The following is a 144,179-nucleotide window of genomic DNA, read 5'->3' on the forward strand; positions in this document are numbered from 1 at the left end:
TGAAATGCCTATGTGGATCCGACGTGGCACCTTTTTTTTTTAAAAAAACAGCCATGGTTCCAAACGTCCCCTATATAAAGGGTTTCTATCTCTTCTAACTTTGAATTTGCCCTGTTTGCCTAAAACAATAGGATGTTCCCAAATCAGTCCCCAAATTGGAACCAAGTTTTGTAGATCGAATCTACTGGTAACTATTGGCTAGATAAATTGCTTGATCTCCAATAGAACCATACAGCTGTTTTTTTAAGAATGTAAAAGAGAACCATGTGCAAAATCCAATAATATAAGAATTGCATCCATCAAGGCTATACTTGTTTTGAAGGAAAAGGTAGGAAAACCTATACAAGGCTTGTAAAGGTTTCCTTAACTTTCCCATCCTTGCCATACTTTTTCCATGATGATTGAAATATTCAATGATGGTCTCACCCTGCGGCCCATGACTCACTAGTCACTAGACTCACTAGACTCACTACCACAGTTTTCCATCATTCCATGATAGGCTCACCCGTGTTGCCCATGATTTACCACCAAAGCTATTAATGGTTGAAATAGTCCACGAAGGGGAGGATTTCAACTTGTTGACTGAATCAATAATAAGCTTGGAATCTCCCTCAATGATGGTTCTCATACGATTGGTCCTCAAAGCTACACAAATTGTTTTTCTTGGCTGTCCAGGCTTCAACAATATTGATGGTGCTCTCCCCAATCTTCAAACTCTGTAATCAATCAAAACCCCAGAATGATCCCGAACCACCCAATCAAATCACTGCTTCTCTGTCATCATGTCACAGTTGGCAAATTATAGATTAGCTCCTAAAACTCTTTTATTCCAGAGCTAACAGTTCTAATTCTAGGAACAATGACGATTCAGCCCAGGGTCAGAATTTGTAGGCTCAAAGTACATTTTGAGTAGGTGCCAGCTCGGAATTGATGTCAATTCATGGGCGGGTATGGATGCATAGAATATGAGTTTTCGATCTTTTGAATGTTTATAGTTTTTCAGTGGAAATAAAAAATCTACATTGGGCATGTCCATACTTCTCCGCTAATTCTATACCTAATGAAACATTTTGTTCTTTAGCATTCTTTATTGTATCCTGGGCAACAAAAAACAGCTAGGTTCCATGGCAGAACCTGGAGCCTACCATGTAGGGATCGGTTCTAGGTTTTTGGAGCTGGAACCTACCCTGTGAAAGTCGGTTCTAGTCTTGGTGGTTTCGGGGTTGGCTCCAGGGTCTACCCGTAGAACCTATTCTTTCTTTACTCTCCCCCTTCAAGAAAAAAAAATATGAAACATGTCATTCAAAACCTTAATTTTCAATAATGATAATATATAGTTTAAAACTTTGAGTAATTTAATATGTAGATTATCATAATATATTAATATATGGTTGAAAATTTGTCATTATAATTTAAATTTTGTAAATATTATCTTTTACATTATTTATTATACACATACAAATATTAAAATGAAAACAAATGATCAAATCACTTAAGTAAATCGATGATTAAGTGAGACCATTGCTTTTCTAACCATGAATGTTTGGGCTCAAATCTTCACATCCTTAAAAATATTTTGGGGTTTATTTCAAGACAAGTTCAGTTCCAAAGCCAGTTCTTCAGGTCAGTTCGGATAGAGTAAACCCCTAGACCTTGGAACCGACCTGGGTGGGGGTCGGTTCCATTTGATTCTGGGTAGAACCTACCCATTTGCTCACCCCTAAAAACAACCTTTCTTTAATAGACAAAACTACCAAACCACGAAACTATTTGACCATACTAGAGTTTGCACGTACAAACCTTGCCTCATGAGTCATGATCGGGTCCAAAATTGATACAACTGATGTTCATAAAGGAGGAACCAAAACTAATAGCAATAGTCATCACCTAGAAGAAATAAAACAAGAGATTGGAATACATGAACATAATGGTTGTGTATCTGGTGTGGGGAACAACCACTCAATCTAGAGAATTATGGCTAAAGGAAGGTGACAAAAACACCAAATTATTTCACTAGAGAGCAAAATACAAAAGGAGATGGGGAGCAATAGAAAGCCTGAAAGATAACCAAGACCAATGGATATCTGAACCTGAAGCCATAGCAACCCAATTCACACATCTCCTTCAAATCTCGGGTTGAGAAGAATCCTTTGACCCAAACCTCTTAAGCTCACTCCATTTTAATCAAATACCAACAGAGGAAAGTCAGAAGCTTATATTACCCCCCTAAAAGAAGAAGTCAAGATAACTATGTTCCAAATGAATCCTCATAAAGCTCTTGGGCCTGACAGCTACACTGCTTTCTTCTTCCAACGCTGTTGGGACCTCATGGGTGATGATGTTACAAGAATGATATAAAGATTCTTTCACTCAAAGAGAATACTAAAAAAATTAAATCACACCAATCTGGTCTTTATACCAAAAAAGAGGGGTGCAGAAAAAGCAGGACATTTTAGACCAATAAGCCTAAGCAATATTTTGTACAAAATCCTCACCAAAGTCCTAACTAACAGAATGAAGCCACTCCTCCAAAATCTAATCCAAGAAAACCAGGTTGCCTTCAATTAAGGGAAGAGTATCACAGACAATGTCATTCTAGCCAAGGAAATCATACACAAGCTTAAAACCCAGAAAGGAAAGAAGAAATGGGTAGCCATGAAAATTGATATGGCAAAAGCTTTTGATAGGATGGGTTGGAAATTCATAGTAGAGTCAATGAAAAAAATGAGCTTTCCTTCAGATTGGTGTGATCTGATCTGGTAGTGTATATCCACAACATCCTTCTCAGTCAAACTCAATGGGACAACAATGGGTATTTTTTAAACCAAAAGAGGTTTAAGACAAAGAGACCCCCTTTCACCTTACCTCTTCATCATAGGAATGTAAACTCTCTCAACACTCGTAAAAAGGGAAAAAAATCTCTCAAAGCTCCAAGGAATAAAACTTTCAAGAAATTCACAACCCATCACCCATCTACTGTTTGCAGATGACTGCTTTTTATTTTGTAAAGCAGATCCGGACTCATTCCATCATATAAAAACCATCATCTAGCTCTTTGAGCAAATCTCAGGGCAGCATGTTAACACTACTAAATTAGGTGTGATGTTTAGAAAAAGCATGCATAGAACTCACCAAAAACTGCTAAGTTGTATAGTCAAAATGAAAATCATAAACTATAGCTCAAAGTACTTGGGAACCTGGCTTACAGATGGGGAAAATGGTGTAAACCATAACAATCATCAGTTGTTAGACAACTTCACCCAAAGGATAGAGCACTGGCAAGCAAAAACCTTGTCCCAAGCAGGTCGTACAACACTCGTCAAGGCAATTACCTAGAGCATACTAGTGTACATCATGCAAACAAATCTCCTCTCCCCAAGCTTATGTAGAACTTTGGATATAATGCAAAAAAACTTCTAGTGGGCTGGTAGTGCAATCACATCAAGAAACTGTAACCTCAAATGGATAACAATTTGCCCTACGAAATCCCTGGGAGGCTTGGGAATAAGAAAACTCTCCTTGATAAACAAAGCCTTAATGCTAAAGTCAACTTGGAGAATCCTAAACTCTACGAACAGTTTTTGGTCCCAACAACTGGAAGAAAAATACTTCAAGGATAAATGTTTCTTTGAGTTAAAGGAAAAAACCTCAAACTCCCCTTGGTGGAAATGTATTATCAGATTAAAAAATGAACTAAACTCCCCTTGGACCCATGGGTGCCTCAACTCAAGAACAACATTCCAACCAAAAGAACTAAGAGCCTTGAACTCCTCCACATGAAAGTTAATGAGTTAATCACAAATCAACAGACCTGGAATGCTGACCTCCTCAACAGTTTGTTTGAAGAAAGAAGTACTGAAGCCATTCTAAGTAATCCACTGATGAACATGCAACAGCTTGATAGAATTCTTTGGAAGAATACGAGCAATGAAGAATTTACAGTAAATTCAGCTTATCACTCACTCTTAGAAACTCCACTCCAATCATAAATAAGCCCTCTAAGTTGGCCTAGAATCTGGAAAAGTCCATGCTCCCACAAATGCCAAATCTTCATGTGAAAGGTTCTCCATAGAGCTGTTCGAACTAAGACAAAAATATGGAGCTACAAGAGAAGAGAAGAAACTGGGTGCACTTTCTGTAAAGTTTTTCCAGAAACCCAAGAACACCTTTTTCCTACAATGCCCTCTCTCTAAGGCAATTTGGATGCAAGCTCAGGTTGGTTTGGTGCCAAAAATCCTTTTGAATTCTAGCCAAGTTAACCTAATTCAGTAGTGGTGGCAACACAATTCCCATTTGGAAAATAAAGTGATAAAGTATAACTATATTGCGAAGATATGTGCTATCTTCAGAAGCATATGGGATGCAAGAAATGATCAACTATTTAACAAAGTGAACCCAGATCCCATCCAAATATTGAGAAAGGCTAAAAGTTAATGTAGTTACAAAGAATCGAGACTCAAACTCCTCAATCCACCAAATCATCAATCAGAAAATGATTTACAACAAGTTTTATCCTTAGAATTTCCGATCATTCTTGTTGATGGCTCATGGAACCCATTCACACAAACTACACCTATTGGTTTGTATATGTTCACTCACAGGTCTAATCCTATCCTTGCATAAGGAGAACCATGTTTGGCAAGATCCCCAGCAACAGTTGAGCTTTGGGCTGTGATTAGATGATTAAGAAAGTTTTTTTGTATGGGTGTAAAGACAAGTTTTTTGTTTTCAGATGCCCAAGCAGTGTTAGCAAAGTTCAAAGGGACAAGCAACCAGATACAGTGGGACTAGTAAGCTCTCTACAACTATTTTTTGGAACTTTTATCTCTTTTTGATAATATAAAAATCATGTATGTAAGCAGGGATGTTATTTTGCCAGCCCATGAAATGGCAAGGAGAGCTAGGCATATGAACTTTTTTGTAAATAGCTATGCTAGCTCAGTAAACCTCACCAACCTTTTTGAGAAATCATGTAAAGGGATCCAAATGTTCCCTTAACTTTCTGCTAATGAATTTCCAGTTTTTCCTTGCAAAAAAAAAAAAAAAAAAAAAAAATCTCTCACTTAGAATTAATAACTAATGTGGGGCATTATAATTGGTTCCACAACCCCCAATGCATTCCCATTGCATTCAATTAATCTGAATTCAAATTGTAAAAGATGAAAGAAAAAAAGAAGGAAAGAAAAACTACCCATTTGAACAAGGTATCAACTGGCTGGTTGGTAAGATCTCTTGCTGATTGTCGCAGAGACTCGGGACCGAATGCTGCCTATATAGCACCAGTGCTATATATATACCTATATAGCACCACGCTAATTAAAGAAAAAAGAAAATGGAGGCGGAGCAGGAAAGTTTTAGACACACCGTTGGTTCTGGGCATTGTAATGCGCAAAAAATAGTTAAACCCAATTAATTACATTAAAACAGAAATAGGAGAAAAAGAAAAGGAAAAGCATGCACAGATGGAAATGAAAACAAAATTTGCACATTTTGACTCAATTCAATTTGCAAGCTTCTGTCTCCTGTTTTCTCCTCTCTTCCTTTCTCTCTCCTCTCCCCCTCTTTCTTGAGTCTGGATTTTCTGCCCACGTTTATCACAGCCACACATGGAGAATATCTCATTCTCTGCATAGTATTATATAGAAGGAGATGTTCCCAATTCACGAGGGATAATGTGTTGTGGGTAGACGTGGGTAGGATTCTCGTGGGCAGAAGATCTGGACCGCTTTTTCCTTCTCTCCTTCGGAACCTCCCCCACTTTTCACTCCTCTCTTCTCGCTCCCCCACTCCCTTTTTCCCCGTTTTTTTCTCCTCCTTCCCAATCTCCATGCTTTTTCTTCATGCAAAAATTTAGGAAAAAAATATCTACCCAAAATCCAAAGTTCCAAACTCAACGGCTCCCACCTACCTCCTCTATAATCCCCCTCCCCCCTTCAACATTTAGGCTCTTTCCGTTCACCAAATCTCCTCATTTTCAACAGATTTTCTCTATTCAACAGAACATGCAATCGTCTCAAGAAAAAAAAAAAATAATCTTTGTTCCCTCTATATTCTACTTCAATCCTAATAGGAAGTGCTTATGGATTATTCCACATAAGTACTTAAAAAATCTGTATCTCTCAGACTTTCTCTTCATATTGTAATCGTTCACCATGGTAACCTCCTAATACATTGGCAACTTTAACTCCTGTAGTCCACCAACCACCATCAACCCTCTACATGGACGGACATCAGACCGCAAGGCAACCACAGGATTCCAACATTTTTCAACCAAGGGAAGTTCGAATCTGAAACTCGATTATGGTGTCATGCTTATAACCAGCTTTTTACTTGACCTATACTAATCGATGATTAAGTAGAAATTGAATTCTTTTTTCTATTTTCTTTTTCACAATTGTCATTTACTTTGTGTATATGAATACCAATTCTGCGATTGTTTTCTCTACTTATTATTATGCCTAGAATTTTAGCTAGTATTGGAATTCGCAAAACTTTGATGACATATATCTTCCTAAATAGAATTTCCATTCTTAGATGTTACGTGAAATTGAATATATAATCTCTATTGGATTCCCCTTATTTGCTATTGCAAACCTTGAAAATGACACGTTACAGCTTCTTAAATTGAATTTCATGACCATTATTTCTCTATCTAATTAATTATTTGTTGGATTATATTAGTCATCAACTTGTTTCCTCAAAACAAAATCATACATCACCTGTACAGAATTAATTTTTTCTTCAAATTAAGTTGACATATATTTTGGTAGAATCTGACATTTAATATATATTGGATACAATCTATTGCAGATACTTGAATTATAGGGCCTTAATCCATGTTTGGGAATGCTTGTTTGATAAATATGTACTTGTTGGATAAGGGATTATCCCAATAAGCACTAATGAATGTTTGGTGTAAAAGCACTTATTTCAAATAAGGGTAATAGGTATCTCCAAAAAATAAGAATAAACGCTTGAAATTAAGTTCAAAACTTGGGCTTCTTGAATAAGTGCTTATTTTCAAGAATATGCACATATTCGGGCTTATTTCTTAAACACAAATAAGTGTTTATTGGTGTGATCGTCTTAGACCAAAATAAGAACTCATTTGAATAAGCACTCCCAAATTTAGCCTTAGCGACTCATATTTTAGTTACCATGGCCTCATTCCTTTATTTATTTGTTGTATACTGCTGTAACCAACATCTAGCATTTCATTCATCCATTGCTTTGCAAGGGTTTTCCTTTTCTTGGTTCTTATCAGAGATATGGTTTTAATTATTTCTACTGTGGTGTTTAAGATTAGAAGTCTCATTTTGCTCCTCCTCTAGACCATTCCAATAGTTTTAAAACATCTTTTCCTGCAATCTTCAAGCTCCATCTTCTTCAAAATCTCTCTTGCTCTTTCTTCCTTTCAAAGGCGACCTACTATCTCTAGCTGCCTCCGTCTTTGCCACCTCTACCCTGCAATTTGCACTTACACTTTTAATAGAATTACCATATGGGTGTTATATAAACTATTTGAATCTCCTTTAGTTTGGTTTAGGCTTGCCCCACTTTGGATTGCCATATATGAGCTTCTCTTGTGTCTATGGCCTCTGTTGTGTTTGGACTAGGCTTGCCCCGGGTTGTTTCTCATCACTCACCCTATGATTGCTCTTTCCACTCTCTCTTGAGCATCAAAATTTATCTTAAATATATTTTGTTTTGATAGTTTCCATATGACCCATACTTGCTTTTTCATTATACCTTCCTGGTTGACCTATCCTGAAACTGTTTTTTATTCCTCTCCATCCATATTGTCCACATGGTGAGAAAGGCTAGTTTATACTTTCTAGGGTGCATGACTTTAAATTGAACAGATTATAGGGGAAACAGGATTCATGTCCCCATATATTTGGGATAAGGCATGGCTAATGTTAATGATTTCATATCTTTTAGGAAAACCATTTGTTATGGTTGTGCCTTGAATTCTTTGTGGCAATCCACTTTACAAATTCACCTCTGAATTAAGTTGAGAAAAGCCTGAAGGAAATTTTTCATAGTGGTATGTGGTGGAAGCGTAGGGGCCCGTAGCCCATTACTAACCACCATTGGGCGTGTGGGGGCGGAGCCCCTATTGCAGTACAGATCCGATCCATATTCAGTTATGGATCCAAACTAAATACGATGAGTTATGTACTTTGGAGGTTCTTTTGTATTCTTAATTTCATCTTTTGTCTTGTGAGAGAAGTTGAGAGGCTTTGGGTGTATTTGGGGTATAGGGTTTTCTATGAGTGAGGTTGTGAGTGCACAGGTCTGTGTTCTTTTCCATTGCTAATTTTATAATGGATTTTTACTCCTTCACTCATGGACGTAAGTTATAAGTTGAATCACGTAAATCTGTGTGTCTTCTTTGTTTACTTATTTTATCATTATTTTTCTTTCATTTTTGAGTGCCATTTGAATTTACATTTCTGGGTTTTGTGCAACACCATTCTAATTTATTTTGGCAAAAAAATAAAATTTTCACTGTAAAAAAGGGAAAAAGTTTCAAATGTATTGCAATCCACCCATAGTTAAACAAAAAAAAAAAAAAAAAACTTCTTACTGATATGATAATTTCATTCTTCTTCTTTTATTGGAAAACAGAAAACCAATGAAAATCAAGAAGTTGAGTCTCAATTTGTTGTGCCACAACTGCTTATCCCATGCAATGTTACCCAATAAAACATGAACATGTATAATCCCGGTGTGCTTGAGTTGTGACAATTCCCTCGCCCCTATACGAGGTTTAAAATTTCGTCACGTATTAAGGCATATCATATCGCATCATATATAAACTATTTTCTGTTTTTTGATATTTTCAAGGAAAGGCCTTGCTAAGGCCAGCAAGGTTCAACTATCAAGGTGTATACCCCCCCCCCCCCACCCCCACCCACTAAGGTTGTGTATGGTTTCACAGATAATAAGAGAAACGAGAAACTTGAGGAAAAATTGTCAAGGAATTTCAAAAACTTTATTTACTTTCCCTTTCACTCCATGTCAAACAAATAATAGCCAAAAAGGGAATAATTAGATAGCATTGACAGCCATTGATTTGCTCTTAGACATATCACTTGAAAAGCTTCGAAGAGGATGCTCATATCCATAGTATTTGCTTTCTCTTCTCATTTTTATAGTTAAACAACTGAAGAAAAGAAAACATTACAAAAGCTGCCTCCACTGTTTTGTGGGTTTTAATTTCCTTGCTCAAGCTTCCGAAAGGAAGAAGAAGAGAGATTATACAAAAAGAATAAGGCAAGCAAAGTCTTGATCTACCATGATGTACGTGGTAACTCCTATAACTTTGCATGCTTCCCCATGATCGAATAGTTGGTAATAGTGGTTGATCTCTCATGGTAACTCCACCCATGGGAATGTGCTTCCATAGTTAGTCCCCTATGGTCATTAACAAAGGGCCTTTGGTTGGTGAATGTCAAGCTTAGTAATATGATAATGGCTTTTGCACGAGGGGCAATATGAAATACTCAATGTGGAAGAGACTCACTCATGTAAGGGGGACATTGTTGAGATTCACATGTGAGTAATGTATGGAATGAAGAGAGTCCCACATTAGAAATGAATGAGAGGAACAAGGGACTTATATACAAAAGTGACTCATAATTCAATAGCCAAGGCTTTTGATTTGTTAGTGATGTCCATCTCTTGTATGTATATCCCACGTTAGTGTACTTATATGAAAATAACGCTAAGAGGTATAGAATAACAATGAAGTAAACCAATTTTCTTTAGGTTCTCAAGAATTAGAGGGTTTCTCACTAGTCACCATTAGATATCTGCTTAATAAAGTTTGATGACTTGTAAGAAAAAAAGCATATAATTCACAAAAACGGTAAAAACAATAAACGGGACAAAAAATGGTTTTTTTCGAACCTAATTGTCCTTTCTTACATTCTCACACATCATACCAATTTTTTTGAAAGCATCATACCAAATTTGAATAGTGATCATTATCCCCCTCTTTCAAGCAGCACCAACAGCGGTAGCAATTCAGCAAAGCAAGATCTTCCTCAGTTCTCTCTTTTAATCGCTCTCTATTCCATTGTGTCCCTTTTTATCTTTCTATTTGTCAGGACCTATGCGATGCACGACCTTTGTTAAACAAATTTGAAGTTTATGAACACAATGGAATTTCCAATTGAGATGACCCAATCCAATTCCAATTCATACATTATTTTTTAGGTTATGTCTAGCTAGTTTAACTACAATTCAAGTTGCACCTCCATGTAATTAAATTTTATTAACATTTATTAAATTCTATAAATTTTTTATTGAGTTCATGTTAAATTTTATTAACACTTATTAAATTTTTCATAGAGTTTAAATTAAAAAGTAATTGTATAACTAATAATTTTTTAGTGATTGTTAATTTTTTTCATCATCATCATCATCATCATCACCATCCATGCCTTGTCCCAACTATATGGGGTTGTCTACACGAATCCTATTTTGCCAATTTGTTCTATTTAAAGCCATATCTGTTGTTAAATTATTGGTGCTTAAATCATTTCTTACTACTTCTATCCATGACCTTTTTAGTCTACCTCTAACTCTTTTAGTCCCTTCCACTTGTAACAGATCACTTTTTCTAACTAGATGTGTTGGTGGCCTTCTAAGCATGTGTATGAACCATCTTAGTGTACTCTCTCTCTCTCTCTCTCTCTCTCTCTCTCTCTCTCTCTCTCTCTCTCTCTCATTTTATAATCTATTGGATCTACTTCTAATCCTATCATTTCTATTTTTCCACTCATCCATCTTAGAATTTGCAGTTCTGTCATTCTCATTTTTTTGACATGTTGTCTCTTAACCACCCAACACTCTACTCCATGCAACTTAGCTTATCTTACAATTGTCAATAGAATTTTCCTTTTAATCTGAATGATATTCACTTTCACACAAAATGCACCCCTCCCTTCCCAACTTGTTCTAATTCTTTGGGTGACAATCTCCTTAATCTCTCCCTTATTATGAATTATTGAACCAAGGTACCAGAATGATTGTTAATTTTATTAATAAAAACAATTTTGTTTATTTTAATTATTATTAAATAAATTCATATTATTTTTGTTAATTTTGTTGATTTAAATTTATACTTTTTTATTTTTATGAATAATTAAATTTTATTCATGTTTACTATTTTTAATTTTACTTTCAAAGCATTTTAAATTAATATTTTATTAATTTATCTATATAATTGTATTAATTTTATTAATTAAGTTTATTTCATTTAAGATAGGTATGCTAAGTTAATAAAGTTGTTAACTTAATTGGTGTCCATTTGGGAGGGCTTGCATGAAGTAGCTTCTAATATTACATGAGTTGAAAAATATGGAAACCCATAAGCCATGTTTGGCAAAAAAAAATCTGAAAATAGGCTTACATGGATTGAAAAATTGACTTTCCGATGAGGTTGTCTTAGTTCCCGTTTGGTAGGGCTTTCACATGACTTCTGGAGTTGGAAGGTAAGCCCCACACAGAAAGTCGTGAAGCCATGTTTGGTGAAAAAAACCATAAAGTCAAAAATACATTTACATGAGCTACAAAATTGACTTTCTAGTGAAGTTATCTTTAGTAGCCTCCCCAAAGTGTCTCTTTCAATGCAACTCAATCAATGTTGAATCCCTCTCAAATTGGCTCTCAAGCTAATTAAGTTAGCCCCTGCTTGGGTATGTTTATTGGACAAATAAGTGCTTATCCTAATAAACACTTATAGTGTTTGGTGAAAAGTGCTTCTTTCAAATGGGGGCAATATAGATATTTTGAAATTAAGTTGTGAGGCAAGATAGACCAGAAAATGCAATAAGCACTTGAAAAATACCAAAATTTTGAATTTATTCAAAACAGGCTTATTTTCTGAAAAAGTACTTATTCAGACTTATTTCTCGAAGACATGTAAGTGCTTCTTGGTGTAGTCTTGGCCTAAAATAAGTGCTTTCTCCAATGAATGTTTAAAAATAAACACTCCTAAATGGGAGCATAGTAGAGTTAATTGACTTTAACTATCTTAATAAACACTCCTAACGTATCTTGACTACCCCTTTACTAATCTAAAGAAGAACAAATAGACTAAAAACGAAATTTTAAAAATAAGAAAGGAGTTGCATTGTTGATTTGTTGTACAAATTCTACTTCTTTTTCTTTGGTTTGGGCAAAAGACAATGAAAATGGCTTGCCATTTTACTATAGCATAGCTTTGCAAATGCCTAGGCCATGTTTGGTTCAACTCTCATTCTTTTTCATTCTTGTCCAAGATGAAATTCTAAAATGGACAAGAATGGGTAAAAATGGGTAAAATGAGAAAATATTGCTATGGATCAAATACTTTTTTCTTGAAAAATAAATTCTTTTCAAACTAACAAATGCCTTACGTTGCTCCAAAGTACTTTTGTAAAAGTGTTTTCATAAAAGTACTTTATATAATTGCTTTTGTAAAAGTATTTTTCATAAAATTATTTTTATAAAAGTGCTTTTGTAAAAGTATTTTCATATAAAAAGTACTTTTATAAAAGTGCTCTCATAAAAGTTCTTTTGTAAAAATATTTTGCTTTCGTAAAAGTAATTTTCATAAAATTACTTTTGAAAAAGTGCTCTCAAGAAGATGCTTTCATAAAAGTGTATTTATGCTAGTGGTTTCTAACCATTGGCATAAACTTTCATTAAAGAAAGAAAATTGGCAAGATGGGGCATGATTATTTTTCATGTTGCAAGCTACTCCAATTTTTGTGCTATGGGCTGATTTTTCATTCTGACAAGAATGAGATCAATGACAAGAATTTTATAACCAAACGCTCTAATATTATTCATGCTTGCTGTTCTGGATAAGCAATGACCTTTTAGGGTTGCCTGTAATAGTAATAATCGTCAAAGAAACAAAATCAGCACCATCAACATCACCGCTGTAAGAAATAAAGTGCAAAAACAAAGAAGAAACCAACTGCATAGTAGTCATCTTCTTGTAGCCTCAAAACGAGTTATGACCCGATAAACCAGCTGCACCGGTCACACACCCTCATCAAACTTCTTGCATTCATTAATTCGGTGCATCTAGAAAGCCTCTTTTGTTTTGAAAATGAAAAGACATCATACTAATAACAGGAGACTCTTTGGAAAAACAAATTTCTCTCGTGAAGGGCTTTTTAGCTGAGGTAGCAACCTGCTACAATCTTATTATATGTGCTAGTGTTACCTTTGAAATTTTGAGAGAAAGGAAATACAAAAAAAAAAACCAAAAAATAAATAAATGGTAGGGGAGGAAGGAAAACCATGCAGACATGGAATGAAGGGGAGGAAGGAGAACCATCTCTCTCTCTCCTTTTCTTTTTATTCTTTTATTCCACTTACCCCCTCCCCCCCCCCCCCCCCCCCTCTCTCTTTTCTTCTACTCCACTTTCTTCTTTCTCTCGCTTCCCACCTTTCCATTTCTGCAACTAATTAACCCTAGTTTTTATTAATTAAACAAAATTTGTTAATTTTTTAAAAAAGTTCTTTGCTTTTCTTTTATGAAAAGAAATATGTAGATAAAATAGAAATTAGGGAATAGCTGGTTATCAGTTTGGTTGATATATATCAGATCCTGACAACGTGTGACAGAATGAGGGGATTCGAAGGAAAAATCCCTTCAAGTCCACACGCACTCAATCCGGAATGGAACAAATGAGAGTAGGGTTCAGAGGAAAGTCCTCTGCCGAAACAGAAACATTACCCCCACAATGTCCAATTAATTATAGGCTAGATTAGTCCACTCTTTGGTGCTACTGAACATATAATCAGTTTTGTGTTACAAAGAATAAAGATGAAGTTCGTCTGCAGAGTAATTCTGATGGGTGAGAGGTGGTTGCAGAAATTCGGAACGATGCCCGTCATACAGCGCTCCGATATGCAGCAGAACTCCAAAGAACTGTATTTCTATTAAAGATGGAATGTAACCACTAAAATGAAAAAAAACAAAAAGACAAGAGATTAGAGTAAATTCGATTTATTACTCCAAAGCACAAAGATACAAACACCCATTACAGGAATTGTAGTAATTGCTCTCTCAGACTCTCACTCTCCCTAAGGAGTTTTCCCAAACCCAAACCCAGTAACTGCACAGCGAAAGGTTGAACATGTTGATTTTAAAGAGCCTTTATTTGTGAGACAAGGAACAATGGGTTGGATTGGTCCAGTTGCAGTTCCGATTACATTTTTACAATTAGTGGTCACCTTCTGTCCAGAAGTTGCAGACACAAGTTGTACTGAATCCAAGGATATTTCACTGCACGGAACAGCGGAACTACAGTTCATATTGATGGCCACAGGGGTGCTTGAAGTTCCCATCACGTCAGAAAATGTAACGTTGCTTATGTGAGTGCCCGTTGGCTTCATAAACACAACAAGAAGAATTAATGATTCAGTTTGAGATCTAGAGAGAGAGAGAGAGAGTTGAGTTGAGTTGAGTTCTCACCAGGTCTTTGCATCCAGCTACCCAGCAGAAATAGTGTTGATCAATGATGATAGGGTTTTGGACATTGGTGAGCCTGATATGCTCAAAGGTGATTCCTCGACAGTATCCTTGTCCCTCCTATTGAAATAAGTTTAAGAGAAAAAAACGAAAGAGATCGATGATTTAGAAGAATTATATAATCACATTAACAGTATTGAATATTTAGAATTTTATATAAGCCCATGAAACTGATCATTATTAGGCGACTAAATGAACCATCAAATTATAAGAGACATTTCTCCAATTGATAAAGAGTGGAGATTTAATTACTTGTGGATGGGTTACTAATTTCATACCTCCCATGTCTTGATCCTTACACCATTCATGGTATTGGTGAGAGTAACATTGTTGACATTAATATTCTCCACTTTGGATGATGTACCTCCCATCCCCAAGCTTCCAATACTGCTTTCACCGGTAAAAAAAATGGTTAATTTGTAAAAATTAATTGATATTTTTAATCCTATAAATTAATATTTTTTTTATTTATTAGGATGGAAGGAACTAGTAGTCGGCATTCTTTCAAGTTGGAGACTAACCCATTTTGAATATAGGTTTAAGTTTATCGAATTTCAAGCTGGACTTATCAAAAGGGATAAATCAAGGTTTTAAAAATCCGACCGGCTTCCGAGTCAAATGGTCTTATCATCCAATTCAAATGGACGGCCCATTTTGATTTAAACAATAAAAAAATAATTAAATAAAAAAGGCTAAAAAACCTTTGTTTGGATCAACAGGTGGACAGTTAAACCGCCCAGAACAGTGGATTGCTGATCAAATCAATAATTTTTGGCCCAGAAATGATTTTAGGGTGAAACAGAACTGATTCTCGGGTCAACCAGTTTCGGAATAAGCTTACCTTATACCATGGCCAGGACCACATATAATATCTTTGACATTAATATTGGAAGTGAAATCTCCTATGGAGATACAATCATCTCCTATTTGGCATAAAAAAAATCAAAATCAGTTTTTTTATTCTGAAATTGAGGGTGGTAGAACGGAGAATGTAGAACAGTGAGAAGCATAAAGGGGTAAGCTAGGAAAGATGATATAAATATCAAAATGATTACCAGCGCCAATGTCTGCACGTTGGATGAACATATTGTCGACTGCTTGGATGTGGATGCCATCAGTGTTTGGGCTGTTCTCTGGAGACCTAATAACAATTCCATCAATGTAAATCCCATTACACTGGTACACCAGGATGTGAACCTGTGGACTGTTGACGAACCGAAGGTTGCTGAGATGACATTCGTTGCAATTCTGGAATTCCATTGACTGTGTAACATTTTTTAACAAATTGCTCATCATCAGTTTTCTTTTCTTAATTTGAGTACCAAGTAAATAGGTGAATAAATAAATGACAAGCTAGACAAATATTTGGGTGAACCAAATCATGGGCCAAAAAAATAAATTTCATGAAACCAAGAAGGGAAATTCTAGTAAATTAAACAAACTCTGGGATAATGGTGGATGAACTCTATGTCTACAAGCATTCTTCTACCAAGGGATGACCAAGCCAAGGATCAATTTAGGACAGGTAATGGAGGTAACGCAAAGTTGATGCTAACACTAGCCCATCCGAAGAAATTGAACCTAATCCAACACAGCTCAATTAATACCAAAAACCCTGACCACATCGAACCCAAATTATAAGGCTCAAGATGGCCAAGGTTTCTTTACCTCCCTTTCCTTTATATAACCTTTTTTGTACATTGGAATTGGTTTTGGTTGCACAGGGCTTCATCCCCAACTCAATACTTTTCAACTCAGAAACTTCCAACATTTTCTGGGTTGGTAGTTCTGGGTTTGGTCTCATGGCCAAGTAGCACCCTTGAAAGATCTATGATGATCCAAGCATCCCTATGTTTTAGTCGCCTCAGTCAGAGTTTCTCTCCAGGATACAACCAAAGTTTCAAATTTCAATACCATACGTCTTGTGTTGGGCATATTGTATTGTATCTTTCAAATTCTGATACAAGGTATGGTTTAGTAGTATTGTCTTTTTTCCACCATATTGGACTGTATTGGAGGTGTATCAGGCATACTGGTAGTGTATCGACCAATATTCTACAAAAAGGATATGAAAAAAAACAAAAAATAAATAAAAAGAAAAAGAAAGCTTCTTTCCCCTAAAATAAGTCTTCTTTCACCCACAAATACCTCCAGCACTACAAATCTCATTTAAAAAGTGCTAGATATGCAAAAAACATGTGTGAATCATCAATGTTTTTTAAGTTTTTTTTCAAGTTTTAAAACATATTACAAAAATAGGTATTTTTTTTCAATTTTTTATAATATCTTATGATTTTTTCCTTGAATACTTGAAAATATTTAAATTTATGTTGATCTACATTAAATATGTTCAAATCACTTTTTTATGTGTTATGAATACATTTATACAAATTTTATGAAGAGATTTGAGAAAATATAAAATAACAAAAAAATTGAAAATATTTTTTTATCTCCCTTACTGCCTATAAAGACTTAGCATGTTCTAGATCTACGAATTATCTATCATATCCATGGAGCAATTGCAATTTCCTTTTTAATATTTTTTTGTTTTTATATATTTTTAGAATTAAAAATAATTAATAATTAATTATATTTTATGATCTAATCACAATGATTAAATATATTATAGATCTACGGATGATCTATCATGTCCATAGAGCAATTGAAAATTTTCTTCTTCGGTATTTTTTTGAATATATTATATAATGTTTATTTTTATAATTTTTGAAAATAAAAGTAAATAAGAATTACTTAATAAGAAATAATTATTAATTATATTGGCACTTAGAAATTGTGCAAATGCATGTTTTATGGTCGGATAGGATAGTTGGGTTTTCCCATCCCTTAAAACTTAAGAATTATAACTTATAAATAATAGTTAAGCATAGTTTTTTTAATGAAATAATAATTGATTACGATATATGTCTTTGTAAAACCATTAAAATATATTAATTTAATGTATCTACACCTCATTGAGGCCTTATATTTAGTGGTATTGATGTATTTTTATGATTTATTGAAGTATTTATAGTGTTTTCATGTATATCCATGCGTATCCAAAACGTATACATCTCTTAAAATTGCTTTTCCTATACACTTGACATTTCTGGTACTTGACCTAGCACAAATTAACACTATACATTTAGACTAACCCATTAAATTCACTATACGTATATATGTTGATATGCATGCATGCATTACTTACAGTTGGTGCCAAAGTGGTGCATCCCTGAAAGGGGAAAATTCCCAAAAAAGAAAAAGAAAAAAAAAACCGACAGTTGAGTTAGTTAATTAATTTAAGAAAAACAAATTGAAATAGAAACCTAACCGAAAACATAATAAGAAATCTTATCTATTCTCATTATATAGTAAGTGTAATAACACACCCACCTTGCCAGGATGATCTCTGCATGAATTATTCCACCAGTCAGAACCCCGTCCATCAATAGTACCAGATCCACTGACGCTAAGTCCACTCACATTGTTGAACGCCATCCACCTTGCATCGACCCCCTCCCATTCTTTAATCGTGTTTGGTGCTATGATGCTTCCCATTATCTACATACAAATTAAACCATTGCGAAAACAAAGGCTCAACGTTAACAAAGAAGATTAAAGAATCGAATGGGCCAAAAACTCCAAGAACAAAGGCTCAACAAAGCACCTCACCCCACAACAAAACAAAAACCAAACTTAGGCCAACACATACAAGACCCAGTTAGGACCCAAGAACCTAGCCTTCCCAAGACCCAGGCCTGTTCCAAAATCCAAAAGCAGAAAGAAAAAAACCAGCAAACTAAGACTAAAATTGAGCCACAACCCTTTTTCCCCTACCTCGGGTGCTGTGGGCACCTCAACTAAACATTGGTTGTCCATGCCGAATGCATGAATTGATGTAACAGGACTCTCCTTGTGTCATATTATAGCAAAAACCCTATTGACAGCCCAAGCTATAGAACCTGAGCTGCCAAATTTTCTTCTCTCGTGAAGTAATCAATTCACATCTGTAGATTTTGGTTAAGCCACACCATAACTGATAACACCCATGTAGTGCAACCAGCTTATCAACTCAAAAACAATGATGGGTTTAGTATATGCTGGTCAAATTATTATCATATAACGAGAAGTCCAATTTGTGTTAATTTATAGAAAGTATTTTTCATCTACTGTTACTGTTAACGGAAAAAAGTATTTAGCAATTGATTAAAGGCTTCCCTTTGAGACATGAAAGTGTTTGATATAAGTCTACCTGAACATTGACGTTCTTGGCCAAGCAAGGACCATAAAAGTTTACAGGCTTCACCAAGAATGTCTTTCCCTCTGGAACAACCATTATAGGAATATCTGTTGATCTACTAGAACACATTGCATTCCAAGCCTCCAAAAATGCCTGTAATGAAAATTCATATAATTATATGATATTCTGCTTCAGAAGACATTATACGATCATAAGTTATAGGCCCATGCAACCCAAATTAATAAATGAAAATTAAAAAGACTAAGGCTATATATATGTTTGGTGTGAAGGAAAAGGTATTTATAAAGGTTTCCCTACCTTTCTCTTCCTTTCCCTACTTTTTCCTTCAAACCAAACACAGGCTTAAATGGTTTACCTTGGAATCATCCGTTTGGCCATCACCAGCAGCTCCATAATCTAAAACACTAAAGCTTGTTGAATCTCCAGCAGCATCCAAGCAAACCGGCATAGAACAAAGGCCGAGAACAAATAATAATACAGCTAAAAGTCCCTGAAAAATGGAAGGAACATGGAGTATTTATCCCCAATAAGTATCCCCACAACCTTAATAAGGTGACATTGTTGGTTATAGTTGAGATACCATAAGGAATTAGAAGCTTCTCACCATTATAATTAATTGAGAAGGAAAATTAACAGAAGGCAGGCAACCCTCTTCTAACACTCCTTTCCTTCAAATGTAAAATGTAGACAATGTAGTTCGACCTGCATGCAAAACATTACATCTGTTCTATTAGAGTTAAGCTCTATCGCCTCTTATAACAAACCTATCTAATTGGCATTAATTCCTTACTAGTTTTGCTTCAAAGTCGTGATTTTATTTGCCTTGACACCACAATAGACAACTTTTTAACTCTGTTGAGAAGTGTAATCACACAGCCATGCCTTCTGCTGCATGCAGCTCTGAATGCCTCCTTCTGTAGGGGTATCTTGTCTTTGGTTTGAAAGCACTCTATATTTATATATCACGTTAACGGCTTGCTTGGGAAAAAAAATCCAGAATTGGTTCCTTTATCTGTTATTAACCAATGGATGTGGATTCCTAGTCTGGTATTAACCTATGGAATTGGATGGTCTTTGACGGGGTCTAATTACATTCCTCTCTAAATCTATAATATTGACCTGTACCAACATGTTTTGACTAGTGTCTAATTTCATCTCTCTCTCTCTCTCTCTCATTTCCATCTGTATCTGCTGGAAGATTGCCGAAGATCACTGCAGCTCCTGTAACCAGACACCCCACAGAAAACCAGCAACCACTCACCGGACACCTTCCGGCTTTATTCCTACAATGTCAAACAACCTGCTCACTAATCGCCCTAGCTCCCATCTCCCGCGCGTCCAAGCTCTATCGAACATAACCGGATAAACCCACTACTACCTAGTCTTCTATCGTTCTTTGCAAACTCAACTTCCAATAGCAGCACCTCTATCCACCCTTAGTATATAGAGATTCTCCCCTAACAGAACTGTCATTCATCATCTTTGGCGTGTTCTACCATCTCCGTTGAACAGCTTATCCATGGATTCTCCTTCAAACAGGTAGCTTAGCTAGCATCCTATTCGGAGAAAAAAAACAAAGATAATTAAATTTTAACAGAGGCTAAAAAATTAATCCATCAGTAACAAATCAAATCTAATTTAGTTTCTAACTCAAAATGGGCAAGACTTGCTCAATACATGAATATTATTTTTTGTCCCATGTTTCAGATAAAATGGGTTAGTAATTACAAAATAAAACCTAATTTAATCTAGTAAATAAAATATAGAGCTTAATATAAATTTATCACGTAGGCAATGGCCTTATGGCCGGGTCCCAAACAAAATATGTTGGAATAGTTGCTGTGTTTTCAGAATGGGGTGGTCATTAACTAATTTTTTATAAACCATGAACATCCCTATTCCCTAGTAAAAAGACAAAGAAACCATTCTTAATTTTAATGGTAAAGATCAAAAGATAGGGGAAGTTTTGAGTTAATGCCCCTAATCATGATTTGGGGTGTGCCTCTGAAAAAAAAATAATGGATGTACCCACATCACTGCCCTAATAATAATACTAAATAATAATAATTTGTCATACAGATAATAATAATAATAATAAGAAGAAGAATAAGAATAATATATACCAATTAACCAATACTATACCTACCATGATGCTAGAAAGAAAAAGGAAGCATCTTGGGAGTGTAAAATCTATATATGATCCTTTTTCCTCTTCTAAAATAAATGTTGAATGATGTTGGGGTCATGCATGTAAAAACTCTTTTAGATGAATGTATAAGTAAGTTGATCTACATTAATAAAGATTACTTAAAGCACAAATTAAATATTGACTAAGTTTACATTTCACATTTTTATTAACGAAGGGGAAAAGGGGACATCCAAACAAGCTAGGGTGGCACCTTCATTCAATTCATATAAATCATTTACAAAACCTTCACCTTTTATGTATCAACAATAATGGATTACTACCCATTACAGAAATATAGAAATTAAAAATCCTTCAAATTCCATTAAAATTATATTGAAGCCTAACTGTAATATTTACACATTATGGTCCATATTTTAGTAAGCATTGAGAACTGAATCAATGATAAGCAGACTTTAACATACTTGGTTGAGATCTAACTTTAACGTGCAGCTGATATGTGAATGCACTAATTCTTAATTTAAAAATCCTGCTATGCTGCTGTGTATATTTCAATTCCACTGTCCCATGACAATCATAAAGATTTTTTTATAAGAGAATTGTGCTTCTGTAACACTACTCCAATCACTATTGACCTTTATACCATTCCCTTTAGATTATTTCTTTCTTTCCATATCCCCCCAATAGATGGAAAAAATGATCAAATTACACATAATGCCGCAGTTTTTCCTAAAGCCCCTTAACAGCCAAGAGACAAGTATATGAGCACACTAGTTTACCAAGGATGACTCACTTTCAGCCAAATATTTATACTACTAAAGAATTGATTTTGCTTCTCTTTATTATAAGGGCTAAAACCATAATGTAATTAAACTATCACTTATATTAAATTCATTTTTCCCTTTAGCTTATTAAGTCCTATATTTAAGGTATTAACTCTCATCTTCTATTGTTAAATCTAAGATTTATTGAATATTGAATAAAGAGATTTGTGGACGCTTTATTGACCAAAACACCTAATTTAAGCTATTACTTTTCACTTCTTTCAATTCTCACTTATATTAAATTCAGTTTATTCTTCCTCTTATTTGAAGTATTTTTATTTCTTACCAATAAATCTATATATATACACGGTCGATTTATCTCCATTCACTAAATGGAATATTTAGCTTCACAAAAATGGAATCTACACGAGTGTAGACAGAGTGCGGGTGCGAAAATTTTAACGAAAAATGTTTCTTTCCAATCTATTACTTTTATGGGGACCAACACATGTAAAAACTCATCAATTAATCCCATCGATCAATGGTTTTTTTGCTTTAGTTTTAAATTTAATTTTTTAAATGTTTATAAGAGTTCTCATGGTCCTGGGAGTGGCACATATAAAAATCCATCAAATAATCTCACCAACGGTTTTTCTTCCAGTTTTTTAAATGTTTTGCTTTAAAGTTTTAAATTTAATTTTTAAATGTTTATAAAAGTGAGTTCTCTCGGTCCTAGAGCGACACATGTACAAATCAATCAAATAATCCCATCGACCAATGGTGTTTTGCTCCATGTCTCTTTTCTCAAGTTTGCCTATTATTTCCAAACTAGAGAGGGGGAGGAGGAGGGGCGGCGAAAGAGAGAAAGAAGGTAAGAAGGAGAGGAATGAACGAGAGAGAGAGAGAAGGGAATGGGTTGGGCGGTAAACAAATTAAATTAAAATGTATTTTGGAGAGTCCAGTCATCAAGTCTAACTCTGTTAAATTTAAGTTTCAAATGCAGAAGGTGGCATGGCAGTTTTCTATTGGTTGAGACAGAAAATTTTCTGTCCCCTGTGCTTATGTTTTTTATATATAAAATGTTTAATAAATATTTTATATTTGTCATGTTTGTGCATAAAATATATCTTGTATATTATATAATATAAAATATTAGATATACTATATATTACAAGCGTCATAACATAATATTTTTTGGTATTTGTTAATTGGTTTTAAATAATAAAATGTATCTTAAATCCCCTAAAATCTCTCTTCCAAATCTTATAAATTTTCATTCTTTTTTCTATACTTAATTTAACTTTTTCAAAAATTCTATTTCCCATGATAAGTTGGCAACTGTTTCCAAAATGTTGCGAGCAGCATTCATTTTATATTTATTTATTTATATAATTTATCCCATCATTAGTGAGGTGAACAAAATTAATTAAACATTTTTTGGGTACTTTCGTTTAAGCAAGTCCAATGGTATTGTTAGACCATTGTAAGTGATATGATCCAATGGCCAAAACCGTTGCATGAAGGCCATTCAATAATAATAATAATAACAACAACTTGGACCAAGTAAACTATATAAATTGTGATACTAGATCAACCATGATAAATTATTATATTGCATTACATTAAAGCTTAATTAAGTATGTTAATATAATTTAAACCTTACATTAAATTACGTTAAATATATAAATTAATTAATTAATTTCATTTAACTTTAACATAAGTGGTGGTTAAAAAAAAAACCCTTTTAACATAAGTTAGTTCAGAAAATGGGATCTTTTTTGGCTACAAGGCCGACAACCTATTCTTCAACATTATTAATTTAACAACTTTATTATTTTTATTTTAATATTTTTTTCATTATATTCAGTACTTTTAATGTTATACTAACATCATTAACATATTTTTATGATTATTATTGTTTTTCGATGTAAGCAAAAGAACATGATTTTTTATTTTTTTTTATTTTACATTTGTTAAAATATTTTTAATTTATATTTTTTATTATTATTTCTACTATCACTAATCACTTAATTCTTATATTTTTTATTATTTTCTATTACTTTTTCTATTTCTCACCTTTGTTAAGATATCTTTAATTTAATCAAGTGGGCTTATATCAATTAATTAAGTTATATTACACATTGATCAAAATGGAGAGAGAGAGAGAGAGAGGTTATGTGGACCTGGGAGGGGGGAGAGAGGGGGGTTTATGTGGAACACGATGAACCGATAGGGCGTGGTGCCATGAGAGAGAAAGAGAGGAGTTGCGTAGGACTCGTTGTTGTAATTAGGGGGAGAGACCGGGAGAGAGTGGCTTGTGTGGGACTTGGAGTGTGGTGTCGGGGAGGAAGGGGGTTGTGTGGCATGTAAGAAGAAGAAGAAGTGATATGATTTCAATTGTAATATTTACAATGCAAAATCTATATTGCATCAATTTTCATAGAATGTTTATAGATTTTGTCTAATTATAACTTCAAAAATGTTTTTAGATATTCAATTAGGTAAGTTAAGCAAATTAATTTAGTATAATTTAATTAGCTGTCTTAGTCAATTTATTTGATTTAATCATGATAAATTAAATAGATTATTAACTGAATTAATCTAATTACATATCTAAACTACATTAAGTACTCAAAATTTAAAAATTATAGTTACAACTAATAACTTTAAGGTATTTAATAAATTATTTTAAAAATACATTAAGTAAAATTAATTTAACATACATTTTAGAAGTGCATACCCTTGTAGGGGAGGGGTGGGGATGGGAGGGGGAGGGGGAAGTAGGTATTTAATGGGATTTAGTTAATAGCTTTTCAAGGAAAATATTCCCCAGCTCAAAATAGGTTATAATAGATGTATTGGCATTTTTATTATATATATATATGGTTTGGATCATCTATTTTTAGTTTATTTTTTTTGTAGGATATTTCCATCTATATATCCATAAAGTAATTAGGTAATGTGTTTTTTTTAAATGGTGTTATTCTCTCATAATATTAAATCGTATAAATATTATTTTTTGCATCAATTTGATTTATATATTTTCTTTTAAAATTCTTATATGATGTGAGCTTCAAATTTTGCTTTTTTAAATTGCTATTCTGGTAAATTGTCTATTCACTAGCCCCTACTTGGCAGGGGCATGCCACTAGTTATATTATTAAGCCTATACTAAGGTTGTTCACAAATAAATTCAAACCGACCAATCCAGCCCGACCCAACCTGATTTGGTCGGTTTATCTTCACCACCGATCGGTTTTGGGTTAGAAAGATGGGTAAACCGATAGTTCGGTTTGGTTTCGATTTTCAACCGAACTGAACAAAACCGAGTTATCTATAAATATATTCTCATTGAAATATTATATATAATATGTATATTTCAATTTATATATATATAATATTATAATATTATATAGTATAAAATATTATATATTATATAACATTATATATAATATTACATAATATTATATATAATATGTATATTTCCAATATATATATATAAAGCTAAAATATATATTTCGGAAATGTATATATTTAAACCAAAACCAACCCAAACTGACCTAAACCGATCAGGTTGGTTTCAGTTTAATCTTTAGGTGACTCAACCAGGTTGGGTCGGTTGAAAAAAAACTAGTAAACCAACCCAACCCGACCCGTGAACAGCCCTATATACGGCTATACCCAATAATTTTAAGAATACAAAACCTGTATATCAAACCCAACATGAATCATCTATAATAAAAGGAAAAAGAAAACCATAAAAACTAAGCCATCTTCATATCTAGAGGTGTAAAGTGGCCCCCATGGGCAACCTGTGCAAAGTGTGGGCCATTACAAGACATGTCGCCCTCCCTAGTGAAAATTTTGGGGGTCGGCCCAACATGGCCCACGGCCCTAGCCCGTTGATCAAGCCTTGGGCCAGATCGGGCCATGCATCAGGCCAAAACAATTTATTTAAAAAAAATGATAAAAAATTTAAAATTTTAATTTTATATGAATTTTGTGTTTACAATCGCTTATATATACAATAATTAAATAAATTAGTATAATAAAATTAAAAAAATATTTATTTTATTAATATATTATATACTATATATTATTATATAATTATAATTTATATAATATTATATAAATATAATATATATAATATATATGGGTCATGCCGACCCGCTCAATCATGCAATATCATGCTGGCCCATGGACCTAAAACCCCAAGCACAGCCCGCATGATCATGCCAAGCCTAGCATAGCCCACAAACCATCATGCCAAGCTGTGGGCCAATCCAAGTTTGTGCCGGCCATATGAAGTATGACCTGATTTACACCTCTATTCATATCCATACAGCAGATATGTAATTCAAATATTTGGGTCAAATGGGCAACCAATGATCTCATAGTTACATAATAAAAGTTTAAAATAAATAAAATTATAAAAAAAGTAAGCATATCTCTAAAATTATATACTTATCATGGAAAAAACAAGTATGATAAATAAATATTTTTATTAATGAACATGAAATATAAATTGAACACTGAAACCATTTTCCTATTCAAGGAGTATAGGTTAAATCAGTCAGAAGTTCGGACAAAACAAGAATAACACAAGATATAAAAAGTTAAAAACCGCTTCTGATCCAGCAGCTTTAAACCCGGAGACAGAAGTTGGAACTCTGGGATCTCAGGGAGGGCAAAGACGCAACTCGCAAGCGTATATATAAACTTGGAGGACTCGACACCCCTCTAGTCCCCAACTTGGAGAGATACCAAGAATCTGAGTTTATCAGTCTGATTATGATACAACCGTCAATGCGATTCAGCGAACAATAAACGACATCGGTTATCACGTCTTAACGAATTCAAGAAGATTGCTCAAAAATGGGCAACATGTACTGGTGCCAAATTTTAATCTTAAACAATCAATCTGTTTATGAAGATGTGCTTGTAAAATTGTACTCTAGTCGCTTACTTGATGTCACACAGCAATACATAGTCCAGTCGAGTTGGGTGAAAAGATGTGGCAATAATTCAAAGCTAGCAAAGCTGCATCTCTAGTCTAGTTGTACATTAAAGATGAACTGTTCAACTAACTCTTTATGGCATGTCATACAGCCTTCCTCGATCTCAAGTTCTCAACTTCTCAAGTTCTAAGCCACCATATTAATTAGGCAAAACAGATAAATGGCCCTTTCTCCCTGCATCCTTCCAAGTTCTAACAAATGAAGTTAACCTACACCGGAGCACTAAGATCAATAACAACATCCTTAAATATTTGTGCACCAAATACTACTGTACTAAAGCAATGCAATCCTGCTCTCTTCCCTCTGATGAATATACACTGAAGCTTTTATGCTGGTTCAATGAACATCAAGATGGCACTGCAAAAAATACAACAAACGCATCAATATATATCTATACTAGCTAATAAAAGAGCAAATAGCCCCATTTTCTGGATTTTTCATTAAACATTTTTACCCCTTATCTAAGCAACATACAACGGTCATAAAAAAGGGCATATATGTCCTTCCTCTACTCCAAAAACTGTCCACTTGTAACAGTTGAGAAACTGTTCAAAAACTGTCCACTTATATAGTTATGAAACTGCCCACTTATAATTGTTCAAAAACTGCCCATAAATTATAAATAGTTTTACTAGTATATAGAAGTAATCAAAGAAAAAGAATTATTATCAAATTAGTTCCATCACCCACTTTGTATTTTTTTCCTTTTTTCTGTACGAGGGGGCTTTGCCTTCCTCATCCCTTCTAATATTAAATATGATAATCACGGTAATTGCTCTCTTTAGGAGCCAGTAAACCATGGTTTTTAAAAACGAACCGGTCAGGGGTCCAGTTACCGGTTCGAACGGTCCGACCGTTCAACCAGAACGGCTGGCCCATTCTGAAAAAAATAAAAAATAAAAAACTTAAAAAGAATTTAAAAATTTGGAAAACGGTTAACCAGCCGGGTTCAGCGGTTTACTGACCAAAATCAGTGGTTTTGGAGGAAAATGGAACCGGTCAGGTGACCAGTTCCCAGTTTTTCTGGTCCGACCATCCGGTCCAATCCGGCTTTGAAAACAGTGAAGTAAACTGATTAAAGATGAGAGGCATGAAATCCAAGTAACCCATGAGTACTTTATAAACTCATTTTCCATTTTTATAACAATAAGTACTTCGTTAACTAAAAGGAAAAGAAACGTACTGTATGTAGAAGTATCAATCTGTTCAGGGAGCTCTTTAATATCTACCTCAAACCGCTCCTGAACCTGCACTCAAACAAAAAAGCAGCACTAAGATCTATGGAAAATTTTTCACGAGGGCAAGGAAGAGGAATTTGAGCGTGAGCACTGAGCAGTCCAATTAACTAGTAGATTTTCTTACCTGATTGAGAACATCAGAGTCAGAAGCAGATGAAACAAATGTAATTGCAAGACCCTTGGTGCCAAAACGACCAGCTCTACCAACCTTTTACACATTCAAGAAAAATGGAAAACGTTAGTAGAGTAACTACATATTGGGATAACACACTAACCATCAAATTGAAGTTCACAAAAGGAACCAACCCTATGTAAGTAAGTATCAGCAGAATCTGGCATGTCATAATTGATAACAATGTTAACTCGTTCAATGTCTATCCCCCTGCCAACCAGATCCGTTGCAACAAGAATCCTTTTGTGCCCTTCCTTGAATCCTTTGTAGCGTGTCAGTCTACAATTTCATAAATTACCATGAGCTGAAACATTTTAACAGGAATCTAGACAGTCTTCCACAAGAAGTCCGCTTCATATGTCGTTCATATTCAAATATCAAGTATCTATACAAGCCTTGCTAGAAAACATTACAAGTTAAATAATTATAGGGAACAAAACCATATTTTTCACAATCAGGTGCCTTCTTATGCTTTCACATCCTGCATCACAACTAAAACGTCAAAAGTAGTACAAAGTATGTACTTCCACCAATTCATAATTTTGCCTTCCTATAAAAACCCAGAATACCATCGTGCCACTTCTTGAAACCTGATTTATGTTATTTCCCGTGTTTGTTTCTATGTCCCAAATAAAATTGTCCCAAAGCTTAAAGCCCCAAACATGCCTCATTAAGATGAAGTAATTCTTCTAAACTTGCATGAGAATAATAAAAGCATCTATAAAAATCAGAAAAAATAAAGAACCCAACCTTAATTTTAACACCCAACAATCCAACATTGTTTTTCTCCCAAGAAATCTGATCTTAAAGTTTCCACAACTTAGAAGTCCAACATGTTATCATGGTACTGGCAAAAGCCATTTTGAATCTTTTGATCATGGTTTTAAAAGGCTAAAGGCAAAGTTGTGGCTTAATGGCCCAAAAAAGTGAGGCATAAAGCATCGAGGCATTGCTAGGCATAAGCCAAAAAGCTTAAAAAAAAAATTAATTTAAGTTTATAAATTAGTAAAGATAACATATAATATGTCAAGTTAGAATGATAGAAGGTACAAATATCCATAAAATAGAAGTTTATACGCAATAAGTTTCAGCTTTTAAACATTAAATAAAAAAATAACTTATCAACTAACAATTATAAACATTTACATTTCATGTTTCAAAATGCAAATTACTCAAATCATTCAGATGATCAATTTAAAACTTTAGAAGAAAGGAAACAAATGAAGAATCATCCATAAAAATGGTGTTAGATTTATGGTCATCCAATATATAGTTTGAATAAAGGTAACAGCATAGTTAATTTGATCTATGCAAAAAAAACAATAAAAAGAAAATAAATCCATTAGGAAAAGAAATGAGAAAATTTATAAACTTAAGATATTATATTTAGAATAATAGGAAAAAATTCACTTGATTTATCCAAGAGAAACTAAGATTTTGATTGACCCTTTTTACATTGAACTCTGCTAAAGCACTAACAGAAACTAATAGAACTTGATTTGATCTACTGGTTTTTCACTTTTACTCTTTATTTGGTCCATGATTATTGAAGCACTTCTTCCATGTATTTTAAACTATAAAAATACATAAAATATATATTTTTTGCATTAAATTACTAAATAATCATTGACATTTAGCCCTTGTGCCTTTTTACACCTCACACCTTAAGGCTAGAGGCTTACGCCTCATTCTGACAAAGAATTAGATCTCACATCAATGTTGTGAGGCTTAAACCTTGAGCCAACATCTGTGTGTCTCACCTCAAGGTGTACGCCTCACATGGTCACGCCTCAAAGCTTAAGCCTTTTAAAACAATGGTCTCGATGTGACACTATTCTCCAAATCCCTGCAAGTAAATCAAATCAATTTGTAGGTAAAAAAAAAGCATGCAACAGATGGCAGCACCATGTTGGACAAGACTCCAGCCATGCCCGATGTGCCACACTTTGAGACACAAGATTCAGGATGTGATCCTCCAAGGCTGTCTCAAGGTATTTTGTGCAAATCTCACATGGCTTCTAGAATAGTGTTCCCTATTAGAAGCAATTGCACCCATGCATGCATCCTAGTCCACTTGAAATTATACATAAATGAAAAACCATTATACAATCATTTTTTTGATAGAACCACTATACAATCATAACAGTTAACAAAGCAACAAGAAACTAGATAAAAACAGTTCAACCAAATAACACCTATTCATTAAACTATTAATGAGATGGGTTGAGAGTGATCATTTTTGAGCATCAATAGTTTCAACCTCTAAAAAACTATACCTAACCGATCATTTTTTAGCATCAATAGTTTCAACCTCCGAAAAACTATTCCTAACCTTTCTTCCTGTGACATTCCAGAATGGATGCAGATTGATGGAAAATTGCATTCCACAAGTAATTTGTTCAGCTCGGCTGCTCTGCTCACACTTTTAACAAAGATAACAACTTGATTGAAGTCCAACGCATCAAGGAGGTCATTCAACTTCCGGTTTTTCTCCAGATCACTCAATTTGATGTAGTGCTGCATAAAGAACAAAAACAAAGATTGAAGTATCAAAAACAGTAGAAAAGAATAAAATGGGATGCATCTATTGTGTGTGAAAAATACCTGTACAAGACCATGAAGGGTCAACTTGGCCTCATCATCAACATATATTTCCATTGGCTGAAAGGGAACAAATGTCACATTAAAGGAGATTAGGAACCTTCCTCAGGATAATAGAATCCAGTACCAAATGAATGATGAACGAACAACTCTTGACAGTCCTTCTGATTCGAAATGTAAGTAATATGCCTCCGCACTGACACTACGTATGTCGCATCGGCAACTCACTTGCTCAACTTAAATCATAATATTATGCAACTGAAACCGCACCCAAAAGAGCCTCCAAAACCCCAGTAGCCTAAAGTAACAGAAAAAATTGCTACAGCAATAACGCAAAAGCACAACTGACCAAACATTACACACCCAAGGAAATTAAGTGCAGATTAAGAGATGCTACAACCCTAAATCAGTCGCCCCCAAACACCCCCGACCTGATATACCCTACTAAACCATCAGTAAAGCTACCTACAAAAGACAGTGCTCAGGGAAAGAATAGCTGTTCTGGAATTATCGTGGTTGTTATCGATGACATGTCTCTTGCAGAAAGCTGGCAAAATAAAATGGATGGCGTCTAAATTTGAGGAATACGGGCCATAGGACATTACATCTTGCATGAATCTCTTGCAAACAGGTCGGATCTCTTTGCTGAGTGTTGCAGAAAACATCATAACTTGCTTATCATGAGGAGTCATCTTGAAAATCTCCTGTACATCTCTCCGCATGTCTGCAGAATATGTACATCCATTAAATGAGATCAGCAGCATAAATGAGATATAAGATTATCCATAATTACTGAAGTTCAAAACTTGAGAAAGTAAAAAACATACCTAATGACTCAAGCATCTTGTCACACTCATCAAGGATAAAATGCCTCACATTCTTTAATGCAAGGTCCTTATCTCTTGCTAGTGCCAATATCCTCCCCGGTGTTCCAACAACAATGTGAGGACACTCATTTTTAAGTAAATCCTTGTGAGTTTTGATATTTACACCACCATAAAAAACAGCAACCTTAATATCAGGCAAGTAGGTACTGAATCGCTCAAATTCATGACAGATCTGGAGTAAGTAGCCAACAAGTATAAATGCAAAGTATTAACAAACAATATAGTGACTATAAACAGTAATTTAGCTATGAAAAAGCAAACCAATAAATACACATCAAAATGAAGAACCATGTATTACAACCAACCTGGTATGCTAATTCTCTTGTGTGGCATAAAACAAGTGCAGCAACTTGGCCAGCAACAGGCTCGATCTGCTGCAGAGTAGATAGAACAAAAACAGCAGTTTTTCCCATCCCAGACTTGGCCTGGCAGATGACATCCATTCCCAAAATGGCCTGAGGGATGCACTCATGTTGCACTGATGAAGAACCAAATAAAATTGGAGTTGGAACTCTCAGTAAGTAAAAAATGTCCTTCCAGATCCTTTTAATAAAAGGTTTACCAAAGCAGTTTTCTCTTCTGAAATCAAGAGTATGAAAGCAGTGTTACCTGAAAATCGTCAACCATACAAATCAGAGGATCCTACAAGTTGTGCAGAGAAAAAAAATGGGAAAACTGAATCTAAAATGAAGCATCTTAACAAAGAGACATTACACTGAAGTATTTCATTAACAAGACAAAGATGACTCACAAATACAGAAAAATAATTAGACAGGTATCTGAGTTGTTTAACAGCTTCCAATGGGGAATTAGCCCAGACAAGACAATAAAGAATTCCATATTTGTTTTCATCACCTTTTATTGGTAAATGAACCGCAAACAGGTATCATTACCTTGGTCAGAACAGTTAGCAAATGTGCATCAATCAAAAAAAAAAAAAAAACAGTTAATAAATGTGTCACAAAATATGAGGGTGCAACTTAGTGCAACATTAGTCTAATTAAAAGTAGAAATTGTCGGTGCTGTATACATGAAATTCATTGCAGACATGATGCAGTACATGAAGAGAATAGTCTTATAGTCCCATTATTGAAGCTTAAGGAACAAAGCCAGATGAATCAAACAAATTAAATTTTGTATGTAATCAGGAAGCAAAAATAAAAAGAATATTTTTCAAATCTAACAATTAGAGGAATGACTTGTAACATGTAATGCAGAAAATATTTTCCATATCTGGTATGGTTGATGCACATTAAGAAAGATGCAGAAACATATATGCCAGTCGTTAGCTGTAAGAGATGCTTTGATGAACTCAAGGAAGTCACCAAGTCGTTGAAATTCAGTATTTCCTTCCAGTCTATGATGCCCAGATACAGATACAGAATGGAAACAGATGAAGTAAACAGGGAAACAACTCTCCATTTCTTAAAATCTTGGAACATAGATACAGATAACAGGTACTGCATGTGAAATCCTCATATCATGTGTTTAAATCTAATTTTTGAAGTTAATTGTCATTCTCCAAGACTTGCACCTTGCCAAATTTAATTGAACGTTCTAACATGTGCAAATTTTTTTATAGTATAACGTGTTAAAGCATACCATCTTACATACTTTAGTACTAACAATGCTACAAGTGCATCTACAAGTGCCCATCCGATATCCAGTATCATATCTGACACAGGTACACAAGGCATGTATAGTAGGTATCATAACTCCTGATTAGTTATAGACATGGCAGGTATATATGCAAAAGGCCCGCATTACATTCATTATGTGTGGATCCCTATAGGATAGCACCATGACATACTGTCCAAACCATACCAAAAAGGAATCCCAATATATGAAAAAAAAAAAACACCCTGTTGATCCCATGGATTACCACCAAACTAGGGAGTTTAGTGACATGTACTTTATCTATGTCGAGTGTGTGAGGTGTTAGAGATCCTTTCAACCATTTCATAAGCATGTTAACTAATGGTTGCTCCTGCATTTGATCCAAGCTTAAAGGAACATTATCACTAGACCAAAAACAAGGCCCAATCCCAGTTCAAAGAGGATAAGTAAAAAGGAAAAATCAAAAGCACTTCCAAGGAAAATATATTTTAGATTTCCCTTCTATTCCTTTCTTTATATTGGGCCTTCACTTTCTCTTATCACCCAAGCACTTCCAAGGAAAAATCAAAAGCGAAAAGAAAAAGAACAGAAGATAGCTTCCATATAAAGACCAACTTTCCACATTACCACAGAAAATAAGCACTCTTCTCAACTCAACCTCTATTGTACAATAAAACCTCCTTCATGACCTCAATCCAATGATGGAATTAAACAACCAAACCTTACACATTCTCCTTTAAGCATTCCGTCTCTTTCATTTCTTTAATATTATTCTACTCAGTTTTTTTGGAAACCAGAAGATATCTTCAATACAAATATTGATTTTCCACATTACTGAAGAAAATATACATTCTACTCAATTGAACCTTCTATTCCACAATATCAACTCTTTCATGACCTCAACGTAAGGATGGAATAACAACCAAACCTTTCACATGTTCCTTTAAGCACCTCTCTTTCATTTCTTTAATATTATTTTACTCAGCTTTTTTGTGAAACTATAATTAAGAGCTTGTAGAACCATAACTTTAACTAAATTTAGTTATCTCATTCTATTTGTGAGATCATTCTGCACCATGTTTTAGTTTTACAAGACAAAGTTAATCTTACCAATATACATCTAAATGATTTTCTAGTTGCATAAAGAGATAATTAAGAACCTGCCTTCTGAAGGATGCTCAAACCCTGAATCCACAATAGCTCGAAGAAGCTCTGGCTTCAAAAGGAAATCTCTGAACCCTGAACTGTGAATTCCAACATAGCCCCTATATAACAGAGGTACAGAAGTTAGGGGATCAATTTATGTTACCAATTAAAGCAGGAAAAATCAAAACTAAATTTTAAAATTGCTCCCACCATGTTAGCACATATCATTTTCTTAAAGGTGAGGTGCAAGCTCAAAAGGCGGTGTCAAGTAAATCTGAGCATTTAACACTGGAACTGAAGAGGCTCACAACTCAAGCGTCGTACTCTATACAAGGGCATCAACTAACGTCTTATACTACAAAGAAGAATCACAGATGTAAAAACATGTTCTACAATGACATGCTTGTGTAAGTGGCAAACCTTGCCTTATGGAGTTATGCTTCAGCATTTTTAAAGCAAAGCCCATTTATACCAACAAATAGACATAACAGGAAAATCAAAATTCGCAGGTTATAATGGCAAATTGCTGAATCACAATGAAACACTACACAACTGCAACCCACAATCCAAAAATAAGAAATTTGACAACCGAACGCTTTCAACTGAAATGCACCGCGTAATTGCCATGGAAAATAAGGCTTTTAAGAAAATTAACAGTGAAATGGAATAACATCTACAAGCAAAAAAAAGGACGAGCAAAAGGGCACCAGAAATATATTCCAAGGAACCAATCAGAACAGTAGTTGAAACTATAAACGGACGAATTCTGGAACATTTCCTACCAAAAAACGGAAAAAGCCACCCCAAAAATCGAAAAAACAAACAAATCACACATCAAAAAAAACAAAGAACAAATTGTCACTGAGGAAAAAAGGAAAATTCCATGTGAATTAAGAAGCTCAACAGTAAATAAGAAAAACGCCAAGAGAAATAAATAGCATAATCAAGTCCAGAATTGCTAAAAAACCAAAACTCATAAGATCTAGTGCTAAATTTTAAAAAAAAAAAAAAAATCCCAACTTCCCGAAAGAAACAATTTAAAACATAAGGAAGAAGAAGACAAATGAAGAAGCGAAATCACCAAAGAAGAAAAAAGTAGATAAAACTTACTTCTTTGCTGCTTCGCCGGTACCCTTCGCCGCGACGGAATCAGGGGCCTTCTCTTCCTCTTCTTCGTAATCGAGAAGCTCTTCCTCGTAAGCATCGTTCTCCCTTACCTCTCCCATTTCTGATAAAAGAGATTAGGTTAGAATTTGAATCCCCAAAACAACTTAGGGTTTGAACACCTCCATGAGTTTTTGAAGACTTCACCTTCGAATCCGAAAGAGATTAACTTAGGTTAGAGAGTTTCAAGCGTCTGCAGGAGAAAAAATAGAAAAAAAGAAGAGTGGAAAAAATGAAAAACAATAACAGAAAGAAGAAGACCCCTCACTATCCCTACGTGAGAGCGAACGAGGGAGAGAGATTGAAGAGAAGGTTAGGGTTTGGAAGAGGCCAAAATAAAGGAACCGCCGATGCAAGAAAAAATATATATGTACGAAATTGCCCTTCCAATCGATAAACGGGAACGGCGATAGGCTGTCAAATTATTTTTATTACTTCGTGCTTTTGGCTAAATTGGTAATTGTGCTTTCATTTCGTGCCAATAGTAGTCACGTGTGATCACCCCTTCCATCAAATCCTTTGACCGAATTCTTCCCATTTGCCTGTCTTCAAGTCCTATACCTTCTTGTCGTTGTAGGTTCTTGTTCCGTCATCACCTATCTTTGACCACCAATTGCCACCAGGAATCGCCACCGGAAATAGTCGGCACCTATCTTTGACCACCAACTGCCACCAGGAATCACCACCGGAAATACAGTCTGTTGGCAACAACACTGCTACTTCTTCGTCGAAATCAAAGGTATGAATTCCAGTTTCATCTTTTCCCCTTTTTTAATGCTTTTTCTCCATTTGCTCCACTATTCAATGGCTCGTCTCCACCGAAGTCACCACTGTTGACCGCTGCTCAAAATTAATTATGGGAATGTTTATTGCTTGTTTAATGGATTGTTATAGCTATGCATTCTACTTGTTCAAAACTAGTCATGAAACTTGTTTTAACAACCTGTCTTCAACGAATTGTGATTCCCCTGTTTTTGGCATTCCCATTACTTAACAACTGCACTGTTATACTATCTGTTATTTTCCTATGCCATTCCCTTTCTTATACAATGAACAAGATCATGGTTTTATGCATTTTTTTGTGGTTATAGTTTTTCATGGTTTCCTATACAATAAACAAGAGCCATTGTGGTTAGAGTTATGTTGTTTGAGTCAAAATATGAATGTATTTGTTTCCATTACAGAACCAGTATATGTGGGGGTTCATATCATTCTTATCTTATACTATTGCAGCCACCCACTAAATATTCCACTATTAGTGCTTGTTATATGGTTAAATGCCACTTACACAATGCCTATGTATATGAATGCAAGTGAATGTCTATGATCTACTATTGTTAATGACGATTGTGCATTAGAATTCCTACAATTATGGATTCAATTGAATGTATATCTTGTTTTTCCTTATGTATACATTTCTCAATGCCTATGCATATGAATGCAACTAAATGTCTATAATCTGCCCATGCATAATGACTTATGTGCATCAAACTTCCTACAATCACACATACAACTTAATGCATACTTTCTTTTTCCTAATGTATACATCCCTTAATGCTAAACTTTTATTGTAGATACATGCATGATATGAATGCTTATTGTTTATGTTGATCTGTATGAGTTCTTATTTGGTGGAAAAAGATGATTCATGGGAATCCATACTCAATACAAACTACTAATCACATTTTTTTCCTATCATTTGATGTTATTTATTGCAAAAGCTGAAAGTAACTAGTTAAGTACAAATTCGTTATTTTTCTTTTTTTTTTTTTGTTTGTGTTATGTTTCTATCTTTCATCCAAAATATAATGTATGTTTGTTTGTTACTCTATATATATATTAATTAGAAGAAAAATGAGCACTAGTTGGGCATCCCTCCCACCTTAATAGGAATGCATAATTAAATTTAATACATGATTACTTAAATATGATTATAAAATACCAATCCAATTAAATTTAATGCATGATTATATATATCATAATGAATTCTATTATTTATCAATTATAAAATACATAATTAGGTATCTAAATAATTTATATATTCTATCATGAAAGACTAAGAGTATAATGAATACAAAAAAAAAAAAAAAAACCTCTTCACTTTTTAAGTTGGGTTCGTCACTTTTTTATCAATAATCATGTCTACCGTGAAACTTTCAACAATTTCCTTCTCAATGTATACAATCAAATAATCTGTGAGAAAATCATCTTTCATTTTATTGCAAAGCCTACTTTTAACAATTTTCATGGCTAAAAAAGTCTACTCAGTAGTTGCTGTTGAAACGGGAATAGTCAAAATAAGTAAAATCAATCTATCAATTAAAGGATCAACTTTTGACTTTTTAGTTTTCACCAATCATCAACATAAATCACCAATGATGGACAAATTCTGCAAATTTGGATGATTGGGCACATTAAGCTTATAGTGTTGCAATTGATATCTCAATTGATTTTTTTCTTAATAAAAAAAATATAAAGGATAAAACTTCTCAATCAAATTATATATATCATCAACTTTGAAGGATTTATGAGCATCCCTAAAATCCAAAGTTGTACTCAAAATAAGAAGTTTTGTTGCTTGTTCACTGAATCAACTATTTAACTCTTACAATTGATGATCTATAGCAAATGTAAATATATATATTCAATAATGATGCTTCACTGTCACAATATCCTTTTAGCGATGAGATCGAACGATATTTGAAAAATGAGCTTTCATATCGAATTATATTCGATAATGATGCTTCCTTTAGTTTTTAAAGTATTTTTATTTCTTAAGCTTCTTTAGTTTTAATATATTATAAGTGGGTAGTTTTAGTTTTATTTTTTATTTTATTTTTGCTTTTTCTTTTATTTTGTGAAAGAAAAAACAAAATTTACACAATAATTAGCAGTATGCGTACCACTAGATTTGACTAAAATTCATAGGGGGGACCAAAACCCAACCCCCCCCCCCCCCCCCCCCCCTTCACCCAATTGGTGAGTGGTAAGTGGTTAGCTTCTAAACTATTGTTTGTTATAATGTTGGAGACAAATGTCTTATGCCAATATGGATGATTAGTTGTTACTATATCTTTATATGGTTGTTAATGTTTTCATTAATTATATATAGTTAATGTAGTGACTGTCACGTGTCATTAATTAGTAGGTGTATGTCAAATGTCAATTTTTAGTGGTTGCCACTTGTAAAAATAACGTACATGCATGATATGTACATATAGCCTATGTATGCCTATTCAATGTATACAGGTGGCTAATCATGGGTACTGTGGTATTTACCACGTATAAGATCAGTTGAATTACATGACTATTACTATGTGTTTGGTTCCGTTTACATTTTTTTCATTCAACGTTTGTATTTTATTTGCTTGCAAAACCGAGAAAGATAATAATTATAGCTATTTATGACAACTAGGCACCACTAGGCTTCGCATCGACGCAACAATGAAAAATGCATGACCATTTGTGGAAGCTTTAAAAAACAACTTCCACAAATGGTTAACGTGCACAAAAATCGAAGTCCACTTTTGTCATTCTCGATGCGTACGGAAGAGCAAAAGAGAGAAACTGCTGAAGTGGCACCTATGTGACAGCGGTTATTGAATAAACACCCACGAAACCAAAAACGACAAATGTTTTTTCTGTTTTGTAAAACATATTTTACAATTTTTTTACCCAAACGGTTTCACAACAAAAATACCAAAGTAAAAGCAGTTTATGTACCTTGTACTTTGGTACTATTAAAAGTACAAAAGTAGAAGTCTATCTAAACATAGCTTTTGCTTTCATTTGTTTTTGAAATCATTACATCAACAAAAAAAAAAAAAACATGTTCTTGAATTTTGTTTTTGTTTTCAAAGGGAAGAACAAGTTAATTTAAAAAAACAGTACATGTTTTTGCAACCAACAAAATGTTGGTTTTTAAAATAAAAACAACTTTTTTAGTATTGAAGTTATATGTTTTATGGAGCATGATGTTAAATAATCAAATGAAAACATGTTTTTGAAATCATATTCAAGAACATGTTTTTGGTTTCAATTTTGAAAACAGAAAACACACACAATCAAGAACATGTTTGTGTTTTTTGTTTTAAGAAACAATATGGTTTTAACTAGACCTGTTCATGGGCCGGGCCGGACCGGGCTCGGGCCGGGCTTTTACTGTGTATTAACAAATTTTTTTAAGGCCCGAGCCCGGCCCTCATAAAAAGCCCGAAGCCCGAGCCTGGGTCTGGGCCCGAAATTTAGCCTATATTATTATTATTATTATTAATGTTGAAGCAGCTGAATAAAGAGAGAGATAGATTGAAATTATAAAGAAAAGAATAAAATATATATATATATATATATTAAATTATAAATATATATTTTAATAAATATTATATTATTTATATATTTTATATAATATATAAAATACATATTATATATTTTATAAAATATATAATACTGAGTCGGGCCGGGCTTTTTTGACAAATCCCGAGCCCAGCCCGAAACACTGTCGGGCTTACTGTGTTAAGCCCGAGGTCAGGCCCGCGGGCCTAATTATATGTCCAAGCCCGGCCGGGGTGCGGGCCGGGCTGTCGGGCTACCCGGCCCATGAACAGGTCTAGTTTTAACTTATTTTTGGAACTGGCAACAAGAAAAAACAATTTACATTGTAAAACACCTTCTAAATTTTTGTATTGTTGGCTACTTTCTTGTTTTTATCCAAGTTGGAAGTTACCACCATTAAGGCTTTCACCCCTTGCATTATTGTTGCCACCCAACCTTTGTTGCTTTCTTGAACTAGATCTCTTGTTAGTTGCTGCCTTCCTACTTTGAAGTAAGCTCTTTCTATCAATCTATTATTCCACTTAATTTTGAATTTTGAGTTTTATTAACAAGTGTGTATGTGTTTTGCACGTGACAATTCTAGATGATGATAACTATAGTAATAATATATCCAAATTTTTCTATAAACTTTATGTATTTTTATTTTTGTGGTTTTTATTATTAATCAGATGTAGATTGCAAAATTCAAATCTAATTACAGAAACACCTTATCCAAATATATGGTAATCAAATCGGATTATGAAGTTTCAAGTATCATTGGCATGCCTACCTACTTGGCTAAACTCTTCTTTTTTGTAGTGTTTTATGATTTTGTTGTATATTTTTTCTTTTGTTCCTTTATCAAAATAATGTAAGATTTAAATAGAGGGAATGAGGTAAAAAGTAATTCAATTTACAATTTAAACCTTACAATTAAATAGGGACTAAATTAAAAAATGAGTATTTTAGTCACTACTTTAAAAACTGGACCAAACCGAATGAATGAACCATTTTGGCTCGGGAACCGGTCAAGTCATCGATTTCGTTTTGGCCCTGAACCACTATTTTACAAAAAGTTGTTGAAATGGCTAGAGAACCGTTGACCCGGACAATTTAACCGTTAAAATGTTCGACTCAATTAACAGTTCTTTTGTTGCTTTCAAATTAATTCCATATTTTAAAATAGAATTTAGAAAATAAAAAATGAAAAAAAAACTTTCTTATCTCATAGTCTTGTTCAAATTATTCCTGACGGCCAAATTTAGTTAGGGTTTTTAGTTTTTCTATTTTGATTTTGAGTTTTCTCATTTCTATGACTATTTTTAAGTTGTAACAAAAAAAAGAAAAGAAAAGAAATGCAACTCTAATGAAAAAAAAAAAAATTGATGTAAGAGGTGAGAAATTAAACACCGATCTTATATTAAAATATGAGATACACCAAGTCACCAATGGAGCAAATGATCTGAGATTTGAGAGAGATTTAGAGAGATGTAAGAAGAGGGCAAATGGTGTTGTAGAAACAATAATGATGAACATAGAGATAGCTGTCGATGGCTTCTTCTTCTTCTTCTTCTCTTTTTTTTAACTTTTCATCTTTAACCAACCACCTCCTTCTCAGAGTCTCACACTCCCCTCTCATAATAGTTATATATACGATGGACTTTAACATAATCCTAATCTAATGATCAGAGTAAAAAGTTACATTATATTTTACATCTTACCGATTTGACCTGCTCAAACTGGACAATTGAACTCATGACCTAGAAATCAAAAGCCAAAGCAGTTTTGTTCCTAGGCCAGTTTTTAAAACATTGATTTTAGTTAAAAGAAAGTTTCACAATCTTATTCATATTTTTAATATTAGTATAAATATAGAATTAAAGATGTATTCAATTTTTTCTATAATTTTTTTTGTATCAATTCTTGTTTATTACACTTATTTTTATAATTTGATTAATAAAAATATCATAATTGTGTATATTTTTTTTTACATTTTTTGTAAATTTCTATATTTGTTTCTATTTTAAAAATTTTATTACCTAACTATGACTTCATAGGTTGATCAATTTGATTTGAATGGTTGAATTGTTTAGCCACCACTTGGACAAAGAATGATTCTGTTCTTGAGTCAGTTTTAAAATATATGACTTTATATTGTTAAAAATATTGACATAAATCTAATTAGTGCATTTATTAGTGAAAAATAACTTAAAAATATAAGATTTAATAAGAAAAAATGGGTTTTAATGTCTTAAGTATAAGACTTAAAGAGAGATGATTAAATGAGGTAGAAAGTAATAATTGAAGTTACATTTTCAACTCTTATATTTAGAGATAGATTAAATACACATATGCGTCCATTATAATAGCCATTAAAGGTGACATTAAAATTATAGTAAATGACTTTTATACCCTTTTTCAAACAAAGAAACAAAAGGTAATTTTAGTCCAAAAAAAGTTTCATACAACATTCACACCTTTATATATAATATAGATATAGATATAGATATTTGTGTCTATATGCTTTACCATTTTAAAGTGTTTAAAGATTTCTAGAACCAAATTACCTGGTTGAGGATGAGAACCTTCAAGTGATTGTTCTTCCCCCTAAAAATATTTTTCTAACTGCTCAGTCCTTAACAGTCTTGAATCTTTAAGGTCTATCCCAGTCTTGGTTAGCCAGGTTCTGTATTGGACAAAAACCCCAAACTCTACAAAACCCGCTTAACCAACACATGGGCAACTTCATTACACACCCTATTAACATTGGAGAAAAGAGATAGACAAGTTCTTGATAGCCTCCAGAACATCACATCATAAAAACACAACGTCCCTTGCCACCATACTAATGCCACTCCAAATTGCTGGATTGAGATTAAGACAATCACTTTCATAGAACACACGAGGGTTCTTAGAAGCTTCAAAAGCTCTAACCCCTTTAAAATAGTAGTGGCTTCAGCTTGAACCACTGAAGCTAGCTTTACCCACGTCCAAAACTACCATTGATATTTACCATTATAGACCTAATAAAAGGGGCTACCAAAAAAGAGGGAAGAGCAGTTTGATCAACTACTTGAGAAAGTTGCAAGCTTGGTCAAGAAGTCAGATTTCTCTCCCTCAGCATCCTATTAATAACAAAGACCAAAGCTTCATTGCATTCTGGAGAAATATTTTTGAACACAAACCCGTGTCTATTTTTCCATATTGTCCACACAAACAAAGTAGAAAAAGTGAGCATTTGTCTAGCCAAGCTTTAATCCACATACAGAAATTAAGATGCAGATCTTAAATTTCAAACCTGTAATTTAAAAATTCCTGAACCATGAGGATTTTGCATGATTACATAAGGACAAAGCACGAGTTATAGACTCTGGGCCCTGATGGAAAATGGGGCATTCATTGTAGAAGGAGATACCTTTCTTTTCCAAATTCTCCCTGATCGGGATAGCATTCCGGCAACACTTCCACAAGAAGTTTTCAATTAGTGGGCCACTTCAATTGCCCAAAGTCTGATATTTCTTTTCCAACCATATAGAGTTCCCGATTTGCTCATTTTGACTAATATCAGCATTTAAATCCAAATACTATCGGTATTAGTGACAGAAAGTGTTTAAATGACATTTTAAACTTTTCTAAATCCCACTTTGCCATCCCTTTTGTCACCCCCGACAAAATACTAGTTATTTATTTATACTCCTTAGGCTGAGTTTGGAAGGAGTATAAATGCAAATATGTAGAGTGCAAAATCTTATATTTTGTATGTATTTATGCTGTACATATTTGCATTTGTACTGCTTCCAAAGTGAGCCTTAATGCGACATTAAGGTGAGAATAAAAAGTTGAAAACATGTTCATAAAAATTAAAATAAATTAAATTTTGAAATGACAAGTTTGAATTTAATGTTTATAAATGAAATTATTTTTATCAATTTCAAAACATAGTTTTGAAATGCAAACTAAATATTTTATTATTAAATGCCTTTTTGGTAAAATACAATTCTTGTCTTATCCAAAATATAGTTTGGTGGTTGGGGAGGGTAAGTTGTTAGGTAAACTTGAGGGGTGTTATAAATGTTTGACTAGGGTATAAGCAATTTACCCCATATTAAAATTAATATTTTAAGTATCAATAAGATCTATATTAATTTCCTAATGTATACATGTCTTATTGATGCATTTGTAGAATATTTACATGTATCATAATCATTCTAGGGTATCCAAGTGATTCTAATCATATCATAAATTGCATTTGTGATGTTTTTTACAATAAACACAGCTTTTTGGGAAAATTCATGAAAGTACATTACTTTGGGGATAATGACATTTAAGGGTCTCAATTTCACTTGTGACAATGAAGTACCCTATACCAAGGGTCTCAAATCGATACTACTTTTTTTTTATTTTACATTTTTTTTTTATTTTTTTTCTGAAACCGGTTCAGGGGGGCCAGTTTAAGGCTCCTCCACCCCCTGAACCGGTCAGACCCCTGATACACCCAATAGGGGCGTATCGGAGGGATCCCAGAATGATACGTATCGGCCGATACGTGTCGATACTTTGAACCTTGCCCTATACTTGAAAAATCAACACTCAAGTCCAAGTTTGCTAATTGGCATTATAGTGATTCAGAGAATAAAATTGCAAAATGAAAAAATGGACATAGTTAATGTGCAAATCACTATGTTGCTTCAATGCTCTATTCATTCAATTCTAAGTAAGAAAATGGGAAACAAAGGGTCAATAACCAATGATTTAGAGATTTGATAAAAGGGCAAAATGGTCTCATAAAACATGCAAAAGGCATATTTGGGATTTTTAAATGTTTCAAGGTGCACATGACATCATGTGCTTTAGATAACTAATGAAATGCTAATGCCTGGACTTGAGTGTTGATTTCTGAAAGTACATGATACCTCATTGCCACAAGTGAAAAAGTTGAGGCCCTTAAGTGTTACTACCCCGAAAGTATGGGGTACCTCTCTCTAATTTTCTCCAACCTTTTCTATAGTTTTCTCAACCAGCCAACATGGTTTGTTTATGTAAGTATGAATAGCAGAGCTATATGGTGTGATTCACACACTGATATCATCATATTATCATCCAAGCCTTATCCCAATTATATGACATCGGTTACACGAAACTTGTTTCACCATTATGTTTAGGGATGCAACTCGTGTAGGTTGGGTGGGGTTGAAGGTCAATCCAGGCCCAACCTTAAAAGCTGCAAACTCAAGTGTGGGCCTGGCCCAACCCAAGGTTAACCCCAAGTTTATCAACCTATTTGGGCTCAAGCTCAAGCTGGGCTATGTTGAGTTAGTTAGGCTTGGGAAAGTTGGTTGGGCTTGAAAGAATTTATGTATATACTTTTTACATAGTCATCTTTTAGGTCAGGCGACTCAGGCCTAAGTTTTATGGCCCAAGCCCAGACTGCAACCTAAAATCTCAGGGCCAGCCCTTGCAAAAATTTGGGTTGGGTTGGGTTGGACCCACCCAAGTTGCACCCCTATTCCATTCTATATCATACACCAATATGGTTCTGGCAATAATGTTTCCACTAAGGCTCAATATGGAAAGAGTGCAAATACAAATATGTACAGTACAAATACAAAGGTTTAGAAATACAATATACGAGGTTTTGCATTGTACATTCTTTTATTTGTACAAGTACAACTACAATCCATGGGTTTAAAAATGTGTATGTCTGCAAGCAAACACCAACATGACTAGTGGCACATCTTAGCATGAATACTCTAAACAGATGTTTATTATCTAACTACCAAGTAAGGGTGGGGGGCTTCATGTACTTTCTCCCTATTAATTTATGTGGTTGTTGTTCAAGTGAACTCCTTGAAGGGTAGAACCATCTGCCACGTAAAGGGGGAAGAGGCTTGGAATCATGGTATCTATAAATGTCTTTCAGCTTCATTTAATATGTGCAAAGAAACTTGAAGACTAAAGGACTACATCTAGTACATACAAAGTGCATCTATTAGTGTTTATCAGCTTCATTGAATGAGTGAACCAAAATTAAAGTGCACATGTAGTACATCTGTAGTATGCAGAATTCAATGGATTTTTCTGTTGGCAAAAAAGACAGACGATGTCCAATAGACTGGAATGCAGAATCAATAAGTAACCAGAATAATCAGTCTCTATCTGCAAGGGAGAGAAAAAAGAGCCATGAGAGAAGATAGTATTGGTGTTACTGCAAATCCTTTATTGCTTGGTGCAAGAAAGTATTTCTCATGGAAACTTGTGAATTTATTAATGATGGAAAAGTCATGCAACCAGAGAACATTTCATACAAAATAGGACATATTTGTTATTGGATTTAGCTAGAATCAATGACTTTTGCTGTGCCAACAGAAACCTGATAAAAAAAATTGGTGCCACGCTTGGAATAGAGGCTATGTTTGGAGAAACAGAAGGTTGAGGGAAATGTTCCTAAAAATTCCTTCATGCAACTGTCAACCATCCACAATGTCCAACTTCTGTCCTAAGAAGGATGAACATATCTAACATAAAAGCAAGGAATTAGAAACTGAAGAAACAAATGCCACTTTCTTTGTGAAGATGAAAACCATGAAAATTATACTATCTTATCCATTGAGAGACTGGTTTTGGAAGAATGATAAAAAACCTTTGGCCAGATAATTACTTTCTGTCACTATGTTACTCTTTTTTATAGTGGAAACTCTTTGCCATTGTAATTTTGGGGGTTTCTTTGGGCTTTTTGTATGTGCTGTCCTGTACATCCTCTCATGTACAGGACCCCCCCTATTTTGCTTCTGAAATGAATGCTGTGCTTCTTCTTCTTATTCTTCAAAAAAAAAAAAAAAAAAAAAATTGTGGCAATCAACTGTTCTATCTAACCTATAACCATATTATTCCACATTTTGAATATATAAGGTTACTTAAGTGAAAGTAAAAGAACATATGTATTAATTCATCATGATAGAGATGATTTTAGATGTTCATCGCTTTTGATTTTTGTTATTTTGAAATGTTGAAAGTCTAGAAAAGCAACACGTGCTCATTTTCCAAACCACCCAAAGTCCAAACATTTTCAGATCAGATATAATCATAGTTAGATCAACTGGATCATGAAATTGTTCTGTATATTTTTTATGTAAAGTTTGTTAAACATACTTAGATACCACATCTCTCAATTTGTAAAATCTAACATGACAAACGATTAAAATCCTAGTAACTCCATATCCCAAATCTTAACACATTCAGTCTGAGACATGGCACAATAGCTCAGAAAACAAAGTACAAACCTTCAAGAATTCTTGGGCCCACTTGTCTTAGAAGGACCAGCTCGCTCAACCATAACATCATAAAGTTGCTTGCCATTCTATGTGAAATGAGAAGAAAACAAAATAAGAGGAGACAAAATAGATGAAATCCTTCCTTGTGGAGATAAAGATATCAAATCTGTAGGCCTGTAGCCTAATAACAAAACTTGAAGAATCAACAAAGGCATCTTATACTTTGCTTATCTAGATACTTACAAAAATTACAGGAAAGAAGTGTACTTGTCCTTCAGGCCTTGTTTGTGTCTCCTTAAAATACACCAAGATTGGAAAGTTCGGCCACCAGAGTTCCCAATTCACAAAAGTTGAATATCTGTAGAATGTTAAAAAATATAAGGTAGAAAGAATTATCCCAAACCTTTATTTGGAGAAGAAATTAACTCACTTCCAACGATTCTGTCCACCAACAAAGACATTTTCACCTGACTCCTGAAGCTGATTACCTATTTTTACCTCCTAAAATAACAACCAGATCAAATTAGTGGTAAGAAAAGTAACTTTTCTTCATCAAGACAAGTTTCAGATATCAAAAGAAATAGAAATAAAAAACCCATACAAGTTTTCTTCATCAAGGTTTAGAGACAAAATTCAATGCAAGTACAAAAAAAGACCTGAGTGGAAAATGACTCAAAACTCATGGATCATATTATTCAAATTAAGGGAGTGCAGTCTGGTATTGAAGTTTTCATGATACATGATCAAAATGTCTCAGGTTTTGAGAAAGCTTTGCCATCCTTTAATCAACTGAAGTTTCCTTGAGTCCCTTTTAGTGGGCAGGACATAATGAACTAAGAATAAAATGGGGCACTACTCATAAGTTCTTATATCCAACTCAATGCAAATCAACAAAACCTTATATTAACTACTTGAGATTAGCTACTCTAAGTTTTGATACTGGAAGCTGAAGACAGCAATTCAAAATTTATGAAAAGGCTCTAAAATGCCAAAGAGAATCATAATGCAACAAATATGTTAGATCTTCAGCCTTTCAGCTCTATGGTCCAAGACCCCTTGCATTTGTGCATATGTGTTTAAGGATGGGACTGCTTTAAGATGATTGAGAGCACAAACCAGGGCATCTTCATCAAATACGAATCTCACTCTTGTTGTCTGAAAACAGGAGATAAACATGTTAGTTTGGGGAAGAACTAGAAATTGTATCACATTATTAAAGGGAACACAAGAATATCTGCCTTTCACTGTAAGATAAGTAAACATAATGAAGGATTCTTGTGCAAAGAAAGGAGATCCAATTTGTATGTCATAAACAACAAATATGTACTTATCAAAAAAAATAAATAAATAAAACAACGAATATGTATCAAAAAATTCTCTTCCTTTTTTTAGTGGGCCAAAAAGTTATAGATATCAAACATAATAACGTGGGACAAAACTATAGAAAGGTTGTTTTATGCAAGGATCTTATAGGGAACAATTTTTCTGTCTTCATTATCATTACCTGGAATAATAGGAGCAAACCAAGGAGACCAATTGGTGCAGCTGGCAGAAGATTATTTGTATACACTAACCCACCAGATAAACCTGTTCATATTAACAATTTGACATAATATACAACATAAGTACACCACAACTTCAACAGAAAGGGCAGTATTACTTGCAAGACTTGAAGGTTTTCTGTCAAATTTCAACTAACAAGGCTCTAGTTAGGCATCATGACTGAAAAAAACAAAGTTAGGGGTCATAGCCATGGGCCAAACCAAGAAATATAAACCAGAAGATCATATTACCTATATCATAATGCTCATCTGACAAAAGAATATGTTAAAAAATGCTTGAATTTTGTGCATTGAACTCCAAGCCAAGTAAGTCTCTTTTGTGCAGTTTCCTATTTGGAAACTGAAGCCACTTCCTCTTGATTTTTTTTTTTTTTAATTTTTATATTTTTATGGTGTAAGGAAAAGGTTCCTTGTGCATTTTTAAATATGTACTTTGGAATACTTTTTTATAAAAGATTTACGGTCTTCCATGAGAGACCTTGTGGAATATGAGAGTTTCATAAGTTTCTTACTGGGTATTTCCTCTTACAGGTTTTGGGGTTCTAACAATTTGCATCCTGTGTAAAGGGTTGTATTCAAGGTTCGAAGTATCAAAACACCCCAATATGGCGGAAGGGGTGTATTGGTACTTTGTACCACATGGATCACTTTTTTTTAGTTTTTTTTTTTTTTTTTTTTTTGGGGGGGGGGGGGGAGGGTTGGGGGGTTGGGGATTAGTCTTAAAAAAGGTGTCTTGGCAAGGTGCCAATATTGGGCATTTCGTGCTGAAATTTCGAACCTTGGTTATACTGTTATAAGGGTTTTGGTGTAGGGATTCTTTTGTCAGATGAGAAATTGTTTGAAGAATGTTTCTCTTGGGAAGTTGCTTCAGAGAGGAAGAATCATTCTTGGGAAGAGAGTTTCTCCTTAGAATTATTGTTGAATTTGCCTCATTGTGATCTTCTTGTTTGTTAATGGAATATAATATAATCATCTGGATAGCCTGTTGAACTACTAAAGTTGTTCTGTTTATTGTATTTTAGTTCTTCCCTATTAAGTTTTTAATATTCTTGGGGTGCCATCATCCCCCATGATCCTTCTATATAACATATAAAATATCCTGGTGTTTATTGGATGGAGTGAGAAATTAGATCTTAGATCTTCCCTGGGAGCATAATTCTCAGTAAAATAGATTTCACTTCCTAAAAGGTGTCGGTAACTTGTACTAACTCAGATAAAATGCCAGTATAACCTATGCCACTCACCCAGTAAAACAACCGGTATTCGATAATCTGGATCGGGGATCACAGTTTCTCTCTTCTTGACCCTTCTACCTAGCTGCCAAGCACGCAGAGAAACCAATCAAAATAGACGCATGATCTCACTGATCAAATAAGAATTCCCAAGTTGGTGCCTTCACTTAAGAAAGATATTCCAGTCAAAGATTTTTCTTATTGACTCAATGAAATTGACTCAACAATTTTAAAAACTTGAAATAGAAAATAAACAGTCAATATGGAAGGATGATGTAATACAAACCACTGAAGCGACCACGTTACATCTCCCAGAGCTGCGACTACCTTCTCTTCTTATCAAGCTCGTGAGATGTACAACATTTCCGTAGAACGAGCTCGGAAGAATCCTTCTATATCCTTTTACTTCTCTACCTATTTGAAATGACAAATAATCTGCTTCATATGGTATAATTCCCAGCTAAATGAACTAAAACTAGATACTCTTTCTTTCCTCAGAACATTCTATCTTACACAGACCACAATCTGCGACATCCAATCCATGAACGAAAAAGGAATGAATTATTTAAAAATTTCTCTCATAATTAATAATTTACAGTTTTCGCAGGATACACATACAGAGGTCAGACTATAAAGAGATCAGAGAGAGAACCTAAAAATCGAATACAGGAATACTTACTCGGAGGAGAGACAAAGAGAGAAGTCGAGAAAAGAGCGCTCGCCATTTTTGGATTTTTCTCCTTGTTTTTCCCTTTTCTGAAAAATCTCACTCCTTATTTCTTCTTTCAGGCTTCAGCATGGCCAGTGGCTGTGGTTCTTTCCCGGTAAAGAGGGTTATTTACAGAAATACCCATGGTAGAATAATAAAGTACAAGGATGTTTTATAGGTAAGATACGTGCCGGTGAGACAGATACAGCCTTATCTGTGTATTTTAAATACCCATCGACCATCATTCGTTGCCACCACCAACTGAACACTCGAGGAGTGACTGGAGTGAGTGATCTCCTTTTCTCTGTAATATTTTAAATTCATTCCAGGGCATCGAATTAGCTACAGAGAAGGGAATTCAGATTCTTTAAAATGGCGAACGCCCTCTGCTTCTCGCCTGCTGCTTCCTTCAAATCTCCAAGTAAACCAGGTATTTCCAATTCTATCCTTTCTCTTCTTCCACTCCCAAACCTTAAAACCGTAGTATTAGTATGATTCCCTTCTCTCTTCTTAAAGTCTGTGAATTTGAATCTTTTAGGGCTATTAACCGGCGCTACCAATGGTCGAGAGGTTCTTCGGGTCGATGTCGTGTTTCGAAACTCTCGAAATGCTAGACTTCAATCGATTGAGGTCAAGGTTCGTGATTTGTCCTCTCTTTCTGTTTTTCACCTTCAAATACTAGTTTGGTTCACTCCTTTCAAGTGAACTTGTGGTTTTCACAGTGATTTATAGTCTTGTTTCGTGGTTTTCTTTAATATGTTTGTGAAAAATGAGTGTATTGCTTTGCTTCTCGACTTTCTGTAGTAAGAGCTTAGAGCTTTTTGTTATCTTCTCTCTTTCTCTTTGGATTTATAAGTAGTTTGTTTGACAGGCTGCAGACAGTAGTAATCAGAGCACGAAATCAAAGAGCATAGTCTGTGCTGATTGTGATGGAAACGGTAGGCAAATTTAGGTTATTGTTTGTATCTTTTAACCAAAATTTCATGCTAATATAGTCTTGGGTTTGTGGAAATTACAGAATGTTTGCAACAGTTCTATTAGTATCCTCCTAATTATGTATTGGTTTACTTTTCTGTTAATTGCTTCTAGCTCATTGGTTTTGAGTCATACTGATGCCAAATGCAAGCCCTAGAAGTATTGGTGGACATATTTAATGTTTTGTTATCAGGTGAATTCAAAGTTCGTGAATAAATGATACATTATCTCAAGAAACTTGCATGATGTACATCTACCGAACAAATTTCTTTTGACTCTTGATGAAGAGGAGAAACGTTGCTTCTTACATTTACAATTACACAAATGATATACAATCTATACCACTGCTAATAAATAGGATGTAACCATCTATTGGAAGCAAGAGTTCAATTCAGAGGGATGCAGGGAGGAATATAGAGCTTTTTGCAATATTTTTGACGTTTACCATGAATAAGCAGTGAAGTTCCTTATAATAAAATTGCAGACCACACCATGAAGTAGTGAATAAAGTATGGTACATTATGACACCCATTCCTTGTTTTCCCATTAATTCACACTTTATGTCTGAGATGAATGCACAGTCTAGCATTGTGGTGCTTGTTTATGATTCATGTCTATCCAAATAGGGGAAAAGAAAAAAGAAAACTACTGATGGTGGAAAATACCTGCTTTACATGAACCACATTTAATTTTTGTTCTCAAAATATTTAATACAGACATGAATGCTTCATAACTTTTGCACAAAGGGGCCATTACTCAGTGTAATGGTAAAATCTCGGCCAAGCATGAGAATGCAGGTTTGAGTCTGAGAGCAATCATTTGTGCAAAAAAATGGCAAACTTAGGACCATATCCAGTCTACCCCTCCCAAGACCCCAGATAGCTGGGACCAACATTGGGTAATGTTCTTTTTATCAATACCTAATTATTCATATGCATCCATTTCATTGGGTTGTTATTTACCGAAAGCTTGAATAATGTTTGCTTACACTGGTTTATATTTTTTCCCATTTAACTACCAGGTGCAGTGTTGTGTTCCCAATGTAAAGGTACTGGAGTAAATTCAGTTGACCACTTCAATGGACAGTTTAAAGCTGGTGGTTTGTGTTGGCTTTGCAGGTATTACCATCATTACGGCTGCCATAACCTTACTGAAAGTCTGAAATTAATAGGTACTGTAAATGAAGATTTTGGCTAAAAATGTTGGTTCCCATACTGGAGACAAGAACGTTTGTCCATTACCTCTTTTTCATGACAGGTTAATGCAAAAAATGCTAGATGTACCATAGAAGCATCCTTCTGGTACTAACGAGGTGATAGAATGGGTCAGACATTAAAACCTTTTCTGGATGGTGCTAACCATCTGACCTCTCTAAACTATCATTTTTGACTGTTGGCAAGTTTTGCTGTCTGAAGGAATTGACTATTGTATGGTACTATGGTTATGGTTGTTGAACCATATCTTTTTTTATAGAAGAAAACTTTAAATGAAGAAATATACCAAACTACATTGTCCCGATCCAAAAAAGAGGGGGCAGCCCACCAAACCACCTCCTCATTAAGGGACTTAGCCCTATTAGCTAATTGGTGAGCTACCCTGTTAAGTTTTCTACTTATAAAATATTGAACCATGTAGGTGGCCTGAATATTTCCTTGCTTGGACTTCTTTATAGTGGGTTAATTCTCAACCCTCTCATCCATGACATTTACAGAAGAGGCAGGAAGGATGCCTTCTCATCATTTTCTTCCTACTCTTTTAGATGCATTGATCACAAATTTGCTTCCAGCCTGGCAATTGGTACAAAATTTGGGGCATAGATATGTGTTCTCAGTCATCATGGCAGTAAATTAATCTCTTTATAAAATTCCTTGCAGAGGTAAGAAAGAAATTTTATGCGGCAATTGCAACGGAGCTGGCTTTGTCGGTGGATTCATGAGTAGTTTCGACTCTTAAAGAGTATGTACATGTCAGATCTGGTGGATGAATCTCTGTTTGTTGTCTAGGATAAAAAAAAAAGTTAAAACCAATTTTGAGATTTAAGATTCATCTAAACAAGTACCTTTATTGTGTAATAATTTTTATTATTGAGTTCCCTTCCTTTCATGATGCTATACTGGTTTTACTTTCTCCATATAAAATTTAAAACAGCACAAGAAATTCTGGTGTGCTGAGATTTTAGTTTGTGTAATTACTTGTAACCTAAGTGAACAGTGCCACTACAAGCCTATCTTTGAAGATATCCTTCTCTTAGGATCAATCATGAACTCACTCATCTGTTGCTGGAGCAAGCGAGTTGCCTCAGATTCTGGGCGAAACACATGATACACATGTGACTCTCCTTCAGCTTCGACCAACTTTACTTCCCTCACTCCTTTCCTTTTCAGAAACTCTGCATACATAACACCTCGCTCCTTCAGAAAATCCAAACCTGCCACAAAAACTGTCACTGCTGGAAACTGCTGCCATCCAATCTTAGACAGCTCTGCCATCTCAAAATTACATGCGAAGTGGTCACGGCTTGACCCTTCTGGCAGGCTCAATCGCCAGAACATGTCGTTCATCTCCACATCCCCAGCTGCTTCAACAGCCATCTCTCTCTCGGTCCTCCTCTCACTCCCAAAATAAGGGTGAATAATCAATAGCCCCACCACTGTAACATAGTTGGGTCTGTTCCTCATCACTTGGAGTGCTACATGATGAGAGATGTTTCCTCCTGCACTGTCGCCTGAGAGGAACACACGGGAGAGGTCTGCTTGCTCTAGCCATGGGTCAGTGTAGATATGGGTGCTGAGCCAATCAAGTGCAAAGTAACAGTCATCATAGGCTATGGGGAGCCGGTTCTCTGGTGCGAGGCGGTAGTCCACAGAGACTACAATTGACTGGGATGTAAAACACAGGTCTCCTAGGAAGTGATGGTAGCCAAACCATGTTGTGGAGCCAATACAGAAGCCACCCCCATGAAAGTAAACTAAAACTGGAAGTCTAGTGTTGGAGTTTTTGGTTTCAGGAAGGAAAATTCTGGCAGAAATTGGCCTAGATGGGTCAATTATCACATCCTTAGATCTGTATCCATTGGACAGTTCCGGCAAGGCAGCTGAGATTTCAGGTGCAAAGCGTTTTACCGACCCATCAGAGAAGACCTGGAGAAAACCTGGTGCTTCAGCGACAATGGCCATTATCTCTTGGGGCTGTAATGGTTTCCTGTAAAAATTGGAGGAATTAACAAGCAATATATAGGTATATCAGGGAGTCGCATTAGCCCCCTTTAATAGTAGTAAGTTATATTCAAGTGATCGGTTGCATGTTAGTTAGGTTGGTCATGTAAAAGTTGCATCCGGATTAATCTAGTGAAAATCTCGGTGCCTTTCAGATTGGCAAACAGACGCCTATCTAATAACTCTTGTCATGTGCTTTGCCTGTATTTATGGACTGAGCTTTATTTAAAGAACATGTTTATAGGGGTGTCAATTGGACTGGATTTGGTCCAACCCGATCCAGTCCAATGTGAATCCATTTACATATGGACCGGACCCAATCCTGTCCAAATCCAATCCATTAAAATGTAAATGCACTGGATTGGATCCAACCCAATTCAAACCGAATAAAATATCAATTTTTTTTTATATAATCCAACAACCATCCTAATAGAAGTTCAAATTAAAATTACAAAAATATATTAAAATAAAGAAAATTCAGAACATTAAAATCAAGGTTTTTAAAACTGGATTTAACAGTCTGACCGTTTGGTCTGAATGGAGGACGGCCCACTCTGACAAAAAATAAAAAATCGACTGCCCGGGTCAGTGGTTCACAGACCAAATCAACGCTTTTTGGCCTAATCGCGGTTTTGGGGTAAAACGGAATCAGTCAAGTGATCGGTTCCCGATTTTTTCGATCCGATCGTCGGTTTTGAAAACATTGATTAAAATTGAAGCTTCTTCACAAAATGTTTTTTTTTTTTTAATTTGTTCATTTTATAGATTAATCTTCTTCAAGATAGACTATTAATCTTCTTGATCTCAGAAAGCTCTGTTTTTCAAAATTTCCCCCACATATGCTCTATCAACCAGTCCCTGTAAAACACAAAACGGTTCTGGTTTTTGTTTCTATTGTGAATATTTGAACTAAGTCCAACTCAAACCGATAGGAGTTTGGACGAATTTATTTGGATCTAGTCCAACCCAATTTCTATATTGGGCCATTCAAATCCAATTTAATTAGTTTCGGTTTGGATTGGATCCAACCCAAAACTAGTCAATTGACATCCCTAAATGTTTATTATTTAGTTATTTAATATCATGTTCCATAAATTATATATAAAATTTGGCTTTGTTTTAGAATCACTATTTGAATGGTTCCAAACGCATGTATTGTTTTTTGAATGAGACCAAATGGGCCGGACACAAAATCATGTACATCAGGTTGAGCAATCTATCACAAAGATGAGTAGGGAACACTGGTATGTTCACTCATAATACAAATGAGTAGGGAACACTGATATGTTCACTCGTGATAGGTTGCCCAGCCCGGTGTGCCTAATTATGTCTCCAACCAATTCGAATGTTTTTGTAACAAAACCAACTTAGAGGATGTTCGGTAGAAATGTTTGCATGAGTGCTTGTGTATACTTGATTTAGGCATTAGAAAACAAGAAAAACATTTTGGGCATAAGAGTACAATTTATTTATTGTAGATAAGTACTTTTAAGCACCACATTAGATAAAATGTCCATACAACACTTTGACCAAAAATGTCTAAATGATATTTCCTCCAAAAGTCACCTTTACATAATATAAGAAAGAGAAGAATACAAAATATTTGTATTTGATTACAAGGATCAAAATATTGAAACGATATCCATATTCGTGGTCATGGAGGCCAGTGTTTTCAAACCTTTGTTGATTCAAACAGTCGGACCGTTTGGCCCAAGAACCATTCAGGCAATTCCACCCTTAACTCGTTCCTGGTCAAAAAACCGTTGACTTGGTCAGCAACCTGTTGATTTAAGTTGTCGAACCAGCAACTTGTTCGATTCGGACAACAGTTTTGACTGTTTTTTTGTTTTAATTATTTTATTTTTTAATTGGAATGGGTCATTCATTCAAACCAAACAGTTGAACTGTTGACCCAGAAACCAGTGCCCAAAGCGGTTCCAGTTCTGGGTCAGTTTTTAAACATTGATGGTGGTGCATGGATACACTGATACACATAGGGTTGGGGTTTTTGAAAGTTTGGGATGATAGAAAGCATCCCTCTTGATGTAACCGTTTCTGGTCACGTACCAATATTTTGTGATGTATCAATTTTTTTTGGCTAAGTGCCTCGCCATTTGACCTGCTCCCAGGAGAGGATGGTGGAGCTCCTTGGTGGCGAATTCCCTAGGGGTGAGCTATCTGGTGACGAGCTCCCTGGTGGTGAGCTACTTGGTGATGAGCTCCCTGGTGGTGAGCTCCCTGGTGGTGAGCTACCTGGAGATGAGCTCCCTGGTGGTGAGCTACTTGGTGACGAGCTCCCTAGTGGTGAGCTACTTGGAGACGAGCTCCCTGGTAAAGAACTGCCTGGTGTAGCGTAACCCGACTGCCCTCTGCATGAGGTGATCTCCTCTCCTTTGCAGGCGGCGGGAGCTGAGGGACCTGCGAGAACTGAATCAGAGGACCCGAGGGTATTTTCCCGGTGGGGACTCTCCGATGCCTAAGTTAGCATTCTGATTGTAAGGAGCTTGGAGAGAAATGAGAGAGGTAGAGAGCAAGGATTACCTCCATTTTTTCATTCTCTCCCCCTTGTCATCGGGGGTCAGAGTCCTTATATAGTAGTGTCCTGTCAAATTAGGCGTAACAGCCTCTGTCAAGTCAGGCGTAACCGCCTCTGTCTCTTTGCCGCAACCATTACTTCCAGAGCTGAGGTGGCGGGTGCAGGCGGCTGCTGCAGAGTACGGCTTTGCCAGTCAAGGGACAGCTCTCAGGGCTGGCAAGCACGGCGCCGCCTAGCGAGAGACGTGGGCGCAAGTCTCCGAATCTGTTAGGTATGGTTGTCAGGCAGGAGATCTTCCTGCGATACGTTGAGATGCCCCTAAGTGGCGAGCTACCTATGCCGAGCTACCTGTAAGTGTCGAGCTGCCCCTAAGTGGCGAGCTCTTCGTAAGACGCCAAGCTGCCTGCGGAGTGGCCAGTTGCCTGTGGCGAGCTGCCTGTAAGTGCCGAGCTGCCCCTAAGTGGCGAGCTCTTCGTAAGACACCAGGCTGCCTGCGAAGTGGCCAGCTGCCTGTGGCGAGCTGCCTATACCGAGCTGCCTGTAAATGCCGAGTTGCCCCTAAGTGGCGAGCTCTTCGTAAGAAGCCAGGCTGCTTGCGGAGTGGCCAACTGCCTGTAAGTGCCGAGCTGCCCCTAAGTGGCGAGCTCTTCGTAAGACGCCAGGCTGCCTGCGAAGTGGCCAGCTGCCTGTGGCGAGCTGCCTATGCCGAGCTGCCCCTAGCTTCCCGATCTCCCCGAGCTATGCCGAGCTGCTTGTGGCGAGCTCTACCGAGCTGCCTGTGGCGAGCCATGCCGAGCTATCTGTAAGTGGCAAGCTGTGGCAAGCTCTGCCGAGCTGCTCGAGCTTCCCGAGCTGCCCAATTGTCAAGAGACTGCACTTGGTTTGCATGAGGTGCCAGGTGTCACAATTTCACCAAAGGGCCAAATCTCCCCTCATCACCTCTCATGCTGATAAAATAAAAATATATATACCAAAAAAGCAAAAGCATCGGTCTTATTAATATACACCAATACCCAATTGTTGCTATCGGGTGTATTGATATTTTGATCTTTAACGTTAGAGGTGTAACTTGGCCAAGCTAAACTTGAGCCTAGAACGACCTAGCCTAAAATTTTACACGAGCTGGACTTGGATTTTTGGTTCTAAGGATGGGCTCAGGCCTAGCCCTTAAGTAGCCCAAATCCAGCCCAATCCAGCCTGAGTCTAGTCCGACTATACATATTTGCACAAATGCATACATACATATTAATTTTAGAGTGGGTTAATTAATCAACCCAAACCCAAGCCTAACCTAAGTGCATCAAATTGTAGTGCAAACTGAACTGGAATTAGGAAGGTTGGACTTGACCTCAAGCTCAGGCCTTAGGCCCAAATCTTAGGGTTGAGCCTGGGTTGACCATAATCCCAGGCTTCCCAGCCAGGTTGCATGCCCGACTTACACCCCTACTTAATGCTTATGTGGTGGTAAAATGGCTTTGCAACACCAATACCAAACACTGCCTTGTTTTCGCATTTCAAAATGAAACCAGAATTCAAGAGCATAAATGTGGAAACAAATGAATACTAAAACATTATTGTTGCATAACACCCCCTAAAAAATGAGACTTGTGGCAATGTTTTCAACCTGTAATTGGTTTGGTGATCCAACCGGTTGAACTGAACCATTTGACCCAGTTCAAATACCAGTTCTATTTTCTTTTGTTTTTTATTTCTATCACTAATGACAACATTAATTTTATATTATATATAGATAGATAGATAGATAGATTAGGGGTGGCAATTGAGCGGGTTGGGTTGGGTTGAGTTTTAATCCAACTCATCTAACTGCCAACCCATTAATGACTCAGTTATATAAAATTAAATGGGTTGGGTTCAACTCAAACCCGCTTTTACCCAATCCAACCCGCCCAAACCCATTAATCTTATATTTATGGACTTAAAAAACAAACTCTCTCTCTCTCTCTTAACAAATAAGTTGGTTGTAGCTTGGTGGTTATTGTAGTTATTATTTACATAAGTAGTGAAGGTTCAAATCACATTACATGCATGTTACTTTTACACAGCGGCGAAGCCATTTAATTATGCTTGGATTCTGGGTTTGACCGAACCACTTAGGTTCAAACCGGTCATACCAACTTAAACCACTTAGGTTCAAGGGTGGTTGAATCGTTTAGATCTGTAATCCGGTCGGACCGGATTGGTTTAGTCAATGGTGGATTGACTTGGACCGGACCATATCAGGTTTGTGCATGGGGTCGGGACCGGACTTATTGACCCAGTTTGGGTCAATGTAGCTAAATCGGGTTGGTCGAATTCGGGTTGGTGCGAATGGATATTGGTCGGATGGACAGTCCAGATCGGGCAAAGCACGCGGAGGCCAAATCATCCCGCCCAAAACCATTTCGGATTCGGGTCGACCCGGATCGACTTGTATCAGGTCGGGTCAGAGTGTGTGCATATTGGTTGGACCGGACGACCCAAAATTGGACATAGCAAGCGACACCGAACCATCTCGCCCAGGGTCCATTTCGAATTTGGGTTGACCGATATCAGTATATGCTAGATCGGGTCAGACTATGTTGAACTGGTCCGAACTTGGGTCAAATTGATTTGGATTTATGTTGGGTGAAGTGTATTGATTCAAGACAAAACTAAATTTAGTCAGTTATTAATAGAGAATTAATGCATTAATTATAAATTATTTAATTCAAATGAAGAAAATGAAAAAAAGGCTAAGGAATTAATACTTATGTTTATAATGGTTAACCCAATGGTTATCCACAACCCAACCCATTTAAAAGGGTGAGTTGGGCGATGGGTTGATCACACAACCCGCCAAGTAAATGGGCGGGTTCAACGAGTTGGGTTAAAAATTGCCACCCCTACCATTGGGTTAACCATTATAGACATAAGTATTAATTCCTTATCTTTTTTTTTTTAATTTCTTCATTTGAATTAAATAATTTATAATTAACGCATTAATTTTCTATTAATAATTGACTAAATTTAGTTTTGTCTTGAATCAATACACTTCACCCAACATAAAGCCAAATCAATTTGACCCGAGTCCGGATCAGTTCAACATAGTCTGACCCGATCCGGGTCAACGCAAATCCGAAATAGCCCCTGGGCGGGATGGTTTGGTGCCGCTTGCTCTGTCCAATTTGGGCCATCTGGTCCAACCAATATTCGCACACTTCAACCCGACTCAGTACAAGTCGATTTGGGTTGTCCCGAATCCGAAGCGGTTTTTGGTGGGATGATTCGACCTCCGCGTGCTTTGCCTATCCACACGACCCGACCCGAATCCGAGTCGATCCGATTTAGCTTCATTGACCCAGTTCGGGTCAGACAGTTTGGTCCCGACCCTGTGTAGAGACCTAATATGGTCCGGTCCAAGTCAATCCACCATTGACTGAACCGGTCCGGTCCGACCGGATTCATCCAAATCTAAATGGTTCAACCACCCTTGAACCTAAGTGGTTTAAGTTGGTCTAAATGGTTTGAACTTAAGTGGTTCGGTCAAACCCGAAATCCGAACATAGTCAAATGGCTTTGCCGCTTATGTAAAAATAACATGCATGTAATGTGATTTGAACCTTCACCACTTATGTAAATAATAATACAATAACCACCAGGCTACATCCAACTTATTTGTTAAGATAGAGAGAGTTTGCTTTTTAAGTCCATTAATATAAGATTTATGGCTTTGGACGGATTGGATTGGGTTAAAGCGGGTTTGGGTTGAACCCAACCCATTTAATTTTATATAATTGGGTCATTAATGGGTTGACGGGTTAGATGAGAGGTTGAAACTCAACCGAAACCAAACCCAACCCAATCCGCCCAATTGCCACCCCTACCCAATGATTATCCACAACCCAACCCAACCCAACCCATTTAAATGGGTGGCTTGGGTGATGGGTTGATCACACAACCCGCCAAGTAAATGGGTGGGTTGGATGGATTAGATACTAGGTGGGTTGGGTGGGTTCAACAGGTTGGGTTAAATAGAGAGAGCGAGCGAGCGAGAGAGAGAGAGAGAGAGAGGACTAAATTTAGAGTTCAGATCTGTCCTCACGGGATGCACTTCACACCGATCTCACAACATGTTTCATCATGCATAGGAAACAATTCCCCATGAATAAAAATTTATAATTACTAAGATGTTCCAATGCATGGTTGAAATGTGTCGTGAGTTCAATGTGAGGCGCGCTCTGTGAGGAGGAGATCGAAACTCCCAAATTTAGTCCATCCTCTTATAGGTGGAGTTTTGTTGATTTACAATTAGGGGTGTAAACGGATCGAATTCGAACCGGATCAGCAATATCCGAATTTGAATTCGATTAGAAAATCTGATATCCGAATTTGAATCCGATTAAATATGCGAATATCCAATTCGATTCGAATTTGATTAATTAATTATTTTAGATAATTAATAAATATATAAAATAAATATTTTATTGATATAAAGTATATACATATATAAATTATTTATATAACTTAATTATTATATGTATTATACATAAGAATTAAATAATCAGTCGAATTCGAATATTTATTGAATCGAATTAGGTCATATCCGAATTCGAATCCAATTAACTATTCGGTAAAAATATGATATCCGAATTCGACCATTTAGATATTCGAATTATCCAAATTCGATTCGATTAATGTCGAATATCGAATTCAAAATCGGATTTTCGAATACCGTTGACACCCCTATTCACAATTAAAGCTAGGTGGGTTTGGGTAAATTTGATAAAAAGGGTTAGAACCGCAAAGACGGGAGCCCAGATCTCCGACCTACAAGAACCCTACCCACGTTTATCGCAGCCACACATGGAGAACATCTCATCTTCTACATAGTATTATACAGGGAGTGTTCCCAATTCACGGGAGGTGGTGTATTGTGGGTAGGCGTGGGCAAGAGATCCGGAGTCCAAAGACGGGCATAGGAGAAATAGAAAAATGAGTGTGCTCACCGAGTGTGCCATCTAGAGTTGGATTGAAACCAAATTACTTATTTGAGTGGTGTTTGGCATCCAACAACGGTTTTACAGGGTTGCAAATAAGTCAGATCAGCCATATTCGGATATCTCCCTTGATTCTAAATTTCTAATAAATCAGATCAGACCGAAAACGTTGATCTGTTTTCCCAATCTGATCCACCATGACCTGATCCGGTCTGTTGGTTATGAAATGTTATATATTATTTATATAATTATATATTATGAATTATTTATTATATTATTATATTATTTAAATCATATAATATTTATATTATATTATTGAATTTTTATAACAGTTCTAATTGAATCGAATATTCGATAAGATATTCAAATTCTAATTCGAATCATACTCTTAAAAATTCGACAAATTCTTATCGGATTCAGATTGATCAGATTTCTTTTATGGGATAAGATCAGATAAATTTTTTCTGAATCGATCTGATCCATTGGCAGCCTTAGTTTAGTAAAACTGAAGGTCCATTTGGTTTATAGTTGGAATCAGAATAGAATAGAAATCCAAATTGAAACTATAAAATCCATTAGAATTGGAATCCGAATTGTTTATTCCTCTGCCTGTTTGGATTAGAAGAGAGAATCGAGAATAAATAAAAATGGTCCGATTCTTATTCCCAATGGTTAGGGAAGGAATGGTTGTTACCTCAAACGGGGGGAATGCCACTAGACCCTGAGTTGGAATGGGATTCCATTCTGCCAACCCAAACGGTAGGATTCCAATTCTAGAGCCCTATTTCCAAGAACCAAACAACCCTGAATCCAGTGCAAGCTCTAAAGTTCTATTATTTATTTCTATTAATTTATTCCTGTTTCAAAACACCTAGGCGCCAGGTGAAAAGTGAAAACACTACCCACAGGGACTGATTGACTGAATCCGATTTCGAACATTAAAAAATAACAATATAAGTGACTTTAACAGAAATCGAGCTAAAACTTAAAAGTGAATTCAAGAAACCACCTGAAATGCCTGACGCGTCTCTTGAGAAAATGGCTCCATACCAAACAGCATCTTGATAAACACAGTTCAATGTAGATATTTTCAAAAAAGAAGGAAAACATGGCAAAAACTGACATAGGCCAAGAATTTGATCCCACAGAAAAAGAAACAAGCTTCCTTCAAAAAGGAGAAGTTTCTTTTATTTAAAGAAGATTGGGAGAAAACTCAGATTAGTAGAAAGCTCAGAAGCAAAAGAGATAGGGCACCAGAAGCAGCCTGTTGCAGAGTTTGTGTAGTGTGGACTAATTTACTCAAACAACAACCATAACAATTAATTACATGGGGCAGTATCGTGCAGTACTATGCTACTATACTACATCGCAGCAGAGGTAGAAATATCGTTACAGAGATTGAATCCGAACCAAACTCCGTTAGGAATGAAAGTGTCGTAATAAAATGTGACAGTCTTAACATAGGAGCCACTGATCTTCACGGACTCCGGCTTCAAACCATCGTAACCCGTCCTGAACAGATACAGATAACAGATCTGGTAGGTACAGGGTCCGCTTATCTTGAACGCATCCGTCGAACACCTTTCGAACGTTCCCGTCGATGGATCGTCCAGCCTCGGAACGTACACCTAATTGCCATCATTAGATTCTGTTTAGTAAAGGTACCCATTGCTCGAAATTCAGTTTTCTTTAATGGGTTGGTGTTAGTTCCTGATCCCAGCAGAGAAGAAGATTAAGAGAAACAGAAGAATGATCGATCGGCACGGCAGTACAAACCTGGTTACCAAAAGAGTCGCCGAAAGCGAGACTAATTCTGTCTCGAGTGTATGATGTTGAGGAGCAGCTGGTTCTTATGGTCACTGTATAAGAGCAGCTCCTCAGACTCTGTAGAGAAAGCAAACAGAAGAGATAAGCAAAGAACGAAGGGAGAGAAAGAGATAAAAAGGGGGTGTTCTTGATTTGATGTCTGGTACCTGGGTGTTTTGGATCTTCAGACTGAAAGATCTGGAAGGCTGAGGTTGCTGAATGATGGACTTGGCTTGTGAGGAAGTGAGGAAGACAGCAAGCGAGAACAGGAGAAATGAGACTGATTTAACCATCTCCACCTTGGAAGCCATTAAAACCGATCGCTGTAGACTGTGGTAGTTTCTTTCTCTGTATGTGTTCATTTATAGGGATAGATTTCGAAGAAACATTCATTCATGGGCGTGAGGACTGATGAGGACTGAGGACGAGGACATTGATCCATGGCGGCGACATACAGAGGCCCACGCCCACCAATGGAACCCATTCCATCTAAGCACGATCAAATGGTTGTGTCCGAAGTCCGAACCGAGCCATCAATGAAAACGGATACACGATTGAGACTTGAGAGTAAAGGAACGAGCCAATGTTCTTTCTATCTTTCGAGACTTGGAAAAGACACTAACGAGGCGTTAAGGAGCCACATGTAATGAAAAGACCCAACTCGTATCATATGTGTTTGAACTCGCCGGAATTCTCCGGCTAGCCCACTTCAGATGCTGCCACGTCAGAAGTGACTCACGGACTCTCTCATCTCACCGACGAAGACGAGAGAGTGTCATCTGTCATGTAAAGAAGAAGATGAAAAGGTTGCCCACTTGGCACTTGCCCCAGGCCCCCAGAGGGGTGAGCATGGGCTGGGCCGGGTTTTGGGCCTATATCTTTTAATACACTAAATATATTGCGGCCTGGGCTAGGCCTGGAGTGGACCTGGAGTATTGGACCGAGGCCCAAGCCTGGAAATTTGCAGACCGGGTTAACAATGATTACTCCTGAGTAGAGGTGTTTATGCTTAGATTCATCAAACCGTGAGTTAACTGGTCCATTTCTCAGTTTTTTATGTTTACAATATATATTATAAATAAATATATAAAGATATAATATAAGTACTATAAATATATATAATTTATTATAAATAAATAATTTTCTACACTTGCCTTGATTTTGGAGCTTAAATTTGATTATACAAGTCAACTTATGTCTTTTTATTTATATATGTGCATTAGATATAGTGGGTGTTTGGTGTCATGTGCCACATCAATAAATAAACAGAATCAGCTAGAAAATCACATTTGGCACTCTTGATTCTTAAAAAATGTTCTGTAATGATTAGCCTTGGAATTTGGGAAAGGAGGGGTTTCTTGAAACATCAAAATGGTGTTTCTTGAACTGCCTGAGTGATTCTGATATTGAAATTTTAAAAAATTGACTACTTGAGATGTCACACAGTTGTAATGCAAATCACTTTAAACGCCCCATCAGCCTACATCCCCATTTTTCTGCATTTTTAGTGGAATCTGTTGTTTGTGTTTTCCAAGACATTCTCAATTTTTCAAGAAACGGATTGCTTGTGCAACACCTTGTTGCCAAACAACTAGGTATATACACACCGATCAGCTCAGTTAACCACCTGTTTTTCTTTTAGTTAACTGAACTCAAACCAGTATCAGTGGTTTTTAAAAAACACCAAACTGACCGAATCGACCAATTTAACTAATCAGATTTTTTGGTTCAGTTTTCCGGTTATTGTTAAGCACCCCTACCCTAAGCTGATAATTTGCCAGTCCTAAAGTGGTAGTAATATAGTAGGTGTTTGGCATTGGTGCTGGGAACATTGCACCCTCTTCTCATAAAAAAGATGCTGGGCATGTGGAGTTGTAAGCACTGCTTCTGAAAAAACGGTATTAAACAAGAGAGCACTATTTTTAGCACCGTCTTCTCTTATGTGACGCCTACGTGCCACCATTTTCTCAGAAAATGGCATTGCCAAATCTCACCATAGTGAGTGCTTGAAAGGGTTTGATAAACACCTCTTACGTTTTGCTGAAATGTTACTACATAAACAAGTCTAAGCGACCCAAGTATCTTTTCCAGTTTTCACTAGGATGTATTTCAGATCAAAGTCGTTGCGACATACAAAAACTAGTAGTTCTTTCATGGATTCTCTATATTCAAAAATTACAAGTTTGGACAGCTAATTTTGCTCGGACAAACTCTCATGCCAAGTGGGGTTTAGGGCTTTGGCGAATCACAGGAGTGAGAACTTAGAAGGCACCGGTCTCCAAGTTGCCCAACACTGTCCTAGTCCGACCCAATTCCAGTCAGACCAGGTTTAGGTTAAACCGTTAAACTAGTAAACCAAACTCAGGCTGGGCTCAGGTTGTATAGTTCAAACTTGCATATTGACAGTGAGTCTATTCTCTCTCTAGATGGCATATTGGCAGGTAGATGGTGGCATAAAATGTGTCTCCAGATGAACAATTAACCATTCTGGCCTAGACAGGAATGCATTAATTGGTTGGACACATGCTTAGGAACGCTGGAACATGCAGCTTTTTACAGAAACAATTGATCATTAATGGGTAGAGTTGAACATGCCAAGCCCAGATACAGAAACAGTGGGCTCAGTGCGATTCTTCAGCGAAAATTTAAAATGCTTAACTGGTTAAATCATGCCAACCAGAAACCTCACATGCTACTAGGTCAGTCAGATCAAATGACTGAAACTGAAAATGATAGATCCCATACACAATTATTTCCCATATTACAGTGCCTTTGATATTTCAAGATGCTGCCATGAGAATCATTCTATTTCATTATATCACATATGTAAGTTCTTATCCACAAAGGAGCAACTTTCATGCTTACACAGAAATTAAAATTAAGAGGAGACTAAAACAGTTGAAAGCTGCCAAGAGAATTATTCTATTTCATTATATCATTACTTTATTATTTAAGTTCTTATGCACAAAGGACAAACTGAAATAAACGGGAGAGAGAAAAAAGAGAAAGCATAAACAGAATACTAAAGCTTGTGCCATCATATTACATGCACATGATCCTGATAGCAGAAATGTTGAACGGATTTGCAGATCATGATAATATCAAATGCAGGATCTCTCCAGAGTACTCAAACGATCTTTCAGTTTCTTCCAAACAATGGTTTTTCTCTTCTCTAGACCAGCCCCGAGTAAAACCAGGAACATTTGGTAAATATATAGACTAGAGCTAGAACTGTATATAACTTGTATATATATTTGCTCTAAATAACATGAATGGTCTGCTAGTACAGAAACCTCACATACAAAAGGTAATTGACAGAAGAATTAAGGACAGTAGCAAAGAACTTACCTCAGCAACTTTGTTGAGCTTCTCTCTCACATTCTGCAAAAGCTCAGAAAGATCACCATCCCACTTGTATAATTCCAACTCCTTGTTGTTGAGTATCTTCTCAGTGACCTAAAAAGAGAATGGATGAAAAGAGTTTATCACAAGGACATATAATCTTGGATGTATGTTTTTTATCTATTATCTACAGAACCAAAAAAGGTCTTCGAAGGGTCAATATGAGAGGGAAGGAAAACAAAAGTTATAGAAGTTAATCTTACATAGCTGCCAGCACGAAGGCTGCAGCCACTCATCCAGATGGGTGAAATGTCCGATCCAAAAAATTTATCTAACAAGGGACCCCAGGTCAACCAACCACATAGTTTCCTTCCACATCAGCATCAGGCTGCCATGTTTTTCACCCTCTCCAGTAAATAATAGCAAACAAGAATTTTGAACCAGTTACTTTATTAGTAGTATGGGACTATGGGTGAAGATAAACAACTCCTGCAAGTGGCAAAGGGTTATAGGACCAAGGCATGCCAATATGGAATGAAGGGCGTATGGAGAAACAGGAAACCCATTTTGGATAGCCACCTCAGTGTGTCAAACCATGGAGAAGAGTATGGTCACATGCATGCATGCTTGATCAGGGTTTTGGTACATTTCCAGTTCATGATTTTTACCTTTTTACCTATCATTCTCCCCCCAGCAGTGTGAGCAAAGTAGACATTATAAAAATGACAAAGGAATGCTTGGGGATCCTTCTCCGATAAGTCTTTAAGATAGCAAGCATAAGAGAGACATGGCCTTGCTTCTTGAACCACTCCAAATCTTTAGCCAAATTCTCTGAACTTTCCAAACCAGTATTTCTAAACTCAGCATCTACAACCAAGCATTGAGAAGATTGATTTTTGCATAAAATCACTAAATATTAAGACTAATAAACAAAATTTACAAACATTTAGGTTTAATCTATTTCTAGAACTATGAACTAGAATGCCTCCTTACTGTTGAGATTAATTCCATGCATAAAGTAGGCATCATCATTCACCCAGGCTTGACCTGCACAGCGAGATGCAACTCCTGTGTGGAATTTTGACTGTTGGAGATAATGTTCATTTCTAAATTTTTTGAGGGACATAGTTCACCTAGGTAAAACCTATTTTTGATCAAAAAAAAAGAAAACCATAACCACCTATTTCACAGTTCTCTGAAGTCAATATGCTTTCACAATGACACAATCTTAGAAAATCTTCATGAAACCAATTCAGGAATAGCTTAATTTGGAACTTGCTTCCAAAAATGGTCCATGCCACTTGAGTTTTCAATAATTAACCATGATCCAGATCATGAAATCAAAATGAGTATTTGGCAAAGGTCCAACTTTTGCATACAAGTTCAAAAACTGAAGAAAAAAAGCTTCATCATGATGTACCTTTATTGACTGCATATCTATTTAAAGTTCTCCAGATAGCTTCATTAAAAAGGGAAAAAAAATCTCCAGATATGTTTGCACATATCTATGTCATATTGTTATGTATCAGATAAAAAATATCTGAAACTTTTTACAACACAATACTGAATATCCTATCTTTTAGCTTGCATATTTATTATGTTGTTCACATTAATTAACTATTAATGTTTCCCTATCATGCTTTCTCAAATCAACAAGCCCTTTCTCAACTATTTTCTGTTGGCCATAAGAATCCTCTTTTTCCATTCTACTTCTACCATGTCTCATCTTAGGTACGTAATTTGAGAACTATTATTGGTAATTTTGAGCTTGTTTTCAGTCTCAATATCGATCTCCATAAAAGCTTCCTTTTCAGAGCATATTTAAACATTAAGAGAACATCCTATTTCTAAATCATTCAGGAACATTGAAAAGTTCATCAAGTAGATCTCAAAACTACATTTATTTAAGTATACACCCATTATATAACAAATTTCTCAGGCTATTGAAAAAGTTGCATCTTTTCAGAACAACCTATAAGCTCCTAAGTTGAACCTCATTTTCACTATTTTCTTCAAAATCCTTACCAGTTAGATTGCAAAATTGTAATTTATGTTTTCTATTGTCTTCTAAATATTAAATTCCCAAGGAAAAAAATTCAAACTTGGTAGAGCTCAATTGATGGCCAATAGATTCTCAAAGTGATCATCCACAAATCTAGTTAAACCATACACAGGAAGTGAAACAGCGAGGGAAATGTTTTCAGTATAGTTAGTACTGGGTGGATGAAGTTAGGATGCTTTTTCATAGTATTATCTATTTGATATATATTCCAGTTGAACTGAAAAGGAATTCCTCAATATAGCTTCGAGGCCACCTCTGATACTTTATGGAGCAGAATGCCGGATAATCAAGAAACATCTTGAATAAGCATCATCCTTTCATAAAGAAGAGGATGTTGAGATGGTTGATTGGCAAGACCATGAAAACGAAATCAAAAAGGAAATCATTTTTGTAAACTTAAGGCTGTGTTTGGCTTGAAGGAAAAACAAATAGGCTTCCCTACTTTCACCTTCCTTTTCCTACCTCTTCCTTCAAATCAAACACAGCCTAAATGGTAGCCAGTGACCTATATGTGATAAAATAGGAGTCAACTCTAATAATTAGGAAGTCCAACAAAGAACGGTAACATTATTGGTGATAGATATATAATTTAGGTTAAAGGCTCTCGATGTAACAAACCCAACATTCTGCAGCATACAGTATGGCTAGAAACTCCTCTTCAGTTTGATTTATACCTGTTGATCATGTAACACCCCCAATAGTACATTTCCACTTCATCCATTCCTCTCGAAAGTCGAAACTAATCCACTCTTACAATGAACATTGAGAAGAATTGATCTCTAACAATTTTCAAATAAAGATCCAACCCCAAGTCAGGACTAAACCAGAATCAAGCAATCCCAATATTTAACAGAGAACAAATGAATTGTATTTAAAACACCCAAAGGAAGAAGAATTAATCTAGAATTATCTCTTCGAACACTTGGTACAAGAAGCAATTTTTCTTTCAGAACTAAACCAAACGCATATACATGCAATATACATAAACCAAACAAGAGATGAGTCACTGAAGAAATTTCAGAAGGAAAGCAGTGTTACAGCTTACATGAAGCATATGCTGCTTTTTGGACGATCGAGTCGAGCGTATCATAAACCAACTTACTGTCCACGAGAAACCTGAGATATCCTTCAAAGGTAGGCTCCCATTCCGCTATGGGCTTACCCTCCGGCTCCTTCTCACCTTCTTTAGCTTGATCCTTGGTATGCAACTTCATCGCAACAAACCGCATTTCCTCCACAAAACCTTTGGCTTCGCCCGGACAGCTTTTCTTCGGCTTCTCAGCCTTGGCTGCAGAAACAATAACACTCGTAAAGGGTGTCTGTGCCTCCGCCCTCCCACGACCAAAGCTGCTCTCTCTTCGACCAAGAACTGGGGTTCTTGAGTGAAACAGATGTGAAAACGACCTGAGGTCTATGGGCTCTGAAATGGGTTTCACAGTAAAAGAGCTGAGATTGAGATATGGGCACTGCAAAAGCCATGAGTGTGTGTGTCTGTGTGTCCAGCGGCAAGCTCACTTTTTATACTCCCCAAGACGAGACGAAGGGAGGCGTTCACGTCGCCACCTCGTTTTAAAATAAGGGGCATATCCTATCGAATTTTTGAAATCGGACGTCTTACTATTTTTTCATGCGTATCGGAGTCATATCGAGCCGTATCGGGAGTGTATTGGTAACGTATCGACGAAAAAGATACGAGTAAAAACAAAACAAAAAAATAAAGGGAAAAAATAAGCTTCTTTTCTCTAAAATAAGTCTTCTTTCACCCCCCAAATGACTCTAAAACTCCAAATCTCTTTTCTAAATTCCTAGAGTGCTAGATTTGCAAAAAACAAGTGTGAATTGTTAATTTTTTTGAAAAATTTTTAAGCTTTGAAACATATGACAAAAATAGGCAAGTTTTTTCAAATTTTTCTAATAACTTGCGATTTCTTTTTTCTTGAATGTTTAAATTTATGTTGATATACATTTCTTACATTCAAAATCCATTTTTTTGTGTTATTAGTAAATTTATGGAAATTTCATGAATATATTTGGGGAAAATATAAATTAATAAAAATTTTGATAATTTAATTTTTCTCTGCCTATAAAGACTAAATATGTTTTAGATCTATGGATTTATCTATCATATCCATAGAGCAATTGAAATTTCTTCTTTAGTTTTTTTTTTATTTTTTATATTTTTAGAATTAGAAAATAAATAATAATTAATTATATTTTATCATTTGACCACAATAATTGAATATATTATAATTCTATGGATGACCTATCATATCCATAGACCAATTGAAATTTCTTATTTAATAATTACTTTTTTATTTTTATATTTTTAGAATTAAGAAATAATTAATTATATTTTATCATTTGATCACAATGATTGAATATATTATAATTCTATGGATGATCTATCATGTCCACAAAGTAATTGAAATTTCTTCTTTAATAACTATTATTTTAATATATTATATAATGTTTATTTACTTTTATAATTTTTTGAAATAAATAATAAATAATTATTGATTATATTTTCACTTAGAAGTTGTGCCAATACATGTTTTATGGTTGGATAGGATAGTTGGGTTTTTCCCATCCCATAAAACATAAAAACTTAAGAATTATAATTAAGCATAGGATTTTTAATGAAATTATAATTAATTACAATATATTTCTTCATAAAACCATTAAAATATATATTAATGTAATGTATATATTACCTCATTGAGGTCTTATATTTAGTGTTATTGATGTTTTTTTTTTATGATTTATTAAAGTATTTATAGTGTTTCCAAGCATATCTATGTGTATCTTAGTTTTTTTCCAATACGCATGCATATCCAAGGCGTATCTCAATACATTTCTTAAAATTGTCTTTCCGATACTTTGAAACTTGGTTACTCCAAGTAACGTTAAATGCAAACCGTTTCCATTGTTAGACCGGTTCAATCGGGTGGGAAAAAAACAAAACCAATCGAAACCTCTTTCCCCCTTCATTTGAACTCCCTATCTCCCCCATTTTCACCCAAGCCCTAGCTCAAAAACACAAGAACACCAGCGGCGTCCACATTGTTTCACCGACCTCCGACAGTGAAACATTCAACTGGCAGCAAATAAAAAACCTCCAGTAAGCTTCTTGTCCTTCTCCTTTTCTTGGAACCCTATAGTTCATCTCAAATATTATGTTCCTCCTCTCTACAGACCACTGGTAGCGTCCTCACTATTTCACTGACCTCCGATGGGTTGCATTCAACTAGCGACAATTGGGATTCTTCTCATGTACATAGTCCTTATGTGATGTATTTGGACCATTGTTCATCTAAACTTTAAACTTTAGACCCGATGCTTAAGTGCTTATTGGATGTACTTATTTAATTGGACCATTGTTTATTTAAACTTTAGATCTGATGCTTAATTTCTTATTTATTTATTTTTTGATGGAAGATTTTTAATTTCTTATTGAATGTACTTAATAGGTGGGCCTCTACCATCAAAAACTTTGTTGGCATGCAATAAAAACTTAATTACAGTTAATGGGACAATGCGATCAGGGAGGACAATTTTGTTATATAAACAGCCATATATAACTGGTTGCCGGTTATCTTATTTTCATTATAACTCTTTGTTTTGAGGAAGCCTCCCCCTCCTTTAATATAAATTTGATTTCATCATTCAAAGGAATAATTTTACTTTAGTGTTTGGTTTGAAGGAAAAATTAGGGAAAGGAAGCCTTTACAAAAGTTGTATAGGTTTCCCTACATTTTCCTTCAAACCAAGCATAGCTTTAATGAAGGGGTCGGATGAAAAGTGATGAAGGATGTCAGATCCTTCTTAATTCATTTCTCATTGTTCTATAATTTTTTTTTTTTTTTTTTATGTTTTTCCTTACAAGATTTGAGAAAGCTTCCTTTAACTGAATAAATGCCTCTAATTGCCAAATTATCAATAATTGGGTCACCAAAACTGTGCATGGCTGTTGGCCAATAATGTATGATTTGTTTCTTTTTTTCGAATAAAACAAAATCCTCTATGTTGATAAGTTGAAGTCCTTTTCAATGTTTTACCAAATACCAATTCCTTCTTGCCTTTCTATGAGTAAAAATTCAGTTGCTTGGTGTATCTGCTGCACTTCTCAACATGGCTACTGACCTGTGAATGTAGGTAATTATTAAATTTTATTTATTTAAAAAAATATTTGGATATTTTTATTTTCTAAATAAAATTATTCTGTAGCAGACCCTATTGGGTCTATGCGAAGACTAGGTCTATATGCTTATTCATCAATTTGGAACCATGTCAACCTTGACCAAGCTTTGCACCGTGTCCTTCAATGAATCTGTTTCGCTCTAACGTAAGAAGCACTATTTGAATCTATTTGAAAGCTATTTTACTAAAAATTACATAAAGTAATACCATCCCCTGTCCATGATCTCTTACAAGTTCCAAACATACTTTTAAAAAATTGAAATAGTTACAAGTTCCAACATGATATCGAGCTAGATGAAGAGCTATCCCTCTCATTACCATGCCCACTGTGAGAAAATTCTTCATAAAAACGAACCGCCTTCTTGCAAAATCGATACAATGCCTATCTTTCCCTTTGAAAATTAAGTAATTTCCTACTTTTCATAATTCCTATTCATATTCATATATATTCCTATTCCTATTCATACTTTTCCATTTAACCATGACCTAACCCACTACTCGGGCATAGTGACAATGAAGGAGCAGGTAAATAGCATATTCTATCTCCCCCCTCGCATCTAGGACAAAATGAGACTCCCCATTACCCTTTCTACTTAATTCGTGCCTAACAGCCAAAGCTCTAGAACATGATTTCCATATAAAATTTGTAGCTTTCGATGAGAATTCAAGTTTCCATTTCCTTCCATAACAACCTATTATGCCCTGTCCACTGAAAATAACTCGTAAGTATGGTTGCTATTGCCATCCCAAATGGTCCTACCTATATATCTTGTATGGCTGCTATTTCCTCGGGGGAAAATAACTCATTTAGTCTGCTTTCATTCCTCCTTTTAGGGTTTTTTTTCTTAATAAGTTGAGCCAGTCACCACGTTCTATTATACGTAGGGATGGTACTTTTGCAGGAATTTTTGGGTATTGAATCTGTTCTGATCCTAATAGAACCCGTTTATCAAAACCCTATAGGGTTTTGGAACGGGTTTGGGATTTTAGATTAAAACACTATAAGGTTTAGGACGGGTTTGAGTTTTGAGTTTAGGGTATCTGATACCCGATACCCGGGATGCATAAATATGAACCTATTATATTATATCATCATGCACGAATTTATAAATTTTAAGTACTAAGATAATTATTCTATTATTAATATTTTATTTGTATGAATTTTTTGGGATTAAAATCATCATTTGATGTAAATTTGGATTTGATAGATTGTTTATTTCATTTAGTTATAAAATGCTAATTTTAAATATTATTTCTTTTAATTTTTAGTTGGAATTATTAATCATATATATGTATTGTCTGTTTTGATGAACACAAAAGTTAATAAAATCTATTTTATTTCATTAAATAACACAAAAGTGCTAACCTTAAAGTAGTGCAAAGAAATTTGGTGCTATCATTAATTTATTTGTGTTCAAGTCACACTATAAGCATTAAGAAACTTTTTTTAGTACAAAATGTTTGGTCAAGTAGTTTAACAGGTGGGGCGAGTTGGGACGGGTTTGGAAAATTGAGAGAAAAAGTTAGATGGGTTTGAAATTGGAGATATATAAGCAGTTTGGAAATGACTAGAACAATTTGCACAAATACCCTATCCGTTGCCATTTCTAATTATACATCTAGGGGCCTTTGAGATAGAACCTTGAAGTTGGGCAATGACAAAATATAGGGGTCCATCCATCCATATATTAATGGCCCTCCCATCACCAATCCTCCATGATGTCCACTTTCGAATCAACTACAAACCATGACATATGCTCCACCAACTACTCCAAGAGGGATTTGGAGCCTAAAACATATCACCATTTCCAAACTACTTTGCCTTGAGGACCTTGGTTACCAAAAGCTGTAGGTTTTCCACTAACCTACAAGTTGTCTTCCCAAGGGGAGCTATATTGAAAAGGGAAAACCCCAAAAACCTAGCCCACCTAAGGATTTTGCTCTACAACTTCTCTTCCAAATGGCCCACCTAATACCATTTGTAAGCTCCTTTCTTCCGCACAATTACTATTCATCTTCTTGCAAACTCCTTCCAAGATCTTAAACACAAACATATATAGCATGTGTAAGAGTTGTAGTGGCTACAAACTTGATCAAGATTTCTTTTCTTGAATGGCTTAAGAAAGGCCTCTTCCACCCCTACAATTTTGTTGAAGTTTGTTCTAACATAACGCCAAAAATCTCTGCTTTCCTTCAACCAATATAATAGTGGCTAGCAATCCAAGATGCTTACTCGTCTCACAAGTTTGAGGAGAACTCTATAAATGGTTTTCCTAAACCTTCTTAGTGTTTGAGATAAAGACAACCTCCAATTTATAAGAAAAACTGTTTGTCTGACCTAAAGAAAGTATCGCAGTAGTCCTACAAAAATTTCTTTAATTCTAAACTATTTTGGATATCAAGCCGCAAGAAGAGCAGATTATCATCTGCAAATAATAAATGTGAGGTCATCGACCCTTCCCTATTCACTTGAATACCTTGGAACTTCGTTTCTCGGATTGCCTTCTTGATTGTCATAGATAATGATTGCATGACTATAATATCAACGTATAGAAACAAAGGGTCTCCCTATCTTATACTTCTAGTGGGCTTTATCGACCTTGTCTTATATCTAGAGGTGTGGACCAGCCCGGCATGGCACGGAACGACAGCCCACGGGCCGTGTCAGGTCCGGCACGATGGTCCGTGTCGTGCTGGGCCTAGGGTTTAAAGTCCACGGGTCGGCACGGCATGGCACGATCAAGCGGGCCGTGCCACCTATTGCCCGCGGCACGGCCCATATATACTATTTATATATACATAATATTTATATATTTTATATATATTATATAAATTACAATTATATAATAATATATAGTATATAATATATTAATAAAATAAATAATTTTTTTAAATATTATTATACTAATTTATTTAATTATTGTATATATAAGCAATTGGATACATCAAAATTTATATAAAATTAAAATTTTAAGTTTTTTTTTTCAAAATTTTAGTAAATAGACAAAAATAGCTTTGGCCTGGTCCATGGCCCAACTTGGGCCAAGGCTTGACCCACGGCACAGCATGGGCCCATGCGAACCTGGGCCGTGTCAGGCCGACCCCCAAAATTTTCACCGGGGAGGGTGGCACGGCCCGTGACAGCCCACGGACCAACACAGCATGACCCACTTTATACCTCTACTTATATCCATTCGGCGATACTATAAATTCCGATCCACTGTAGAGTGTAGACAAGCAGCTAAAAATCAACTGGTACCAATTTTCAGGAAAACCGATCTTCCTCAACACAACATTACCGGATATCACCCTACCATAAACGAAGCCTAGCAGGCAGGCAAGATAAGAGGCTCCAACAATCTAAGATGAAGGTGTGTATACACCACGACTAAATCATCAGAACCCACTAACACGAGGTTGACAATTTTGAAAGCATCACCTTCAAAATAAGCCACACGCTGAAGCTACAACACAACAACAAATTTGATCTACCAAAAAAAGGTATGGTGATTATTGGTGGACACAAGTTTACTTTGTTACAAACTATTCGAGCTTGTGAAAAGATCAATTCACCTCAGTCAAATTAGAGTTTCAAACCAAGTTCGAACCCAATATATAAATTTGTTTGCTAATCAATTTGAATCCAATATAATTTTTTATATGCATGATTGTATTATATATATAATATTTTACATGTATAAATTTTAATTTTTATAATAAATTTGTCTCATTATGCAACTCGAACGTGAGCCTCATGTTTTTCTATTAAGTCAAGTTATAACTAGATATTCAACTCAACTCAGGTTGAATACACCCCTAACGCACTGGATTTTTTTCCTTTCCCACTGCTCCATCCATGTTAACCTTCAAGCTTCAACCAACCACGTTGAGGTTTAGACCAAGAGGCCTACAAATGAGGGCCTTCCCCATTCGAATAACCATTGCTACTTAGTGGTATTTGAGCACATGAGATGAGAAGAAGAATTATATCTTATTTGTCAAAACATTTTTTATCAAAGATGCACACATCCTGACCCAATAAACAAATAAAAATAGCCCCAATAAGTGCATGCAGGGTACACCTAAATTATATCCCATCTCCCACCATACCATCACATCAATCAATCCACCATAGTTTAGCGAAGGCAAGCTGTAGTTTTCAAGTTTAAGCTCGTCGACCTGTACTAGCAATAGATATGTTGCACTACTTCACAAATAATTGGCAAATAGTATCTTGAATACGGTAGTGTCAATGGAATCATGGTTTTCGAAATTAGACTGGACCGGGTGGTCAGAGTGACCAGTTCCGTTTTTCCTCAAAATTAGATATTTGTAAAAAAAAAAGGTTGATTTGGTCAATAAACCGCTAACTCAAATGGTTGAACCGTTCAACGGTTATACTTGTTTTTTAATTTTTTTAACTCGGGAACCCTGACCTGTTCGTTCTCCGGGTCAGTTTTAAAAACCTTGAATGGAATCACTTCGAAATAAATATTTTGATCCTCAAGGGAATGGTTTTATATTGCCAAAGCTTCTTCAAAATGAAAATGCCTGAAATGTGTTGCAGCGCGATCCAGACACTCCTACCTAGCGGATGCTTGGCTCCTAACTGGCGACGGACGGTACCTGAGAAGCAGAAGGTGAAGGATACTTGAGAGAGCTAAGAGAGCTAAGAGTGCAGATAGCGTTAGATCAGTAAATTCAAGGTTAATTCAATATTCCAGATACAAAATACCTTCGCCCCTTCGACCCTTGGGCCTTTAAATGCAAATGTTCTTGTCAAATCGGGCGTAACCGCCACTGGCTCTTTGTCGTAGCCGTTATTTGTCAGGGCTGCGCAGGTAACTGTTGCAGAGTACTGCCCAATCGAATGAAAGACACAACCCGGAAAGGACAGACATGCCACCACCTGTTGAGAGACGTGGGTGCAGTTTGCTGGGTTGGCAAGGACTGCACCGTCAATTAGGAGACATGATGCAGTCTGACGGGTACGGTCTCGTCAGATAAGAAGATTCCTAGGAACGTCGCTTCGCTTAACAGCGAACTGCTTTATAGCGAGTTATCCCATAGCGAGCTGCCCTGTAGCAAGCTGCCTTGTAGCGAGCTCCTAGATGTGTCCCGAGGTGATTCCGCCTGAGGTTGCCTTTGGGGCAGTCTTCTTGCCTAAGTATTGGAGCGAGATGGTTCTCTTAGCTCGCGAGCTGGAATAGACTTGTCTTGGAGTATTTTCTTTCCACATGTCGGGGTCCATGAGCTCGCGCTGTAACAAGTTCATTCCGAGGCGAACTGTAATGTAGCGAGCTGTCCTGTGAGGAGCTTAACGAGCTCGCTACTCAATCGTAGTCAAGCTGTCATACTGAGTTATTGCTTATGCTGAATCATGTCCACGTGTCGCCTTTTTAGAAAGTTGGGTCAAATCAGCCTCAATCAAAATGGTTTCACCATTATAAGAGTTTGCTTTCAAGGAATGCTTTTGAATACAAAGGAATGCTTTTGAACAATGGTTAAACTACATTCTCTCGCCAACATATCATGATTAACTAGGCTTGTTACTCGAGAGGAATTCCATTCCAAGTCCAAAGAGAAAAAGTGACTGACCATCTAAACCTCCATGGACACCCAAGGATCTTGCAAAATGTTTACATTCCACCTATTACCATTTCCTTTCACTCTCCAAAATGAATGGTTTGTTAAATATTTCCTACCCATCTCCACAAACATCGGTCCACCAAGATAAGAATCTGAGGAATGTATCACCTTTGCACCGAAAAAAAGAAGCAATTAATTCTCTTTTTAACTCTTCTATGATGTTGGCACTAAAATGAATTGCCAACTTTTGGGAATTGATTTCTTGCCTAAACCATTTACAAAAGCGAAGCAGTTGCTCTTTTATGCAAACTATCTCATTTATAGAGAATTTACCAAATTGAAAATTGAGCTTATGGCTTTCACAACTTCAGGGACTTAACACAATAAATCATTAGTATGGGATTGTACTTAGTGAGCGAACCCCAAGAAGCCACTAAGATCAAGATAAGTGAAACAAAATAATGATTAAAAGTAAGAAGAGAGTGTTGACAATATGACCTATATACTGGGAAGAGGACCACCATCCAGTAGTGTCCTTGAGACAGTAAACAAAGTTCTTGTGGCATTTATTTGAGGTTGCCATATGATAAAACCATGTACATCTATTGCACCTTTCATGTGCCATTTCAACTGGTTTCTACTTTTATGCTATGTTTGATTTGAAGGAAAAGGTAGGGAAAGAAAAGGAAAATAGGGAATCTATATATGAAGTTTGTAAAGGTTTTCCTACATTTTTCTTCCTTTCCCTACTTTATCCTTCAAACCAAACACAGCCTTAATCTCTGGCTCAGCATCATGTATGTACAGAACCACCAATTGACTATAAACATTCCAACTTCTTTATATTAAATGAAATCTACCCAAAGTTAGACAGACCCCATTTGAACATAGATGATTTCACCCCTTCTATTCTATGATTAAAGGCACTGTGTTGTCTCTCCCATGAAGACTAAAACTGGTCCATGAAGCTTAATTTCCTCCCATGTCCAGAATACAAGGCAGAAAGATTTACCACGCTTGATAGTTGAAAATAATCTAACCATGAGGGAGGAATGGTCACCGGCGATCATGGGAAGGTGTTAGTCCCTTGTGGATGGGAATTGGGAAGAGATGATCCAATTAAGGGTAGCTAGTAAATCTGTCAAGCCGTTTCTATACTAAAAGGCCATGTGATCTCATATTTGTAGCCATTAATGCAACAAATATGTGAGTAGGAAGCCAAGTTACCACCTTTGAAGAATTGAATTCAAAACACCAAAAGATTGTAGGTAAGTGGGGAGAAATCTTATACATCAGATGGAAATTTTGTCAACCAACACTACTAGTAAAGTGAGGGTGGTAACAAAGGAAATCCCAAAGTAAATTTTAGTTATTCAGTAACTTGAACAGCTATAGCATGGTTAAGGGTGTCAATGGACCGGTTTTGGATTGGACCCTGTCCAGTCCAAAATATTTATTAGATTGGATTGGACCTGGTCCATTCGTAATAAATTTATATTGGATTAGGCTGAATTAAACCAATATTTGGTCCATTGATATAAGATAAGAATATAGGTATCAATATAATAGATCAAGTTTGGGTTGATACCAATCTAAATTAAAACAAAATTGAACAATCCAGACATTGAATTGGACCGACCCGAAATGGTCCAAAATATTTATTGGATTGGATTGGACTTCATTCATTTGTAATGGACTCACATTGGACTAGATTGGATTGAACCAAATCCAATCCAATTGACACCCCTAAGCATGGTTATTAGAAAATAAAATGTCCACCCATAAATCTTTTACCTAGTCTAACCATGACCTCAAGACTTCCCATTTGCCTTAACAATGTGCACATAGTACGACTTATAAAATCTGAGGATCTGCTGGGTAGCCCAAAATTCAATGGCGTCTAACATGGAAGAGAACAAGGCCATGTTTGCTTCATGTTTCTCCATTTTGGTTGCATCTTCATTAAAGTTCCATGGACCCAACATCATGGATTGTATTTTTTATCATACTTGGATTGGATTTAACTGGAAAGGATTTCCTCACATTATAGTCTATTACCTTCGAGGTATCCTCAAGGTCCCAAGCTTTCATCAGGAAATCCTTCAAACCCACAACACGAACTAATTCGCTGCTCCAAAACTAGCTTGATGATCATATAGTTGTTCCCGTCACCATCAAACTTGGCATCCTCCTTTACTACTATTGCATGGGAGCATCCACTTGTAATAAACCTTCAAAGCATTGACACTCCTCATCTTCTAAGGGCCCATTTAGTTCATTATAAATTGAGAATAGGAGTCTGGAATCAAAATCAGAATGTTCAACTGTTTGATTGGGCGGAATTAGAATCTCATTTTCATTTTTTGTAGAATGGTATTCCCCTATTTGAGGGAATGGTTATTCTCTCTCCCTTTTTTGGGAATAAAATTTCATTCCAGTTTATTCTACTTTTGATTCCATTTCCTATTGAAACCAAACAAATCATGGGAATAGATCATTTTTTATTCTGACTCCGACTGCAAACCAAATGGACCCTAAATCTTTAAATTGTACATTCCCTTCTTCCTTTTCACACTGTTGTAAGCAGACGTTGATAAAATAGAGGGGAAAACGATTTGACAAGAGATCAGTGAAGGGAAACAGATAAAACCTCGTTGCAGAGCAACCAAGAAGAAAGAGACTTAAGATTCTCTATTACAATGTCACACGCTTCAGCTTATGTTATAAATAATATGTGGGTACAGTATACATGATGATGATGGGCCGGGCCGGGCTAGGTTCTTAGTACATTAACGGCCTTTAGGACTGGCTGAGCATGATAATAGATCCATCTCATCCATGCAAATTACTAAAATAATAGTTTTTAAAAACTGATTCTTTTTATTAAATTTTATCATGGTTTTTAAAATCGAATCGGTCAGGGGTCCAGTTATTGGGTCAAACAGTCCAATCGTTCAAATCAAATGCCCGGCCCATTCTGATAAAAAAATTAAAAAATTAAAAAAAATAAAAAACGGTCAAAACCGTTCAAACGGTTAACCACCCGGTTTAACGGTTCACTGACCAAAATCAATGATTTAAGGGGAAAATCTGGTTTTTGGGGAACTTGACTGGTTCCTGGTTTTTTCCGGTCCGGTCCGATTTTGAAAACCATGAATTTTATAATAAAAAGTATAAAGAATATTTAACATTTTATTATCTATATAATCTTATATTATACCATATATACATACATGTATATAAAAAAGATAATATTATCCTACATAAAGCTTAAATAGTTAATAAATGATTCAAATCACACGTCACAAAGTTCTGAAATCCAAATCATACTGAATCTGTTGAACCTGACAGTTGGTCTAAGTCCTTCAATTTTAGTATTTTCCGGCGACCTTGTGAATTATTTATGGTTCGCATCCAGCGGAGGATGGCTGGGGTGATTTGCAGAGTGACTTTCTTCGTAAGTCAAGTTTGCTAGCTAGACTGTTTACTGGGCAGTCCTCCCTTTTTTTCTTTTTCTTTTTTTCGGAGGTCTTGAATTTTAATGTATCCATTAAATAGTGTCAATGATATCCTTGGATTTAGAAAAAGAGGTATTGACATGGTTACTGTTTTTTTTATAGAAATAAAAGGGGCTATACAAGACGGGGGTAATACGTCCCCAAATATTAGTAACACAAATAGAAAAAAGAAGGGAAGAAAGATAAGCTAAACTAAGATTAACGGACTCTGTAGGAGCAGATAGAGCTTCATGCGCCAGCCAATCAGCCGCCTGGTTTGCCTCTTGATAGATATGCCTATACGCTAGACCTCTTTGAAATTCATCCTTTAGCTTGATGCAGTTCTTTATGATGTGTTTTATCTTCCAAGGAATTGGGATCTTCTGCTTGAGACAAGAAATGACAAGGTTGGAATCACCTTCGATAACGATAGGATACTCTAAAATACAATGCCAAATTATGGGCTTCCCACGCCACCTAAGTTTCTGCATTGTTAATTGAAGCAATGCCAAGTTTATAAATAGTGGTGGCAATTGGGCGGGTTGGGTTGGGTTGGGTTTGGTTTGGATTGAGCTTCAACCTAACTCATTTAACCCGCCAACCCATTAATGACCTAGTTATATAAAATTAAATGGGTTGGGTTCAACCCAAACCCGCTTTAACCCAATCCAACCCGCCCAAACCCATTAATCTTATATTTATAGACTTAAAAAATAAACTAACTCTCTTTTAACAAATAAGTTGGTCATAACTTGGTGGTAATTGTAGTTACTATTTATACAAGTGGTGAAAATTCAAATCACATTTCATGCATGTTATTTTTACACAAGCGGCGAAGCCATTTGATTATATTCGGATTTTTTATCTGACCAAACCACTTAGGTTCAAACCGATTAGACCAACTTGAACTATCTAATTGGATTATTTTCGAGCTAATCACATCAAGGGTGGTTGAACCGTTTAAATCTGGATTAGTCCGGCCTGACCAGACTGGACCGGTTCAATCAATAGTGGATTGACTTGGACCAGACCATATCTTGTTTGTGCACAGGTTTGGGATCAAACCGACTGACTCAAAGCAGGTCAACGTAAGTAAATCGGGCAGTCTGGATTTGGGTCAAGTTGTATGGACATTGGTCGGCCAAACGGTCCAGACCGAGCAAAGCACACGGACACTAAACCATCCCGCCTGAAAATGTTCCAGATTCTAGTCGACCCGGATCAACTTGTACCAAGTCGAGTCAGTCTATGTGAATATTGGTTGGATTTGACAACCCAAATCGGGGCAAAGCAAGCGGTACCGAACCATCCAGCCCAAGGTCTATTTCAGATTCGAGTCGGCCTAAGGAGAATCATACAAGAAAGTAAGACCCTAAGGAGAATCATACCACTAGAGCAAATGCCCGTTATTTTTTATTTTTTATTTTTTACGCCATATATACAAGAAAGTAAGACCCTCCTTGATACCATCCAACCAAGACAAATTTAATAAAATGATGAAAAAATTCTACTTTAGTACCCTGAATTTTGGAGTAATGTCAAGTTAGTACCTGAACATTCAAATGTGCCACTACAATATCTAAACTTTCAAAAAATGTCAAGTTGGTCCCTATTATTAACCAACCGTCAATTATCTTTTGAAAATGTCAAAACTGCTAATACGAGCTTGACTAAAAATGATCACCCCTAAGGTTAAGTGAATTTTAAATTAATAAATATTTTTTAAATTAACAATTTTGTTTAATTTTTAATTTTACTAAACTTTTTGCTAATTCATATTATATTCTCAATTAGTTAAGATTAATTAAATTTAATTAATTAAGTTATATGGGTAAAATACAAAAACCTCCCCTGAACTTTTTGACAATCATAAAAACATTCCCTATAGTTTCACTTTAGCAAAAACCTCATCACTATTTAAAAAAAAAAAATTGACAAAAGTCTCCCTTCCGTCAATGATCATGACTAAAAATGTTAAACCGATGATCAAATATTTCCAAATACCTATTTTACCCTTTTGCAAATTAATTTGCATATGTTTTTATTAAAATACACCTATCGACATATTGTCATCTTTCCCTTTCCTGTTGTCATCCACCACGGCCACGAATGTCTGCTGAAACAAGGAACTGGAGATCAAGTCCACAGCAGAGTAGGTCGGGTCATGGTATCAGACGACCAAGACTTCAGTGCTGATGATGCCAAGAGATTCAACGGACAGTGCCGCGATGGGTGAGAAGAGACCAATGGAGCTGAGGAGGAACTGAATCACGTCCTCCTGAGTGAGCCAGTAGAACTCTCAACCGTTGTGGAGTGTAGGACCGAACAAGATTTCTGGAAGAGCTTTTTTCTGATGCTGCTCTATATTGGAACAATCAAATTCTGAGCTCCTTCGAGAATGAGATGAATCGCATCTAACAAGTTGAAAAATGGAGAAACATAAAATAATTGTTTGACTATTTTACTTGGAAAATTTTACACGTTTGATAGTAAAAGTAAAAAAAAAAAAAAAGAGATATTTAATTGGAAACAAATTCCAAGAAATGGACGTATCTCATTTATGATAAGTGACAAATTTTGATATGAGAAGATAAATAAAATGGTAGAACAAAATTCATGAAGATATCCACAAAAGGGAAAACAAAAGAAATCTTAGTTGAAAAGCAGTGGCCATTGGCAAGAGGATTTTCATGAAAATTTTAAGTAGCAAAAAAGCAATAAGTCAAAGAAGTACACCCTGTAAATCTGAATAGAGGCTAATGATTTTTTATCTTAACCTGAAGTGTGGCTTGACATGCCTCACAATCCCTACGGCCTTGGGAAGAAGAACAGAGATCAGGGATTTAAGCGCAAAAGAAGGACACGCAAGGTTCTCCTCTTTACAGAGAAAGAAGATAACATCAACCATGCAAATCTTCTTGACACATCGACAATCTTCGAAATTGACCTTGGACTTTGATGAGTGATCGCAACTCCACAGGCTGAGATAGTTCTTGCCTGAGCTCTTGAGCACCAACAACGCGTTGCCAATGGTGGCAGAGATCAAAAGAGACCTCAGCGCTGGTTTTCCAAGGCAGAGGTCGGGACTCCAACTGCTAAATAATATGTCGATAGGCATATTTTAATAAAAACAGATGCAAATTAATTTATAAAAGGACAAAATAGGTATGTGCAAAGATTTGATCATTGATTTAACGTTTTCCATCATGATTATTAACGGAAAGGGAGGTTTTTGTCAAATTCTAGAAATAGCGGATGTATCAAAGGAATTCTAAAAGATGGGTAATTCAAATGGTTGATTGGAAGTCTCCAAGCCCAACTCTCCATTAATTCCACTCTCTTTTTTATATTGCTTGAAAGATAATACATTAAACACATAAATCTCCTTGATTCCTATTCATTGTTTAAAGAAATGGCTACATGCAATTATGTAGAGTTGGAAAAAACCAAAAAAAAAAAGAGAAAATAGATAAATGCCACATCAGATGATTCTGGCTACCCTCTGGATATGGCCATGTGCTATTGCTCTTACAAGTAGGGTTGTCCAGCAGATCGGATTTGGACCAAATCTCATCCAATTCAATAAAGACCAAATCAAGGTTCAAAGTATCGACACATATTGGCCGATACATATCATGTCAATGGCTTTCCGATATGTCCCTCCAGGAGTTGTATCGGGCCAAACCATGATTCAGAGAGTAGTTAGGACTTAAATCGATTTTGAATAAAATAAATAAAACTTAAAAAAAAAAGCATTAATACGGGCCAATACACCTGGCATATCGGCCTATGTCGATACTTTGAACCTTGGACCAAATAAAAACAAGGGTAAAATATAAAAACCTTCCCTGATGTTTTTGACAATCATATAAATTTCCCTAAAGTTTCATTTTAATAAAAGCTTTCCCTTTCCTATACTTTTTGAAAAATCATCCGGTTGCTTCCCTTCGATACCCAACCCTAAAAATAAAAAAGCCCCAAAAATTTAGACCTAATAAGGACCGGAATCCGAGCCATACTATGTAAAATGTTGGATTGGGTAAATCAAACCTCATGTTAAGCACCCAAGTTGCACCCAAGCACAACCTCTTCCTAACCTCTAACTTTTTATAAATGGAGCGCCGTTTAATTTCCTTAGCTACTTTACCTAAAAAGAGATGATTTGTTGTCTCATTTTTGTGATCACAAAGGAGACGGACTATATCATTATTTATCGTATGCAACTTAATTTTGGTTGGAAGATATTCATTTAGAACATGCTAGAAAAGAAAGTTAAAAGTAGGGTTGTATACAGGTTAGTTCAGTTTAATTATATATGTCTTTGTCAATCGAACTGAATATATCGGATTAATTACTAAATCCACCGAAACCGACCGAAAGAAATAAAAAAAAAAAAAAAAAAAAACCCGACTTGTAGTAGAAACTATCTAGTGGCCGGCTTGTTCAGTTATAACCGAACCAAGACCTATTATTGGTAGGGATTAAAGCCCACGACCCAAGAAAATTTATTCATTCCTAGTCATTTAAGATACATTTTCACGCTCTTTTTTTTTTTTTTGAAAAAATGGAATTGTGCAAAAAAAAAAAAAATTCATTCATATAGTCGGTTCAGGTCACTTTACTTAAGTTTACAAAATTATAACCCACAACTGAACCGATCAGTCGAGTTATCCATATTTTAAAATTAAAACCAACCAAGTTAAATTAAAAGCCAACACAACAGATTGAGTTGGGTCGGTTTGATCAGGTTGGTGAAAAGCTTCAATGTCCATTTGAAGCAAACCCTTTTAAAAATCTAATAAAGTCTTAAGTGGATGATGATAATAATGATATAGTCAAGATAAGCTCTTTTTGAAGATAAACGTTCATTCCCATCTTTCAGCTAAAAGGAAGAAACATCTAATGTGGTGAGGAAATAAGAGTTTAAAGAATCAAGTTCACAATACGGTCAGAGAAAATTTTTTGAAAGAAACTTTGATTCCAATAATTATTGGGAGCGACAAAATTAGAGATTTTTGTTTGTTGAAGATACCTTGGTAAGCATCAAGAAATTGGGATGAGATTGAATCCAAGTTAAAACAAAAATGCTTTTGGTAGTATCAGGGCCAACTCAATAACCTACTTGATGCTGAATCTCCTTGAGTATAGGGTTAATAGATTTCTAGATTAGAGAATTAGACTATTTAATCCAAAAGGGAAAAAGATCCTGTGCAATTTAGGTATTTCGATCTCTTGATTTTAGCCCAAATTTTGCATTGTTTATTAGGGAACCACTTGGCAAGTTTCTAAAGGAGGGATTTGTTGACAACAATAGTAAGCCTATGATCAATACCTCCCTCCATTCGACTGGTATTTTTATTTGTCCATTAATTGAAGAATTCCACACAAAACATCTAATAATCTTGTCAATTTGATTAACAGTTTTATGGGGAAAACTTGATCAGGTTCATACAATGTATAGGAATTGCCTTTAAGACAGATTGAATCAAGAACTTTTTACCAAGAAGAGGGTTTTCCAATGATTAAGTTTGGCTTTCAAGATTTCCAAAATAAACTCTAAGGAGAAGGTAACTTCAATCAAGTTGTTCCATAAATTAAAAATGACAGTTGACAAGGGCATACATCTTAAATACAACTCACATGAGCCATCTTGGAAAACACCAAAACAATGGTAGGGGTATATTGGTATAAAATTAACATCTTTCCATTAAAGACAATGGTGGGGTATGTGAATACAAAAACCAAATTGAATAAAATCTAAACATTTTTAACCAAAGTTGTTAAGGGGAAACCGTACCAAAACCGAATTGAGGAAAACACAAAAGAACCAAATCTGGAATTTTTAGTTTGTTTTCTTGTTATTTGGGAATTGCATATTAGTACATTGTACCTTTAAGCCTGGTCTCACTTTGGTGTCTGAACTTTAAAATGTGTCAATACAGTATCTAAACTTTTAACTTAAATCTTTTTAAAATAACGAAACTACCATTTATAACATTTTTTAGACCATTTAACCCTTTTCTTTTTAAACATTAAAACATAGGGCTCTTCCCTATTCAACGAACATAACAGGGATGAACGAACCAAGAAAAATGGTTATTCCTTGTTAAATGAACGAAGAAGAAGGGTTCTGTTGAATGAACAACTATAATTGTTTCATCAAAAAGCTTAACAAACAAGGTTAAGGTTATGAGGTTATGCCAATGCTTTCATTATAAACAGTATTTATGTGAGACTATCTTGGTGTGTGTTAGTCTTTTATTTTGGTGCACGGGCAGGTTATAAGGTTGGTTATGCATTACTGAAAAGATATGCACATTGGGTAATTAATGCTCTAGTGGTGGTGTTGATGTTGTTGCTTGCTGCCATTGAATTGTGGAGGCAATGCATGCCCAGAATCCTGAACTTGAACTTGTTGTTGCATTGGGATTTGGGATTCGATAGCTTGGATCATATATGTTGCTCTTTGGATTAACAGGGTTGAGAGAGAAACTCTGTTTTGTGCAACTGCTACAATGTGCTCTTTATGTTTAACAGAACGCATACAGGTTTTGGGCGACACATCGCATTTGCCATGCTATTGTCTCCGCAAGGATTAAAATCAAATTTAAGCCCTCGAAAGCAAAGGCAAATCAATGCCACCGCTTATCTCTTGGTTTAGCTGCACCAATCCAACAGGATCCCCCATGGTCGGATCTCTTATTGTCGAAGAAGAAAACCCGATTCTGGTTTTCGCCGACATCAACAACAACTATAGAAGACAAAGCAGAAAATCCCTCCTCTTGTTTATGTGCAACTACAATCGTATGTGAGAAATGTTCTTCTAATCCAAACTTTTGATCCTAAAACCAAGGTCCACCATCCTCTTCGATCATGTTTTCAAGATCCTCATCGACGATGACGGAGATGAGGGAATCAAGGTCCTCGTTAGGGAGATGGTGCTTGAGGGTGACGGAGCGGCCATTGAGAAGGTTGCAAGAGAGATGAGCAGAGAGAGAGGTCCTCTAGAGAAGATCACAGTCAACAGCAACGATGACGGTGTCTCCGCCAAGGTAGCAAAGTGACTTATCGTGAGGGCGAGGAACGATGTGACCACCGTAGGTGCACATTAAGCGCAGTTTAGTGCCGGAAAATCGGAGGGGTAATGGCTCATCCCAGGAATCGGCGTTGCGGGAGCGAGGAGAATAATTGACGGAGTCGGCATGACCGATATGAGTGTTGGCAACGATGGGGGAGGTGGCAGAAGTGGTAGCTCAATTGGCGATGGTGGGGCTGAGCCGGGATTTGTCTCCATTTAGGGGAGAGACGGGGACGGAGAGAGCGCTAATTGGGCGTTGAAATTTATAAGGCCATGTTTGCTTCGATTCTTATTTTTTCTCATTCTTATGTAACATGAAATTCTAAAATGAAAAATAATGGGTAAAAATAGGTAAAATGAGAAAATATTACTATGAACTAAATACTTTTTTCCTAAAAATGAATTCTTTTCAAATTGACAAGTGTCATATGTCGCTCATTTTCATTTTCAAAGAAAAATAAATAAATTTGTGCCGATATTTACAAACCACTAACCTAGGTCTCCAATAGTCAATTTTTTTTATTATTTCTAACTTATTCTTGTTGCTATTTCGAGTTCTATTGAAGTAGTAGTCGATTAATAGAAAATCTCTTCGTATAGTAGTCAACTACTAGGACAAGATACTAATAATAGTCAACTACTACAAAATCTTTTCGTGAAGTAGTTGATTACTAGCAACAGAATACTGATAGTAATTGACTACTACAAAATATCTTCGTGAAGTAGTTGACTATTAGCAACAAGATATTATTTTCGGGACCAATATTTTCCCATTACATTCAAGCAATGGAAAACTTTCTCCCAATTACATTAATAATTATAACAGTTAGGGGTGAACATGGGTCAATTCGGTTTGGTTCCATGGTAGAACCTGGAACCTACCTTGTAAGGGTCGGTTCTAGGTTTTTGGAACCAGAACCTACCCTATAAAGGTCAGTTCTAGAGTTTACTCGTGGAATATGTTCTTTCTTTACTCTCCATCTTCAAGAAAAAAAATGAAACATGTCCTTCAAAAACTTGATTTCCAATCATGATAATATATAGTTTAAAACTTATATTATCTCTATCAATTAAGTTGAGTAATTTAATATGTAGATTATCATAATATATTAATATATGGTTGAAAAGTTATCATTATAATCTAAATTTTGTAAATATTACCTTTTACATTATTAATAATTATAACAGTTAGGGGTGAATATGGGTCAGTTTGGTTTGGTTCCATGGTAGAACCTGGAACCTACCATGTAGCAGTCGGTTCCAGGTTTTTGGAACCAGAACCTACCCTACAAAGATCAGCTCTAGAGTTTACTCGTGGAATATGTTCTTTCTTTACTCTCCCTCTTCAAGAAAAAAATGAAACATGTCCTTTAAAAACTTGATTTCCAATCATGATAATATATAGTTTAAAACTTATATTATCTTTATCGATTAAATTGAGTAATTTAATATGTAGATTATCATAATATATTAATATATGGTTGAAAACTTATCATTATAATTTAAATTTTGTAAATGTTACATTTTATATTATTTTTTATATACATACAAATATTAAAATGAAAATAAATGATAAAATCACTTAAGTAATTCAATAATCAAATGAGACCATAACTTTTGTAACGACTTTTTAACTCAAATTTTCATATTTTTTAAAATATTTTAAAATTTATTTCAAAACAATTCAATTTTAAAGTCAATTCCACCAAGGCCAATTTATCAGAATAATTTGAGTAAGATAAACCCTAAACCTTAAAACCGACCTAAATGGACATCGATTGTAAGAATTTCAAACTAGACACTACCCTAACAGATGGGATATGGTCGGTTAAAGACGGATTCAAGATCAATTCGATTCTGTTCCGAGTATAACCTAACCCATAAGTCATAAACTAGTTCACAGTTACTTGCAGGCCAAGAATGCGAGGTCAATGGAGTCCAACTTTTGTCCTTCCCGCGTCAATTAGCTTTTTATTCCCATTCTATCCCTAGCATCTCAAGGGTCATCGATCGTCATGTCTCAACAGTTCTGTTTTCTCACCATTCCAAGACTTCTGAACCAAGAAATCCAAAAGGCGACAACGACAACGACAACGCTATTCCCCATCTTTTCTATTTTATATTTTAAGGATTTAAGGACAAGGAAATCAGTAACAGTCCCTCTCTTTTGAATATCTATAATAATATAAAGGCTACTTTTTTGCTTTAGTCACCAGTCATCACTCATCACTGCTCTATAGTATGTACTCTCTCCTCTACTCTGCTTTGCTCTACCATACCCAGATTGGCTTCGGGGTTTAATCAACGATCGCTTGAACGTCCAACAAGGTAGTTCCGCCACTGCTCTATCTTTTATCTTGTTTCCTGTTTTCGACCAACCATGTTCGCCCGAGATTCCCATTATCAGTTCTTTCATATTTTGTTTTTCTTTAGTTGGGTTTGCGTGAATTTGGAAGATATTTATTGCGCTTTTTTTCTTCTTCATTTTTTTTTCTTTCTGAAATTTTTGATGTGGAATTTGATCTTCTGGGTTTCGTGGGTCTTAATAGATGATTCTTTTTTTTTTTTTTTTTTTTTCTTATGAAGCAATCTAGTGAATCTCGTTTCCTTTTCTTTTTGGATACTCTAGAGGGAAGATGACAACTTTTTTCGTCTAGCGTCTTCTATTGAGAACTGTGGAGAATCGAGTTGTTGTTATGATGATATAGGTTATGGGTGAAGATGGGTCTGAAACCTAGAAATGCCATCTTAAGCTCAGATTTGATTATTTTGCGAAGTGATGAGAGATGACAAGTGGCGACTATAATGTGAGCATTGGTAGCGTCGTGTGCTCCATCGCCACGAACCCTCTAAAAACACACAAAGGACAATATGTAAACGGGGATTTTAGTGATAATGCAGGGTTACAGGGCTGTTGCCTTCCTTGATTTAAGGCCTCCATGGCGCTCAATCCTGTGAGCAAGTCGGCCCTGTAAACTTGGATACAATTGCAACTTTGATTCTTATTAATTTTGTAATGCCCATTTTTTTTCCTGCTTTCTTGGTTTGCATTTGTTTTTTCCGTAGTTTTGCCAATGCAGATGCTTAAATTTCACTGAAATGTGAGGAGTTCGAAACTTTTTCTCTATCAGTTGTTGGTTTTTATTTCAGAGGACTGTTCCAACTGTAAAGAGTTGCATTGTAATCTTTTTTGGCTGAAGTTTGAATTCTGAGACTTCCACAAGCTGTCGCACAAAAAAAAGAAGAATGGGATCAGAGGGAACAAAAAATGACATGATTATCAGTCAAGTCAGTTTCGGAGGATTTGACAATAATGTCACTGCATCAGAACTCACAGATTTCTTAGAGAAAGAAATTGGCACTATATGGCGGTGTAGATTGAAGACTTCCTCAACACCACCAGAGTCTTACCCTGATTATGATGTAACAGACATGGACGCAATCCAGAAGACAGATGGCTATGATAAGGTGAAGCCTCATGCTTTTGTACACTTTCTATCTCCTGAGGCAGCAACTGCAGCATTGGATGCTGCAGGACGTTGTGATCTTGTATTGAATCGCCACCCTTTGAAGGTGAATTTGGGGCCTCAAAGTCCATTCCTTCTTAATCAGAGGAGGAGGAAAATAGATCCTTTCAAGATACCCGATTCCTGCATCAAGATTGGATCTTTAGTTGGCCAGGATGAATTTGTTGTTTGTTGGAAGGCACCTCAGGTTGATTTTATTGTTGATCCCTTTGACCGGACCTGTAAGATCCTTTTTACAAAGGAGACTGCTTTCTCCTTTAAAGACACAATGGCATATGTAGTCATCAAATGCAACTTCAAGCTAGAATTCTTTGTGAGTGATATTAGTTATATCAAACAATATACGGGCAGATCTTCTTTGGTTATTTTGTTGCATCTGAGATCATCCCCATGCATCTATTACAGAACTGCTGATGATGACATCTATGATTCTGTTCCATTTGATATGTTGGACGATGAGGACCCTTGGATAAGGACCACAGATTTCACACCCAGCAGAGTAATAGGTCGTTGTAACTCATACAGAATCTCAATCTCACCCCGTTTTGGTCCAAGACTGAATAAAGTTATGAATTATCTTAGAAAACACCGGATACCAGATGAGTCTCCTAGGATGCCACTAAGGATCAGAGATGAACCCAATTTTGGGATGCTGATGTCTGAGTTCTTCTTTTGCATTGATCATAAAGAAGGTATGAGTTTCGAGACAATATTCATGCTAAATGCTGTCATTCACAAAGGTATTATCAACCAACACCAATTGTCAGATGAGTTCTTTGAATTACTGAGAAGCCAGTCTACTGATGTGAATGTCACAGCCCTACAGAACATTTATTCTTATAGGCAACCAGTTTTGAATGCATACACGAGTCTGAAAGATGCCCAAAGATGTCTCCTAGACAACCCCAAACTTATCAAGATTTCTAAGGGGTCAGATGATTTTGTTGAAATGAGGAAATTAGTTATAACTCCGACCAAAGCGTACTGTCTTCCACCAGAGGTGGAGCTTTCTAATAGGGTCCTAAGGAAATATAAACATGTTGCTAATAGGTTCCTAAGAGTTAGCTTCAAGGATGAACGCATGCAGCAGCTAAGTTCTAATGCCCTCAACTATTATGTTGCTCCTATCGTTAGGGATATTACATCAAATCCATTTCCCCAGAAAACCACTGTTTTTAATAGAGTGAAGACCATCCTGAGCAATGGGTTTTTTCTTTGTGGTCGGAAGTATTCTTTTCTGGCATTCTCATCCAATCAGTTGAGGGACCGATCTGCCTGGTTTTTTGCTGAAGATAAGAACATTAAAGTGATTGAGGTTAAAAAGTGGATGGGAAGATTCACCAACAGGAATGTTGCCAAATGTGCAGCTAGGATGGGACTTTGCTTCTCATCCACCTATGCGACTGTCGAGGTTCCGTTGAAGGAGGTCAACTTGGAGCTTCCAGATATCGAGAGGAATGGATATGTATTTTCAGATGGAATTGGCATGCTAACACCTGACCTTTCAATGGAAGTTGCAGAGAAATTGCAATTGACTGCAAACCCTCCTTGTGCCTATCAAATCCGATATGCTGGTTGCAAGGGGGTCATAGTTTGTTGGCCAGGAAAAGAAGATGGAATCCGTCTTTCCCTGAGGCCAAGCATGAACAAGTTTGAGTCCAGACACACAATCCTTGAAGTCTGCTCTTGGACTCGTTTCCAGCCAAGTTATCTGAACAGGCAAATAATAACTTTGCTTTCAGCTTTATGTGTTCCTGATGATGTGTTTTCAAGAATGCAAGATTCTATGGTTTCTAAATTAAACCAGATGATTGAGAACACTGATGTTGCTTTTGATGTTGTTACCTCATCATGTGCTGAGCAAGGGAATACTGCAGCCATAATGTTAAGTGCTGGTTTCAAGCCTCAGATGGAACCTCATCTAAAAGGGATGCTATCCTGCATAAGAGCTGCCCAACTGAGGGACCTTTTGGAAAAATCTAGAATCTTTGTTCCTTCAGGAAGGTGGTTGATGGGGTGCTTGGATGAACTAGCAGTACTTGAAGAAGGACAGTGCTTTATCCAAGTGTCGAAACCTTCATTAGAAAATTGTTTTTCAAAGCACGGCTCTAGATTTTCTGAGGTAAAGAAGAACACACAAGTTGTTAAGGGGATTGTGGCCATAGCAAAGAATCCCTGCCTTCACCCAGGAGACATTCGGATTCTGGAAGCCATAGATGTGCCCAGCTTGCACCATCTTATTGATTGTCTGGTTTTCCCTCAAAAGGGAGACAGACCACATACAAATGAAGCATCGGGAAGTGACCTTGATGGGGATCTATACTTTGTGACTTGGGATGAACATCTTATACCTCCTAGCAAACAAAGCTTGGTCCCAATGGATTATTCCCCTGCAGAAGTTAAAAAGCTGCCACGTGATGTCAATCATCGGGTATGCATTTTCCTTGCATGGAGATTCTCCACTTCTGTTTTATATGATTTTATTTATGTTTTTTTTACACACAAGGTTACTTTTATTGTGCCAATACTGTTTTTATTTGTGATCTCTTTATTTCTTCTATTGACATACTTTTCTTGGTCCATTGTGCCTCATAAATTTAGTGCCACCTATTAGCTTATTCTATTCAAATTCTACCTTTTTTGTATTCTTCTTTTTTCCTTTTTTTTCATAGATTGGATGAATAACAATAAGGCTAGGATCCTGATTTGAGGATTGCCATATTGTGGGGAACTATTAGTCTAATGTTTCTTAACCTGGTTCTCTCAAAGGATGGTGATCTGGTGAAACTAATAAATGATTCTGGATTTGCTGCTCTGTTTCTCCTGCATTTGCTGCACTAGGTGAAAACTGTATGACAATTGATGTTGCTGGACATGGCAGGATAGTAAATTTACATTATAAATTGATATCTGACATGATATGACACTCTTGTATATGTATCCTGGTATTATAGGTGACAAGTGTTGAAGAATTAGTGTGTCGCATGTATAGGCCTTCAGATGAGTCTGGATTAGCTAGAAGGGGAAGGCTGTAGAGGGGCCTGTACAACCTGTTACAGCCCTCCACTTAAGCTGTACGTGTTAAGCCCACTTACCATGTGTGAGTCACTTAACAGAGACTAATGAGGGACCATGGGTTCAAGATTACTTTTTGTTTATTTAATTGTTGAATTTTAATTTGCACTACCCCTACCTCTTCCTCTCCTCTTGCTTCTGCCTCTACCCACTAGTCACTGCCAAGATTCCCGCCAATTTTCATGGTGGAGGCTCTTTAGGTGTTTGTTTCCAAGCTCATATTTTGACAACATCTTGACCTCGGTTTGGGACTCATGAGCCCCTTGTTTAGAAGTAAGGATCCTATGCTTGATTGCAATGGGGGTGGTTTCATCATCGATGTACACTCCCTTTGTAAGCATTGCTGAAGCCACCCGTGCCAATAAGCTGTGCTTCGTTGAAATTTTGTGTGGCCACCATGATCTCCACAAACAAAGAAGTGATGGTAGAGATTGAATGGCAGTGATGAAGTGTTGTTCACTTGTTTGTTTTCCAAGAATACACAGATGGTGAAATTGGGGCCTGTTCTGATGCTCAAGGTTTAAAATGTCAATGTCGGTGGAAATGTCGGTCATCCAAATATAAGAAACATGTCGGAAATGTCAGAAATATCGTATGGAAATATTGTAAAAATTATAAACATGGTGGAAACATTTTAAAATATGCAAAATATAGTAAGATATTTTATGAAATGATAAAAGAAGCATAAACACACCTTTTTAAATTATTATCTTGTTGGAAATCATTAAACAAAGCTAAGAAACTAAGGTTGTAGACAAAAGAATACGTTTTGAAGTTGCCCTGTAAACTTTAAGATTCAGAGCTTCATGATAAAATGAGTTAAAAAAAAATTTTAACTCATAGAAAATGTAAATGATTGTAATAGATCAACCAAATAATCTATCACACAAACAAAAAACTAATATTTAACTTCATGTTTGAAATGAATATTGAGCTAGCTCAAAGTGGTAATCATGTAAGTTAGGCAGACAATAAAATTGTTACATAACATATTTGCAATTAGACATGTTCATGGGCCGGGCTTTCACTTGTCATTAAGGGAAATATGCTAGGCCCGAGCCCAAGCCCGGCCCAACCAACGGGCCTATAACTTGGGCCCAAGCCCGGCCCTGATAAAAAGCCCAAGCCCGGCCTATTTTCTCTATTCAAATTAGAATTAAAAATTCAGATAGTTTTTTTTCCTATTTAAATGAACAATGGGCCTACAAGATGGTTTTTTTCCCCTTTCTTTTATATTTTAAAACACAGTTTTACATTCTTAAATAAAAAAAAATTATTCAAATGGACATAATCACATTACTCACTTTAAGTCTAATATTAGGTCGGGCCGGGCCAGGCTCGGGCCGGGTTATTTTGACAAAACCCGAGCCCGGCTCGAATTTATTGTGGGCCGGGCTTTTTGGCCCGAATTTAAGCCCGCGGGCCTATAACCACGTCCAAGCCCGTCCGGGGGCCGGGCCGGCCCGTCGGGCCACCTAGCCCATGAACAGGTCTATTTGCAATATTGTACCAATTTATGTTATAATACTATCTCTTGGACTCCACATAGTACTGGTAGTGTTCACTGGGAAATATGTCGATTCCATTAAAATTTCATGTCGCTACCCATGGAAGTGGAAATGGAAATATGTTATGGAAACTATTTGTTGTACTCCACATAGTGTTGGTAGTGTTCATTAGGGAAATGTCAATTCCGGTAAAATTTCGTGTCGCTACCCATGGAAATGGAAATATGTTGTGGAAATATTAGGGAAATTAGGGACATTTTAAACCAGTGATGCTCCACAACTGGTATTGGTGTCCTTCACTGTTCATCGTTGGAAAACAAAGAAACACACAACGGAAAATGCTAGTAATCCACCCAAAATACCTCCAAAGACAAAAAGCCAAATATTTTTCCTTAGCTAGTTAGATTGTTAGAAAGACAACTAAGGCAAAAGTACTACCTCTAGAGGAGGATTGGGTCTGGCGAGGCTGTGGTTGTAATTGCTTAACTCGAAGATCTCTAGTCCATTAAAAATTGCACCATTGTACTCAAGATTTGCTAACGTGTTAAGGTGCAAGACTTGTTGCTGGAATTGTGAGATGTCACTGTGGGAACACTACTATGTTAGGCAAGAGAAAGAATGTTAATTTTTTTGTTCCACTTGTACTGACTTTTTGAATAGAATGTTGAGAAGGAAATATGAGCTTTTCTTTGTATATTTGATAAATTATAGAGGAGATGCCAATTAACACCACACGACACAGAATTCACGAATTGGAGTATACAATAGCACTGTTTACAGAGCTTGACAAAGCCATGGATTGAAGAAGAAAAGTAAAAGGAATGGAGAGAAAATGAGAGGCTGGTGGTGGTTGCTCTTGTGTGACCAGTGGTGGCGGTGCCGGTGGGGGGACTGCTAAGGGTGACCAACGGGGTGGGAGGTTAGAGGCAGAAGCAAGAGCGGAGGGGAGAGGAAGGATAGGGGCTTCACCGTCCCTTTAGACAGGTAAAATGGAACACCTGTAACACGAGTGCTTAATGTAGTGTGTAGGGAAAAAGTGTGGCAGACCCTGATTCCTTATAACTTATTCTTGATAAGAGTACCACCTCAAATTTTTTTTTTTTTGATCAGCTACTGCCTCAAATTAATAGCCAAAATTCAAAATTTATTCTTTGAAGAGAAAAATATGCCCTTATGTGTTAACTCTTTTAATTTCATAATAAGGTACCTTAAATATTTTCACAAGGCTTGTGTCCTGCTATATAAAATAGCCTGTTCAAAAATAACACAAGAGAAGGATTCATAATAAAGAATTACTGGCTATGGGTAGGGAGGTGGTATCTGGGTGTGGAAACCATAGTCGAGGAAGAGTGGGAAGCAAACATCCTATTGATTAGAGTTTATGGTTCATCAATGAACTTGGGGGGGGGACTATGGATGTTGGGAACATATGCAAAGGTTTCCTTAAGGGTGGATTATTTTTTACAAGCAAAGGAAACTTGCAAATGGCTTAGAATGGAAGTTTGTTAGGAGTGGTGCTAGCAATAGTAAACATGGTGTGATGACATTTGTATGTTGTAGCTGTTTAACCGGAGTTCTTGCCAAGTGTGGTGAATGCTGAAGAAGGTATCCCAAATTAATCCCATTGTGGTCAACAATGTCCGCCTTCTCTTCTAGAAGAAAGGGAATGCGGAGGATGGTGAATGATTGAAGCTTTGGCCAATTACATCTTCAATAACATTGGGCACCAAAGTAGCTAAAACAAAGAAGAAATAAGAGGTAGTCGACCTGAGTTGGGTAATCCTTAACAATGGAAGGCCAACAACCAACTAACCTAGAACTAGAGGGAAAGACTTTCAGGTCTTGTTTTGGGAAAGGAACTAGTGGTAGAGGGTGCACTTAGGGATGAAGGTACAGACAAAAGAGCTGAATCTTCGAGGACCATTTGATTAGGTGGTAAGAGACACATACGAAGAAGATTGTACCCATTGTGATAGACAGTAGAGGCAGACATATGTGGGCAATCATAATTTTGAATTTCAAAATCAAGTCTCGAAAGCCTCTGTAAACCATCTCAAAGAGGTTATTAAAGAATTAGGGGAAATCTTAGCTGCCTAAAATTCAAACTCCTCTTTAAGCTAGTTGAACCAGGTGGGCACGCGAAAGCAAAATGAAGGGTTTGAATGACCCAAGATTTGATCAAACTCAGTTTATTGTCATCAAAATTAAGGGCTGAAAAGAACTCCCTTGTTCAACATGGAAGAATGGAGGACCCCTTAGGAATGATGGCCAGGAGAATCACATTGAGCGGCATCACCAAAGGAGAATGGTGTGATAGATGACGTAAATTAAAGAATGGAGAGTTAGGAAACCAAACTTCTTGGTGTCATAACTTGTGAGTGGGGAATGAGAATTCACCACAAAACAATGGTCTTCAAGGAGAGGTTGAGGATATCAGCTCTGAAGGATTGATTGGAGGAATAGGAGGAAGAGGGTGAAGCAATTCGTGATCAAGCTAGACCAGTGGAGAAGAGTTTTAACCGGATAAAGTAGTTTAGTGTGAAGTGCAAGTTAGCCAGACACCGGGATGCAATTGGAAAAGGCTGAGAGTGAAGAATTGATATGCATCAGTTTTTTTGGGAGTTTTAATGCGGTTTAGTTTTGACTGTTATTGGGGTGGAGAAAAGAGTTTGGTGGAGATCTGATTGTTTAGCTTGGTGGTCAGTATTGAGAGAGGGTTGTAGGGTACTAAGGTTTGGCCTTTCGTTTTGTTTTGTTTGTTTTGTGGGGTAATGCCTCATCACCTTGATTGTTTGTGCTATTTTTAGTTTTAATATATTTTTTTGTTTATTACCAATCAACAATGCCCTAGTGTTATATACGATTTATCTTGTGGTTTGTGAAATATTACTTCACAATCATTATGCGTAGTACAACTCTATATGGTTGGTAGACAAAAATCTTGGTCTTATCTGTAAAATTTGTGTTTGATGGTGAACTAGCACACGCATCTGCATGGGTGCACAGGCTGAGGAACAGAAACAAAAAAATAACACATATACAAAATCTAATATAAGAGAGTGAGCTTTTGGGTTTAGAGAAAGTAGTAGAGAGAGGAGGTGGAATTTGAAGGAAAAACAGTTTTGGAGTGAGAGAGAAAGTAGAAGTTTCAGGAATTGGAAAAGTTAAGAGAGGGGTGCACTTAGTAATATTGATCGATCATGTGGTGGAAAAAAAGATGAAGAAAAAAACAGAAATATGAATAAATGGAGAGGGATCACCTGCACAATCTTAGTTCTTTAAAAAATGTATAAAAAATTAAGGTTGCAACTGGGGTTGGGCTGGGTTGAGCATTTGTCAAATTTTATAAGTCTCAAACCCAAACCTGAGCCTGATATAGTTAAAATTCTTCAACTTGGGCAACCTGATTTGCTCCCTATAAAAAATCATAGTGAGGATCACATAACTGGCTGCCTGCTACAATATATAATATTAGATGCGGAGCCTTGAAAGTGCATCCAAGTTAAATTTGTAATGATCAGAAAATTTTGTGGTTAGTTAATCTGAAACTTACCTTGTAAAGAATATAGGCATTTCTCCTTTCTCTACCTGAACTATGAAAATAGAACATTAACTATTGTATTACTGCTTTATTTACAGGGAGTCAAGGATGCAGTTTTTTATTTCATCATAGTGATCTAAAATTGTTCATTATTTGTATATCAGATTTAACTATCTGATGAAATTGGATGGTCATTATATTAAGTTCTGATTGGCCAATTGGAAAGAAAAATATTTTGCTATGATTTTTTTTTTAAATCGAAAAATTCCTTAAACCATTTGTTGAGATAAAACTCTGACTTCCACTTGAGTTCCACGATGTGCTCTTCATCATGAAATTATTTAACATCCAATATTTTTTCTGCATGACAAATCTCATTTTCCAAGCTTTATGTGCATTTACATAATTTGACAGGTCTTCCACTAAAGTTTCAAACTTGCTTCATAAATATTTTTTTGTGTTGTTGGCATTCATGGTTTTGGAATCGCAACTGGAAAACTGGATGAATCTCTTTCATGGTTACCTCTGATGTCTGTTCTACAGGATTTGATAGATTTTTTCATGAAATCGATGGTGAATGAGAAACTTGGTGTTATTTGTAATGCGCACGTGGTTCACGCTGACCTGAGTGAATATGGAGCCTTGGATGAGAAATGCATCCAGCTAGCAGAGCTTGCAGCTACGGCAGTCGATTTCCCAAAGACCGGTAAGGTGGTAACTGTGCCACAAGAGCTAAAGCCTAAAAGGTACCCAGATTTCATGGGGAAGGAGGAATTTCAATCCTACAAGTCAAATAAGATCTTGGGGAAACTCTATCGCAAAATTAAAGATTTTTCTGACGAAGATGTGGAAGAATCTGAGATAACATTTGCAGCTGAAGATATTCCTTATGATGTACATCTTGAGGTTCTGGGATCTTCAGATCATCTTGCAGATGCTTGGAATCTCAAGTGCTTGCATGATGCACAACTCACTACTCTTTTGGGGCAGTACAAGGTGAACCGGGAAGAAGAGGTGGTAACAGGGCATATATGGTCCATGCCAAAGTACAACAGCAACAAACAAGGGGAGCTAAAAGAAAGGCTTAAGAATGCTTATAATGCACTAAAGAAGGAGTTCAGGCAAGCATTTGAGAAAATTGATGAGACACTCCAACTTACGGATGATGAGAAAAACACCATCTATGAACAGAAGGCTTCAGCATGGTACCAGGTTACATACCACCCTAGATGGATCATGAAAACACTGAAGTTGAGGGAACATGAGGATGAAAGCAACCCTGCAATGCTTAGTTTTGCATGGATACCGGCTGACTACTTAGTCAGAATCAAGATCAAGCATCGGGATATGGAAAATGTTGATGCCCGAAAGCCTATTAATGCGCTTGCAAACTATCTGGCTGATCGGATATGATTAGAAACTGGGGCAGTTCCTAGCTTTTGACCTTCTCTCATATTGTCTTTTGTCCTGGCTTCAAGGTCCCACTCTGCCAATAGTCCTTTGTTCCTGGATACTCAATCTGTTCATTATTGTGTTGTAATTACATTTTTGGTGGTTTGAAGATTTACACTTGCAACCAGACATGCGCTTAAATTGTAGTATGATAGGCTAGTCAGAGTTGAAATATTGAATCAAGAACTTGAGATAGAATCATCAAAAAAAAAAAAAGCGTAGGATAGGGATCATTGTTTGGTGCAATGGTAAATAAAATATCTAGCTAATGAGCCTGAAAATGTAGATTCGAGTCTGAGAGCAGCTGCCTTGTTCTAATAAAAACAACGAAAATTTTCCAAAGGTTAGTTCTGTATCCAGGTGGTAGAATTATTGATTCTCCCATTTCACAAATTTGTCTGTTTATAACAGTGACAGGTGGGAGAATCTGATACAATATAAAGAGGGGTATGTGTGTCATAGGTAGGGGGTTTTGCAAAATAAAACCACAAAGAAAAATTCTTTTTTAGATTGTGTTTGGTTTGAAAGAAAAGGCAGGAAAAGGCTGTGTTTCGTTTGTATAGGTTTGAGGTTTCCCTACTTCCCCATTCCCTTTCCTTACCTTTGCTTTCAAACCAAATACAGCCTTAAGGAAAAAGAAAAGTTAATGTTGATATCTTTCATGAATGATTAAAGGCCATTTTTTTGATGTAAGGAGAACGGGAGAAGTAATTACATATTTACATTCTTCAAATTCAGATGTGTCATTGGTAGGCTAATTAGGTCATTCGATCTCTGTTTAATTAGTTTGGTTTGAAATTCAAAAAGCCGCCAAGTGCCGTTTTTTAACTTTGAAGCACCATGCTTGAGAACAAAATCTTGAAAATTGAAACCAGGCAGCAAAACGAACAGAAACCTTAATAATAGACAAAAAGTATACTGTATCCTTTCAAGTGTGGAGCCTTATTGACGACAGTTTTCACTGAAGTCTAGAGAATTCATCAATCTAATATTTTACAACAAATAGGTTCAGAGTGTATACCCAATTATCCACCTATTAAAACAACCATGCAATATATTTTACACAACTTTGTTAACGTATCAAAGGTTGGGGATATCAATATCAGAGCGAGAAGTGAAGAACTGAGCCATGGGCTTCTGAGTTAATATCTTCACTGAAACAGGGACGAAGCTCCCCCATTAGATATCAGCAGGAGGTTTTAACCTTATCAGTCTTCTGATTCTATCTTTGTCTGTGTTCTCCAATATCCCCTTCAGAATGAAAAGAACAAGGCCGGTGTCAGACTGATTAACATTGATGGAGATGTTAATGGTGTATTAGCGTACAAGGGAATGGTGAGAAAAAGGAAAAATGATGCATTGGTAACCACACGAGTAGCCAACATAGAAATTTGTGATAAAAGCTTTCATGACAAAGATGACAATCACAAGAACAATGATGAAACAAAAGATACCACTTGATTCGAAATCTGAGACTGTCAAATGTATTTATGTACTATGGTTTCTTTTCCCTTTTTGCAGCTCTCTGCTGTTGCGGGTTGTATGTTTTACTGTTACTGGTTGTAAATTTTCCTGACTAGAAGGTTGAAACCTAAGTAGATGCCAAATGGCAAGATTAGCTGCTGATAGGTCTATGTCTGGGTGCAATAAGTTTGTAGGTGAAAATCAGTTACATGGAGAAGTAAAAAATAATCTCTAGTGGCTATACCCAGTGCAGAGGCAGATGTCCAGCCATGTCTCACAGCGCTTGTGAGTACTTTTGGTTGAATGATGAGTTTGGATATCCTATAGAGGGACCCGTGAAACTTTACTTGCTAATAAAACAACAAGTTATTGTTCATAGAACAGTACAACCTGATAGAATCAAGCATATTGAAGTGGATATGCATTTCATCCACGGGAAGGTTGCAATAGGGGAAATTTGTTTGCCATTTTGAAGACCAAGGATCAGCTGTCTGATATTCTCACCAAAGCTGTTGGACCAAGAGTCCAGATTGATTAGTGTACTTAACAAGCTGGATATGTATGAACCAGTTTGAGGGTTGAACTTATGGGTTTCAGTTAGATTGTTATGTTCTAGAAAACCTGTTGAAATCTTGGGTCTTATTGGGTCAGATGACTCGGATCAAAATACTTTGGTTTAGGCTCTGTGATCTTAAGACCTTATAAAGTCTCTCACTGAAGTTATGGTTCTTTTATAAAAACCAAGCAGGGCTGATAATGGATCAACCCTGATCAGGCCCTACGCCTACTTGAGAATATTGAAGGGACTATTAAAGTTACAGCAAGAAAATTGTCAGAAAAAAATCAAGAGAAACTAAGTATTGAACTAGAGAGACTTCAAAGGAAACAAATTAAAAAGATGGGTGTATGGACTGGTCTATTTTCCTTTTAAGCCTCTTTTTCAACTGAGGGACAACTCTCTGTTGATGGTGTTCTTGATGGGGCCATTGTTGGGAGCAATGGTAAAATGTATCTCTTCTTGGTGGTGAAGGTAGGAAGGTGGGGTTTAATATATATGGTATCGGGGTGGTCAACTGAACCTAGAAAGGTGTGGTCCTCTGAAGTCATTTAGGGTAGGGCTGTAAACAGAAGGGATTTTAAATATTATATGTCATAAATAAGTTAAACTAAACAACGGCCATGACATTATAATTATTAATAAAATGAACTAAAACGCCTTTGACATTATATATCATTTAATAAAATGAATTAAAGCTAACTTCCACCAGACTTCAATCTATGACTTCATAGTAGATAAGGGTAATTAAACCAACTTTGTTAATAAATATGTCAGGTGGGACTAATGTTTTAAAATGCATGTTTTGGGTACAGTAAGCTCATAAGAAAGATTCATTTTGTGGGCTGTGCCTCGCCCGAACCTAGGTGCACCTCTCTTAACTTGTTGCTATATTTTGATGAATTAACCTTGAATTTATGTTACAAACACAATTTGCTATTTTGTAGTGTGTAGTTATGATCCTTAGAGTTTAAACTGTTTAGTCTATTAGGGCTTGAATTACAAGGCTAAAACTTTCATTTTAATAACATGATACTTTAACCAATTGACTATTTTGAAATATTTTATTTCTTTCAGAATTTGGATTTTCTATTCTTGTATGTTTAATTATTTCTTTTTTTTTCTTTTACTGAAGTGGTGCTCACATTGCTCGGGCATATACCTGACCTTATAACCTTGCATTTGAGGCTTTTGCTGTGCTTCTTGCTTTTAAACCTTTGGGTGCCACAAATATAATTTGGATAAATTGTTTCAGGTCCAGCAGGCCGTTGAAAAAAAAAATATTTCCTAATCTGGGATCACATGGTTGACAAAGAACATGAATGTTGTATAGATGTCTCATATTTTGCTGATATAATTTTATGTAGCTGGGTTCCTATATGGTGCACCACGACAAGTTTTTTTGGGGTCAGTGGAGCATTTTGATAATTTTACTAGTATCAGGATATATATTCTCAGTTCAGGCTCTAATTGTAATAAAAAAAACAGAGGGATTTTATGGAATTTGGGAAAGAACTCGATTAGGGTTGTATTCTTGTTCTCTGAGAATAGTGAAATTCTTTGCAGGGCTCCATAGACGTAGGCATACTGCTGAACCATGTAAAATCTTGGTGTTCTTGTATATTTTCTTCTCTTTTATGTGTGTGATTTCTTCTGTTTTTGTGGTTGCACGTTCACAATGATACTTAATTTTTAGGATTTCCAAATATAGTATTCCTGAATCAAAGATTTGGATTCCTTTTCACTCCATAGTGTTAAAACTTGGAATTAGAATAAGAAAATAGCACCAGACTCCTAAAAGACTAGAACCAGAGATGTGGCAAGTAGGAAATTTCCAATATCAAATTGATTTATGGATCTAAGATGCATCCCTTACCTTCCAAACAATTTCATCCAAACACAAACATATCTTTCCATACTTGTCGAGAAACAGGCGCTCAGTTGGTGGTTTTCCACATACATCCTTCACACATGAGGTTATAACAAAGATGACTTCTGCCACTTGAAAACCAGATAGAAATAATGATAAGTGACAAAAAAACAAAAAACAAAATCTTTTTGTTAAGAACAAACTAGTATTTTCCCAGGGATGGAGAAGCTGTCACATTGATCAGGTCCTAGCTATCCTCACCCAAACCTGCAAGTGTGTGTATTCTTGCACTTGCAGGCATTACAGCTTCTTCTCATCCTTGCACCATTATTCTCTTAAATAGAGACAAGAAAGACACTTACAAGCAAGTTCATCATATTCATCCTTGCCAACAACATAGATACAGACATCACCAAGAACTGAATAAACAATATAAACTGACCTGAAAAGGAAGAGAATGAAAGGAAGACAGTTGAACGAACAAAATATTAGAAACACATTAAACTATGGTCATATAAAATCTGAAATCAGCATATTCTGCAAATCATACCAAGTGACTTTCAGGTGGTAAAACCACATTAACTTAAAGTACCCTTCCCAACTTTTTTTAATCAGATTTCTCTTTTGAAAGCCCCATTTTTGCATTATTGAGAACTTCCTGTGGGAGGGTAGGGATGTCACATTTATCAGAAGCCATGGTTTAAGTCCAAGCTACCAACCAGTGCTTACCTCCACCAGTAGCTAATTTAAACTTTGAATGTCGAATCACCACAAGCTTAACCAAAGTGCTCATTTTCCGCAATTAGTTTTATCCACTCTAATGTGTGGCCAATAATTCTGTTTAAGCATCCTTTGTTTTCCTTCAAAATGACTCCTGGTCCACTCCCTCTAAATTTTGTAAATAATCAGGCTTGGAAGCATACCAACCAAATAAACATATTGATGTTGCTTTGACATTTGACCATACCAATATAAAAATCAATCATCAATTCACCATTGGTTGGGGTATAAAGAATTGCTGGTCAAGTTTTCTTGCAGAGTAACTCCAAACCTTCTCTTTTATAATTTATAATAAATAAAAGCTCAATAAAGTGGAGAGAGAGTGAGGTAATGAGAAATTACCGAAAAAGGATAAAACACCCTAAATACTGCATGCCAACATACCCAACAATTAAAAAAAAAAAAAAAAACAAAACAAAACAAGAAGGTTACATTCAACATATCTAAAATTATTTAAAAGACAACACTAACAGAGCTATAACTTTTGGACTCAACACCCTGCTCAAAACCAATATATCTTCAGATTAGTAGCCAACAATCCACCCCTTGCTGACTCAACAGACCCTTCAAACTTATCCCCTTGAAACTGAAACCACTAAGAGACCACCACACCATTCATAAACAACCTTCTCAAATTTCAACTTCTCCCCTTCTTCTATCTCCAAAAATATTCTTCTTGTATTTTCTTCTCCCTCTAAATATAATAGGCCCACCCCTGAGCTGAGCCGGGCCAAATATCTGGCTATTCGAGCTCGACTTGGAAAAGTGTTGAAAATGGGAATGTCTCTAATATTATACATTCGTTATATTAAACCAAAATAAATGTGATAAATGACAATGGTTTTTATTAATGATGAAAATGATTAAAAATTCAAAAAAAAAACAGAAAAAAGAGAACTAAATCATTAATATCTAACTAGTGACCTGCATAGTTTTCAAGGCGCCAAGGCGAGGCTAGGCGACAGGGGGGCACCTTGTCGGTTGTCGCCTAGGCAATGGAATTTTTTTAAGTGAAACCATATATCCTAGGGTAGTTCCCTAGGTTCCATAACCATCTTTCCTTAATAATTATCCATAATTTTCATAAGGGAAGTATAAATTTCATGTTTAAGTCTAGAAAAATCAACATTTTATGAGAGAAAAAGAAGAAAGTAAAGAAAATTCAAAAAATATAGGGGCTGAACCCTACTTTTGTTATAGGAAAAGAAGAAAAAAAATGTGTTGATTAGACAAAATTTTAAGTTCTTCCCTTGCTTATTGGTTCAGGTTTTCAAATCTTTGAGGGTTCAATCAAGGATCAAAATTTCAATACGATACAACCCGTATCAGGTGTATTGTATTGTATCTCTGGGGTCCCGATACACCTGTTTATAGGTGTTTTCAGGAACCCATTTTTTTAAATAATATATATAACTATATTTAAAAATGAAATTGAAATAACTAGCAAATTTGACCCAAAGGCTAAAGGGTATAAGAAACCTTACAGTGTATAAAGAAATGACCAACAGACTCTGGACTTCACAGTATAAACATCTTAAGGCCATGGCAATATCCTTGAGTTATTCCAAAATATCAACTTGAATCTGACCATGGAAGACTTTCCAGGAGAACACTGATGTTCTATTTATTTTTTTATCAGTCACTGATCGTAAGTACCAATATCTTATATGGGACATTTTGGTTTCCAGATCCAACCAGTCCAGTTGACCTTTCCATCCAAGTCATGAAAATTGGAGTTGCATTATCTAGTGAGATGATGCCAAAATAATATGATAAATTGCAATAAGAGATATCTCTATATTTATAGTTAAAGTTATAAATTTCAGTATAAATTATATATATATATATATATATATAAGTAATAAAACAGTAAACATCTGAAAAATAAGTAAGTTTCAACGAGTACCAAATTTTCTAGAATATAATTCTTGCAAGAAGTATCAAGCTGAAAAAATGAAGGCACAAATGTTCTTGGGTAAAGATTGTAAAGGCCTAAATTGAATCCAGTCTAAATAGTGTCATTATACCAACGACTTCCTGATTAGCAGGCAGGAAAATATGTACACAGAAATGTTCTCTTTAATTCATCACATTTTATGCTTATAAAATTTATTATAATATATAAGATGCAACTTGGCCATGTCAAAAATAAATAATTGAATTAAGATATTAAGTATATTTTTAAAAGAGAACTTAATTGGAGGGAGGGATATTGCATACTTGTGTGAAGCAACAAAAAGCTCTTCATTTTTGGCACCTTTTAGATTATCCGATCCCAACTTAACTAGGAAAGTACGCCAGTGCAGCCGCTCCTCAGCTGGAACCCCATGAAAGCTGCAAGGTGTAAACCATAAGTATATCCTCCAATATATATAAACTATGTTGTTGTGCTAAGGAAAATCAGGTTGAGCAGCTATCTTTGTTGTAATATTACTAATTCCATTCTAAGTTGAAGGAAAAAAGAAAAAGAAAAAGAAAAAGAGCTGATTAACAAAATAATTGTACCCATATTTGGTGTAGTGCTGAAGACTTTAACTAAAAAAAAATGGAGGCAATATACATTTTTGATAAATAAAAGAATGGAATAGAATATGGATTGTGCCAAGCACCCTTTGACATTTAGGCTAGCAGGGCATAAATTGCTTTCTTGGGGGCCACCTTGTTAACCTCTTTCCTATCCAATGCATCAGCTAGCTATTGGCTGATAGGTTGTTCAGTTGTTCTCAATTATCTAGCCATTTATTTTTCTTCTCTCATGATGTTTCTACATTCCCAAGAAGCTGTGCTGTTACTTGAACCATTTTACCACTACCACACTCTACAACTAGATCTCTATAGTTGAGAGATTTTCCCAGCCTTAAGACATGCAGCACTTCTAAGTGCTAACAACTAACAATTCAACCCTTGTTGGATCACCCTAGTCAATAGGTCCAAAAAAAAGCCAGGATAGCACCACCACCCAAGAGCTACACTCTACCACTAGATCTCTAAAGTCTATAGTATGCCTGAATTTCCTATATTGTCAAGGCTACGTGATGCAGGCATGAAAGCAAGAAATCAGTTTTCTCCCGAGTACTCATCCAATGGCAATTACATAATTTTTGGGTGTTTTGGACATTAACATTTTTAATTTTTTTTTCTAAATGTGTTTTCTACTTTGTTAGTGTCTTAGGAGTAGAGTTGGTTATCTTAAAGGATCAAACTAATTCATAGTCATATTGCAGAGGTTTTAGAATTTTGAAAAGTTGAAGAAGCATTCGTGTTATTTTTCTTTCTTCCTATTTTCTAGGGTCAAACCTTGTCTGATTTGCATGATTTGCTATTATTAAATAGATAGTTGAGTTACTACCCACAGAGACCAAGATCTTGTAAATCTAACAGGTCCCAAGAGAGTTATTATCATTTTATTGATAGGTGTCAATCCATGACAGGATTTAGGTCTTCTATTTCTTTGAGTCAGCTTGGAGTTGTTTACAGTTTTTTAGTAGGTTAATAAAGTTTTGTTAAAGTTATTTTAGGAGACAAAGTACTTATTTGAGTGTTTCTTTGGGTTACCTATAGGGTTGCCTAAACGTTAAAATAGTTAGGATTTGTTTTGAAATAGTTTCTTAGTTGAAACTGGAGTTTGTAAAGAGAGATCCGAGCCCTCATGTTGAGTCTATCATCATCATCATCATCCATGCCTTATCCCAACTGTATGGGGTCGACTAAGACAAATCAGGATCCATATAATGAGTGTTTGGCAAAATTTTTAGTGTTTGCTTCCAACCTGACACACCCTCCTTCTTTATCTGGGCTTGGGACTGGCAGTGTAAGACAAGCTCACACTGTAGGTTGAGTCTATAAATATGGTAGTTGAATTTAAAGATTTAAGGGAATAAAATTTTCTTTTGATGTTACCTGTAGTTAATAGCTTGATCTTCTTTCTCTCTCCTTTTCTGTTAAAGGTGTACCATTTCTTCTCTTTCTCTTTTCTATTCATATTTGAATCTCTCCTCTCATATTTCAGATCCTTGATTCTCCCTCTTCTTCCCACCAGCTCACCCACCCAATTAGGACTTTCTCTCCTTCTTCTCCTACATCACTACATCCATCACAATTTAATTTGATAAGGTTACACACTACAAGACCCAATTTGTGAGTGTCCTAATCCTGGATGAACTCTTAAAGAAGAAAAATGCTTTGCCATCCTCTAATGATGTCATTTGTGGACAAAGGGGTAAGAGTCTCCAATGATATTACCTAACCCACCACCTTCATAAAGATGTTTTCTATTGGAGCTTCCCTAGTTTGGTTCTTGTCTCTTCAAATTGCAGTAATTCTCTCTCCTCCCAAATTGTCCAAAGAAGTGCTACCCTTTACATCTCTATAATACCTCCCCCCTTCTGTATGAAATACTTACTAGATACAAACGATCAAGATGTTAATAAATTATATATAGTAAGTAGGTCACCAATTTCCTCGCATATAAAAGCATGTACAAAAAATTAGCTAAAAAAATCTGAGTGAGCATTCATTCAAGTTTAACAAACCCTAATTAATATAGACAAAAACAAGCAAAATATGATAATTCAATGAAAATTAGCTAAAATAGTGAATCACATTGGCGATGAATGTAAGAGAAGAGATCTGCTGTTAAGATGATATATCATAGAAATGTACAGAGGAGATGCTACCTACCGTTCGACGAGGATGTTACCCTCCAAGTTGAAGAAGAGAACAGCGAGCAACATTTTTCAGTCGATTCTCTCGTTCGATCTTCTTCAGAACCTCTTAAGTTTTCAGTGAAGTTTTACGATAAGGGAAACTTCCCGATTAGTACCCCTGTAATTTGGGCCTAATGTCATTTGGTCTCAAATTTTAAAATTTTAAAATGTGACAATTTAATAGGAAAAATTTTCAATTAGTACTCTGTACTTTGAGCATATTGTTACTTTGATCCCCAAGTTTTAAAATGCGACAAGTTAGTACCCGAACATTCAAAACGTGTCAATCCAGTACCTACCGTTAATCAGCTATTAACTAGCCGTTAAATGGCATTTGAAGAAAGACACAAATGCTCTTCCAAGTGTCATCTAATTTTCTTTATCAACCATCCAAACAATGACAAAAAATTAAGTCCTACATCCTTGCCTCTTTTATTCAAGAAAGTTGGGGTCCAGAATGCCCATTGAGACTAGACCTGTTCATGGGCCAGGCCGGGCCGGGCTCGGGCCGGGCTTTTACTCTTTATTAACAGAAAAATGTTAGGCCCGAGCCCGAGCCCGGCCCTAATAAAAAGCCCGAAGCCCGACCTAATAAAAGAAATTCGAATTTTTCCTATTCAAATGGACATTATCTATTTTAATTCAGATGTTTTTCCCCTATTTAAATGAACATTAGGCCTACAAGTGAATCAACAACCTTCTTAAACCAAAAAATTTATTCAAATGGACATCACACAGGACTTTTACTTACGTTTAACTATAGGTCGGGCCGGGTCGGGCTCAAGCCAAATAATTTTGGCAAAGCCCGAACTCGGCTCAAATTTTATGCGGGCCGGACTTTTTGGCTCGAGGTTAAGCCCGTGGGCCGAAAAGCCTGTTCAAGCCCATCCGGGGGCCGGGCCAAATTGAGACATGATTGATAAAGAAAGTTAGATGACACTTGAGGGGCATTTGTGTTTTTTTCAAATGTCACTTAATGGCCGGTTAACAGTTGGTTAACGGTAGTTACTTGACACGTTTTGAAAGTTTGGGTATTGAATTGTCGCATTTTAAAGTTTAGAGATTAAAATGGCACTAGGCCCAAAGTACAAGATAGTAATTAGGAATTTTTTCAATTTAATATCCAAACTTTTAAAACATGTCAATCCCAAATTGAAAGTTGGGATCACCATAATGCCCATTTAGACATGACTCAAACTTTCTTAAATATAAGAGACAAGGACTTGAGGCCTTACTTTTTTATCAATGTTTAAATGGTTGATAAAAAGAATTAGATGAAAATTAAAGGTTAATTATATCTTTTCAAATGTCATTTAATGGCTGATTAGGACTGATTAACAACACATACGGGATTGACACATTTTGAAGGTCCGAATATCAAAACTGTCGCATATTAAAATAAAGTGACACTAATCGGGAAATTTCACTTTTCCATAGATGGAAACTGAATTGAAAGCTCACCACAGCCTAGAAGGAATCTTCCTGCAAAAAAGGACCCAGAAGGGTGATTATACATGAACTACTTTTTGTCATTACAAGGAGTTGCACAATTATTAAGAAAACTTCTGTCAGGGCTTGGGTCACGTGGCACCTTCTGATTGGTGGACTGGAGCCCTTTTAGCTTTAATTATTTTGAAAAAATTGAGGCCTAGGTCAATAAGTTTATTATTATGCTCTCTTAAATGAAAGGGTTGAAAAGTATTCATTTGGGTCTGGGTCCGGGTCTGGCCTAGCCAGGTGGAACAGCTTAGCCAATAGCCACGCAAAATCCCTCCTTAGTTCTAATTCATTGATTGTGGCCGGATGAACAAAGTTGAATTTTGGAAAGTTCCAATTAATTAAGTCATTTAGGTGAAGTGGATCTGGTCCAAAAGAGAATTTGATTTTTTTGAAAATTTGATTGTAGGAATGGTAATTTCTACCTACCTGGTAGGTTTTCATCCTTACCCTTCCTGATGGGGTAGTTTTTTTGCTTAAACGATAGGTTTTGGGATTCTACAATCCATACAGGTACAGGTAGGATATGGTATTAGGCTAAACCCGACCCTCCCTAATTCGCATATTATAGAAAGCATATAAACTTTTTGTACTAAATATTGAATTTAATAATATTTAGAATTTTATGTGAATGATAATTGATAGTTTGTGTTTTTCACATGTCTTAATAAAATAATTAGAAATCTTGATGTTTATTTGTGTTGTTTTACTTATTTATTGCTTATATATGACAAGAAATAATAGGAAATTAGATGCAGGTTTTAAACCCAACCTGTCTCTACCCTTAAATGTGGGGAGGGTTCTGCACTTTCATGTGCGGGTAGGGTTTGGATCCTCAAAATCCAACCCCCTACGGGTTATGGGGTGAGTACGGGTTGGGAGGTGGGTAGGGTCTAGAATTTACAAAACCCTCCCTGAACCCATCCCATTGCCATCCCTACTTGGTTGGTTTAGTCAAATGGTGAAAAATGGATCCTTGGGTAGATTAGACACATAATGATCCGAGGTCTTCGACTACTCTGGTCTTTTTTTAGCTTTTTTTTTATTAAGATAAGCTGACCTATTATAAATTGATTACTTAACCAGAACCAGGAAGGATGCATTTCACGGACTGTTCCAACTTTTCTGTTTTTTTAGCATGGTTCAAAGTACCAATACATATCAATTTTCAGGGTCATCAAAATAGTAAATAGTAAATACTAAGATTTAGGACATGTGGTCATGTTCAATGCTTAATAGTCTCTCATAGATGGCCATGTTCAAAGCTGCACACCTAAAACAATTTTTATCGATAAATATCACAAGCCCAAATCTTCTAAAAGAAAGGGAAATTCCTGATAAGTACCTTGTAATTTAGGCCTTATGACAATCTAGTATCTGAACTTTCAATTTGCAACAATCCAATACATGTCGTTAATTTACCATCAGTCAAGACCATCACGTGAGATCAGATGCAGTTTAAATAATTTCATAATGCCAAAACTAACTTTTATGGTAATATTCGAACCATTTTACCCTTTTTCTTTGATCATAGTCTACTCTGAAACTCTTAGGAGAGATAAATACAAGTTTGGGACAGCAATAAAGCCGTCTATTTCTGACGTCGGAAGTCGGACTTAAACGGATAGGTGAACACCTCTTCCTCCACCCCGCAGCGCTAAACTTTGATTAATTGATAGCAGCAATAGAGAAAGAAAAAGTCGTCTATCTTCGACTGTAGTCTACTCTCACCATTTAACTCAATTAGGAACTAGTTGATACAATGACGAAGAAGGGTATTGCATCACGTATTTCAACTTGGGTACCCCTTAAACTGGTTTCAAGAGAAGGATACAATGGTACTGCATCAGAAAGTGGCGAAGAAGGGCATTGCATCTTTCTCTTGAAACCGGTTCCCACTTGCAGAGTAGACCGACGGTGAGTTAAACTGGTCCCCACTGCATCAAAAAGTGGCGAAGAAGGGTACTGCTCAAACTAGTTTCGAGAGAAAGATACAATGGTTGATACAATGACGAAGGTGTATGAATTATCTTTGATACAATGACAAAGGTGTATGAATTATCTTTCATCACATATTTCAACTTGGGTGATGTCGAAGTTCGCTTGCTTGAATCATAGGAATGTTGCAGATGATCCTGGTGAGTTTTATCATGTTTGAGCCCTTGCTTTCAACCAGCCAGTGGGAAGCTTCATTGGCTCTTAGAAGGTGAGCCGCTCTTAGAAGGTGAGCCACAGGAAGATGGAGTCATAGTTCTGACACAGGAGCCCGAACCCCAACCTTGTTGTGCATCTTCTCTTGGTTCCCCAGTTCAGGTACATAGGGACGAACTCGGTGGAGTGAGTGTTGGCTGCTTTCAGGAGAAGGGGGCTGTGATTTTGCTCTTGAAATGGAATGGTCTCGGTTGTGGAGGCGGAGGAGAGAGTTAGAAGGGCAAGGAAAAAGACTGAGGGTGGAGCCAAAGATTGTGCTGTGGCTTCTGTTCATGTTGATCTTATTCTGAAAAAATAGTAAAAAAACCATACCTTGGTTGTCTCCTCCGGCGTCAACAACAAGAGATCGTCTTCTCCGACAACAGTTGAGTTAAAAACAAGGGGTACTAGCAGAAGATGCAATTTATTCTAGTGATTTCTTCCAAAATACACGAAGAAGATATTCGTGCAACACCGTCTGGTGTGTGACTCATCGATTTCAACTTTTCCAGCAATGTATTCTGCTTGACATCATCGGCGGGAGGAACTGCCGAACTGGTTTCTTTGGAACTTCAGGTCATTTAGTGAATAAACAGTGGTTCCCACTTTCATCATTTCGAAAAATAATTCATACATTGGTCAAAATCGCAGGTGGCTAATTATGTCTTTTTGCATTCTGAGTTCTGACCCGGATCTGACTCAACCCAACAATGACCCTAGGAGTGCTATCACCAATGTTTATAAAGTTAACTTCAATGGACCCATGACAACTCAGTCATACAAACTCTTAAAATGGAACTTGGGCAATGGTTTTAACAAGATATCCATATAAAAGAGAAGACAATAGAGGAAAAAAGAAAAAGCAAAAATGGCAAAAATTCCACATTGATCCTCCAAGACATAATTGCATCCTACCAATAGTTTAATAGCATCATTGTACCTTGTTCAAAAGAAATAATTGTAAAACGAAGTCAATAAAGAAACATGTTGGCTCACCCAAAGGGTGACTATATCGAAGTAACCAGCTCATATTACAATAGACAAGATTCCAGCATGACATGAAATGGTTATTGATTAATTTTCCTGTTTTGGCAGAAGAGAAGCCAGACTAGCCCTCCAGCCAAAAATTAGCGATGGAAATTGCTTTTTGTGAAGCAGAGCTGCCAAACCTACTGGTGAGCTGTTACTCCGACAAATCTCTTGCTTGGTATTCATCTCAGAGGACCTGTATCAAAATCTCCACAATAAACAAGTTCCTAAATCAAAAGATTATTTCACATCCATGGTTCACATACAGAGACACCCTGGTAAAGAAACCATATTGTCCATAAGAATAACCAAGCCATAATTTGAGAATTTTATTTTTGCTATCGACTGTAGAGGTGCTTACAATACCCAACCATCGAAACCCCAATGAGGATCGCAGCCTCATCAACAATCTAAAACAAGTCATTCATTCTATGGCTACAGAGTTGGGAATTTGGAACTCAATTCCACAAAGCATGGACACATGATCAAGAACTGAAAAGAAAAACAATAAGAATGGGGTATTCACTAATATGTAAGATTTTGTTTCATCATCACCACTAAGCCTTGTCCCAACTATATGGGATCAGCTACATAAATCATGTTTAGCCATTCTGTTCTGTTTCACCAATATGTATAATATTGTCTCTAAAAGCTAAAAAAGAACTCCCACATCAGCAAATTCATATTGTTTTTGCTGATGTGGCAATTGTTTTTTTGCATTGAAAATATCATACATATTGGCAAACACCCCTTAAATCATCTTGCAAGTAAAAAGAAAAGAAATAGGGAGCTTAAGTCTGTCTTCTCTATTCCAAGCATCATGATGCAGTTTCTGATAAATTTACATAAAAGGAAAATTCTATAAAACAGTTATGAGGGCTATGTTGTATGGAGAAGAGTGTTGGGCAGTTCAGAAACATGTCCAGAAAATGAATGTGGCAAAAATGCAAATCTAAGATGGATGAGTGGAAAAACTAGAAAGGATAGGATCATGAGTGAAGTTATCATTTGGAACCTACGAGTAGCTCCAATAGGTGATAAAATGAGAGAGAGTAGACTAACAAGGTTTGGGCATGTGAATAGAAAACCACTAATTGTGCCGGTTAGAAGAAGTAATTTGTTATACATGAAGGGGCTAAAAGAGCTCAGGATAGACCAAAAAGGGCATGGGTAGTAGTAAGGAATGATTTAAGCACTAATAATTTAACAGTGGATATGCCTTTAAATAGAATGGATTGGTGAAGCAGGATTCATGTAGCCAATCCCAAATAGTTGAGATAAGGCGTGGATGATGATGATTCACTTAAAGTTACAGTTAGTTATCCATGAAATCATATCAGATAGAAAAGAGTTCTCTGCACTTGGCACAACACCACATATCAAAGAACAATGAGAACATCTTTTTTTTGATAGAGAGAATGTGAACAGGACTAATTATTTCATTTGAGGGTTTTTCTTCCTCTCTTTCCCTTTTTATTGGGGGGGGGGGGGAGTGAGTTGTTAAATGTTGAGGGGAGATTTGATCCTAAGGCTGTGTTTGGTTGCAATGCAAATAAATTTGCACTGATACAAAACCATGGCAGTGCAAATGATTTGAGTGTAAATTTTGGCCTATTTTTGCTTCAAATTTTAGCTTATTTTATTTGATTGCAGTACAAATGAAATAAATTAAAGCATGAAGCAGAATAAAGTAAAATCTAAAACAAAATTAAACAAGAATTTGCATTTTTTACATTTGGACTCCCATGCATTTGTACTTGTATAAATAAATTTGCACTGCAACCAAACACAGCGTAAGAGTTGGGTTTGACATCCTAATGTAGTCCCAACCTACTCCCCAAAGTCCAGCCATCTTTTTTTCCATTTCTGTGAAAGTTTCCTCCTCGGGAAAGGTTCTACATAAACCCCATGGGAAGGGTCGCATACCACAAATACAAAGAACAAAGATAAAGATTTTACCAACTGGTTAGTTGGAAATGTGTCTGATAAATTCTTTTTTTTTTTGATGAATAAATCTGATCAATTCATATTGATCAGCTATTTTCACCCTGAAGTGCAAAAGATAAATATAAACTTTGAGGTGAAGAGAAGCGACCAAATGGTCTCATAAGAAGAATATGCTGGATGGTTGGGAATCTCGGATTATCAACTATTGGTCCTAATATGAAGTATGAAAGGTAACCCAGCAACTAAAGGAAGGACCCAGAGAGAGAGGAACAAGAATATTGCACTATAAATAGTAATGGTTCCACTTCAAACCTTGAAATCAAAGAGAGAATAGGTAGATACATACAGAGATGGCACTGAGCCTTCGCATGCAAATGTTGATATTCCCTGCCGTTGCTTATGCTTGGGATTGGCTGTGCATAGCACGTACACTCTTCCACGACGTTTAACTGTCCGACAGAATTCACACAGCTTCTTCACAGATGCCCTTACCTTCATGACTGCTGAAGATAAAATTCATTGATCTATCAGTTATCATGTCCAGATACTGAAAATAATACATATTATCACCAGATGGAAATAAAGAAACATACACAACACATTTATGAAAACAATAGTACAATGATATCTAGTGTATAAGGCATGCTTTTTAAAAGCAAATAAAACCCACGAGTATCTAGTGTACAGCTTCCAAATCTAGTAAAGAGAAGGTCACTATCCACACACCAAAAACTTTGAGCATGTGAAGACGACCATTTTTTAGTCTAAAAACTATCACCTTTTATGCTCTTTTACCTAAAACTTAGCATGACATTACTCTCATCAAATCTACATAACCCTCCCAGCTTACTTCTTTTCCCTGTTTAGAGCACCGGCCGAGTTGATAAAGAAAATTGGGAAAAAAATCATTAGGGGCTTCTTTTGGGAAGAAGTCATCTATTAAATTCAAAGAATGTAACAAACAATAAGGAGAGAGGGGTTTGGGAAATTAGTTATGAAGGTTTCCCATTGAGAGAAATACCTAAATGGATTCATGGTTTGAACTCCAATGGGTGAAATTCAGGTGCTTGTTGGAATCTAACCTAATAGGAGCCCTTGGAAGGCTCTCATGACCATCTTACCAATTTTTTTTCAACATATTAGATATGATCCTTGTGAGTGTTGGATAACGACTGACTTGGATTGAAATGGATTCGCCACCTATCAGTTTTAGGAAATGGAGGTGATGGGACGTCCGGGAATGAATTTCAAAAACGTTTTTGTTTTAATAGTGACTCCAAAGCCCGATGCACCAGCTAACCAGTCTAGGCAAGACTTGGATGGGAGAGGGAAGGGGTTAGCCACCCCTCTCTTAGGTCCAATTAGGTGGGGCTCACATGGAAATCCAAACAAGCACAATCACAAATAAGTACTCATTTAAATAAACTAGAAACATCAATAATAGAAGAAAGCAAAACAAGCTAAGAACAAATCACCACAAGAGAATTCCCCTAATTATTATTATTTTTTTATTTATCTTTTTTTTTTACTTTTTTATCATTTGTTTGTGTTATTCTCTTATGGAACTCAAATTGCATTGTTATTTTACGGAATTACTTTTACTTATTTCTCTTTTTTTTTTCTTTTCTGATTTTTTGATTTTTATATATTTTTTTACATCATTTTTTTATTATTGTATCACTTTCCACTTACTCATTTCCCTTATCACCTAAATATAGCTGAATTTATTGAACTAAACTCTCCTCTCCTTTGCCCAATTTACTTTTTTTTTTCATTATTTCCTTTGATGATTGGACTAATTTGCTCCTCTTGACTGACCACTTTTCCCATTTTGTCAACATACTAAAAGATCACCTCTGCTTCAATGTTTCATCCCTATCCTCATGCTTTATTTCCTTTCCCTTTTTTTATCCCTGCTTTTTATTATATTACTTTTTACAGCTTGGAAGATGAGATAACCAGCAAGCCCAAAATCCTTCACCTCAGCACCACAAGCTAAAAACCCAAAAAAAAAAAAAACTAAAAGATAATCCAATTCTAACAGATCTAAACAACCAGAATGAAGAACTAAACAGTACTTAATCTGCAATATAACAATCCGATTCTAAATAGCAAAACCCATCAGATCTCAGATTCAGATCGACTCAGAGCAAAACAAACATAACAATCTAATGTAACAAAATGACTGAAAGAAAAAGATGTAATAGGATGCCTGATTTATTAGCTACTTTATTCAAACAGAATTCGACCTTCTATGAGAGAGAAAAAGAGATCGAAATGAAACCAATACTATCACTATCAGTAGTGCATTCAAATAGAAAATCCTAACCGGTCTTCTCTCTCTCTCTGAATGGTTAACAATCAAAACACAAGGAGAAGACTGGCATATCTAGGCGGATTCCAAATAGTTGCAGAGAAGCCAGTTCGGCAGATGCTTCATTACCGGCTTCAACAAGCACTCGGATGCCCGCTACTCTATAGCCAAATGATTAAAGAAAAGAAAAAAAAAACAGAAAACAGAGGAAAGGGCCCACGTGACAACATAAAAGGTCACGCGGGCGGGTCAGGTGGGTGTAACACCGAAAGGAGGCTCCACTTGAAGGGCCCACGTGATAACTTAAAATGTCACATGGGTCAGGGTATGGGGACTCTTCTTGGAACGCTGATAGACGATGATAATGGTTTATCATTGTCCCAAGTCGCGAGAAGGGGGGGAATGCGTGCAGCGGCGGAAAATGGAGAAGAAGTTGGATCTGCAGTGGGTTCCCCGACGAAGTCTGGAGGAGCCTAGCCCCTTGCAACGCTCCTCAAAGAGGCCAAATCCAAGATACGCTAGGGAAAGAACTGAAGAGAGAGAAGAGAAGGATGAAGGCTGGGTACAGTGCAATGAAGGAGAAGAAGAATCGGAGGACTTTTCTGATGATGGTACTAGCATGGGCAGTGTAAATGATGAAAGTAGTTGTGTTGGAGGTGACATGGACGGGTGGAATATTGCAAGCTTATTTCAGGGTGAAGATTGTAATCGGCTTAACTCATTCCCAAGACTACAGAGTGTGCAAGGAATAATAGAAGGGGCAAACCGGGAGAACTGGAAGCAGAGCAGGAACACACCATCTAGGGGTGAACCAGGGGTAGGGTGGAAATATCACCAGGGTGACCAAAGGACAGAAGTACTTTCCAACCAACTCAGGGAGATAGACGTTTACCAACCTCTAGAACAAGAGAGGGAGGCCGGTAACAGTCCTTCTCTAGCCAGTCCATCAGTCCCAGGTAACCAAGTGAATTCAGTTTTTGCTACTAATGTGTCTCTTGTGTCTTTGGTTCCAGATTCCGTTCCTATTTCATGTCCTGTAGCCCATGAATATGCAGCCGAGCTAGTTGGCGGGCTCTCCAAGGAGGGGGAGAGGGGAAGGAAGGAAAGTGGGAAGGTGCGGGAAGGAAGGTATAGGAGTGAAAAAGTGTGGGAAATCATTGAAAGAGTGTTTAAGGAAGTGGAAAGAAAGTTGATCTGGAGGAGGGAAGGGGAGGAAGGAAGAGGGGAGGGGTCGGTGGAGTGGAGGGAAGGGAAGGAGGGTAGAGATGGAGAGGATAACGAGGGGAGAACAGGGAAAGAGGTAGGTAACAGGAGAGGAAGGATGGATGGAGAGGAAAGAAGAGAGGTGGGACCAGAGGAGAGGAAGAAAGGGCAGGTGGACAGAGATGGAGGGGATTCTGTAGGAAGGACAGGGTGGAGGACTCGGTGAGAGAAGACATGATAGCAGAATTTGTAGGGAAGTTGGGTTGTAGGTTGGAAGATTTGAATGTGTTGAAAGAAAGCTTACAGAAGAGGAAGGAGATCAGAACAAAGAAGAGGAGATTGAGTGAAGTAGAGAGACTGAAGAGAGATGTAGAAGGTGACAAGAAGCTCGGGGTAAAAGGAGATAGAAGGAAAGGGGGAAAGTAGTGGGTAGGTGCCAAGGGGTTTAAAAAAGAAGCGAAACGAAGATTCTTAGTTGGAATGCGAGGGAATTGGGAGTGCAAGGAAGAAACCGACAATAAAAGAGGTAATAAGGAGGTATGACCCAAACATTGTGTTGTTGCAAGAGTCTAAGAGAATAGAGTTTAATAACAAATGGGCAAAGAGTGTTTGGAAAGCTAGGGGGATTAGCTAGGTGGCTGCTCTTGTGGGGAGCTTCCAAGGGGATTGTAACAATGTGGAAGAGGGATGTGGTTGAAGGTTTGGAGGAGTTGATCGGAAAGTACTCGGTTTCCATGAAGTTTAAGCAGCAAGAGGATGATTATATGTAGGTGCTCACAAATGTATACGAACCGAATGACTATAGAGAAAGAAAGGAGTTGTGGGAGGAATTGGCTGATGTTAGAGGGTTGTGGGATGGGCCCTGGTGCGTGGGTGGGGATTTCAATGTGATCAGATTCTCGGAGGAATCCAATAAGGTTAATCAGAGGGTGACAAAAAGCATGAGGAAGTTTAACAGTTTTGTGGGTGCCTTTGAGCTTAAAGAGATTCCCCTAGCCCATAAGACATTTACATGGTCAAATCTCCAATCTAGACCCATTTGCTCTAAGCTAGATAGATTCCTGTTCTCTTTGGATTGGGAAGAACATTGGGGAACCTTGGCTTCTAGAACTCTCCCAAGGGTGACCTCGGATCATTGGTCCATAGTGGTATGTAAGGAGGAAAGAAGGTGTGGAGGTCCTACCCCCTTTAGATTTGAAAATATGTGGTGACTTCATCCAGGATTTACTAACAAAGTGAGGGAGTGGTGGTATGAGTGTAACCCAATAGTGGAATGAGAGGGGATGAGATTCCATAAGAAACTACAATTCTTGAAAGCAAAAATCAAGGAGTGGAATTTGGTGGAGTTTGGGAGGATAGAAGAAAGAAATGGAGCTCTGATGGATCAACTTGAAAGCCTTGACTCTAAAGAAGAAAGGGGAGAATTTGGAAAGGAAGACGATGAACTCAGGAGAGGTTTGAGAAAACAGTTAGAGGATTGCCTGCACAGGGAGGAAATTAGTTGGAGGCAAAAATCTCGGTGTAAATGGCTGCAAGAGGGAGACAAAAACACTAGGTATTTCCACTCTTTGGCAGATGGCAGGAGAAGGAAGAACTTTATCTCCAAATTGGTAGTAGATGGAGTTGAGTTGATACAACAAGAGGAGATAGTCAGGGCCTGTGTGGAGCACTTCAAATCCATTCTAAGAAGGCCTGTGAGTAGAAGGGTGTGGGTAGAAGGATTGGATTGGCCAGATGTAGGGGTAGAGAACAGGAGAAGGTTGGGTAGAAGCTTTAGTTTGGAAGAGATCAAAGAGGTTGTGTTTTCTATGGATAGAACAAAAGCTCCAGGGCCAAATGGGTTCACAATGGCTTATCAGGACTGTTGGGATATTTTGAAAGATGATCTTTTGCGGGTGTTTGAGGAGTTTTTCAGGAGAGGAATTGTCAATCTGGGTGTGAACTCTACATCTATAGCCTTAATTCCAAAAAAGAAAGATGCATCCCACCTGAAGGATTTTAGACCAATTAACTTGGTAAATAGCTTGTATAAGGTCATTGCAAAAGTGTTGTCGTTGAGATTGAAGGAGGTATTGCCAAATATCATTGCACATTATCAAGGAGCTTTTGTGAGTGGAAGACAAATTACTGATCAGATTTTAATTGCTAATGAGAGTGTGAAGAACTTTAAGAGGGATAAGAAGAAGGGGGTGGTCTGTAAGTTGGACTTGGAAAAGGCTTATGACTTGGTGGACTAGGATTTCTTGAAGAAAGTTTTGACTAAAGTTGGGTTTGGGGCTAGACGGTGTAAGTGGATCATTGGTTGTGTTCGGAATTGTCATTATTTAGTGCTAGTGAATGGGACATTGGTAGATTTCTTTCCAGCCAATAGGGGTATAAGACAAGGAGACCCCCTCTTTCCTTTCTTGTTCATTCTAATTGCAGAGGTACTGGGGAAACTGATTCACAGAGCAGATTCTAGGGGGCTCATTAGAGGCTGGAGAGTTGGGAGGGTGGAAACCCCCCTCACTCACTTACAGTTTGCTAATGACACGATTCTATTTTGTGAAGGCGGTAATGTGAACTTTATCAGGAACTTGAAGTCGGTGATACAACTGTTTGAGCAAATGTCCAACTTGAAGGTTAACCTTGGGAAAAGCTGTGTAGTGGGGGCGAATATGGAGGGAGAGATCAGGAAGAGTGCTGAAGTGCTAGGGTGTAAAGTCTCGGGGTGGCCATTGAACTACTTAGGGTTGCCATTAGGTGATAATCCTACGAGAGAGCCTTTGGAACCCGATGGTGGAAAGGTTTGAAAAAAGACTGATATCCTAGAAAAAAAACTACCTCTCTCTTGGTGGGAGAATCTCTAATTAAGGCCACGCTTGCTAACTTACCCATCTTTTTCCTGTCGGTGTTTAAAATCCCAGTGAAGGCTTCTAACAGATTGGAGAAGCTGATGAGAGATTTCCTGTGGGAGCCGGGAAAGGAGAAGAGGGATCATAGAGTTAGCTGAGAGATAGTGTGTAGGAGTAAGACTTGTGGTGGTTTAGGGCATGAGAATATTAGGAGAAGGAATATGGATCTTCTGGGAAAGTGGTTGTGGAGGTTCCCTATGGAGAAGGAGAAGCTATGGGCTAGAATAGTGGCAAGTATACATGGGCTGGAGCATAATGGATGGGACGCTGGAATCATAGCTAGGACCACAAGCAATTCTCCTTGGAATGCAATTCATGACCCGCTACCAGTATTCTCCCCTAATATCAGGTATGATTTGAATTCCGATAACTCCATAAAATTTTGGGAACAAACCTGGGTGGGGAGTGCCCCTCTAAAGGATCAAAAAATGCAGCTTTGTCTATCTCAAACAAATCAAAATAAATATACACAAATCAAACAACCATGATAAACAAACCAAAACAAATATACTTCAAGAAAATAGCTCACTGCACCATCAAATTGTGTAAGTACTTCAACCTTTTCTTCTTAACTAAACAATTCGTTCAAGTCAACAAGTCTACAGGGAACCTGCTTACTAGACTACAGTACTGCAGATTAATAAAATATGTAAGCATTGCCAAGCATGATCTGTAGAATTTGGTTAATGGGCTTTAACCAAACGGTTTTCCTCAAAATTCTAAGATCGATTAATTATATTCTGAACAGTGTATATTGATCAAAAAAAAAATATTCTGAACAGTGTAGCAAACTATAGGATGTTCATTTTATTTGTTTAACAGATTCTTTGTGGACAGAGTGCCCATAAGGGTGTATAAGAACACAGAAATCAAACAAATTTTCCCTAATGAGAAGTCCATGTGGATCTTCTCATGTATATGGAATTAGAGTTGAAAATCGGGCCGTGCCACCCGTGGCCCGGCACGATTGTATGGGCCAATGGGCAATGTCGGGCTTGGGGTTTCAGGTCAGCAGGCTGGGCCAGCACGGCCTGCACTGCCATGTCATGCCGCCCGTGGCCTGCGGGCTGGCACAGCCCAGCACGACCCATATATATTTTATACATAATATTTATATATTTATATATAATATATTATATAAATTATAATTATACAATAATGTATAGTATATAACATATTAATAAAATAAACAATTTTTTCAATTTTATTATACTACTTTATTTAACTATTGTATATATAAGCAATTGTATACATCAAAATTCATATAAAATTAAAATTTTAAGTTTTTTTCAATTTTTTAAATAAATAACTTTGGCCCAGTCCACGGTCTGACTTGGTCCAAGGCTCAACCCACGGACCAGCCTAACCTGGCACGGGAACGCGTGGGCTCGGGTCGTGGGCCTGCCGTGCCGACCCCCCAAAATATCACAGGGGAGGGAGGCACGGCCTGGCCTGTCCAGCATAGCCCATTTTACACCTCTATATGGAATGCAAACAATTGGGCAACAAGGGGTAGGCTTGATAAGACAGATTGGAAGAAAGCTCCCCTTGTCTCCTCCTATAAGGACTTCAGTGTCAATGGTTACTAGTGGGAAGATCCTTACCCTGTTTGTGTTTCCACCACAACCCAGAATTGGTGGGATCAATATGAAGTTTGGCACCTCTTAGATTCTTAGGAGGAGGACTATGATTGGTCTATCTCAAACAACCATGATAAACAAATGCAGCTTTGTCTATCTCAAACAAATCAAAATAAATATACACAAATCAAACAACCATGATAAACAAATCAAAATGTAGTTTGGTCCATCTCAAACAAATCAAACAATTGTAAACAAATCAAAATAAATAAAAAACCTGAACTAGGTTTCCTATGAACAGTCGTTTGAAGAAGAAGAAGAAGATACCTTCGCTACTTGTTAACCGTTGGCTAGGAGTCCGGCGTGAGGATGCTACTTTAACCCCTAAAAAATGAAGAATACGGTGAGAAATTAGATGTGTGACAACGAAGAAACAAAAAGGAGAGAAAAGAAAGAGTTGCGACCATGAAAACATACCTGGAGCAATCTTCAAATGAGTAACGGCGATCTTCTTTCCTGTTCGAGAGAGAAAACACAAATGAGCTAGGTTTTTAGGCTTGGGGTTAAACAAGGGCAAAATCACATCATTTCAAAATTATTGGGGGGGTGTAATTTCGACTTTGTGCTAACTCTGAAACGTGTCTGAGCGTGCTAAGAGTCAGGCCGTGAGCTTTCAATTTAAGACCTGAAAACAAAATTCAGACCAATTTTCAAAAGCAACACCAAACGGGTCTGTAAAGCGTTATCAAACACCACCTAAGATCATAGGCAACTCCAATCCAACCTATCATAATCCTTTTCAATGTCAATTTTGCAGACCACCCCTTTTTGGCTGTTTTTTTTTTTCCTATCTTCCACAATCTCATTTGCTACCAATACACCTCAAGGTGAACTTTGATAAGAATTGTGTGGTGAGAGTGAATGTGGATGAAAGAGGCCTAAGGGAATTTGCAGGTGAGCTAGGTTGTGCAATCTCGGACTGGCCCTTGACATACTTAGGCCTCCCTTTAGGAGACAAATCCTAAGAATATAAGCTTCTAGAATCCGATAGTGGAGAGGTTTGAGAAGAGGCTGGCGGCTTGGAAGAGAAAGTATCTTTCTTTAGGTGGGAGAGTCGCTCTCATTAGGTCTTACCCTAGCTAACCTCCCTGTCTACTATCTGACAGTGTTTAAGATCCCTTCAAAGGTCTCCAATCTTTTGGAAAAATTAATAAGGAATTTTCTTTGAGAGCCTGGAGAGGATAAGAGAGATCATAGGGTGATTTGGGAGGTGGTCACTAGGTGTAAAAAACTAGGAGGTCTTGGGATTGGTAACTTCAAGAAAAGGAATATGGCTCTGTTGAGGAAATGGTTGTGGAGGTTTTCATTGGAAAGGGATAAATTGTGGACTGAGATTGTGGCCAGCTACATGGGCTGGAAGACAATGGCTAGGATCCTGGAATCATGGCACGGGCTACAGCTGCTTCTCCTTGGAAATCCATTCACAATTTGCTTCCAGTTTTCTCCCCTTGGATCAGGTATGGTCTAAACTCTAGTAACTGAATAAAATTTTGGGAACAACTTTGGGTCAGGGATTCACCTCTGAAGGACTAGTTTCCTTCCTTGTATGCTCTATCAGATTTGAAAAATGAACCTATCTCTTCTTTCTTGGTACCTTCAGACTCCACTTTTGGCTTTGGGTGGAACATTGGCCTGCGTAGAGCAATTAGGGATACAAACATGGACATCTTGTTAACTTTGCTAGCCTCCCTTGAGAATGTCTTCCTAAATCCTGCTAAGGAAGACACCAAATTTTGGACCCCTTCTAGCTCTAGTACTTTTTCTTGTGCTCCATTCTTTGAAACCTTAACTCAGCCTCCTGTCCCCTTTGGGTTGTCCTTTCCGACTAAAGAAATTTGGAGCGGGCCTATTCCTCCTCGGGTTGGCTTTTTTTGTTGGGAAATTTTCCTAGAAAGAATACACATTTTACTTACTTCAAAGAAAAAGACCCAACTATTGTCTACTTCCTAATAGATGTGCTCTTTGTAAAGCTGATGGGGAATCCGGCTACCACCGCATGGTCTCTTGTAAAGTTGCTAAAACTGTATGGGAGTGGGTTTTCTCCCGCTTTGGGTGTTCTTGATATCCTCCAGAGTGTCCAAAGTCTATTCTCTCCTTTTTTTAGATGGCCTAAAAAGCGAGGGAAGACTATGTGGAGGAGTATTAAGACAGCAGTGTGTTGGTCATTGTGAGAAGGAAGAAATTCACGTATTTTTTCAAACAAGGAAAGAACCCTGGAAGAACTGTTAGACCTAATCCTTTTAAGGGCTGCCCACTGGCTAAAATCTTTGGAGTTGTTTTCAGACTTTCCTATAGATGACTTACTAAGAAACTGGAAAGAGATTGCTTCCACTACTAGATGCAAGAGGACTCTTTGTCCCTCTTGGTCCCCTCCCCCTCGGGTTTTATAAAGTTGAATTTTGATGGCAGCAGTGTAAGGAATTCAGGGCCCTCTAGGATTGGAGGAGTTTTCAGGAATAAGAAAGGGATTGTTATTGCTTTATTCTCTAGCCCTATTGGAGAAGGTGACTCTCTTAGGGCTGAGATCCTTGCAGCACTTGAAGGAATTCGAAGCGCAAAGGAATTAAACATCAGTTGTTTGATCCTGGAAGGTGATTCGAAGGTGGTGGTTAGCTGGTTGAAGAAAGAGGACAATGGATTGTGGAACTTTAACAATGAAAAGAAACAGTTCTTATGACTGTGTAGGGACATTGAGATACAATACAACTGGGTGAAGAGGAGTACTCACTCATTTGCAAATGGGTTGGCCAAAGCAAGGGGTGAATAGGGAGTCTGTCTTTTGGGCTAGTTTTTAATTTTTTCTCTTTGTATTCTGTTATTGGGGGGAGCTAAGATATTTTATCTCCTCTCTTGTATCCATAATCCCTCTTTTCTTTTAATTTAATGAAGTTGGTGTTATTGATCAAAAAAAAAATCTATCTTCCTTTAATAAAGCACTTTGAGTGGGAGCAACTACCTCACTAATAACTCTTTTCAGCCGATTTGCCAAAACCTTAGCTATGATCTTATAAAGGCTACCCAGGAGGCTGATTGGTCGAAAATCTCTCACCCCTAAAGAACCAGTCTTCTTTGGGATGAGCTTGACAAAGGTGGAATTGGTACCCTTATTGATGATGGCTGAACTGTAAAAATCCTCTAACACTTCTAACAAATCCCCTTTTACTATATCCCAACATTCATGAAAAAAGGCCAAGGAAAACCCATCAGGGCCTAGGGCCTTATCCTCATCTAAAGTAAAAATTGCAGCTTTTATTTCTCCTCACTGAACTCCCTCTCCAACCAGGTTCTACTTTCTTGAGATAATTTTGGTCCTTCCCAAGCTGTTAGGCTAGGTCTCCAGACCCTGTCAGACGAGTAGAGCTCTTTGAAATAGGAAACAATCTCAGAGACTATGAGGTCCTGGTACGAAATTAGTTGGTCTCCAACTTGTAGGTCTGAGATAAAGTTTTTTCTTCTTTTGCTATTTTCCCATCTTTGAAGGAAACGGGTATTGCCATCACCCTCTTTTAGCCTCTGGCATCTGGATCTCTGTTTCCAATAAAATTCTTCCCTTCTAACCACATCCTCCCATTCAGCTTGCACTTCCTTCCTCATTTCTCTTTCTTCTCTATCTAACTGACCATTACATTCTTTTTTATCCAAAATTGTTAGTTCACTCCAAATTTTCTCTTTTTTTGCCTTCAAGGGATTAAAGGTTCCTTGCTCCAAATTTTTTATCCATTACATTAACCTTGTGTTCATCCCTTTATTCACGCAAAGATGAGAGAATATAGACTCCTTGTTCTTTTGATGTTTATTCTATTTCCTCAAATTGCTAGAAATTCTCCAAACCCAGCTTCACACTTTATTTTACAATGGAAATTCATTTGGGTTCTAAAAGTCAAGATTTTCTATTGGGAAGCTTATCTCCAAGTTATCAACACCTATAAACCAAAGGAAGGGGAAATTGTAATTTCCTATTGGGAAGCTTCTCTTTGGGGGAAGTCCATGGAGAATGATTACTTGGCACCCACCTGAAATAGGTAGCTTTAAGTTCAATTTTGATGAATGTTTTATGGGTAATCCTGGTCAATTAGGGGATGGTGATGCGGTAAGGGATGCGACTGGCACCATCAAGATAAGTTTCTGTGGTGCAGTTGATGTCAGTAACTCATTGAGGGATGAGTTGTTGGAAGTGATAAAATGACTCAAACTATTGGCACTACAGTACAGAATTGGATGGCAATGAGAATTGATGGTGATTGTAAAGTAGTCATCTCATGACCCCACACTAAAACAGAATCAACTTAGAAGTTCACAATTCTGGTTAGGGAAGCCAAATATCTGGGAAGAAATCTGAACTGCTCATTTAAGTGGGTCCCAAAAATCAGATAATTCCCTTGCTGATAGTTTAGCTAGAGCTGGTATCAACTGTCAATGGTGTATTTGGGGAATGCCTAGTTCAGGGGTCCAATTGTAATTTGGTTAGTATTCTCTTTGTATTTGTATGATAAGATTTTAACCGTTTTTTTTTTTGTACCTTCCCTGTTGTCTACCCTAGATAGATTTGGTCACTCACTCACTCAAAAAAAAAAAAAAGAAAAAAAAAACGAAAAGAAAAGAAAAGAAAAGCTTAGCATGATATTTGAACATGTTATGTTTCTTCTAATGCATGACTGGATTGATGAAAGATACAGATTGGGTTATTAGTATGTTTTCTCATTCTTTCATGTCATAATTTCATTTATGACTTGATCAACCAGACTAATTAACAGATAGTTCAACTGCTTTAATCCTTGTTAGACCTTTAATGGCTTAGTGGTAAACAGTGAGATTTAAGAAACATTGGTTAAAATGTCATTAAGATCACAATTAACATGATATTATGTGAAGAAAAACTTTGAAGCTAGACCCGTAGTATTAAAATTTAGGAACTCTAGCAACTTAGATAATGCCACCCACCCACCGCTCCTTTTTTCTTTCATTAATTACACAAAACAGAGAATTGTTGCAATACAACAAAGCAAAATGATAATATTGAACAAAAAGCACTCAATGTTCATTAACCAATAAACAAGATTCCCAAAGAAGAAGATTTGTATCTAAAAACTAAAATGCATCATACAATGAAAAGATTCACAAATGAGGTGATATTGGGATGCCAAATGAAAAAGAAATCATCTCAGATTAGTTTCAACAGGATTTGGGCGAACAATGTCCTCATCCCAAATGCAGTTGTTTCCAGTGATTGATAAGAGTTGAGAAGAAGACGAGCTCACTTCATAAAACCCTAAAGAGAATTCAACCATATCTTTTCTAAATAACAACAAACAGATTATCGTAGACTGGGAGCTGGGGTTCCCAAATGCAATTGAAAGCCATGATGAAATTTGCAGTTAGCTTCAAAAAACAAAGCCGATATTTAGTGATCAATAATCAATATTCAGTAACAAAAATAATAACAAGCTCTGAAAAAAAAAAACCTTATGTATAAAAAAAATGAACGAAACAAGAGGAGGAAGGAACAAGAGCAAACTGATTTCTGTGTCCTCTCAAAATTTCTCAAACCCAAATCAGTGTTCAAAAGATGAACGAACTACCTGGTTAAGGGTTGATATTCTTGACTTCCCCTTGCTCAGGTTTTGATGAATCCTCCTCTCATTCTACAGTTCGAAAACCGCCTTCCCTCGTCTTATGAGTTATGAGGGAGGGAAGACACACAGAGAAGTCCAACTAATACTGCTAAGTGCGGTGGAATATAGTCTATCAGATATGATCCTTAGGATTGGAATATTTTCTATTGCTCTAATCGGATCGTTAGAGCGAATATTGGTTCAATCCGATTCAATTTCATTTCAAATCCAGTTTTAAAACGCTGAAGGAAGAGGCAAGGCGAGGATTCGCCTCCAACCAGGGTTAACCCAAGCCCAGTCCGACCCAGTCGACAGTTTTATATAGGGGTGAGTATGGGTTGGTTCGGTTCAATTTTATAGTAGAACTCAAAATTTATCTTATAGAGGTCGGTTCCAGATTTTTGAAATTAATTGTATCAAATTTTAGTGCGGCTGAGCTTAAGTTGAAAAGATCATGCTTAACCTCAGGTTTGGGCCTTAAATCCAATTCTTAGAATTGAACTGGGTTTAGCTTAAACCTGACCCAACCCGCCTAACTTGCACCAGTATGAAAAATGCAGACAAGCAAAAACGCATACACCTCTAACACTTGGAGACTTAAACCCTACATGTCAACTGTTAGGCTACCAAGGCCAGGTAATTTTCTTGCCTCACTTTTGATGCATGATTGAAAAATTAGGGTCTAATTTTGTGATGCAAAGTGACAACTAGTTGGTTGATAAAGTCTCTTCCTAATTGTAGCAGAGGCTTGGAATTGAATCCTGCCTACATCAGACTTGGGGGGTCATGGATTGAGCCATTGAGGGATGGGCTACCCGCTGTTGTGTAGTCCCATGAAAATAAACAAAAGACAAAAAATCATTGCCACTGGGGCTCTGCAAAATCGTCCCAACATTCTGGGCTCAAATGCATTGTACTATTGTATGCATGTGCATATATGCATTTAGAACTGGCTTTGAGCCATGGAAAGGTCAATTGTAGGCCAAGCCAGGAGGCCCAAAACTCAGGTTTAATGGGCGGGACTTGGGCCAACCAGGGTCACTGGGCAGCCTAACCAGTGTCCAATCAAGGTTCAAAATATTGTAATATATGGGTGTATGTTATATATGTATCGTTTATCAGCATGCCACTTACTTATGTTGATTTTTTTGTTAAATTTATGTAGGTAAATGAGACTTCTCAATTTTCCCATATTATTTATTTTTCCGAATAAGTTGCTATTTTTCCATATTTTGCCATTTTTACCCTTGGATTTCAGTGCAAATTACAAACACATGAATATATAAACAGATTCTAGTGCAATTAAAAAACATATGAAACCATTTAAATCCACATCTGTTCTCTCAGTATAAAACATAGATATTTTTTTGGGTATATTCAGGGTGTAGAATATGGGTTTTAGACTCAACTACATTTATCATCAATGCCACCATTAATTAATGACCTAAAAAAACATTGGCCATCTGCTCACAAAGCTTAAGTTTTTTTTTTTGGGTAATAAGCACAACCTATAAAAGGAACCCATTGGATATTCTAATGGTTAATACATACAACTCATAATGTCTGAACTAAAATCTAGGTCTGTAGTTCAGTCCAAAAAAGTTTCATGAATAATTTCTAATGGTCTGGGCCTTTGCCACGTATTGGATATTTGGAAGCTCAAAACCCACCAAATCCTGTATTTGTGATATCGATCGTCTGTAGGTTGTGGTGAATTGAATAACCACTTAAAAAAAACAAGAAAATCAAAAAACCTTTTTAGTTTTAGTGATTAGAATACCGTGTTATTAACTTAATGGTTATGCATTAAAGGCAGATGAGGTATAGCTGGGTTCAATTGCAACATACCTCATAAATGAGCTTCACTAGTAATTTCAGGTGTGCTTTCTAAAAATTGGTCTAACTTATAGCAAGAACCCTTGTAATATCTGAATGCATCTATTGTACCAAAGTTGGGACTATATCTCTAGAGCTACAAGACTTAAGTTCTTTGGATGTCGACTCAATGTTGGTGAAGTTTTCCCTCCAACATTGCTTCTCATGGTAGACAACTTAAAGCCTTTTGTATCCAAAGCAAACATCTTCCTCTTTTTCCTTTTTTTTTATAAAGCTAACATCTTCCAACGGGTACCAGGATTAGTCAACTTTTTAGCCAATCGTCTTGCTAAGAATGATGTAGGAATGAATTGTATTGGGATTCTTTAGATGAGAGTTCTTGGAACCTGGCTGTACATAACATTTTTTATCAATGCCTTTACATATATTGCTTTTGCAGGTTGGGACTTTATCCAGCTTAAGAACAACCATGACTCATGAGTTCTGGTAGAACTGTAGTGTTGGGAGATGGGAAAGAAATGTCTGGACTTATTAGAGGGGCTTGGTTGGTTGGTAGGTTTGTATGACCTCTCTAGGAAAAAATCCACATATATTAATCAACTGTAAGTAAGATTAATTGTGGTGTATAAAAAACAAATATCCACATAAAAAAAAAAAAAAAAAAACTCCTAGCCAAGTTGGATACCAATCAATTAGCTTGGCTAGTGTGTTCTTAAGCAAAGCATGAATTGCTAAAGACATGATACTAATGTGTTCTTCCATTTTCAATTTGCAAAGTATTTGAGCAAGGCATAAATTAATATATAATACTGATAACATGACACTAGTGTGTTCTTCCATTTAATTCCAATACTAAGGATCATATCTAACATAGCAAGAGAAAGAATTTTATAGCTAGATGTAGTTCACGTCATGAGATGTTCAAGTTGTTCCACATTAAGTCGTTATCAATATTCAATATTACGCATACAACTTATGTAGGGCCTGTTTGGCATGTCTTTTTGGGAAGATCTTTTGTTAGTTCTGACATGCAAAAGACGCATTGAGATTTTGTATGAATATCTGAACAATCCGAAGCACGTTTGGAAGATGCACATCTTTCCGTGCGTCTTTTCGTATCTTTCCGCACGAGAATAAAACTCGAAAGACGCGGAAAGATTCATTTGAAGCTTCTCGAAATCAGCCTGAAATGGGCTTCTCGCATTTTTTTCGATGCTTCATCTTTTGGCAACTAGATCTTCTGCAAGCCAAACGGAAATACACCAAAAATCAGTCTTTCCAGCTTGTGAACAGTTGAAAGACCATGCAGAAAGACACACCAAACGAGCCCATAGTTAAGAAAGGCAACATTTGTATCCACATTGGGTCCAAGGGAGAAACAAATATCATTCCCATATTTGCTTAACTACTATTTAAATGACTGAAACAAATGCTTATAAGCACCATACTTGGTATGCTTATATAGTAGAAAGAAGCTTGAGGGTCTTACAAGTGTTCTTAATCATTAAGAAAGGAAAATAAAAAGAAGTTTTTTAGATTACAAGTGTTTAGAGAGAACTTGTGCCTTACAGAAGAGACTTGTCATAGAGAAAGAGGTCATTCTTGCCATTTTAGCTCCATATTTTACAAATTTACATGGCACGGGTTCTTTCCTATTGGTAGACCTGTTCACGGGCTGGGTCGGGCTTTGCCTTTACATTAATAGAAAATGTTTAGGCCTGAGCCCGAGCCTAGCCCGACCATTGGGCCTAAGTCTTGAGTCCGAGCCCGGCCTAACTATAAAGCCCGAAGCTTAGGCCCGAGCCCGACTAGAAATTTGGAAAAAAAAAAGATTTTTCCTTTTTAATTCAATTAAAAGTTGTTTAATTTACACTAAAAGACCTCAAAACCTAAAAAAAAATAATGAAAAGTCTCATTATTACTTGAAAAAAGATAAGAAAATATTATATTATATATATATATATATTTATTCTAAAATATATTTTTATTAATATAATACATTATCAAGTCAAGCTCGGGCTTCCTGAGCCCGGCCCGAAAAAACTCAGGCCCGAGCCCAAGCCTATGGGCCTAAAATCTTGTCCAAACCCGACTTAGATCGGGTCGCGCCCGGCCGGGCCGGCCCATGAATAGGTCTACCTATTGGATAGGGGTGGCAATTTCTCACTCGGTCCATTGAACCCACCCGTTATATCTACCCATTTACTTAGTGGGTTAGAAATGGGTTGAATCACCAAATCCATTGGATTAACCACTAATGATACAAATGTGAATTCCTTAGCCATTTTTCTTTTATTTTCTTCATTTGAGTGAAACAATTTATAATTAATGCATTAATTAATTTTATAATCAATTATTAATTCAAATTTGTTTATGTTTGAGTTGACACAATTCACCCAAATCGACATGAATCCATATTTAGTTAAATGGCCTAATCAATTCGTTCAATGGCCCAATTTGGTCCAATTTGATTCTGGCGTAAATGACCCAACTATACCCAACCTGAATCAACCTAAACAAACCCAACAATCTAGTCCACCCCGATTTGGGTCGACCAAATCCAACACTAGATTAGATTGTTTAGGCAACCCAACCCAATTTGGACCGATCTGGGTCGAACCAACTTGACCCGAATCTGGATGGGATGGTTGACCCATCTTGATCCATTTTGGATTGGTTGGTGATGAAGGAAGATTTGGCCCGACCTCGCAAATCACAGCACGTGGCAAAAAAGGCAAGTAGCTCGGCACTCAAGACAGCATACCGAGGGTACAAACACCAAAGGGAAGGGACCAGCAGGCCCGAACTCCCTACTTAGTGGTCAAACTCTCTGCAAGGTGCCTGAACTCCCTACTTAGTGCCCGAGCTCCCTACTTAGTGGTCGAACTCTCTGCAAGGTGCCCGAACTCCCTACTTAGCAGTCGAACTCTCTGCAAGGTGCCCGAACTCCCTACTTAGTGGTCGAACTCTCTGCAAGGTGCCCAAGCTCCCTACTTAGTGATCGGACTCCCTACGAGGAGCCCGAACTCTCCCTTTTGACCCCGTCACACAAAGCTGAGACTCGAACTAGCCCGTCTTATGACAGTTCGGGGCCTCCCCTTATCCGAACTCGAGACTTTGCCTTACGCACTGCTCCAGGTACTTCGCTTCCGGAACATTGAACTGGACGAACCACGCCGTACCTAACAACCGAAGGAGTCCGTATCCAGGGGCGGCGCACCTGACTGACTTCGGATCTGACGCTTGACGGCCGCATTTCCAACGGCCACCTGCCACCGTCACCTATCACCACTGCCTCCAGTTACAGAGACGGCTCCGACAAAAGGAGCAGTGACGGTTCTGCCCCAACAGAGGCGATGACGCCCGAACTGGCAGAAGCACGGAAATACTCATTCCCGACCTGACAGAAGTCTAGGAGTGAGTGCGCGAGGTGGTTATAAAAGGCTCTCCACCCCAAAGAGGAGGTATGCAAACTTTGCGCTATCTGGTTTATCTTGCCTTTGAAGGATTCTGACTTAAGCTTCGAAGCCTTTACACCGGGTTCTCCCCGGAGCTTCTTCATCTCCTCCGTTTCAGGTCCCCCGCTACTCGATTTAGAGGCAAGGTCATTGACAGCTAAGACCGGCCGGATTGCGCATCATCAGTTGGCCCGGTCCCAAATATGATCCCAACCTTGACTTAATCTAGATTGGCATGGCTCAAACCAACCCGGTTTAAATATGAATGGACACGATTGACTCGGTCTGATTCGGTTTGGATTGATTGATCTACTCTGAATCCAATTGGTTTGAACCTGACCCAATTTGGGTTGTACTAATTTGGGTCAATTTTCAGTTTAAAAGATTTAGATTTAAATTAAAAAAAGTTGTAACAATATTGTTAAAAATAAATTTTATAATATAAAATATTTTAAACTAGGAAATATGAGAAATTTCCCACTTTCTCATATTAAAAAATGTAAATTTAAAATATAAAAATATTAATACTTATTTATGGCCAAGTTGGGTTGGTTTGGTTGGTTTACAAATGGCTAAACTGAAACCAACCCCACTTCTCAGGTTAACATAATGGCCCAACCAAAGCTTACTAAAATTATTTGAAAACCAATCAACTCAGGTTGAGTTGGGACAGGTTGGTCGATTTCACCGATTTGGTGTGCAGGCGCTAACCGTGGGTATTTTGACTAGTCGTGTTTTGAGAATTTACTCTCCACTCAAGAAACTCAACTTTCCCAAGTCGGAGAAGGGTAACACTTCCCCATGTAAGTGATACTTGAGGAAAACATCTTTACCATGGGTCCCACCTAAATCCTTAAAAAGAACGTGGGAGAGTGGGTCAATGAAAATCACAATCCCATTAATCAAATCCTCCCCCCCCCCCTTTAGAATCTAGGAAACCAACGGGACCTAGGTGTAGGGGTGCTCATAGTTCGGTTCAGTTAACCGAACCTGGGGCATTTTTCGGAACCAAACTAGAACTTTCAGTTTTTGGAAAACCAGTAACCGGAACCAAATTGAAACCAGTCGGTTAATCGGTTGAGCGGTTCAGTTAATCGTTGGTTCTATTTGTCAATTTTTTGGTTTTTTATTTTTACAATATATATTATAGAAATATATACAAATATATAATAAAAAAGTATAAATATATATAAAATATTATATTTTAAGTAATAAATAATATATTATAAATATATATTTTTATATATAATGCATATTTATTAATTTATAATATATAAAAATATAGTATATATAATATATAGTATACATAAATATATATAAAAATATAAAAATATATGTATACCGATCGGTTCAGTTAACCGCCGGTTTTCTATATTGGTTAATTGAAATCGAATTGATACCTTCGATTTTTTAAAAATGTCGAACCGAAACAAATCGATCGATTTGGTTCGGTTTTGATCAATTCGGTTTTTCATTTTTTTTTGCTCACCCCTACCTAGGTGTAGGGGCGGCTACCTTAAAATTTTATTCCCTACTATAAAAAAAAAAAAAAAAAAAAAAAAAAAAAAAAAAAAAAACATTGCAAATAACCCGCCTTGCCCCTAACCCAAAACACAAAAGCTCTTCCTCACAAATTCAAATAAGCCACTATTACAATAAAATTAAAAAAAAAAAAACATCGAAGGCCTAAAACAGTAAAAGCTAAAATAACAGTAAAGCTAAAAACGCCAAGAAATAGAGCTCAAAGAATTTAAAGAAGGCTACACAACACCATTGCATTTAGGGGTTTTCATGGTTCGGTTTCGTAGGCCTATTTTCTAAACCAAATCAGTAACATCAATTTTTGGAAAACTGAAAGCTAAAAATGAATCAAAACGAATCAGTTAACTGGTTGATCGATTGAAAAATATATATAATATACATAAATATATAAACAATACATATACAAATATATAATAGTCAGTTTCAGTTAATCACTAGTTTTTCATATTTAATTGAAAACGAATTGGTACCTTTGGTTTTTCAGAAATACTGAACTGAATATTTGATTTACCACCAACTTTTCATATTGGTTAACCAAAATTGAACCGATACATTTGTTTTTTAGAGATATTGAACTGATTAGTTTGATTAATTGGAATTTTTTGTTAATTTAATTTCGTTTGTTTGGTTCAATTTTTGGTTTTTTTCAATTTTTGATGATCACTCCTAACTGCTTTAATCAAGACGAGGACAGGGGATTTGCATGTATTGGTTTTAGCCTTTATCCCATAGCATGGGCTTTCACTTGTTGTTTTGAGAAAAAAAAAATCTTAGAATTTTAAGCCCAACCCATTTACATAGGGCCTTTATGTAATGCAAAATATCAACAAGGGGCCATGTCAATCCATTTGTCCCTTGAGTGGGTGTTTAACAACATGGTTGGTTTTGTTTTTGAAAAACAAAAATGAATCTATATAGGCTCCTCAAAAAGCATGCCCCACCTACACACCCCACACCCCATCCTCCCCGTGCATTGGGAACATTCCCATGACAAGTATGGAAAAGGTTCCCAATGCATGAGAGAGATGGGCTTTAGGGTGCATGTGCGACATTCTCAGTGGAAAGCCCATTCAGAGAAAAAAAAGCATGCTGTGAACATCCCCTGAATGTGCTATGTTTCTTGAATAACAATAGAAATACATTTTTAGGGTGTACATGCTTTCATGATTCTGTTGGATGGGTTAGAATCTAGAATATGGATGGCCAAACCAAGTTTAATGGCTGTCCGAATTTCAAAAATTTTTTAACCCAATTCGGGAACTAGTTTCTTAGAGATTTTGAAATTTGAAATTTCTGGATCAATCTTGCACTAAACCAAACCATATATGAAACTGATATTAAAACTAATTGTACCTGATATAGAGTCCACAAATCGCAGCTCCCAGAGTGCTAGTTCATGCCCAAAATCAGTCCCAAAAACCAGTCTCCAACTGAAGATGGTGCAATGAATGAGAAGCCAATTCAACAACACAATTTTTTGCAAAACTACTATCCAACTGCCTTGGATCGACTGGGATTTGTTAGCCTGATTTTCTCAATGTTTTTCTTGCAAAAATATTATGGGAAAATTGATAAAAATTAGTTCTTTCAATGGCTAGGTTGTGATAGGGTTTCTCGAAGAAAAGAGAGAAGAGGAGAGAGCAAGATAGTGAAGAGAACAAATTCTATTTGTCCTCTCCCTCTTAATTCCCTTTTATGGAGCACTCTCCTAATCTATTTAGGAGACTATCCAAATCTGATTTGGATCTAGACTCTTTTTAATAGATACGCATTATCCTTTTAAGATGATAGGTGCTCCATACTCAGAACCATGCCCAATTTCGACCCAAATCACATGACAACTTAACTAATCTCATTAGTAATGGGCCTTTGGCCTATTTTCTTCAAAGGCTCACATCCCTAGGTGTTGCATGGATACTTTGGGCCTACTAATGTATGGCATGGGACCGACAATGGTCTTACACAAGTCCATGAGGGTTCGGCCCCACCTTTGAAAGAGATTAGGCCAAATTCATTGCTCAGCGCAGTGAGTCCTTAAGCCAATCAGCATGGGCTTAATCTGGGCCCAACATTTACACCTAAACGATCCTTAGATTCAGTCACCCTATCAAGACCCAAGGATAATGGACTTATTTGAGATAAATCCCATCAAGTAATCAGTCCTATAATGGTCTCTTACATTTAACCTCTCGGCCCATAATCATCAGAACACTACCCCACAGGGAAGGACCTCTCCCCTGACTACAAGATACAATGTTACACTCTCTGCTCGAATGGATCATAGGATTAAAACCTTTTGCAAATATTTTTCATAAAATAGTTGTATAATAATATATAAATATATTTTGCAAAACCAGATTTCAAATACAGATGAAATCCACTGCCTAAAAACACAGACGAAATCCCATCAGGAGGGTGTCTAAATCCACTGTCTACAGTTTAGGTTTCCATCAAAGAGAGTGAAAAGCCTGATATTCACTTTGGGCCCATTTGGCAAGTCTTTTTGAGAAGATCTTCTCATCGCTTTGACAGTTAATAGACACATTTCCCGTTTGGTAGACGCGCATCTTTCTGTGCATCGTTTCGGGTCTTTCCACGCGAGATTAAAATGCAGAAGACACGGGAAGCTTCATTTGGAGCTTCCCAAAATCAGCCGAAAATGGGCTTCCCGCGTCTTTTCGGCGCCCAATCTTTTGGCGACGAGATATTCCGCGTGCCAAATGGGAATAGACCGATTTTCGGTCTTCCCGGCTTGTAAGTAGCTGAAAGGTCGCATAGAAAGACGCGCCAAATGGGGCCTTTGTCTAACAAAGGGATCAATCCTATCACTATGATTACCCATTCAAGTAATTTCCTAAATTGCCCCAACATGCGTAAATATTTTGACCCATGATGGATTTCACTGGTTGGCACATCAAAGACAGCCCGATCCACTACTTAGTGCAATATCATAATCAAGTCTGGGGTTATGTGTAACTTTTCAATTTTGTCCATATATCTCCAAGGTCCAAAGTGTAATTGGAAATTGGTTTGTGTTTAGTGTTTTTTTCCAAACATCCATTGTCTGTGCTGGGGGTCTAACCCTAGCAGTTGAGACAAACTGCCCCAACTATTTAGCAGCACAACAGTATCGGCCTTGTTAGCATAAACTCCCCAAGTCTATCTAATGGCTGAGAACATTCTAAACTAACACGAATCTCACAAGTGTCAAGTTTAAGGGGTAATTCACAAAAAAACAAACCATCATTAACATGAAACAATAATGTACTTTATTCATTTATAGATAAATGTTTATGTACATGAATCTGATTGGAGCTAAGGGCATACACCATCCAACATATTAACTCGTCTAGTATGTCTATAATTTTACTCAAAATACTAGGCTAATCAACATGCTAGGCCTATTGATCAAGCTGATGTATCATGATTGGCCAATATCCTTTATTTTCCCTTAGAGCATTTAGACACCCTCCTCAATCACTAGAAAGGCCATCCTCGAGGATGCAACAAAAAACAAAAAACATACACACAAATAGGTTCATTATGGCACTAAAGCCTAATCATTACCCGAAGCCAAAAAGACAAAAAGAGAGAGAGATCAGCTTCCCACCACCACCTTGCAAGTGCTTGTTTGGGTGAGCTTTCACACAGCTTTGGATTTGTGAGGTGGGCCTTACATACATAGCCTAGAAGCAACATTTGGTAAAAATCCTAGATGGACCAAATTCACTAATGGGGATGATAATTTTTCTCGTCCCCATTGGGTACCCGATTTTCACGACCCAATGGGGTTAGCGGTAAGGATGGAGAGTGAATTCCCCATCTTGCCCTAACCCTTATTATATATTAAATATATACATAGATAGTATTATTTATATTGTTTATGATATATATAAATAATATTGTATTTGAAATATATATATATATATCAAAATATATTTGAAATATTTTTATATTTTAAAAATTTATTATCTAAAATAAACCTATTTTCTAAACATAATTTTAATTTAAAAATTTTTGGAATTTAGGTACCCGACAGGGAATTGATCAGGGTTAGGGGATGGCGATTTGTTTCAAAGTTAGGATTAGGGATAGAAAATATGATCCCAACCCCATTATCATTTCCTATTCACTAATGAAATAATCAGCATTCAGCAAAAGCAACTTGTCAAAATTGAAACCCTCCAAAATGAGCCCTAAGTTGTCTTTTATATAGTCTATGGGTCTCAGAAGAACTGGACATAATATGTTTGCATGATAGAAATATAATCTCTTCCTGACTAATTAATGTTCGACAAGCTTGATATACCTCTAGTTCATAACTGTATATAATTTTCACATAATATATTTTAGACTTCTAGTGCATTTACATAGCATATCTTTGATTTCTTAGTTAAAGCCACAATTTCATTCACCACATCTGTCTCAGGTACAAATAAGGCCTCAGTAAGAAAATTAACAATGTTTCTCTGGATGATCCAAAAGCCAAGGGATAGTAGAAACATTGTTCGTGTTATATGCATGATATGAATTGTGACCACACATCTACACTACTATAAAAAGTATGAATAGCCTCCAAATTTCTGGAATTTTTCTTGATTAAAATACCCCTTTTTTGAAATATGAT

At 36.6% G+C, this 144,179-nt stretch overlaps 9 protein-coding genes and 1 pseudogene across 26 annotated transcripts; 2 read left to right on the forward strand and 8 right to left on the reverse strand.

Annotated features, from left to right (window-relative positions):
* Window positions 1-14,001: 14,001 nt before the first annotated feature.
* LOC104595465 (putative polygalacturonase At3g15720) lies at window positions 14,002-19,753 on the reverse strand. The gene is made up of 11 exons (XM_088897116.1): window positions 19,591-19,753; window positions 19,405-19,502; window positions 19,156-19,290; window positions 18,792-18,932; window positions 17,933-18,100; window positions 17,748-17,771; window positions 15,598-15,805; window positions 15,384-15,465; window positions 14,821-14,929; window positions 14,486-14,602; window positions 14,002-14,400 (listed from the first exon to the last, which is right to left on the reverse strand). Exons 2-11 carry the CDS (start codon window positions 19,405-19,407, stop codon window positions 14,095-14,097), a joined length of 1,293 nt encoding a protein of 430 aa, XP_088753242.1. The 5' UTR covers window positions 19,408-19,502; window positions 19,591-19,753; the 3' UTR covers window positions 14,002-14,094.
* Window positions 19,754-26,649: 6,896 nt separating this feature from the next.
* LOC104595377 (DEAD-box ATP-dependent RNA helicase 15) lies at window positions 26,650-35,890 on the reverse strand. 2 transcript variants are annotated; one of them, XM_010256080.3, is made up of 12 exons: window positions 35,701-35,890; window positions 35,500-35,617; window positions 34,408-34,508; window positions 31,932-32,104; window positions 31,567-31,798; window positions 31,345-31,463; window positions 30,743-30,799; window positions 30,471-30,655; window positions 28,273-28,417; window positions 28,091-28,174; window positions 27,912-27,975; window positions 26,650-27,085 (listed from the first exon to the last, which is right to left on the reverse strand). In XM_010256080.3, exons 2-12 carry the CDS (start codon window positions 35,613-35,615, stop codon window positions 27,075-27,077), a joined length of 1,287 nt encoding a protein of 428 aa, XP_010254382.1. In that variant the 5' UTR covers window positions 35,616-35,617; window positions 35,701-35,890; the 3' UTR covers window positions 26,650-27,074. The 2 variants fall into 2 exon arrangements, with proteins under 2 accessions (XP_010254382.1, XP_088754871.1); XM_088898745.1 differs by having other exon boundaries at window positions 31,932-32,235; window positions 35,701-35,883.
* Window positions 35,891-45,475: 9,585 nt separating this feature from the next.
* On the reverse strand, window positions 45,476-50,764 carry LOC104595378 (uncharacterized). 3 transcript variants are annotated; one of them, XM_010256081.3, is made up of 9 exons: window positions 50,609-50,764; window positions 50,216-50,343; window positions 49,942-50,014; window positions 48,640-48,722; window positions 48,252-48,290; window positions 47,566-47,636; window positions 47,379-47,493; window positions 47,145-47,221; window positions 45,476-46,020 (listed from the first exon to the last, which is right to left on the reverse strand). In XM_010256081.3, the coding sequence occupies exons 1-8, from the start codon at window positions 50,652-50,654 to the stop codon at window positions 47,147-47,149; spliced, it is 630 nt and encodes a 209-aa protein (XP_010254383.1). In that variant the 5' UTR covers window positions 50,655-50,764; the 3' UTR covers window positions 45,476-46,020; window positions 47,145-47,146. The 3 variants fall into 3 exon arrangements, with proteins under 3 accessions (XP_010254383.1, XP_088754872.1, XP_010254384.1); XM_088898746.1 differs by having other exon boundaries at window positions 45,601-45,728; XM_010256082.3 differs by lacking the exon at window positions 45,476-46,020 and adding an exon at window positions 46,242-46,379.
* A 114-nt stretch (window positions 50,765-50,878) lies between these two features.
* Window positions 50,879-53,801, forward strand: LOC104595379 (protein BUNDLE SHEATH DEFECTIVE 2, chloroplastic-like). Of its 2 annotated transcripts, none has more exons than XM_010256084.3 (5): window positions 50,879-51,068; window positions 51,177-51,274; window positions 51,510-51,576; window positions 52,635-52,784; window positions 53,488-53,801. In XM_010256084.3, exons 1-5 carry the CDS (start codon window positions 51,011-51,013, stop codon window positions 53,547-53,549), a joined length of 435 nt encoding a protein of 144 aa, XP_010254386.1. In that variant the 5' UTR covers window positions 50,879-51,010; the 3' UTR covers window positions 53,550-53,801. The 2 variants fall into 2 exon arrangements, with proteins under 2 accessions (XP_010254386.1, XP_010254387.1); XM_010256085.3 differs by having other exon boundaries at window positions 52,635-52,731.
* Window positions 53,597-54,998, reverse strand: LOC104595380 (putative carboxylesterase 17). The gene has a single exon (XM_010256086.3). It carries the CDS (start codon window positions 54,787-54,789, stop codon window positions 53,830-53,832), a length of 960 nt encoding a protein of 319 aa, XP_010254388.1. The 5' UTR covers window positions 54,790-54,998; the 3' UTR covers window positions 53,597-53,829.
* An 8,355-nt stretch (window positions 54,999-63,353) lies between these two features.
* On the reverse strand, window positions 63,354-64,674 carry LOC104595381 (embryo-specific protein ATS3A-like). Its single transcript, XM_010256087.3, has 3 exons — window positions 64,314-64,674; window positions 64,117-64,224; window positions 63,354-63,968 (listed from the first exon to the last, which is right to left on the reverse strand). Exons 1-3 carry the CDS (start codon window positions 64,506-64,508, stop codon window positions 63,702-63,704), a joined length of 570 nt encoding a protein of 189 aa, XP_010254389.1. The 5' UTR covers window positions 64,509-64,674; the 3' UTR covers window positions 63,354-63,701.
* Window positions 64,675-84,877: 20,203 nt separating this feature from the next.
* Window positions 84,878-85,951, reverse strand: LOC104595466 (CBS domain-containing protein CBSX5 pseudogene; annotated as a pseudogene).
* A 5,953-nt stretch (window positions 85,952-91,904) lies between these two features.
* RDR6 (RNA-dependent RNA polymerase 6) lies at window positions 91,905-103,141 on the forward strand. 3 transcript variants are annotated; one of them, XM_010256091.3, is made up of 3 exons: window positions 91,905-92,239; window positions 93,112-95,869; window positions 102,106-103,141. In XM_010256091.3, exons 2-3 carry the CDS (start codon window positions 93,158-93,160, stop codon window positions 102,973-102,975), a joined length of 3,582 nt encoding a protein of 1,193 aa, XP_010254393.1. In that variant the 5' UTR covers window positions 91,905-92,239; window positions 93,112-93,157; the 3' UTR covers window positions 102,976-103,141. The 3 variants fall into 3 exon arrangements, with proteins under 3 accessions (XP_010254393.1, XP_010254390.1, XP_010254392.1); XM_010256088.3 differs by having other exon boundaries at window positions 92,100-92,239; window positions 93,062-95,869; XM_010256090.3 differs by having other exon boundaries at window positions 92,122-92,239; window positions 93,043-95,869.
* Window positions 103,142-103,879: 738 nt separating this feature from the next.
* LOC104595383 (uncharacterized) lies at window positions 103,880-112,534 on the reverse strand. Its single transcript, XM_010256092.3, has 5 exons — window positions 112,365-112,534; window positions 109,905-110,018; window positions 107,267-107,346; window positions 106,911-107,035; window positions 103,880-104,265 (listed from the first exon to the last, which is right to left on the reverse strand). The coding sequence occupies exons 1-5, from the start codon at window positions 112,415-112,417 to the stop codon at window positions 104,194-104,196; spliced, it is 444 nt and encodes a 147-aa protein (XP_010254394.1). The 5' UTR covers window positions 112,418-112,534; the 3' UTR covers window positions 103,880-104,193.
* Window positions 112,535-116,934: 4,400 nt separating this feature from the next.
* Window positions 116,935-132,807, reverse strand: LOC104595385 (uncharacterized). Of its 12 annotated transcripts, none has more exons than XM_088899460.1 (6): window positions 132,684-132,775; window positions 127,675-127,729; window positions 127,522-127,560; window positions 127,372-127,428; window positions 119,400-119,553; window positions 116,935-117,302 (listed from the first exon to the last, which is right to left on the reverse strand). In XM_088899460.1, the coding sequence occupies exons 5-6, from the start codon at window positions 119,549-119,551 to the stop codon at window positions 117,152-117,154; spliced, it is 303 nt and encodes a 100-aa protein (XP_088755586.1). In that variant the 5' UTR covers window positions 119,552-119,553; window positions 127,372-127,428; window positions 127,522-127,560; window positions 127,675-127,729; window positions 132,684-132,775; the 3' UTR covers window positions 116,935-117,151. The 12 variants fall into 12 exon arrangements, with proteins under 12 accessions (XP_088755586.1, XP_010254397.1, XP_088755589.1 ...); XM_010256095.3 differs by having other exon boundaries at window positions 119,400-119,556; window positions 132,684-132,774; XM_088899463.1 differs by having other exon boundaries at window positions 127,372-127,419; window positions 127,664-127,729; window positions 132,684-132,774.
* Window positions 132,808-144,179: the final 11,372 nt, after the last annotated feature.

Source organism: Nelumbo nucifera, chromosome 2 (genome assembly GCF_055504915.1).
Source record: "Nelumbo nucifera cultivar China Antique chromosome 2, China Antique-T2T, whole genome shotgun sequence".
Classification (NCBI taxonomy): domain Eukaryota; kingdom Viridiplantae; phylum Streptophyta; class Magnoliopsida; order Proteales; family Nelumbonaceae; genus Nelumbo; species Nelumbo nucifera.

Excerpts from the sequence above, each read along its gene's own strand:
- LOC104595465 (XM_088897116.1), bottom strand. Across the intron at positions 18,933-19,155 it reads GCCAAACGGATGATTCCAAG|GCATTTTTGGAGGCTTGGAA; the intron begins GTAAACCATTTA and ends TTTTCATTACAG. Across the intron at positions 14,930-15,383 it reads GGTCCTGGCCATGGTATAAG|TATTGGAAGCTTGGGGATGG; the intron begins GTAAGCTTATTC and ends CGGTGAAAGCAG.
- LOC104595377 (XM_010256080.3), bottom strand. The coding sequence starts at position 35,615 with ATGGGAGAGGTAAGGGAGAACGATGCTTACGAGGAAGAGCTTCTCGAT. Across the intron at positions 28,418-30,470 it reads GGAATGTCACAGGAAGAAAG|ACTGACACGCTACAAAGGAT; the intron begins GTTAGGAATAGT and ends ATGAAATTGTAG. Across the intron at positions 28,175-28,272 it reads CTGATACTTACTTACATAGG|GTTGGTAGAGCTGGTCGTTT; the intron begins GTTGGTTCCTTT and ends AATGTGTAAAAG.
- LOC104595378 (XM_010256081.3), bottom strand. The coding sequence starts at position 50,654 with ATGGCGAGCGCTCTTTTCTCGACTTCTCTCTTTGTCTCTCCTCCGA. Across the intron at positions 50,344-50,608 it reads TCTCTTTGTCTCTCCTCCGA|GTAGAGAAGTAAAAGGATAT; the intron begins GTAAGTATTCCT and ends CATTTCAAATAG. Across the intron at positions 47,494-47,565 it reads GGTGGACAGAATCGTTGGAA|ATATTCAACTTTTGTGAATT; the intron begins GTGAGTTAATTT and ends AACATTCTACAG.
- LOC104595379 (XM_010256084.3), top strand. The coding sequence starts at position 51,011 with ATGGCGAACGCCCTCTGCTTCTCGCCTGCTGCTTCCTTCAAATCTCCA. Across the intron at positions 51,275-51,509 it reads TTCAATCGATTGAGGTCAAG|GCTGCAGACAGTAGTAATCA; the intron begins GTTCGTGATTTG and ends TTTGTTTGACAG. Across the intron at positions 51,577-52,634 it reads TGCTGATTGTGATGGAAACG|GTGCAGTGTTGTGTTCCCAA; the intron begins GTAGGCAAATTT and ends TTTAACTACCAG.
- LOC104595380 (XM_010256086.3), bottom strand. The coding sequence starts at position 54,789 with ATGGCCATTGTCGCTGAAGCACCAGGTTTTCTCCAGGTCTTCTCTGAT.
- LOC104595381 (XM_010256087.3), bottom strand. The coding sequence starts at position 64,508 with ATGAACACATACAGAGAAAGAAACTACCACAGTCTACAGCGATCGGTT. Across the intron at positions 64,225-64,313 it reads TGAAGATCCAAAACACCCAG|AGTCTGAGGAGCTGCTCTTA; the intron begins GTACCAGACATC and ends CTTTCTCTACAG. Across the intron at positions 63,969-64,116 it reads GCGACTCTTTTGGTAACCAG|GTGTACGTTCCGAGGCTGGA; the intron begins GTTTGTACTGCC and ends GATGGCAATTAG.
- RDR6 (XM_010256091.3), top strand. The coding sequence starts at position 93,158 with ATGGGATCAGAGGGAACAAAAAATGACATGATTATCAGTCAAGTCAGT. Across the intron at positions 95,870-102,105 it reads CACGTGATGTCAATCATCGG|GATTTGATAGATTTTTTCAT; the intron begins GTATGCATTTTC and ends TCTGTTCTACAG.
- LOC104595383 (XM_010256092.3), bottom strand. The coding sequence starts at position 112,417 with ATGTTGCTCGCTGTTCTCTTCTTCAACTTGGAGGGTAACATCCTCGTC. Across the intron at positions 110,019-112,364 it reads GGTAACATCCTCGTCGAACG|CTTTCATGGGGTTCCAGCTG; the intron begins GTAGGTAGCATC and ends TACACCTTGCAG. Across the intron at positions 107,347-109,904 it reads CTTTTTGTTGCTTCACACAA|GTCAGTTTATATTGTTTATT; the intron begins GTATGCAATATC and ends CTTCCTTTTCAG.
- LOC104595385 (XM_088899465.1), bottom strand. The coding sequence starts at position 119,551 with ATGAAGGTAAGGGCATCTGTGAAGAAGCTGTGTGAATTCTGTCGGACA. Across the intron at positions 117,303-119,399 it reads GAAGGCTCAGTGCCATCTCT|GTCCTCTGAGATGAATACCA; the intron begins GTATGTATCTAC and ends ATTTTGATACAG.